General features: G+C 35.6%; 12 protein-coding genes and 1 non-coding gene across 16 annotated transcripts; 5 read left to right on the top strand and 8 right to left on the bottom strand.

Moving 5' to 3' along the window:
- The first annotated feature begins 8852 nt into the window (after positions 1 to 8852).
- On the top strand, positions 8853 to 15942 carry LOC104907070 (MLP-like protein 31). Its single transcript, XM_010695936.4, has 2 exons — positions 8853 to 9230; positions 15380 to 15942. The coding sequence occupies exons 1-2, from the start codon at positions 9044 to 9046 to the stop codon at positions 15646 to 15648; spliced, it is 456 nt and encodes a 151-aa protein (XP_010694238.2). The 5' UTR covers positions 8853 to 9043; the 3' UTR covers positions 15649 to 15942.
- Positions 15943 to 17687: 1745 nt separating this feature from the next.
- LOC104907069 (uncharacterized) lies at positions 17688 to 26323 on the bottom strand. 3 transcript variants are annotated; one of them, XM_010695934.4, is made up of 8 exons: positions 25992 to 26320; positions 21291 to 25861; positions 20958 to 21190; positions 20729 to 20873; positions 19981 to 20182; positions 19567 to 19887; positions 18837 to 19459; positions 17688 to 18576 (listed from the first exon to the last, which is right to left on the bottom strand). In XM_010695934.4, the coding sequence occupies exons 2-8, from the start codon at positions 25740 to 25742 to the stop codon at positions 17944 to 17946; spliced, it is 6609 nt and encodes a 2202-aa protein (XP_010694236.2). In that variant the 5' UTR covers positions 25743 to 25861; positions 25992 to 26320; the 3' UTR covers positions 17688 to 17943. The 3 variants fall into 3 exon arrangements, with proteins under 3 accessions (XP_010694236.2, XP_057249890.1, XP_010694237.2); XM_057393907.1 differs by having other exon boundaries at positions 21291 to 26320; XM_010695935.4 differs by having other exon boundaries at positions 18451 to 18604; positions 21291 to 26323.
- Positions 26324 to 32277: 5954 nt separating this feature from the next.
- On the bottom strand, positions 32278 to 33798 carry LOC104907068 (probable histone H2A.5). Its single transcript, XM_010695932.4, has 2 exons — positions 33487 to 33798; positions 32278 to 32755 (listed from the first exon to the last, which is right to left on the bottom strand). Exons 1-2 carry the CDS (start codon positions 33697 to 33699, stop codon positions 32516 to 32518), a joined length of 453 nt encoding a protein of 150 aa, XP_010694234.1. The 5' UTR covers positions 33700 to 33798; the 3' UTR covers positions 32278 to 32515.
- Positions 33799 to 36174: 2376 nt separating this feature from the next.
- LOC104907147 (uncharacterized) lies at positions 36175 to 37631 on the top strand. Its single transcript, XM_010696035.2, has 5 exons — positions 36175 to 36609; positions 36726 to 36971; positions 37068 to 37210; positions 37303 to 37385; positions 37513 to 37631. The coding sequence occupies exons 1-5, from the start codon at positions 36175 to 36177 to the stop codon at positions 37629 to 37631; spliced, it is 1026 nt and encodes a 341-aa protein (XP_010694337.2).
- A 13897-nt stretch (positions 37632 to 51528) lies between these two features.
- Positions 51529 to 59279, bottom strand: LOC104907146 (uncharacterized). The gene is made up of 4 exons (XM_048641895.2): positions 58777 to 59279; positions 54753 to 54972; positions 54328 to 54561; positions 51529 to 52248 (listed from the first exon to the last, which is right to left on the bottom strand). Exons 1-4 carry the CDS (start codon positions 59193 to 59195, stop codon positions 51787 to 51789), a joined length of 1335 nt encoding a protein of 444 aa, XP_048497852.1. The 5' UTR covers positions 59196 to 59279; the 3' UTR covers positions 51529 to 51786.
- A 4393-nt stretch (positions 59280 to 63672) lies between these two features.
- LOC104907067 (protein translation factor SUI1 homolog) lies at positions 63673 to 66083 on the bottom strand. Its single transcript, XM_010695931.3, has 4 exons — positions 65925 to 66083; positions 64608 to 64710; positions 64104 to 64363; positions 63673 to 63989 (listed from the first exon to the last, which is right to left on the bottom strand). The coding sequence occupies exons 2-4, from the start codon at positions 64642 to 64644 to the stop codon at positions 63945 to 63947; spliced, it is 342 nt and encodes a 113-aa protein (XP_010694233.1). The 5' UTR covers positions 64645 to 64710; positions 65925 to 66083; the 3' UTR covers positions 63673 to 63944.
- A 3304-nt stretch (positions 66084 to 69387) lies between these two features.
- On the top strand, positions 69388 to 73741 carry LOC104907066 (DDRGK domain-containing protein 1). Of its 2 annotated transcripts, none has more exons than XM_010695928.4 (9): positions 69388 to 69654; positions 69814 to 69949; positions 70024 to 70126; positions 70307 to 70410; positions 70840 to 70941; positions 71027 to 71185; positions 71502 to 71558; positions 72031 to 72067; positions 73165 to 73741. In XM_010695928.4, the coding sequence occupies exons 2-9, from the start codon at positions 69830 to 69832 to the stop codon at positions 73365 to 73367; spliced, it is 885 nt and encodes a 294-aa protein (XP_010694230.1). In that variant the 5' UTR covers positions 69388 to 69654; positions 69814 to 69829; the 3' UTR covers positions 73368 to 73741. The 2 variants fall into 2 exon arrangements, with proteins under 2 accessions (XP_010694230.1, XP_010694232.1); XM_010695930.4 differs by having other exon boundaries at positions 69388 to 69661.
- A 1202-nt stretch (positions 73742 to 74943) lies between these two features.
- Positions 74944 to 77968, bottom strand: LOC104907065 (COBRA-like protein 10). The gene is made up of 3 exons (XM_057393906.1): positions 77196 to 77968; positions 75834 to 76453; positions 74944 to 75738 (listed from the first exon to the last, which is right to left on the bottom strand). Exons 1-3 carry the CDS (start codon positions 77857 to 77859, stop codon positions 74944 to 74946), a joined length of 2079 nt encoding a protein of 692 aa, XP_057249889.1. The 5' UTR covers positions 77860 to 77968.
- A 1734-nt stretch (positions 77969 to 79702) lies between these two features.
- Positions 79703 to 90651, bottom strand: LOC104907064 (rab GTPase-activating protein 22). Its single transcript, XM_010695926.4, has 11 exons — positions 90061 to 90651; positions 89418 to 89513; positions 88831 to 88934; positions 87080 to 87345; positions 85875 to 85997; positions 84257 to 84345; positions 83862 to 83967; positions 83391 to 83488; positions 80966 to 81223; positions 80722 to 80805; positions 79703 to 80009 (listed from the first exon to the last, which is right to left on the bottom strand). Exons 1-11 carry the CDS (start codon positions 90151 to 90153, stop codon positions 79995 to 79997), a joined length of 1332 nt encoding a protein of 443 aa, XP_010694228.1. The 5' UTR covers positions 90154 to 90651; the 3' UTR covers positions 79703 to 79994.
- Positions 90652 to 96181: 5530 nt separating this feature from the next.
- Positions 96182 to 97611, top strand: LOC104907062 (early nodulin-like protein 9). The gene is made up of 2 exons (XM_010695925.4): positions 96182 to 96645; positions 96955 to 97611. The coding sequence occupies exons 1-2, from the start codon at positions 96456 to 96458 to the stop codon at positions 97410 to 97412; spliced, it is 648 nt and encodes a 215-aa protein (XP_010694227.1). The 5' UTR covers positions 96182 to 96455; the 3' UTR covers positions 97413 to 97611.
- Positions 97612 to 98318: 707 nt separating this feature from the next.
- TRNAK-CUU (transfer RNA lysine (anticodon CUU)) lies at positions 98319 to 98391 on the top strand. The gene has a single exon. It is a non-coding gene; the product is annotated as a tRNA-Lys (tRNA).
- Positions 98392 to 104816: 6425 nt separating this feature from the next.
- LOC104907145 (uncharacterized) lies at positions 104817 to 106664 on the bottom strand. Its single transcript, XM_010696032.4, has 2 exons — positions 105653 to 106664; positions 104817 to 105569 (listed from the first exon to the last, which is right to left on the bottom strand). The coding sequence occupies exons 1-2, from the start codon at positions 106511 to 106513 to the stop codon at positions 105267 to 105269; spliced, it is 1164 nt and encodes a 387-aa protein (XP_010694334.3). The 5' UTR covers positions 106514 to 106664; the 3' UTR covers positions 104817 to 105266.
- LOC130591041 (uncharacterized) lies at positions 106612 to 107473 on the bottom strand. The gene is made up of 2 exons (XM_057393928.1): positions 106856 to 107473; positions 106612 to 106773 (listed from the first exon to the last, which is right to left on the bottom strand). Exons 1-2 carry the CDS (start codon positions 107471 to 107473, stop codon positions 106612 to 106614), a joined length of 780 nt encoding a protein of 259 aa, XP_057249911.1.
- Between the last annotated feature and the right edge of the window lie 7626 nt (positions 107474 to 115099).

Raw genomic sequence — 115099 nt, 5'->3', positions numbered from 1 at the left:
AATAATAATATAAGGGAACACATGATTCAACATGATCCAACTCAATAAATATATTAATTCTCCCATGTGAATTAATAAATAAAGTTCCCGACCAACATCATGCTTGCATCAATATTCCATACAAACATGATATTCAACTCATAATCAAATCTCATATTTCCATGTTCGCACACAAGCATAAAACATGTAAAATCCAATCATAATAGAAACTATATATAAACTTACAAAGCTCCTATACATGATGCTACAAGTTTTCCATCCTATATAAACTCATGATACTACATCACATAACACATAGGTATGTACGTACCTTGTGTAAAAAAATTGGTAGACCATCTTTAATCACCTTGAAAATCGCCTACTAAGTAATCTCCGCCTAAAATAACCAATATAATTCATAATAAGTACTCCAAATGAATTCCAGCAACTTTAAAATACTTTAAAACCCCTTTAAAAATATTTAAAAGTTATTTTTATCATTAAAACCTCAATTACTTATATTACCTGGCATAGTACTACTATACTAGCCATTAAAATCCATAAAACTCCATTAATAACAACCTATCTAAAATTCCAGCAACTTATAAATTATTAAAACTCTCTTTAAACCTACTTAAACATGCTTAAATTCATAAGTTACATCAATTTCATAGTTTATAACATGCTACTATGATTTTCAAATCTTTAATACCCTAAAAATTCATGCTTTGATAATTAAAAACTCAATCAAAATATGGTAATCAAATCTGAAATTGTATTCTTTCAATACATAATTTATATAATCATAGATTCATCATTAAAATAGTAAATTAAAGTTGTACTAAAACAAAACATAAAAACATAATCTTTAATCAAAACTTGAGGAGGAAGAAAAGAATTGAACCAACAAAACAAAGAGAACAAGAAGGAAGAAGGCGCCGGCAAGACAGCAGCAGCGGCGCAACAAAACAGTCGGCGGTGGTGGTGGTGATTTCGGTGTTGTCATGTTTCTTGATGGAGAAGAAAGTGTTTCTTGAAGAAGAAGAAGAAGAAGAAGAAGAAGAAAGAAAGAAAACGTGAAAGAAGAAAAAGAAAACGTGAAAGAGGAGAGAGAGATGTAGGGCACCGGTTTGGTGAGTGTGAAGAGAGAGAAGATTTGTGTGGGTAAAATATTGGGTTCAAGGTATTTATATGTAGGCTTTCCTTTTGGGCTTAGGAAAAGGCAATTGGGTTTCAATAGAGTTTAATGATGAATAAGATTGATGATTTAAAACTCCTAACATCAATAGAAATTATTTTCCTAATCCACTTAGAATTTGGATTCTTCAAGCCCATTTAAACTTCTTTTCCAAATTCAATTAGTATTTCAAACATTTTTCAAAGCATGCATTAACGAAAATATTTTAACTTCCTTAAATCCTTAAAATAATTCTTTTGACTTTCAAAATAGTCAATCTTTTCAAATGAATAAACCATTTTAAACTAAATTATATTTAAACATATATATATATATATATATATATATATATATTATATATATATATATATATATAATATATATATATTATAATAATATATATATATATATATATATATAATATATATATATATATATTATATATATTATATATATATAATATATTATATATATATATATATATATATATATAATACATAAATTTACGGGGGATTACGGTCTACCCCTCAAAAGAAGTTTCGTCCCGAAACTTGACACGAAAAACTCACACATTTTCAAAAGTTTTAAACTCCTCTTTCATATACGAAATATTGTGCCACTCATGTACACATTTTTACCTACTTTAAAACACTTGTGTTACTCATGAACACGTTTTCTTATGCGGAGAATCTATTTATTTTGCACCAATATGTATAAATTGCCAAAATAAGCATAAAAATGCGTAAAAATCTCATAAAAATAGCCAAAAAGCGCGAAAATTCTATCGCATTCTATCCCCCTTAAAGGAAACGATTTACGCCCTCGTAACTCACCTCAAGGAACAAGTCTGGATAATTCTTCTTCATTTCATCTTCGGCTTCCCACGTTGCCTCCTCAGACTCGTGGTTAGACCAAAGTACTTTCACGATATGGACGTCCTTATTGCGTGTACTATGCACTTTTTTGTCAAGAATCTTGACAGGTCTTTCCTCGTATGTGAGGCTACAATCGGTTCGGATACTCTCAGGCTCCAAAACATGACGCTCATCAGGGATATATCGCTTGAGTTGGGAAATATGGAACACATCATACATCTTCTCAAACTCCATTGGCAATGCCAACCTATAGGCTACTTTCCCAATTCGCTCCAATATCTCATATGGGCCTACATATTTATTAGCACTTAACTTTCCCTTTTTCCCAAATCTCATGATGCCCTTAGTTGGTGATACTTTCAAAAACATTTTATCACATATTGCAAACTCATTTTCGTGTAACTCTTTTGCCTATCTTGAGCAGCTTGAATTCTAGCCTGGGTCAATTTGACATTCCTGACGATTTCCTCAATAAATTCTGTCTTCAATACTATATTCTCACTAAAATCATTCAAACAAATGGGACTCCTACACTTTCGTCCATATAGTGCCTCAAAAGGTGTCATCTTAATGCTCGCATGGTACCTATTGTTATAAGAAAATTCAATCAGGTCTCACACGCTCTCACCATAACCTCCATGGTTTGGTTACTCCTCTTAGTCTGACCATCAGTCGCAGGTTGAAAGGCGGTACTCATCTTTAATGTTGTCCCAAGATTTAATTGGACCTTTTTCCAAAATTTCGAAAGAAACCTCGAATCCTGACCAGAAATAATATCTCTTAGAACCCCATGTAATCTCACCACATCCCTTACGTACGTCTTTGGAAGTTGTTTCTTTTTCCATGTCTCCTTAATAGGTATAAATACGGCGGATTTTGTCAATCTATCCACAATAACCCAAGTAGTATCATTACCACTTCTCGTTCTAGGCAAAGCAGCCAAAAATCCATCGAAATAGAATCCTACTTCCATCCAGGAACCTCTAAGGATTGAACCTTCCCCATGGGTCTCTTATGATCTATCTTCACTTTCTGACAAGTTAGGCACTTAGATACATATTCGGATACCTCACGTTTCATATTTGGCCACCAATACATACCCTTAAGGTCTTTGTACAACTTGTCACCCCCAGGGTGCACAGAATATGGAGTGTTATACCCCTCATCCATAAGACGTCTCTTAAGGTCATTACATTTTTGTGGTACACACCACCTTCCCTTAAACCTCAAACTTCCATCATCATGAATCTTAAAGTCGGATTCCTTACCTTGCTTCATTTTCTCCTTAATCTTATCTAGGTGCTCATCCCCAACTTGACCCTCTTTGATCTCGTCGAAAACTGACAACCCCAAAGATAAAGCCCTCAATCTTGCCTCACTTTCCTAGGATTTCAAATTTCTAGCCTCAGCCTCTCCATATCTCGACATAACCCCTTAGGGACTATCAAGGCTCACATGCTATGACTCGACTTTCTACTCAAGGCATCGGCTACCACATTTGCTTTCCGCTCACGATACTGGATGTCTAGGTCATAATCCTTAATCGACTCCAACCATCTCCTCTGTCTCATATTCAGGCCTTTTTGGGTGAAAATGTACTTCATGCTCTTATGGTTGGCAAATATCTTATAGGTTGCCCCATATAGGTAATGTCTCCAAATCTTCAATGCAAACACTATGGCAATTAACTCTAGATCGTGGGTAAGGTAATTATCCTCATAAGGTTTCAACTGAAGCGAGCATACGCAATTACCTTCCCATTCTGTTGTAACACACATCATTCTTCGAAGCATCACTATACACCTCAAATCCCTCATTCCCATCAGGCAGGGTCAAAACAGGTGCGAAGGTTAAACGTTCCTTCAAAATCTGAAAGGCTTCTTCACACTTTTCACTCCACTCAAATTTTAACTCTTTCTTCATCAAGTTGGTCATGGGTCTCGCTATCTTCGAGAAATCTCTCACAAATCTCCTATAATAGCCAGCTAGACCTAGGAAGCTTCGAATATCTGACACATTCTTTGGAGTTGGCCACTCACGCACAACTTGAACCTTAGTAGGATCTACAGAGATTCCTTCCTTAGACCCACAAATGCTACTTTCTCGAAATGGAACTCACACTTAGAGAACTTGGCATACAATTGGTTCTTCCTAAGCGTCTCCAAAATAATCCTCAAGTGCTCATCATGCTCTACCTCGTTCCTCGAATATATCAGTATGTCATCAATGAAAACCACCACAAACTTATCTAGATACTCATGAAAAATCCTATTCACTAAGTCCATAAATATAGCAGGAGCATTGGTCAACCCAAATGGCATTACAGTGAACTCATAGTGATAATAACGCGTCCTAAAGGAAGTCTTAGGTACATCCTTATCAGCTACCCTCAATTGGTGATACCCCGAACACAAATCAATCTTCGAGAACACACTCGATCCATTCAAATGATGGAATAGGTCATCTATTCTAGGCAAAGGGTACTTGCTCTTGATGGTTACATTGTTCAGTTCTCTATAGTCAATACACAACCTCATGCTTCTATCTTTTTTCTTCACAAACAACACAGGAGATCCCCAAGGTGATGCACTAGGCCTAATATAACCCTTATCCAGTAATTCTTGCAATTGCATCTTCAGCTTACTCATCTCAGGTGGGGCCATTCTAAAGGGTGTCTTGGAAATAGGTGCAGTTCCGGGAACTAAATCTATGGTGAACTCAACAGCTCTAGCAGGTGGCATACCTGAAATCCCACTCGGGAATACATCCATAAACTCATCACAATTGGAACATCCTCAATATTCACACCAACTTCCTTACTCACATTCTGCACACTACAGAAAAATTCTTCACACCCTTTTTCATCAACTTCCTCACTTGCATCGTAGAAATAACCCCAAGGTTCTTAGGCTTCCCAAAACGTTTATAGGAGGTCAATTTTCCCATAGGATTTCTCAATACCACCTTCTGAACCTCACATTCTATATTGGTCTTGTAAAGACTTAACTAGTTCACCGAATAATAAAATCATTGAATTCTATTAAGTTGGATGGAAATACACATTCTCCTATCTTCAAAGGCAAATTTCAAAATAATTTGGTACACCTTATGATTTTCCCAATAGGTATACTGATAGGCAAGTCAATTTCTTCATAATCTACCAACCCCAGACTCTTTAGGACAGATGACGACACAAAAGAATAAGTCGCCCCCGGATCAAACAATGTTTTAACAAGGACGGAGTTAATAGAAAAATTACCAGAAACTATGTAAGAAAATTTTTTAGCTTTATTGCAACTCATCACGTACAGTTTACCTGCAGCCTTATTCTAGTTGAGGTTCTCACTGGCAGGCTCACTATTGTTCTCTTGGTTGTTTTGTAGCCCTACAGGCTTAGAACCTTGGTTTCCTGACTGGTTGAACCCCGATATGACCTGGTTACAACTCCCATTGCCATTTTGTTCTTTTCTCTGCTTAGTATAGCACTCATACTCCCTATGGCCCTTCTTTTGGAAGTAGTTACAAGTCACTGGGATTCCCTTATAGTCTTTACCAGGGTGGTTGTTGTTACACTTCTTGCAGTGATACTCTTTCAGCTCGACCCCTATTGTGGTTATCCTGGTTGTTCCTCCATTAGAAATTCCCATTACCATTCCTACTTTTCTTGAAATTCCCCTAGTTTTTCCCAGCATTAAAGTCCTTCCTTTTCTCACCTACCACAGCATTCTTCTTATCCCACATCGACTGGAGTCCATAAATGTGGACGGATCTCCCATACACAATATCTAGGGATGTAAGGTCTCACTTCTTAACCCCAGTTGTATCTCAACAGTCAACCCCGGCTCAAACCTTCGAGCCTTCAACTCCTCAGTAGCTACAACCTCAGGTGCAAACCTCAACAATGCTATGAATTTACTATAATACTCGGAGATGGTCATACTACCCATCCTAAGGTTGAATTCCTGGACCTTCTTCCTCATAAACGCAGGGTAAAACTTCCCTCTCAAGCCAATCACAAAATCATCCTAATTGAATCCTTTCACAGCACTCAGTCTAGCTTCCTTCTCCCTCCACCATAAATCAACCTCATCCTTAAGGTACAGCACAGCCTGACCCACTCTCATTTTCTCAAGACAATGCACAGCCCCAAAGATTTTCTCAAACTCCCTAATCCAGTTTTCTAGGAAGGTAGGATCAGCTTGCCCCTTATAGTATGGTGGATTAACCTTAGCTAACTTCTCAAACATGTCCCCAGCAGTATCAGGACGCTCAGCTCTCTCCTTAGTCAATTTTTCCGCCAAGAGGTGAATAGTAGCAGCTAGGTCGTTGTTGTTAGCCATCCTACTTCGTGTCCTGAAAGTAATATAACTATACTTTAGGTTTCAATATAACTTATATGTCAATTTAAAAAGGTAAAATTTGATTTGATCAAACAAGATCGCATTAACAAACAATTTCTCAAACAGTTTCAAGTACAACATAAAATATTCTCTAGCAACCACATAATTATCCATGAGAAAATATTCACAACAAAACATACACGTGGAAACAAACAAGAATTTAATCACATAATCAAAATTTAAATAATAAAAATATTCCCAACACGTGCCCAGAATAAATTTTTGCTCACTCGAAAAAATAGATATTTAACTTTTATTCCTCCAAAAGGGTATTATTAAATAATTAATAAAAGTACTATAAAACAAATCTAATCATTGTTGGCCAATTATCCAACATTATTATATTATTATACTATATTATTTTCCTTAATCATAAATACATAAATAGTGATCTAAGGTACCACATTATCATTCTTGTCCTTAGATTTCTTGTACCGTTCAGGCGTGAAGATCTCATCTCCAAACTCATCTATGTCCTCAATGTAGTAGTCGACATATCTCTTTTGTCTTTTAGATCTTCTTGTAGGTAGAGGCTCTTCATCCTTTGACTCTGAATCAGTCTCATACCTAAAGAAAGCACGGTAAATGACTAATCTGGTCTGACCTCTAGCACGATCGCACTCCACAATGAGCTCATCATCACTGTCCACCCCTGACCCTATTATAAAATGCATATCCCAATCTAGTCTGGTATAGTTATTATTATTAACATGTACATTAACACCGTCAACTTCATCATCAATTCATCACTTATTACAATAGGATTTTGGTAATTTCCTACTCTATTACCTTGCCTGGCACACATGGTTAGGGATCTACACTACTTTTCGAAGATAGGGTTTTCATCTTGTGTAATTTTGTTGAAATTAGATGATTTTGATTCGAGATTTCTTGAATTTGTTGATAAATTCATTGATTTGATTGTTGAGTTTGGAGAAGGAATCACAGGCCTCATCTTCACGGAGAAGGCAGATTTGCAACAATCATTTGAAAATGTGGTAGCTAATCAATTTAATTTAAAATGGGTACATCTAGAAGACGGTGATTAGAAGACTGAAAATTAAAATTTCATTTCTAGGTTCTTGTGTTCTACAATAATAACGGGTTCGATGCTGCCTATTTCATGGTGTCTTAAACAAAGTTTCTTATTTTTAAACAAATGGGTAACCTAATCAATTTTAGTTTTTCTTATTCTTTATTTCTTATTAAATATATTAATTAGTTTAGTAAATTCATCAAATTTCAATCTACATGAATTATAATTTGAAGGATGATGTTTATTAGTAACAAATGACAAGATTTAGTATTATATATAATGTATTTTTTGATAACATAAAAGTTGATTGAGTCTTTGATAATTATCATTTGTGAAATCTCATGGTTTGATAAAATTGGCTCGTTTAATCTAATCCAACTTGCAAATTGAACTTCAAACTAAAAAGAAAAAATGTGTAGGATGCTTCAAGTTTCTTTCTAAAAAGTCGTCGTGGACAATTATAATAATTTTTAAGTACTATTTATTCCATTGGTTGGTTATAATACGGATATTTATTACTTTTATATGGAAGTTTTTTTTATGAAATTTAATTAAACGATTAGGTTGTATATCTATACTAATATATTAAAAGGCGTGCATAAACCAGGAACGGTGTCACGTGGCACTCTCCCTAAGGAGTTTTAGTTCATGTAATCCATGTACAATTAAAAAAATTAGAAATTGCATAGTATAGGTTTTGATCCCTTGACATCAAGTTCATGTACTAAAGTTTTAACCACTAGACCAAGTTGTATTTAGTGTTATCATATCAAAGTACAATATTAATAAATGAAATTTTTTCTTACCCGGGGAATGGCCCGGGCCTAATAACTAGTTTATAACTGTAATGTGTTTGGTGGATGATGGAGTGACCAACCATTTGTAAAATATTAGATCTGTCACTAATTATATGTCAAGCTAACATAATGATTGCATTAAGAAGTCAGGGGAAATATTGGTATGTTTAAGAATACACTTTGAAGGAGCATGCATGACTTGGTTTTAGACTCGAAATGAGACAAAAATTCCCTTAATTTTAGAGATCTACGCTTGATAATGTTACCTGCTAGGTATGTGACTTCATGTTACCTTATTAACAAGAAAAAAAATATAAAGTGATAATCTAGTGATGTTGGAATCACTTTCGATATTAAAAAATTCTGGGATCGCGTCTCATCCAATATAATGAGGGATCTCCAATTTCCCAGCATAGGACTTCATCTTTCTTTATTAAAAAAAATATATGTTACCTGCTAGGCTGCTACAACAATACATCCAAATCTTGAGTTTCATTTCCATCAGATTGACTGAGTTTTCAATCGGTTGGTTGAGACTCTGAGTCTTGAGAGTGGTCGAAAACAAAAGAAACACTACCTCTATCCTCTCAAACTTACCCACCAAAACAAATGAAATGAGATTGCATTTGTCGTATTCTCAATCACGCACTACTATTCAGTCCAACCTTGTATATATAAAAGGGGCATTGATCCTACAAATAAAACTTGGCAACTCCTCAAAAACTAACTACTTGCATCTCTCCTTAGCTTCCGTTTTGTAACTTTTAAGGGTGTTTAAAATGGGTGTGCTAGGGAAGATGCAAGTTGACATTGACATTAAGACATCTGGAGACAAGTTCTTTAGATTAATAGCCAGCAAACCATACTATACCTCCAACATCACCCCTCAGAGAATTCAGTGTTGCGAACTGCTTGAGGGTAAATTTGGGCAGCCTGGTTCTATATTGTTATGGATTTACACCATCGGTAAAAAAAATTTATGCTTATAGATTTTTACTATTTACTAGTTTTTGTGCCGGTACCATGCCTCAATATATTTTGTTTGTTATTCTCTCTGTTTTAATCATCTACTGTATTGTTGTGGCCTTGTGGGCATAAGTAATTAGGAAATGACAAGATGTGGCGGAAACCATAACTTTATGTGAAATTCACATGTATTTCAAAATTATAGGTAGAAATAACAAAAAACAAAAATTAAAGGGAATAATGATACTTTTTGGTGCATCGCGCTTACCAAATACATGAAATATAGCAAGTAAAAGAGATATCTATATATGGAACATGTGGCAAGTCTTTTTGCTGTTGAATAGCGCTGGGAACATCATTATCCAGCAGAGGTATCTCCTTGTGTTCTTATGGTTGTTCTGTTCATAAATTAATTTAATCCACCTCTATTTCCCTCTAAAAATAAGTAAAACAAGATGAAGGGAGTATTATTTAGCAGTTCAATGCATAATATGATATTATTTGGCGTTGAAAAATGTCAATGAAAAGCAGAAAATAAGCCATTTCGTTTAATATGGATTTAAAATATAGTAGCTTCACTCTTGATTTCCATTAACAATTCATAGTATCATTGTAAATCTTGATAAAATAAGCAATCAAAGTGCAATTTAGTGGTGAATTTATTCATTTTTCCAAACTTTAGGGGAGGGGGGTTTTGGTTTGATGCATAATGTGCTACAATTTTCGGCCAAGCGTTTTCAATATTGGTTTGTTAAACGACGTCCTAGAATTTCCTAGTAACGCCCTAAATACGTATAATATACCGTATTTTCTCATTTTCAGATTTTCTCTCCTTCTTCCTTCACTTTTCCTTCCATCTTCTTCCACATCGCACCACTGCCGACGCACCACCACCGTCGGACCACCATCTCTGCACCACTACTGTCGTCGTCGGACCGCCGTACCACCACCGCCGCACCACTACTGGTGTCGCACCCTTTTTCTCTCCTCTACTTTTACAGTGAATTTTTTATTAAAAAAAAAAGAAGGCGTCCATGGCAGGCGCTCCACCAGAGAGTGAGGCACCTGCCATGGATAAGGATGGAAATGGGTGATGGATCATCCATCACCCGTTTAACCCGGATTTTTAAATGGATGAAAAACCCGATTTAAATGGATGGAAAGCGGGTGGTGGATGAGAATTTTTTCACCCGTCACCCGATCCATCACCCGTTTAACCTCCAACCCATCACCCATTTATTAAGTTTTACATATAAACTTACTTATTTTTTATATTTTTGATAGAAATATTTTATATCATGTACATCATATCACAAATTTCATTAGAAAATATACTACATGGTTTCACCCGTTTATCACCCGACCCACCCGTTTCACCCGGTGGGTGACGGATGGATGCGGGTGGAGCGGATGGATGCGGGTGACGGATGCGGGTGATGCTCCACCCGCCCCGAATCCCATCCATTTCCATCCCTAGCCATGGACGCCTCCACCGGTGGTGGGGCGTCCATGGTGGACGCCTCTCCATAATTTCTAAAAAAAAAAGCGTCCATGGCAAGCGCCTCACCCTTTGGTGGAGCGTCTGCCATGGTGGACACCTCTATAATTATTTTTCAAAAAATCACCAGAACTTGTGTTATATGAATTTGTGTGGTGGTGGTGGTGATGTGTTGGTGTGGTGTTGGTGGCGGCGGTTTTGGTGTGGTCTTCGTGGCGGCGGTGTTGGTGGTGGCAGTGTTGTGCTTGGTGGTGGTGGCTCCAATGGTGGTAAGAGGGGAAGGGGAGGAGAAAGAAAGAAGAAAGAAAAAAAAATGAAAATATGAATATACAGTATAAAAATACCTGTATTAGGGGGTTAAGTAGGAAATACTATGGCGTCAAATAACAAAGCCCTTTCAATAAGATATAATATATATATAAGGGAAGAGGAGGGGGACACTAAAAATGATAAGTCCTTTTATACCTTTAAGTAATAAATTATAAATTCACCATCTTTTATCATTATATCCTCAATTAACAAAATATTTACATCATCATTGATTTATTGGCTTTCAAAAAAACAGAAGAAAAATATACAATTAACTTTATGAATAATTTTTCGTATATATTATTACGCAATAATTAACCTTTTGTTTGTTTTCGCACGCGTCGCGTGCATATCTCTATTATATAAGGGAAGGGGTGAGCAATGGTGTCCTCTTTTGAAATGCCTATTTTACCCCCCTTCCCATTCTAAATTACAAATTCACTTACAACTCAAAGGGGGCTTCAAACAAAAATACCAAAAATATAATTATAACAATCACTCACAAATCAACTAAAATCATAAAATTGCATAATTTACGTTATGCAAATCACTAAAATGAGGAAACTTTATAAAAACTTAAAAATCACTTAAACTACAACCTATGAAAAAATTGACTTGAAATGAAAGTGTCAACTTTCTTTACAATTTATGAAGTACTGTACTTAATTCAAAAATCAACTAAAAAATTATAATATTAGAAATCATAAATAAATTCAATAAAATTTCTATTTTGTTCATAGAATTTAACTTTGAAAAGTAAAAAAAAAAACAAAAAGAATGGTGAGAGACTTAGTGACAGAAACTAAACCAATCAAATTTTACAACTAAAAACAATTATACTTTGTATGTCTATCAAATTTTGACTCTTATACCGAAGAAAATCGAGTTTCTGTTTCAAAAAAAATTCAAGCACGCATCACGTGCAAAAAATTCTAGTAATACTATATCTGAAGCCTTTACATGTATCATTCTTTTTGTCTTTTTTGGTTGATCATTTTTTCTTAAATTTGAGTGGAAGTCGCAATAACACAAACCAATGGAAACTTTTAGTGGATTTAAGAGTTAATCCCTTGCTTCTTTTATATAAGGGCCGCTATCTTATCCCATGCACGTCGTAAGTGAACAATTTAAGTAAGTATTTCATGACTTCCAATTATGGTTCTTAAATAAATTAAGGTCCTATTCTCCCCAGGTTATTTTCAGTTCAGTTCAGCTCAGTTTAGTTCAGCTTAGTTCAGCTCTGGACAATATTTTTACTCTTACATGTCACTATTCATTCCAGTTCATTTCAGTTCAACTATTTTAAGTCAAAAAGAACATGTCCTAAAACAGACTTCTTTGCATGGAATTTTGTCCGTTTTGATATTTCACAATCCTTAAATTTGATCTATAATCTCATCGAACATAATCTCCTCATTAGATAAAAGTTGTCTTAAATTTATGACTCTCTTTGTTTATCTCTTCAAAAGTAAATAATGTGTGTCTTATGTGTAACATGTTAAACCATAACTTATTACGTAACATCTAACATTTGTAAACTAATGTAATTGTTTTATGTCATTATAAAACTCTCTAGTTTCATTATTATCGGTATATTTTATATCATTTTAGAGCTAGTTGATGTATTTTACTAAATCTATTATGTCTTTTTTTATTATTTGTTAATGTCATTTATAAAACTTTTCCACATTGTTATTGCTATATGTTGCATATCATTATTACTGATTTCTATGTCATTTTCAGCAAACTTGTATTTTTTTCTCCTATTTCATTATTATTTTTCAACTCTTTATATACCTTATCATTATTACACAAACTGAAATCTTTTATAAGAGAGATAATATCATTGTTACAAATTATATTTTATAACATCTATCATGATGAAACGAAAATATTTGAAATTGACATAGACAATATGCTAATCAAATGAAGTATATATTTTTATACAATCCATAATTGCGGGTTTTGATTGAGGTTTTAGCTCATTTGTGCAAGCAGTTTGACTAGACAAGACTCGTTTATAAATATGCTACGTCACATAAATCCACTATATTAGAAACAGAGACACTATGAGTAAGAGAGAAATACAAAGTTAACTTATTCTAGGATAATCACAAACAGAGTAGCAACTCGTTTAAGTGATATCAAAATTAACTTATTCTAGGATAATCAAATGGTTGACTTACTTTTAGCAGATAGCCAAATATTGGCTTATTTTTGACAATATTTCCTATAAATTAATTATTGGCATATAGGATATGACTTGAGAAAACTTGAGACCGGATTTTTGTCTAAACTTGTTAGAACATGCAAGGGTTGCATGACAGTGGCCATGGCAGAAAGGCGCAAGCATTCAGCCTGGATAAGGACTTGATAGGCCCGATCGAGAAAGGGTAAAGGATCTTGGGCCATAATTTGTTGTCGAGTTTGGGCATAATCAGAATCCAAACCCGTCAGAAAATTGTGGAGCATGGTAGCGGTGTGGTGGGAAGTATGTTGGTCGTTGGCGGTACAAGCAGAACAACATGCGCAAGAAATTAGAGGTTCATGATGATGTAGCTTTTCCCATAAGGAATTCAATTTACCATAATATTGGGAGATAGACATAGATTTTGTTTGTTTACACTTCGCAATAGAGGTACGAATTTTTTGAATACGGTGGTCATTACAACATAAAATCGTGTCTTTAAAGTATCCTATAACTTTTTGGCATCACGATATTTCGTGAGAGTAGTTTTGACTTCCGGGTCAATGCCATGAAATTAACATGTCATGAAATGTGGTCCAATCGAGAAAAGTACAAGGGGATGTAGGAGTAGTGATGGTGCCATCTGAGAATACAAACTGATTTCGAGCTTCTAAGACAGCTTGAATATTACTTGCCCAATCATCGTAATTGTCGCTACCTAGGCGGGTGGGGTGATAAAATCACTGGATCAATCTTGGGAGCCAAGGTAATAAGGAGAATTGGCTTCAATTTTAAGAAGAGTATTAGGAGGTGGCGGGGGTGTCTTGACCGCCAGTCATGGTGGTACTGGTAGGCGAGGTGTAGAAAAAAAAAATCTGATTTTTGTGTTTTATGTATTTGTTGACTTTGATACTAATAATGAGCTAAAAAACTTAATAGTATTATTATTAAACAAGCATATTTATAATACAAAGTATTCTAAACTAGTTAGAACTAGGAAAAGATATCCTAAACAAAATATGTTTGCTAATCCAAATCATATTATTGCTACCTCTACAAAACTACTTCATTTGTGGCTCTGTATCCAACAACAAAAGCTTTAGAACCCTTCTCACGAGCCATGAGGGGAATGTTAGTCTCAATCCATTAGGTTTAGGTAACACGTGTTTTTTTTTATTAGGAAATTAAGTCAGTTTAAGAATTAAACCCTCCAAAGCTACTAGCCTGTAGAAAACACCAACATATTGGCTGATAAAGCATGCATAGCATGCAGGTTTTCACTTCATTGTATAAAACATGTTAGTCGAAATTATACAAATGTGACAAGCTAACTAACTAAGAGGGAGGCCTCCTCACATCTTCTCTCCCCTCTCTCCTCTCTACTTTCAAAAACCCTAGCCTCCATTGTTGATTTTTAAAGGGGCTTCCATCGGTTTTTACCGTTGGAAATCCCCCACCTTTGTTCTTTTATTTGTTTTTAGGTTTCCAATAACGATTTCTCCCTCGAAAGACAGGGTTTTCGATCTCCTTCATAAGAAAAGGTTTTTCGATCTCCTTCGAAAGACAGGGTTTTTCGACCTCCTTCGAAAGACAGGGTTTTCTCCTCTTTTAGAGGGGGAATTTCTACAGGTTACAATCCGGGATACTAGATCTAATGGATTGTCGTGAAATTATTTTGTTGGTGAAGAATTATGCGGGATCACAAAGGTTATCAATTTTTCGAATACGGTCAGATGAATCCGACGGAAATCATCCTCACGACTACAAGGGATCGTTAGATTGTCTCTCCAACAAGGCTGTATTTTCCAGCGATATAAGCGGGAGATGTTCCACATTGCAAGATTTGTTTGACGATCGTAGTTTTTATGAAGGAAATTTTGTTTGATTCAACTTATGTATTTGTTTGATTCGATTGCTTATGTAGATGTCATATGACTTTTTATTAATGAATTAATTTTACTTTTCAAAAAAAAAGGCATGCATAGCATGCTAAGGTAATACCTTATTAAGGATTGAACCCTTGATCTCAGAGGCCAAGGGGAAGCGCTCTACCCACTTGAGCTAACTCCTTTTCTTTTAGGTAACACTTGTTAATCAATATCTTTCTAATTATTCTGAAATGTTTAATGTACTTTTATATTATATATATTACAGCTGATGGAAAAATGCGTTACGCCAAGACCGTTGTTGATATAGATGAGGAGAACAAGTTAGTGAGTCTCAAAGTCCTTGAAGGATCACTTTTGGAAGAGTATAAAAGTTATACATTAATTATTCAGGCTCTGACAAAAGGGACAATGACAACAGCAAAGTGGGTTGCAGAGTTTGAAAGGTTTGATGATTATGGGCCTTATCCAAAAGACCACATGGACTTCTACATTGGAGTAACAAGAGATATTGATGCTTATTATCTCAAGGATTAATGAACTTAGAATGAGGATAGTGAAATCCTCTATATCACTATGTGTTCCATTATATAGTACAACATATTATACATGTTACAATATTTTTCTGGTGTGATGTTTTGTATGCAAAGTATAATAAACACACTTATGGGGGGGTGTTTGAAATTAAATATGTCTTGTATCCTATGGGGTGTATATGTGATGTGCACGAGTGGCTTCCCTATAACAAATCCTAGTTTTGTTAGGATTTCTTATGTAATTTCCTAATTATGTTAATAAACTATATATAATCTAGTAGCTTTATTTGCATTATGATTTTTGCCTATAGGTTTTTACCTTCATTTGAAAGAGTATGAAAGGTACGACATGCAATTATTAACATTAATTTCATGAATATTAATATATACATTTATATATAATTGTTTTAACATTAGATATATTATCTTATCTTTTAATAACTTTTTTTCTACAATGATCAATATAAGATGGAAGACTAGTTGGTTAATGTATTTGTTTTGTCTAATGAAAGGTTATGAATTTGAGTTTTAAAACACATTTTTGCTGTTTGGTATGTCTCAGTTAATTGTATGGCTAGGGCAAGAACATGTGGTAACAACCCTCCTAGCTAGCTAAATTCAATTAATAAAGGCATTTATTAAGTATTAAAAAAATTCATAACTTTATATCATTCCACTTTCCCTAAATTATTGGGGGAAGTTGACAATTTGTTTTATTTTTTCATCTAATAGACCAACCTCGTGAAAATATTAGGCAATGTTCGGTAAATGACTTTCTCATTAGTTTTTGACTTTTTAATTTGGTCAAACAGTTAAAAAAATGTTTGGTTATTGGTTTTTTGGTTGGTTGAAAAGCGGGCTTTTAAGTCAAAATGAAAAAGTTGCATGGAGTAGCTTTTTGGATTGGTTTTTGGCTTGTTCGCCCACAAACTCTCTAATAAGCCGCCAACAGCCACAACTAATTTTACCAAATACTTTTGCAAACAGCTGGCTTGGACAACCAATACATACCGCCAATGTCTCCAGCCAGTCAAACAAGCCAACTAAAACAGCCAAAAGCCAATTGTCAAACCCTTAGTCGATATATAAACTATCGAAACTTAAAGATTTAAAATTACATTAATTAAGTAAATTATTGAATTTTATTATATAGAATATTGAGATATCAATAAAATTTCAGTTTTGGGATCCTGTTCCACATAAAATTTCAGTTTTGGGGTCCTGTTCCACATAAAATTTCAGTTTTGGATCCTGTTTCATATATCCTAAAAGTTCAAAAAAAAAAAAAAATAGATCTTTCCATCTCATGTAGGAGTACTTCCTTAAATTTGCCTCTGTTTGGGAGAGAATGATGAACATCATATAATGAGCAAGTAGTAACAACGTTTATTGTATCCAAATGCTCAGCAGTTAAAAATTTTCTGGAGGACAATTACTAAAAGTTCTTGAAAATTCTTCTGTGCAGGTGACTGAAATTGCTTCAATGACACTTATTATGTCACCCAGAGAAAATCCTAAACAATTACATTAGCAATAATTTGGTTGACGCAGCGTTAGCAATTGTATTTGCTTGAAAAGATAGGAAGATAAGTCATATAGATCTAATGGTGGTATGTTTATTATAAAAGAAAGTGCATCTGTAGAGAGAAGCAGAGAACAGTTTTTGAGCCAGTTCAGAAGCTGCACCTAGTAGGCTCTACAAAAGCTAGCCTTTTGTTTTCTTTTCTTTTCCTTCTCAGAAAGGTAGCTAAGCAAACACCTGCAAATGAATCCAAGACATTCCAATCTATTCTACCTAATGTCGCAAGTACATCTAGCTAAATCTTAATAATGGCGATTCGTCAAGAATAGATTCACGTTCGGCACTGAAACGAATTGCAACAGTATGGCAATGGTTGCAAATGGCAGCAAAAACTACCCACGGTAGTGCGAAAATTGCAAGACAGTGATTTATTACTATCAAGTCTCAAACACAAAAATGTGTGGAAAGAAGAACGTGCAAATGATCAAACTTCAAAATACTAATAGAAAGCAGCAGCGGATCTAAGTTAAATCATATAGCAAAAAGTACTATGCCAAAATTCAATTAATGATTCAAATTACACCTCATTCAAGGGCTAAATGGACCAAAAAACTACATGCTACAACTTCTAAACACCTAAAAGTACAATATCTTCAACTTTCTCCAGTATATTTTTGCTTGAAGAAAAAGAATATTACCATAATTAGCCCTATCAAACCTTTTTGAGTAATCACACTGTCGTTTCTTATCCAAATCCTGGATTAACTGCACAGCTTATATAGCAGGTCCAGTTCCACCTGTACTACTTTGCTTAGCAACGTATATCTGCTTGACCTTGGCAGGAAGGAAGCCTCTCTCTCCTGATGAAGAATGGTTCCTTCCGTGAAACCCTGTTTTACGGCTGGGCCATTCTGGCCCAGATGGACCATTCTTCTGAATTCCCGCTCTCTGATAATGATTGTACTGGTGTTGCCCTGATAGATTCTTTTGTTTAGCTGATTGGACCTTGTTGGGAGCAGAAACAGCAGCATATGGGTTCCTTATTCTTCCAGAACCTTCACCAGCAACAGCAGCATCAATCTTTACAGAATCCCCAGAGTGGCTCTTACTCCCCACATTAAGAGCCACAGCTTCAGACCCAGTGGCAATTGATGGATTTACTAAACCAAGTTCGTCAGAAAATTGGGCTGCAGCAGCATTTGAACCCACAGCAAAAGATTGACCATCTTCAAGTGATGGTGAAGTTTGGGGATTGGAGAAGCCATTTGCATTTAATGAATGGTGATCTGATTGACATGGTATTGGACCCTCAGCTTGCTGCTGCAATGGCATAGATTGTGGAATTGTGTGAATAGATGATGGTTGGACATGGGACCAGCGAGAATGCGTAGAGACATCAGGTGAGGACTGCAAAACATTATTCTGACAGTTAATCCTATGGAAGTGAAAAAACCAAATATCAAACAGTATAAATTTTTAATGAAAAGCCAAAAAAAATATCTACAGTCTGATTTCTGAAGAAACCGAAAAGATAGCTACATTTCTTACATTCTACCATTCATCAGGATGCCCCCACCCTCACATAAACAAACTTCCAATGCTGGACAAATTAATAGGAAACAACAAAATCTGCAGCAAGTTTGTTCATGTAAACTATGTCAAATTACCTGGAAAGGCGACACTTCGAACATGGCTAACGGCGATGGCATGGACAGCAGGGGAGACCCAGTAGCTAAATGTTGAAGCTGAGCTGGTACATTGGGAGCGTTGCGCTGCACAGGGACCATACTCGCATTGTTCATTTCTCCCTCACTGGTACCCAAGGTAGATCCGGGATTATGCTTCCAATCAGGCTGTTTTCCAGAAGGGATGTATGTGGTTCCCATGTAACTCAAGCCAACTTGACCATATTGCCCTACAGGGGCAAAATGATTATAAACCACCATGTGTGGAGGGCCTTGTACCCCAGGCATACTTCCAGGAGGACTGATGAAAGGTGTTGTGAATCCAGCAGGAGGACCATAGAACGAATCTACACCAGTATGGCATTGTTGCCAAGTTCCCACTGGGCCTGAACTAGATACAGTGCTCTTCTGGGGCTGTGGCTGAGGGCCCCCAGATTCCTCATGACCAAAGGCAAAGACATGACCCCCCATCATAGGATTCATATCATAGAATGGGAAATGAGAAGTTGTGCCTCCAGGAAATGGTGAAAGCATCTGACTTGAAGAACTGTGAGGACTAGGTAAAGCTGGCCATATTGAAATTGGTGGTGTCTCTACAGATAGATCTGCACAGAGAGACGTTTATGAAGTTTCAAGAAAGAAAAAGTCTAAACATTGATGATTGCACTATCCAAAAAACACAGCCAAATAAACAAAAGAAAAGTTTTGTTACCCGTCGTGATCCTGCTTATATCAGCACCTCCGAAGCCTTTGGAAGCTGAGATGGAAGTTGAACTATTACCCATCCCATTCCCAACCTCATCATTGCCAATAGCTGCAACAGCAACAGCTGAAGCTGCTGCTTCTGCTTCACAATCCTCTAAAGGGGGGCAAGAGTCTTTAAGATGCTTCTCTTTTTCAAAAATAGCAGCACTACTCTGTGATGCAGGCATACTCTGAGATATTTGAACATCCAACGGGAGAGAAGCCAGAGGCCTAATGCTATGTGAAACACGGGTGCTAGGAGGGAGAATTGTCGGAGATGTGACTGCACCTGGAGAGCAACAAGCAAGATCATTCAAAAGAGTGAATACAGAACATAGATCGAATCTCATGGTCATCAGACACTAATGGTTGTGAGATGTACCAAACTGTATCTTCTCCCCAGCAAGGAGAGAATTAATCGGACTAGTTGTAGAAGAAAATATGCTATCTTTTGCAAGGACAGATGATGATGGCATGCCTGAGTCGTCTACTGAGCTACCACAATCTCCAATAGATATGATATGCGTATCAAAACGAGCAGGCTTCATAGCCTCCTCGAGTTGGGTTTGTGTCAAGGCCATAACCTACAAATATTCAATCAAGCATTTCAAAAATCTTACCAGTTCGATAAAAATGAAAAAACAAAAGCAAGAGTGAGTTAGTTCCTATCTGCCACTATCAATGAGAAAGAGAAGGGATGGCAGCAGACATCCACCTAGCATACAAGACCGAATTAGAAATTCATTGCCAAAAATCAAAGAGTATACTTATTGACTCCTCATCATCACCGTATAGCACATTTCCGAGGCACAAATAAGTTTGTACAGTCAAAAAACAAACAACGGAAAATAGAACTTGCACAGAAAAGCCTAAGCAGCTTAATAAATGCGCAGTCGAGCCAAACTAACGAAATTCAATTCTTAACTCTAAAAAAAACTATTCAACGTGGCAACATAGCTTATTCATCCCAAAAATTGAATAAAATAATCATCTGTTCACTTCCAAAGCTAGCAAGACTAGCAGGTCAATATTAGGTGAATACATCCAGAATAGAACAAGAACTAAACTAGTATTGCAGCCAGAGCACAAAAACAGCGAAGCTGGCATTTAACAAGTATAATAAAGCATACCGGTTGATTAATGCTTGGACTACCCCAGGAACCTAAAGAGGACTGAATTCCGTCAGCAACCTTCCTCTGAGTATTAAGATTTGGGTCAGGGGCATCAGGTCCAACAATACGCCCACTGCTTGTATAGGAATTAGTTTGTGGTGACCTGAAAACATTTTTTAATTAGCAATGTAGCAAGCTGGATAAACTTTCCATTGAAAGGGATTGTTTCCCCTCAAATAATGCTTACTTCATGGGCTGGGGTTTCCCATCAGTCTGACAATCAGTAGGAGTACCAATTGGAGCTAATGGTTGGGACACAGCATTATTTAGTGTTGATGACACTTCATTGTTCAGCAAGCCTCTTTTCAATGGGACAGCTGATCGAACATTTTTTGGTGCTTGAGCAGTCAATGAAGTAGTTCTGCTTGTGCTTCTGGCAGTGGAAGTACCTTGAACCGCTGGGCGAGATTTTCGCTGAGCCTGAAGTCCAAGAAATAAGTTAAAAATTTAAGCATTATATATATACATATATATTACATGTGATATATTCCATCATTTAAAACAATACAAATGATATAACCTTTCTCATGTTGCTTGATTTCGCCTTATTTTCCTTTTCTCTCTGCTCACGACGATCATTCAGCATTTGCCTCTTTGACCTTACTTCAATAAAATCATCTTCATCACTAGGGGCTTCAATACCAGGTTGCTTGAAGACACGCACAATACCACTTTGCAAGGGAGCGTCAACATCGTCTTCAGAACTAATGTTTCTTTTCAAGCTTCCTTCTGCACGTTGTGAGGTGTCTAGCACACTGGTCGCTGCTGCTTCATTTAGGGATTTCGTGTCTTCTTCAATCCTAGAACCAGCCTCCAGAATTGTAATCGGAGTTGAGCTTGAACTTTCTGAACCAGTGGTTTGTTTCTGTATATCAGAAGTTAGTTCTTTCTTCAACCCACTTTTTGGCATTGTCCTTGAACCCTTTCCATCGTAATTCAACTTGGCATCCAGCCCAGATAAACTAGAAGAAGGCAGGACAGAAGATTGATTTCCATCAGCAGTCTGGCGTACCCGAAACTCATATCTCTGTGGACCACGGCGTGGCTTCCTCTGGAATGCAACAGTATCTGGATGAGATGCCCCGTTTGCCGAAGAGGACGATCTAGCGCCATGATTTCTAGCTGTGAAGGAAAAACTCCTCCCTCTGCTCCCTGAGAATTGACCTGGTGCTGAAGGTCCACTAGAATCTCTTACATTAGCAGTAGAATGATATGATGGACCACCTCGACTTTCTGATGCTCTATTAGCCAATGAAGGCTTCAAATTTCTAATAACATTGCGAGGATTCCCTAAGCGGGGAGCTTGCTGACCTAATTCCGCCTTTTTATGGTCTATGTTTGAAGCTGAACCTGATGTAGCTAGCAAATTTGCCTCTTTTGACTCGGTATCCTGGTGTGCATTCAACTGATGTGGAAGCTGAACATGATGGCTTTTCACAGAACTGTGAGAAGGATCTTGAACAGGCTGGCCAAATGGGCCCAAAGGTAAAATCCCCTGAGAAATGGGAGAGGGATACCTGAGCTGACCAAATTGAAAGAGGGGTGGCTGTGGAGCATGCATGTGCGTTAAGGACGAACCAATTTGTGGATGAAGTTGAAGAGGCATCTGAATGGAACCAATTTGTATAGCAGGCACAGGCGAAGGAATTAGAGAAGGACCAGAAAACAACCCAAACTGAAGCTTAACAGACAAGTCAGAAAGGCCCTGGGTACCAGCTACACTAGGCATGGTCTGATTAGATGACTGCGCGTTTGTCCCAACAGGAGATGATACCGACTGGTGAGCACTTAAAACGGCCGCAGATGTAGAGACCCCAGCATTCAGCAAATCCGCTGATGCAGAAGCACCAGCTGGCTCAACAGCTTTGTCAGTCTCTTGAACCATCACACAAGAACCATCAGTGCTCACAAGTTGCGAGACATCAACAGCTTGTGAGCTATGTCCGTCTCTCCTGCCATCAAAAGATTCCTTCTGGTCTACCATGTTGACGGATGCCTGAGGTCCAGCATATAAACTTTCATCAATCCTCGGGCTATTTTCATAATCCTCATTTGGTATTCCAACTTCCACACCTTGATCAAAGCCAAGAACTAAGTTGTCTGTATGAGGAGAGTCTTTCCCCCCCAGATTCATGTCTTCAAACTCATGGTTCAGTTCAGCATTCTCATCATCTCCTTCATGTACATCTTCTTCATGGTAACCTACATCTTCATCATACTCTTCTTGCTCTAGTAACTCCTCATTGTTATCTATAACCCATTCTTCATCATCACCTTCTGATACTGAACTTGTAGTGGTCATTGTATTGCCCTTGATCACTTTAGCATTTAAGTGTACAGCCTCATTCTCTGAGAAGGAAATATCTTCGCCTTCTGCCCTAAAGGGAACTGCCAAAGATTCCTTAGATTCCTCCAAATCATCGTGAGACAAATGAGTAGGAGAGCTAGGGGGGCTTGAAACAGAAAGTGAAGACTGTGAGTCACACCCAGGTGTAGTGCTTCGGTTTGGTTCCTGCTCCCCATTTTTCAAACTCTGCTCTGGAGCATCCACTGTTTGTAAAGGTTCGGTATGAACATTTTGATAGCTTGGTCCAGCAGATTTACGTTGTAATGTCTGATTCAATTGAATATTTTCATCTTCATATAATGGTGAGGCATCAGTACGTTCACTTTCCCCTCTAGAAAATGTCCTATGTGTTGAAGGTAGTGATGGAGGGGGTAAGACCCGAGGTTGTCTGGCAGGATACCTTGACCTCCCATAAGTATAAAGCTCATCAAGATCAGGATTCGGATAAAAACGTTCTGGGAAAGGAGAACTTCCACGACCCCTTCCCTGACCCCACCCCAAATCAAATCTATCAGCAACATTATCAGTAAAGTCTGCTTCTAACTCCATGCTTCTACTATACAGATCTCCATCCCCATAATTGTTCCACCTCTGTCCCCTTGCATGAGGAAAATCATCCATGTGAGGTTCTGGAATACCCCCTCTGTAGTAACCCCTGGTAGGCATGTAGCCGTGTCCACCATACAAATCTTTCTGTGGAAATGATTTTCCTCCCACAGATACATCCCGTCTAGGACTCTGATGACCATTCTCGTGATCTGCAGAAAAGAAAGATGAGATGTTTCCATTCTCAAACATATCCCGTCTCCAGGAATTAAAAGGTTTTCCTCTATCTGTAAAGGGCAAAGAACCTTCTCTAGGTGGTATAGCCCTGGAACCCATGTCAAAAGATCTAGTAAGACTGGAATCAGAAGATGCAGAATTGGTAATCCTCTCCACCATCCTTTCTCCATCTTCCCAGCAAGCAAAATCATCGGCCCGGGTGACATTTCTTTCTTTGGCAACACCAGGCAGCATAATGTCACCTCGAATAGCAGCAGAGGTACTACCCTTTCCTGTTTCAGCTTGTCTCCTTGCGATTCTTTCTTCCAATTCTAGAAGTTTTTGCTTCGCAGCTTGCTTTCTTCTCTCCTCCTCCATCATCATTCTTTGCTTCTCATCTTCTTTAAATATCCTGAGCTCCTCTACTCTTCGAATGGCTTCTAACCTTTCTTGCTCCGCCCTCCAAGTAGCTTCTCGTGCTTCTTCTTCCAATCTTCTATGGTGTTCCTCCTGTTCCCTAGCCACTCTCTTTCTCTCCTCTTCTTCTCTGCGAACCATTTCCATAGCTCTCTCTTGCTCATCAATGATACGCTGTCGTTCTAGCTCCTGAATCTTCTGAACCCTCTCAAGTTCAGCCTCAAAAGATTCCTTGACAGGGTCATGGAAATCAAGCCGTTTATTTGCATCCTTCTTCCTCTTTACCACCCCAAGAATGCCACTAGGAAAAGGATCTTGTCCATCAAAACCGAAAAAAGGGTCCTGAACATAAGGGTCTGCATTAGAGACTTCGTTGACCGAACTCTTGCCAACATCATTGTCACGCTGACCCCTCCTATCAAAGAAATTTTGAGCTGGTTTAATTGGTGGCATATTACTACGCGGCAAATCAAAATCCCTATCCCAATGAGCTGCACTTCTTGGCAAACCAAAATCTCTGCTCCTCTCAGTCAACCCATGACTAGTATCACGCTCATCATCTGCCCAATCAGACCTCGGGCTCAGCCGGACCAATGGTAGCGGTCCGGGAAAATAATCATCCTGCTTCCGCCCCTGCTCTCGAGGGCGGAAATTGGCTGAACTGCGATCCTCTCTGCCATTAACCCTATGACCACTACCAATAGAATGCTGGGAAGACTGCACTTGGGGACGCATATCAACACGGGAGCTCAAGTTCAAATCATCCCTATGTCCAGCAGCAGGTTCTTCACTCATCCCCTGCCTATGCTTCTGATGAGCTGAATCCTTTTGCTTGTGAGTAGGCCCGTTTACAGCATTCAAAGTAGCTCGCAACGAAGGAAAATCCTCACCTCTCAAAACAGTAGCTTTTTGGGCAGCACTCATCACATTCACAGAAACATCAGTTCTAGCTCTAGCAGATGGCGGCATATAAGCAGTATTACCCCCTCCTCTATTAACCCCATCAACACTTGGAACACCCTCACTAGACAACAGGTGATCACCACCACCAGCAGCAGCAGCAGCCGCCTCCTCTCTCTCTCCCCCTACAACAATTGCACTAGGCTTGGACCAGCCCATACCCGATGAGGAAGGTCTAGCTCCACTACCAGCAGCACCTCCACCAGCAGCTCCACCACCAGAACCAGACGAATCAAACCTCTCATATTCCTTCCTCAAAGAAGGTAAATTCAAGGGGGGTGGAACAGAAAGCTTCGACCCGACTTTGTGCGCACTCCTAGGCCGAGAAAGGACCACCATACCACCACCCCTACCGGCACTAAGCCGGTTTCCCCGGCCCAATCCATGATTACTGTTATTATTTGATTGATTAGAGTGCAATGACTGCCCATATGATTTATTCAGATCCATTGGTGTAAATCTGTTGCCTACACCCGGATTGGCCATCAACCCGATATCCGACAGTCTCAACCCACAACACAAGCATCAAATACAATCAATCCCCCCAATAAGTAGCGTTTCCAAAGGGGGTTCAGTGGGTTCTAGTTCTACTGAACCCCCAAATTCTGCAATAAATTCAAAGATCACAAAACTCCAGATCCAAATTACCAACAAAAAAACCCTAGAAACAATACAATTGAAACAGAATAATTCAGATCAATAAAACTCAAATTGAAATCGGATCGAAGAACTCACAAATAAAAAAGGGGGGAAAGGAAGAATGAACCAATATCAAGCTTCACTATCAGCACCACTCCGATTCAAAAAGCGCGGAAATTGGAGGATTAGAGAACGAGAATTGAAAACCCTAGGAGAGAGAAAATTGGGGTAAAAGATAGAGAAAATCGATTAAACTTCAATTTGAGGATTGATTATTTGATAAATAAGAGTGGCGCCGAAAAATCAAATGTTGTTACGTTTGTTTATGTGTTTTTTGTTTCTATTATAGTTTTGTTGGGTATGGAATAAAATTGAAGAGTTTTAGATGAAAAAAGGAGAAAACTCGGAGTATATACTCTACACTAACTATACAGGAAGACTGGAAGAGTATATCTAGTTAAGGACTTTGTTACGACATACTAGTTATTATATAAAATATCTTGCGTAATTCCAACCACTATTTGCCACGTGTATTTTGTGACATGTATTTATAATAAAGCTACAATTTGTTTTGCTTTAGAAAAATCATCAGTCATCGTAGTAGAGTGGGTTTACTTACAATATTATTTTTTGATAATAGGCATGAAAAATTATTAGTAGCCAATAAGGTCACTACAGATATTTTTTCTTTCTTGATCCATATGAACCACGAAGGTGGTACAAAGTACAAAGAAAGGGAGGGGGAATTCGAACATGTGACCTATCGTTCACAGCACCTCAATCTTAATAACTAGGCTAAAACATCCTTGGTATTTTGTAGAGGGGGCGTACACTTATATAATCTGTTGATTGGATTTGAATTCAATTCAATATTATCGTATTTGCTTAACGTTTTCAACCGTGTAAATAAGTATGTGAATTGACCTAAAAATGGTCCATTTATTAAACAAGTACCCAACACAATAATCTATATAATTACAAAATTAGTAATATTATATGTGCCTTGTAACAATTCAAATTTTTTTAATGCTGGTTTTATAAAACTCGTGTGATGCATAGGTTAGTTGGTTTGTTTATTATTCTTATTTGATAATATTGTTTTATAGGAGTAATCACGGTAAATTTTTGCAGTGAATATTATGAATGTCACGAGAAACATAATATAATCAACGTATTATAATAATTATAATAAAATTTACGGTTTTTTCACCAAATACCCCTGACAAAAAAATTTATTCACCAAATACCCCAACTTTTTTCAAAATTCACCAAATATCCCTAACTTTTAAAAAAATTCACCAGATACCCCAAAAGATAACGGACGTTAGTCTCCGTTAGTGTTTATTTACAACTTTGCCCTAAGTCAACCTAATTAGCTCTAAGTCAACCTAATTAACCTAAGTCAACCTAATTAACCCTAACTAATCCTAACCCTAACCCTCTCTCTCCTCTAACCACCACCCCCCACCCCCTAACAACCCCAGCCCCACTAACCCACCACCCCACCACCCCACCACCAACCCCGGTACCACCAGCCCCCCTCCTCACAGCCACCGACACCAACCCCACCAGCCCCCTCCTTCGCAGCCACCGACACCAACCCCACCCCTACCTTCCTCTGCAGCCACCGACACCAACCCCACCCCTACCCTCCCCCGCAGCCACCAAATTCGCCCAAAACCATCACCCACCACCTTCACTGCCACCATCAAATCAACCACAAGAACCAACACAACACCACTAAATCAACCACAATATAAACAGATCTAGAAAACCAAAAGTAAAAAATCAGATTGAAATTAATCAACCTAAAAAATAATGAAAACCTAGATCTGAAATTAATCAATCCAAAAAAAAAATGAAAACCCAGAAAAATGATGGTGATGGTGATGACGGGTTCAAGAGAAAACAAAGGTCGCCGGAGATTCCTTTAAGTGCGGTATGAACTGTAGGAGAATATAGACTCTCCGGCGGAAGACGAGAGAGGTTGACAATAATACGGTTCAGACGACCGGCGTAGGCGCGAAGGGACAGGGAGGGGGGGTTGCGCGACGATTTCGGGGGAAGGGGAGGGGGGTTGCGCGACGATTTCGGGGGAAGGGGAGGGTAGGGCGCACGACTGGTGGGAAGGGGAGGGGAGGGGGGCGGCGCGACTGGCGGGGAAGGGGAGGGGGGCTGGGTGGGGGGCTGGGTGGTGGGGCTGGGGTTGGGGGGGTGGTGGGTTAGGGGAGAGAGAGAGGGGGTTAGGTTAGTTAAGTTTTTAGGGTTTTTTTAAGTTAATTAGAGTTTTTTAGGATTAATTAACACTAATGACTAACGGAGTTAACTGTCGTTAGTCATTAAGGGCATTATTTGTCATTTTTTAAAAATTTTGGGGTATCTGGTGAATTTTTTAAAAAGTTAGGGGTATCTGGTGAATTTTGAAAAAAGGTGGGGTATTTGGTGAATAAATTTTTTTGTCAAGGGTATTTGGTGAAAAAACCGTAAAATTTAACCTACTTTTTTCTTCTTAAATACTCAATTTTCTACTTACGTCAAGTCGGATGTTTATTTTCCGATTTCTCTCAAACTTTGTATTCTAACTTAGGCTCTGTTTTGTTCAATTTATTTCAAAAGAATATAAGATGTTCCGATAAGATCACATAAGTCTAATGATACAAACATCAAGTCTAAAAAAATCAAATAAGATGGGATAAGTTCACATAAAATAAAATAAATTCTAGATAATTCAAAATAAAATTGGGTAGAACGAACCCTTAGTGTTCATATTTTCCTTAAATGGATACTTAGGAGTTCCATTTTATTTTTCTCAAATCCTTCTACTTTATCATTCTTATTGAATATAAAATTTTAAAATATATGCCTAATACTTTTCTACTAGAAGGAGTATTATTTTGCCTGTGTAGGACACAGTGATGACTCATGAACATCATCATATAATTAGCCTAGTGATGTGATTTTTGTTGGCGGTTCGAACTCTTTTTGTGTTTTTATGAACTTATGGACGAACAATAATAACAATAAAAGGGATAGGCTCTTAAATCGCAGTTTAAGAGGTTCTCTTGTGAGTCTCGGCTCCAAGATCACACAAAATCGCGGTTTGTGTATTTGAACTCTCAGTTCTATGCAAGCACAACAAGCTTAACACTTTAATTTATAAACTCAAAATCTTATTTTTATTGATGAAACTCGTGTACTATATATACACGCCTAACATAAACCCTAGCATACTTTAATTCCTATCACAACTAATAAGATAAACACAAACTAAGAAGATAAACAATAAACCCTAGCACACGCCTAAGATAAAGTTTATCCATGTATAAGATAAATCTTATCTACGACTTAGATAAGAATTGTCATATCCTAGTTTCTTTAGACTCCTAAAGTCCTAACAAGACTCAATGACAAGGACTTAGACTCCTAAATATAATAGGATTCCTTCATCACTTAAATACCTAAAATAGAGACTTATAAAGCAAATAAAATACATCTCTATTATATAAGTCAAGGGAGGAGGTGTGGTGTCCTCTTTTGAAGTGACTAAAATGCCCTTAATGATCTAATTAATGGAATGAAAAAAATTACAAAAACAAATCATTTAAAATTCTCATTCCAACTTGCCATTGAAAACAAGTTTAAAATGGTATATGCATCAAATACTTCAATCAAAAATTAAATGGACAAAATATTTATACCTTATAAAAAAAGATGGCATACATAACATGCACATGAAAAGTCTGAACATTCACTACCTTTGATATTCTTTAATTCAGTTAAACCAACTCATTATTTTTGTTTTTTCTGTTTAATATTCATTCACAAAAAATTAATGTTAACAATCACTCACAACCTTTTTATTTTTTTACATTAGCGAATTAATATATCTAAATTCATCTAACTGTTGAATTTTTCACATTTAAGTTTAATCATAAATAAAGTACGAATGAAGTATCTAATAGAACAACAAATTTTGAAATTAACGCACGCATCGCGTGCATATGAAGGCTAGTAGTCTCCTAACAGAACTAGGACACTACGTACGAATCCTAACAGATTTAGGACTCCTGGACAGTGGCTAGCACAATCTTGCTAAACAGTGGGGGAGTTTTAATTCATGTAATCTATGTACAATAAAAAAAATTAGAAATTGCATAGTATAGGTTTTGATCCCATGACCTCAAATTCATGTACTAAAGTTTTAACCACTATACCAAGTTGTATTTAGTGCTATCATATCAAAGTACAATATTAATAAATGAAATTTTTCTTACGTGGGGCATAACCCGGGCCTAATAACTAGTTAGCCTAGTATACCAAGGATTTTTGAGTTCAATAGTATGGATTTTTATCTCCCACAAAGGAGATCAAAGTTCAAATTTTGGTGAAAACAAAATTTCAATATTGTCGGGGGTTGAGGTTGGAGGGACTCAGGGGAGGGGGGTTTGGGGACTGGGAGCCGGGAGGCCTCTGTGTGAGGGAAAAAATTAGCTTTATTATTATTAATATGGTTATTGACTCATTGTATCCAAAGGCTCTAGCATTAATTAATATGTCCGGGTTCTTACTTGTGAAAGTCCTTGAAAAATCTTCTATGCAGTAAGAGTATGTACAATGGGGCTCTCCAACTAGCTCTCCAACTAGCTGTCCAAGGAGAGAGAAAATGGAGAGCCACCTCTTACCCAACAATGGGGCTCTTGGGTGTGTCTTGGGTGTCTCTCCATGGAGACACTTTGCCAAAGGGCTCCTGGGGGAGATACCATTTGGGTTGATGGAGAGATGGCTCTCCAATGTGTGGGACCCACTTTTTTATTGTAATTATTTCAATTCTTTTTTCTTCATGCAACTATTTAATGATCTTTTCTATAAAAATTAAAAAAAAGATGGTAATAATTATTATGTCAACAAGTATAATTTTCCTTTATCTATAAAATGAGCCTAATATTGGATATTTAAAAATTTTTTCATGTTGTAGGTTAATTCTTCATTCCATGCCAAATTTATGAAAATTAAATATTAGCACTCATAATTATATTGTTTTTTAAAAATTCTACTTTGCTTAAATTATGAAAAAGATTAATTTGTAATTATATTTAATTTACATGAATAACTTAATTTATATAACTTTGATCATAATATGAAATGAGGTTCATTTATTGACATGGGGACCACAAAATAATGAAAAGTTGAATGGAGAGCTCTTTAAAGGGTTTTATTGTTGTTGGGTGTTTTTAAACATGGCTCTTGAGAGTAGCTTGAAGAGAGAGAATAGGAGAGAGAGTGTGGAGAGCTAGTTGGAGAGACACCAACTATTGTACATGCTCTAACTGAACCTACTATGATGGGACACACATTATATCACCAGGTGAAAATCCTTCTCAAGTGTAGTTATTAGCAATAATTTGGTTGACAGAAAACACCATTATAGCTTCATGGCAGTAAGTCTTGACCACATATGGCCACAACACACAAACCTTAGCTCTACAAGGTTGGTTCTTTCACCCCTTGCTAGGACAGCAGGCCTTAGCTCCAACACTTCTATGGAGACCCTGCCGAAAACAACCACACACAGCACATACTGACTTCTCAAAAGAATGATCACCCTGGAACTGCCACCAAAATTGGTAGATCTCATGGAAGGAGAAACACCTCCAAACACCACTCACACCAGTCCCCCTTGATGCCACTGTTTCTTCAGGTCTAGCAGATATTTATACAGATTATTTCAGTTCTAGAGTAGCTTCATCTCTTCAGAGTGTGCTCTTCTCCCCTACTTCACATACATTCTCCATATGGTTGCAGATTTGCAGCAAGACACTTTTCCAGATGAAAAATCTGAAGAAGCTTTCAGCCCTCTGGACATGTATAATGTGGAACAACTTAATAATGTTAAGCAATCTGGTTACTGGTAAACCAAAATATACATCCTTGCCGAGTTGCCGGTCGCCTAGCAATCTCACCCCAAACTTGTGTTTTTGTCTCCAAGGGGAAACAATTTACATTACCACTCATTACCACCTACAAGATGGTATTGGATGCGAATGAAAATTCAAGAAGAAAAGTGAACATTTTAGGATAAATTAACATTACCATAGGAATGAACAATGATATTCTTCACAAATTTACACACAAATTCATTCCTATTACCACCACCATTTATAAACAACTATCAAACTGACAGTCAAGGTACAACAAATCAGGAATGAAGATTGGCACAACAATCACCATCACCCTTCTCAAAACATCACCAAACCATATTTCCATATCTAGATAGCCAAACAACATTAAATTTCAATATAATTCAAGTGAAGAAAACGCACCCAAAACAAACTTAAACTGTCGAGTTTACAGTGGCTTAAACATGAGAAAATAAGAGCGCGAATGGAGGAGAAATTGCAAGAGTTTGATTAAGATTAACAACATTACAGAGAAAGTGAAATCAATCAAAGTAATTATGATTGAATTCACAGAATATAACCCTGAACTAGAAACCCCACCCAAAGAATCAGGCAGGAATTATCCTTGTTTTAGAGAAAAGCCTAATTAAAAACATCTAGTGACATTACATACAAAGATTTGATTAAAAACACAAACTAAAATAAACACAAAATTAATCATCTCTAAGCTTTCTTAGGGGATTTAGCAGCCTTGGGAGATTTAGGCTCTTTCGCCGCCTTCTCTGCAGTTTTCTTAGGCAACAACACTGGATTTATGTTTGGAAGAACACCTCCATGAGCAATGGTAACTCCAGCTAGAAGCTTTCCGAGCTCGTCATCGTTTCGAACAGCAAGTAACACATGTCTTGGGATGATTCTGTTCTTCTTGTTATCTCTTGCAGCATTTCCAGCCAATTCTAACACCTTCATTTTCATTTTCAACCAACATAATTTAGAATTTCATTATCAAACCCTAAATACATTATCACCAAGTAAATCATTACAGAAACTGCTATCAACATCCAGAATTATATCTTAACAATTTCGTTATCAAACCCTAAACTTCCCAAATTCACATTATCAAACCCTAAATTCACCTTATCACCAATATAAACTGCTATCAAAACATCCAGAATTATATCTTAACAATTTCATTATCGAACCCTAAACTTCCCGAATTCACATTATCACCAAAAAATCATCATAAAAACTGCTGTCGAAACATCTTCAAATTAGAGGAGAATTATATCTTAACAATTTCATTATCAAACCCTAAACTTCCCAAATTCACATTAACACCAAAAATGATTACAGAAAATGCTGTCAAAATCAAGCGAAATCACATAAATCATCTTCAGATCAGGAGAAACTTAATTTCACAATTTCGTTATCAAACCCTAAACTCCCTTAATTCACAAAAAATGCTACAAAAACAAGCCAATTAAGAGAAAAAAGTAGCCCAAATTCAATCATCTAATCAAACAAAAACAACCACAGATCTAAAACAAAAAAACACATGAAACCCTAACATTCAACAACTATATCCAAAAATCTCAAATCAACAACAAAGAAACTCATCATAAAACCAAAATCAAACAAACCACACAACAAAAACACGAATAAAAAAGTCAAAGGAGAGAGAAAAGAATAGAAACCTCAGCAGCAAGGTACTCAAGAACAGCAGCCAAATAAACAGGAGCACCAGTACCAACACGTTGAGCATAACGACCTTTCTTCAAATAACGACCAATTCTTCCAACTGGAAATTGTAAACCAGCTTTAACTGACCTTGAAACTGGTTTCTTCTTTGGACCTCCACCCTTTCTTCCTGCTGCACCCTTCTTTCCTTTACCACCTGCTGTATCCATTGTTGTTTTTTTCTCTCTCCTAAATGAAGTTTATATTTCTGGAAAAATTGTATGTATGTATGTGTAAGAATTTTGAGTGTGATGGAAGATGAATGAAAATGGATGATGATGAATGGTTTGCTTTTATAGTGGGCTTACTTTTTTTTGGGGTTGTGCTTACTTTTGGGTTTTCACCGTTGGATTAGACATTGGAGTTTCTAAATCTACGGTTTTTGATCTGTTTGTTTGCGATCCGTGTGCTTTCGTTTCCACCAATAGGAAGCTGTCTGAACCGAACCTTTTTATTTCTTTTGCCTTTTTTTTTTATGTAAAACTTTTACCCTTCTCAATTATGACTTCATTGTTTATAACTTTAGCCTTCTTCTTTTAGACTTATTTTGATTAATTTTACTTTAGTTCAGTTAATTTTAATTTTATTAATTTAATTTGAGTTAAGCAAATTCAGTTCAATTCAGTTAATTTATTTTCGTTTCACTTCAATCTTATCTAATGTTTTAATTATTATTTTTGTTTTTAATATTAATATTAATATTGTTATTATTATTCATATTATAAGTATAATTACAATAATTTTTTATTTATTATTATTATTATCATTATTATTCTTAGTCTTATTATTATTGTTATTGTATAAATATTGATAATATTATCCCCTCGGAAAAAAAAGGGTTTTTCTATAATGTGCCCTTGTGTTATTTGAAATTCTATGTTGTACCCTCACTTTTTTGTTTCTCTCTGTTGTACCCTTATACTTTTTAAGTAATCTCTGTGGTACCCTTTCTTTTAATATTTTTAAAACGGCGTTATCAAATACGTTTGGCCCACTAATATTCCGTTTCATGGTTAAACCTTATTAACTGATATCCTAACTACTCCTAAATATTAGTCTATTCATCTTCCTTCCATTGATTCCAAAAACCCAAAAAAAATTCCCAAAATTTGTGAAGAAAGGAAAGTTTTTTCCCAGAATTGGATGAAGCAAGGAAAGAGTTCATCTGGTGAAGAAGAATTTCGCTTAGAAATTGTTGCGCAGGCTGGAGAAGAATTTGCTGAAGAAGAATTTGCGGAAGAAAGCAGGGAGAAGGGTAATCAGCTGCTGCTGTGGTGTGATTCTCAAATTTTAGGTAATTTCTTTACTTAAAGCTTTCATCTTTCTCTTTTATGTGATGCGACTGTTGTGTTTAGGGTTTGTTTAGCCCGGAAACTGAAAATGAGCTTTGCATGTGTGATTGTGTGTAATGTTGCAGAAAATGGTGGCTGAGAGGATTTTGAGAATTCATTATCAAGGAAATGTGGTAGAATTAGGGATTGATGATCTGGATTTATGTTTGTTGATAGATATTTTGAATGATATGTGTGAATTGTTTGAGAAGAATAATTTTGAGCTTCCCTTACACCATGTGCTCAAGTATAAGAATGGGGGTACAACTGTTGAACTTGTTGATGATGGCAGCATGATGACAATGTTTGGGGTGTTGGGGAGCAAAAAAATAGATGTATGGGTTGATAGTTTAGATGAACCCAATTTCATATGGAAGTTAGCACAGAGGGTTAAATGTGAGAGCCAACCAAACCTAAAATAGTCTAAACTCTAGGCAAGCCATCAAGTGGCCCATCAAAGACATATAGGCCCAAACTTAAGACTTGGAAGAAAAAAAAAGGCCCAAGCTCACCTCCATTAACTGAACCTAAGACAACATAGCCTTACCTAGAGCTGATTAGTAATGATCAATCAAGCCCAATCTCACATCCATTGAGTCAACCTGAATTTGTCCAACAAACCAACTCCCCCCAATTACAAGTCCTACACTAAGGAGAAGCCCAAGATTCCCTGAACTACTATTCTGTAGTTCACAATCCTCCCAGTCCCAAATTCACACCAGTCCACCATCCTCCCAGCCCCAATTGAACATGAACCCTCCACTAACTCAGGACCAAAATGAGCCTAATAGTCCACCATCCTCCCAGCCCCTAAATGAGCGTAATGGACCACCTTCCAACACTATTGGGGAAAGCACACAACCCAAGACTATCACAACCTTTCCTCATGGGAAAAAAATGGCTAGGACCACAGCTAAAAAAAAGGGTATTTGGGTTCCTAAAACTTCCTCCACTAGTGTCAATGTTAATGTTACTATTGAAGTAGTTAGGACTAGGAGATGTAGGAGTAAAGCTGTTGCTTTGGAGGGACCAAATGGCAGTGGTGAGGCTGGCAGTGAGAGTGAAGAGGAGTGGGTGCCAGATGTGATTGATGAAGAAGGTGGGAGTGATCAAGCACTTGATGATGATGATGATGATTTTATAGTGGAGGAGGATGTTAATGGGCTATTGCAACAGAATTTTGTTGATGGTGGGTTGGATGCATTTAAGAATTCAGATTGGAATGCTGAAGAAGGAGGTTATTTCTGTAGGATGTACAAAAATGGTGTTATATATGATAATGTTGAGATGTGAAAGATATTTCTAAAACCATGGATGCTTTTTGTGGATAAGGAGCACATCAAAGACACCTTGAGAGACTACTGTGTACAGGAAGGGTTTGCCTTAGTTGTTAATAGGTCAAAAGAGCTTAGGTACACAACAGTTTGTGCTGATGAAAGGTGTCGTTGGAGAATCCATGCTGCTAGGCTAGCAGATGGACATACATGGGCCATTAAAACCATGAAGCAAAAGCACAATTGTGATTTGAATTTAGTTACTAATCCTACGGTCAACTGTGAATGGGCTGCTAGAAAATTATTGGAGGATATTAGAGCAAATGTGGACATTAGAGGGAAAACTATGAATGACTTGCTGTGGGATAGATATGGTGTGAGAATGGCAACTTCCACACTTTATAAAATGAAAGATAAGGCAATAAAATCATCCAAGGGGGTCATGATGATTCCTACACAAATCTACCAACCTACTGTGAGTTACTTAAGATGAACAACCCAAACTCAATTGCCTTTTGTACTTGGGCAGCATTACAGAGGCCTGAAAAGCCTCTACAGTTCAGGTCCATTTTCATTAGCTTCCATGCTCAGTTCAAAGGCCTAATAGATGGTTGTAGGGGTTTGGTTGGTGTTGATGGCACTCATCTTAAAGGGAATTTTGGAGAGATTTTATTGTCTGCTGTCTCATTGGATGGAAACAATGAGATATTTCCTGTAGTTGTTGCTGTGGTGGATTATGAGAACAAGACATCATGGAGTTGGTTCTTCCATCATCTAAAGGCAGCCTTGACTGCAAGTGGAAGGTCAGACTGGACCATTATGTCAGATAGGCAAAAGGTAACCCTACTCCCTCCATTGTGGAATTTTAATATACTTGTGCATTAATGTTTATTGTAGGGAATGAGATATATGTGACATTAATGTGTATTATAGGGCATTGATCCTAGCTTAGATCAAGTTTGGCCAAAGGTGCCTAGAAGATATTGTGCAAGACACTTGTGCGAAAATTTCAAGACTGATTATCCAGGAGTTTTGATGCACAAGCTCTTTTGGTCAGTTGTGAAGTCATGTTCTCAGTACACATTCAAGAAAGCTTTGCAAAAAAAATGCAACAAGTGGCTGGACTAGGAGCAGTTAAGTGGTTTAAAGATGTGGGTCCACTTGACAGATGGACCAAATGGAAGTTTGATCCTACTCTCTGCAATGATGAAGTGACAAACAATTTTGTGGAGAGTTTTAACTCCACAATAGGTGCATATAGGTGTAATCATATCCTCATATTATTAGAGGGTAAACACTAAACTACCTACTCTATAAGCTGCATTTACACTATCTTAACTATTTAAACACTAAACTACTTGAGTTTTCATTGTGACAGGTGTTAGAAGAATTGCAATGGTAAGGCATGCTACTAGACAACACCTATCTCAGCAATGGGTAGAACCATGTATATGTCCTAACATCAGAGAGGGTGAGATATTTGACAAAAGAGTCTAGGGGTTGCCAAGCCTATCCATCTGGGATGGGAGAGTATGAGGTGCATGATGGGAGGGCTTATTTGCCTGTGTCATTGAATAGGAGAGAGTGTGCTTGTATAAGGTGGCAAGTGAGTGGTATTCCATGTAAGCATGGAATTAAAGCCATATTGGATGTTGTTAAAGACCCACTAGACTATGTCTCAGATTGGTTTAGTGTGTCTAGGTATAAAGCAGCTTATAATGGCAACATCTCACCAATCCCTGATTCAGAACAGTGGCCAGATTTGGGTCAACCTACACTTATTCCTCCCACCATGAAAAGATGAATTGGTAGACCATCTAGGAACAGGAGAAGAGAGGAGGGAGAACAGAAGAAAGGAAAGAGAAGCACCACTATGCAATGCAAGAAATGCAAGGACTTTGGTCATAACTCAAAGACTTGCAAAGGTGGGGCTACAACTAGGGAACTAAGGGAGCAACAAGGAGGTGGTGTGCAAGCTAGACCTGAAGGCAACAACCAGGCCTCTAAAAGAAGACTAAGTCAGAGCAGTGGCCAGAATGAAGTTGACTCTAATCTAATTGATTTGATGATCAATAACTCACAACCAAAATTAGAGCAACCAACAAGAAGACCTGCAACAAGAAGAAAAGTTGATTTTGCATCATCTAGCCAGCCTACCACAACAACCAACCTTCCTCCTCAACATCACTCACCTTCTAGCCAACATTCAACAACTGGCACTGGAAGAATTAGTGCTAAACGGCTGAAGATTATGATCGAACAGAATGACACTTCTTTGAAGATTATGAACATAATGTGGTGTTTTTTTATGTGAACAATTCAGCCTAAGATACAATTGACTTTAACTTTTGTTCAGTTTTTTGGTGTACACTGCAAAATGGCACTATATGTAGGGTCTAATGGTGCTTGTTCAGGTTTTTTGGATATTTGTTCAAGTTGCACTAATTGTAAACTCTTTGTTTGAATTATATGAAATATGCACCTGACTTTTGTGGTTTAATTCATATATGGTTTGAGATTGTTAAGGAGAGCAAATTCAGACTACTTCACCAAAAGTGTAACAATTTTTATTAATTCACTAAAAGTGCAACATTACACCAAAAGTGCAATTACAAAAATCCTAACTTTCATCATTACATTTTTACTAGCAATTTCACCATAATTTCACAATTACAAGCAGAACAACATACATAAACATGCCAATTTTAACCATCTCCTTCAAAAATTTGACAAATTCTTCAACCTTCTCCTTCAAATTAGTAATTTCATGCTTCATCTCCAACAAACTGACTTCCTCTTCATGCATTACACCATGGTCATCCCCACCACGCATCAACAACTTCTCAAGGGTCTCTCCTCTCACAACAACATTGTTGTTGTTCAGCCACAAGAAGAACTGACAGTAGTCACATTTGAAGTACCCCTTTCGCAGATTTCTTTGGGAACCAGATACATGTAGCTTTGCAATTTTTGCAGGGCAGCAGTTGCACCTTGGACTTATGAATTCCAGTTCGCAGCCATTGTAGGACTTAGAAGAATAAGAAATTGCCATATTCAGTAATGGAAGAGAGGGAGAAGATAAGAAATGCAGATTTGAAGAGAGAGGATGGAAAGAGAGAGGATGCGAGTGATTTAAAGAAGACAGGAAAGAGAGCTGCGTGTTTTGGTGGGAAAAGTTCCCACCATTTGTTAGGGTCTAACAAAACTAATAGTCAACTTAACGTTGAATTAACGGAAGGGTACCACAGAGATTATTACTTAAAAAGTATAACCATACAACAGATAGAAACAAAAAAGTGAGGGTACATCGTAGAATTTCAAATAACACAAGGGCACACCATAGAAAAGTATTGATAATATTATGATAATACTTATTGATTATTATTATTTTAGAAAATTAAATAAACGATTCAATTCATTTTTTTTCATTTCAGTTAATGTCAGTTAAGTTAATTTAATTTCAGTTCACTTAATTTAATTTCAGTTCATTTCAGCTAATTTCAGTTAATTTAAATTCGTTTTAGCCAAAATAAGTTCAAAAGAACAGGCCATTTATACCATTGTATAAATTCTATTTTAGCATGTAAGTAACTAGTAGAGATTAGTAGATCTTTGGTACGTACTAGGGGTAGAGTACTTACACGTTAATTCGATCTGAACTTGATGCTATATTAGCAGATTTGGAGTAAGGTTTTAATTATTTAAGCAAGTGATAATCTAACATGATCCATTTATTAAACGGGTTGGTCTACATCAGAAATTACAAACACAAACCCCTTTCATTAATTTGTTTATCTACAACATAAAATTTGATCAATTTGGCATAGTATGACCCATTCCCCCCAAAAAATAAAGAATTGGATGTGAATATTCAGGAATTTTTTCCTTGAATAATGCAAAAGTGGGTTTTAATTCCCAAAATATGCCCCAAAAAAAAAAATTCCATGCATACCGTCCACGTAGGACGGCACACGAGATTAATGATATATATATAAATATATATATATATATATATAAATATATATATATATATATATATATATATATATATATATATATATATATATATAATTTCTCGCGTGCCGTCCTACGTGGACGGTACGTAGGGATTTTTTTTTTTGGCATATTTTGGGAATTTAAACCCACTTTTGCATTGTTTAAGGAAAAAATTCGAATATTCAGCTTTCGGGAACGAATTTTAGGCCAAAAATGAAAATTGATTGCCTAACTTAACTCGATTTCTCTGTGCTTTTTCTTTTGGCAAGTAAATGAACTTTGTATATTGACTTTCAAAAAGGTATTCAATCTTTTAACATATGGCAAACCTAAAGGACACCTCTAGAGAGAGAAAATAAATAAACAAATCAATTGCTATATGAGATAGTAAACCAAAAAAGCTACAAATTATCAATCCAATTTGTATATGGTAAGATCTTTTGCCACCAAAACTATATTATGGTTTTCCCAATGACTTGAATCTTAGTTACAAGTTTTATAATTTCTATTTATGTATTTCCCGTGCTATAGCACAAGGATAACACTTTAGGGCGAAATCCCAACCCATGATCACTTTTAGAGTGGCTTGTAATGGTTTGAATATAGAAAGCTATTTATGTACTAAAGGGTCCTATACATGAGTTTATTCGAGTATGAATTAAGAATTTTTGTACATATCAGTGATATGGTGTGAATAAACAAGTCAAATATAAAAAAAATGAAAACCAATGCAAGCTCATCTAGACTTTTGCACTAGCAATAGCATGCCCAAAGTTATGAAGTTCAGTCAAATCTAAAACAACAACATTTTGGCTGAACTCGAACCCTAAAGATTGAAAAACTACTTAGACTCGACCCACAATACTAATATTGATTCAAGTTCGAAACGTTTACTTTTAGGTTTAAAACTCACATGAATTTATCTACCATTGTTTCTATATTACTCTAACTAGCTTTTCACCCGTGCAAAAATGCACGGGAGGTCATATTTGTATGTGATATTATAAATTATTTATCAGACAAAAAGAGACATGTTATTAATGTCAGCAACATTTTTGTTTAGTGAGATTGATTGAAATCAAACTGAATTGACAACACATTATGATTAAAAAAACAATTACACTATCTAAATTGATACATAAAAAATTGGGTCAATTACAACTCATACACGATTTAAACATTTTAAGAAACTTCCTCATAAACCACATTGGTTGAAACAGATGAGTTGCCACAATCTTTATCACATATTAAGATTTTCATATCCTTTTTGCTTGTAACTCTTGAAATAGTAACATATAATTGTCTGTGGTTAAATACATAACCTAACTTTTAAGAAAATGGGTAACTTTCTTCCCTAAATGGGTGAATTAACTTATATAAAGTTGGCTTGTTTAACATTAAAAGTGACTCATTCTGAATTAAAAAGTAACCCATTTGGACTTGAAAGCGACTTGTTTTGACCAAAAGTGAAATAATCTGACATAAACTTATTATACTCCTAATACACATAACAGCAATTGAATATAAAACCTACTAATCCTAACACTCTAATCATCGACCACTTCGTTATATACCCTTGTTCCTTGGTCCTCTTCCTCTTCCTTCATTCTCTATCTTTCCCTTCGAAATTGCCAGAATTCAATTTTTTTGTACCGAAATTGCCAGAATTCAATTTTTTTGTACCGAAATTGCCAAAAATTACAACCTTAAATTTGTTGATCAATTTTATGACAAATGATATTTCGATTTTTTGCACCTAAAAAAATACTTAATTTTATCAATTTTATTTTAGCTTGTTTGATATTTGAGATTAGATATTATTTATATCATTTATATACATGTTGTGATAGTTACTTGTGTTCAATCGAATCGAAAAGTTGATTAATATATTACCTCAAATTTTAGTTTTTTTTTTTAATATTTTACAATATGTTCCTTGAAATCTTGTGTAAATAATTAAATATTTAGTAAGATATTGATGACCTAAAAGGCGTGACATTGTAATTTATCCTATGTACTAAATATAAATTAACAAAAATTAAAGTGAAAAGACATTTTTCAATTCAATTTAGTAAAAAAATAAGTTTGACTTATTACATGCATAAACAATATATTTCATTTTTTATATCTCACATTGACTGCTCCTTACAAAATTGAGATCAAGAATTTGAGCATCAACTCAGTGACTTTCATAATTGTAAAACATGTAGTTTGCTTAAAGAAACAAAAACTTCATAATTTATATTAAATAAATGAATAGAGCAACATGAGCAACATAGAAGTTATAGGTTTTTGTTATTATGTTCCAATAAACTTGTTCTCGTGAATTTTATAAGTTGTAGTACCTATGTTCGATTTTGATATATTAAGTTTGTGTTAAACTATAAATTAAAAATTGCAAAAAAGGACCTCGGTGTGAAAAGTCTATGGATATTATGCCAATGGTGCATGGTGTCATCAATATAACTCATGTATATATGTTATTTCGTTATCAAGTGTATTTTCTTGGAGAAAATTAATTGAGTATTTATGGCTGCACCCACGCATTACGATCGGCCCCAGTAAACCCACTTGCAACCGTGCACGGGAGGATTTATATAGATATGATTTGGACCCATGCATAATGCATGAGGATTCTTTTATTAATTAAGTAGTTGTTTTTGTTTCAAATTTATTGAATCAATAATTATTATTAGGATTCGTGCCTTTAAGATGGAAATACTGTAACATGTAAAATTATATTTCATGATATATAAAAATCTTTTGTTACAACATTTTTAAACTTTAAAAATCTTGTAATCGTAATATATACATATATAAATACATGGATGAAACAAAATACACATTAAAGTGTGCGGGAATATTTTGTTTTGTAAATTTAGGATTTTAGGATGTTTCTCCTAAAATCATGGTTTGAATATTAGCTCGTGATTTAAAGTTTTTATAATCATATCGTGTAATTAAAAAATATATTTTAAAGCCGACTTATGGCCCGTGCGTTCAATGACTGATGTAGCTAATGTCATGACAAAATACACGGGAGATTTTTTGTTGATTAGATATACTGAAAAATATTGATGACTATTTTATTTATACACATTCTTTAGTAACACAGATATACAAATATGCAATAAATTAATGTGGGACAGGGGTAACTTTTTGCCTTAAATACGTCAATTTTATTAATCTAGAAGTGACCCATTTAAAATTAAAAGTTACACTTTGCTTAAAAGATACCTCTTTTAACTTGTGAAATCACCCATTTGATTTTTTTTCTTAATTATATTTTTGAAGATTATTTGTAGTATAAAATTATTTTCCCCTTTTCAAGATTCTTTGTTATTCTTTTATCGTTGATTATCTTACTATTAGATATATCCATTAATGAGCTCCTACACTTCGAAATCACTAATTTGTTTGTGATGGTAATTGACAATGGTATATCAAATCTTCAATTATTTATAATAATATGGTTCTTGTATAATATTTAGGGATGACAATTGGGCGGGGCGGGTGCGGAGGATGGTATCCCCACACCCGCACCCGCATTCAATTCTCATCCCCATCCCCGCCCCACCACTTAATATTTACATAAGGTAATTCATTTTACATTAATTTTTTCAATCTTCGTCATCCATAGTCCGACTGTATAATAATATGGTTGTTTTTGTCATTCCATTTAATTTCAATTATATAAACCAAACTCCTATTTTGAAAAAACTCTATCAATGTCGCTTGTTTCCTCTTAATCCAGTGCAAATCTAAGTGAGATTGTGAGAGTGGAATCATAGATTGTCAACTTTCTAACGTGGTAGTTTTTTTTTTTTTTTTATATCACACTGCATCATTTTTTGTTTATACTTCAAATCGGTGAATATGCACTTAATGTTTTTGTTTAATTAAAAGCCGTACCATTTCTCTTTGTTTTAACCCCACTAAATCCTAATAAGTAGGTGGTCATTGAATTTTTGAGTTGATGATTTAAGCTTTAATTTTTAACAATTTTTTTAAAAAGTACTTTTTTTACCGAGAATTAAAAATAAGGCGGTTGACAGTATGTATCTACTTTCGTGTATGATATAATGAATTTTTTTGTTTGATGTGGAGATTGGAGAGAAAAATGCCAAAAAAATTTCTAATATATATTAAATAGGAAAACAATTAGAAATTAATCAACATAAGTATATAAACTTACTAAAGTTACAAAGATTGTAATTGATGCATTCCATTAGTCAGAATTACACGTGGCAGAAGGTAGTGAGAGAGCTTTTGCAAATGACATGTGGACAGATTCTTTTACTGAATGACACATAAGCCAATTAAACCTTGTTTTATATATATATATAGATATCAATAAATCAATATTTATTCATAAATAACGGATTAAACATTTTAATTAGAAAGTATTCTCTCAGTTTATAAAAATAATCAAAATCGATTTAGATTCTTGTTGTCATTTTGAGCCAAGTATCATGCAACTTGACTCATTATTATCTTCAACGAATCACATCAAGTCGGTTTGTTGGAACTCAAGGTGACACTCAAGAAGGGGGGTTGAATTGAGTGACGAAATCTAATCGATTTTCATAAAACTTAGGTTATCGCACAGCCTGACACTGTGTGAAACGCTCGTAAATTCTGGTATTGAGTTTTTTCGACAATTAAAACTAGTACTATTTTAAATCAATATTCAAACTCAAGATATAACATGGTTCAATCTCACCTCTGAGATCTACGTCCACAAGAACCAAAAAACTCTTTTATTTCTTTAAATCCTAAAATATCAACCTCTTGATGCAATAGAAATTCTCTCACTACTAACCCTAGTAGTAACCCCTAATACTTAACTCTAAGTGTTGACACTCTCTATAATTGGAAGATTACATAAAGAAAACGATCCTCAATTATGTGCTTTTTATTCAAGCAATTCTGAGGACAATTACAATCGTTAAACAGTTACTCATACTGACTCGAACAGTGCTATACTCTGTGCTTTAGGAAATTATTTTCAGCTCTTAATATCTTTGTTTTTCCTCTCTGAAAACGTGAGTTATGAGATTAAATTATTAACCCTTTTATAGATCATATCTTAGACGAAAATTCTTCAAAGCATATTTATCTTTTACTCCTTAATTTAAGGGATAAAACCTTTTCTTTTTAGAAAATAAACTTTATCCTTTTTTCATCTTTATTTTTAATTCTAAAAAGATAAGTTTTCCTTAAATCAATGTTTATCTATATTTTGATTCACCAATAGATTTTCTTTTTATCTCAAACTCTTTTATTATCTCAAATTCTTTTTCCAAAACCGTATTCGAAAATCTTATATTTTATAAAACTATTTTTTACACGTTTTTATCAAAATACGTTTTACTTAAAAATTCTTTTACAAAAACGTTTTTATTTAAAACTTCATCATTTTTAATTTACTCGTTTTATTTCGAAAACTAATTTCCTTTTATATAGACATATAATATTAATACAATTATTTATTTCCTTAACTCAAATAAAATAATAATTATTACTAATTTTATATTTCTATATTTAGCACATAGTATATCACCTAGTTCAAGTACATTAGATTTATGCATAATGTAACTACACTTAGGTATATAACTTGAACTTCAATCTTGATTCTTCAAAGTCTTCAGTTATTCATTCATTTTTCAACCATCTGTTACACACTTTCATACTATAACATATTATATTATTTTTCATCATCAAAACACAACATGTATATTCACAACACGGTTTTTTATCGAATTGATCTCAACTAGTTACTAGCTCACGAGTTGTCTCATTACCCCTTAAACAACGAGCTAAGCATAATAATGGGTATTCAACTTTGTCCAACGTTGCAGTTTACTCACCCAAGTTGCAAAAGTTGTTGCAGTTTGAGTACTCGAACTCAAATTCTGTTATTTTTTATGTTAACTTAATAAAATAATAATAAATTATTTTTGCATAAAATCTTCATTTATCTTCCTAAAATAAAATATTATGTCTTCCTTTCTCCTTCCCCCCACTAGGCAACCAACCCACCACCACCACCACCACCACACCAACCATCACCTTCCCCACAGTCCACCACCACCTTCACCACCAATCACTCGCCTTCACCACTTCCCGTTCACCGACCACCACACCTACCACAACTAGTCAACACCAACCAAATAAAAAACAACCCAGAAAATTCAAACCAAACTCCAAAAACAGATTTACTAACCAATCAAAAACATTAGAACTCGAGCATCCCATCTCCAAAACCCCAACATCAGATCTAAGAAAAGCACAGAAAATTCGAGCACCCCAACTCCCACAACCACCAAAATGAACCAATATCCCTAATATCGAACCTAAAACCCAGAAAAATCAAACTCCAACCATAAAAATCATCTTCAACAACAAATAGTCTTCAACGACAAAAGCAGGAAAATCGAATTGAGAAAATTGATTGAGAAGAAAAAAGTGAAGAAAAAGGTTAAATGAGAGAAATTGGGAAATGAGTTTTAATTGTAACTTGTAATGCTTCATCTAATTTACCCATCAAGTTGCTCACACATTTGGGACTTGCTCAACTTATTTCTCTTTGTTTCTTTCCCTCTCATCGTTCTTGAAATCAAACACGGTACTAAGATTTTAGGGTTTTGCTTAAGCTTTCTGGGTGTCTCAAATTTGGGTGGTTTAATGTTGTTTTACTCTTATGCAACATCAATGGTGGGTTTTGGATTCAATTTTGTTTTAATTTGGTGATTTTGGAAGGTCGTGAATGACAGGAGGTGGAGTGGTGGATAGAAGGTGGTGAATCTGGGTTTGAGAGGAGGAGAGAGAAAGATTGTTATGCTCGTTTTCAGTGCCAAATCAACATTTTTTTATTTGAAGTAATAGAAAAGTTAACAAAGTTGTACTTTGAGTGAGCAAAGTGCAACTTTTACAACATGGGTGAGTAAACTGCATTTTTTTGTGCAAAGTTTAGTACCCTCTATTATGCTTAACTCCTTAAGCAACATTTGTTTTACTCTTATTTTCATTTCATTGACGAGTTAATTAACTTAATTACTTCTATTTTGGCTGAATTCTGTATGGAGCCTAACTTGTTGGTTTGAGGAGTATGATCATCAACACTACATGGAATGTAAAAATGAAAGAAGTAATGCTAATAATAATAATTATTTTTTCACCATACAGTCCTGACATATTTTTTGCACAAAATATCCTTGCAAGTTTCATAATTCACCATATATTCTCCATTTTTCAAAAATCCACATAATACCCTTAATGACTAATGGACGTTAACTCTATTAGTCATCAAGCCTTAATTAACCTCATTAACATTCTAATCCTTAATTAACCCTATCCTAAACTCTCTCCTTTATTCCTATTTCCCTTAACCCACTTAACTCATTCCCCCGTCACCCTCATCCACCATTAACACCACCAATGAGCACCTCTTTCGTCCCCTGCACTTTCTCTTCTTAATCTTCCTCTCATTTATTCTTCATCTCTAAGGAGAGAAAATTCTCAAAAACAAACCTCCTTATTCTTTTTGTCGGTCAATAAACCCCGATAGACTTATAGAGAAGGCTAGATAGGAAAAAGAGCATGTTACGACGCTTGATCCAAAGAGTATATCTGCTAGTGAGACAGAGACACCTTAGGACATACCCTTGTTACTGATTTGACTATTGTTGATGAGGGTAGGGGTATCGTGTTATCACTAAAACTTGATAGGTTATTTGTTAGAGGTTAATCTAGAAAAATCTAGATGTATAATGAAACATGAAGTGATGTATCTAGAAATGAACATCTTGTACAAATCAAAGATTTTAGACAAGTGTAGAGAAATCTAGAAACTAGAACTACAACAACTATAAATATGTGCTATATGTGCATGAGTTGAAAGGTGAGCCAAACAAGTGAGCTCCACTCAAAATATTAGGAAAGGTAGAAACAAAGGGTTCTACTAAGGTGAATGAGAGATATGAGCTCTCACAAACACACTTGTACAATTAATTATCAATGAAAATGCAATTTTATGATACTATTCCGGTCCATCAAAACTTTCGTGTACGCCATAGATTTTATCACTATCGCATTTTGTGCGGGGGTTGGGTGGAAAGAGAAGAAAGAGAGTGGGGTGGTGGAGGGGGTTAGGTGGAGAGAAAGGAGAGGGGTGTCCCATGGTGGTTGTAGGAAGGGGAGGGGGTTGGATGGTGGCTCCTTTGTTCTAGCCAATCTCAGTATTGGTGCTTTTTTATGCTAACCGATTTCAGTATTGGTGTTTTTTTTATGGATTACTATTTCAAGTATTGCCTTTCCTGCGCAGCCCTTCCTTTTTTTCCCCTAGTGTTCTTATATCAGGAAGTAGACTTCTCTTGAAGTGTTTAGAAGTATCAGACCTGTTCGACACTAGCTAATGATGGTTATTGACATATTGGTTATTAGACTAGCAATAATGGCCATACCGGTGCCATGAACGATTGAATGGATTAATAATGGCTAGTTAATAATTACTCCCTCCGTCTCTTAATATAGTGCTTGTTTCTTTTTTTACACAGTCTCCAAGCCGTAACTTTGACCTTTAATATCTTCAATTTCGTATTAATAAAAAATAAAAAAAGTCGATATTATGAAACTACACGTTGAGACATATCTAACAATATCCCACATGAATATGTTTTTTTTATATATTCAATTGAGAATATTCGGTCAAAAATTTTAAAGTTTGACCCATAAAAAATGAAGTAGGCACTATATGGAGTACTTCATTTTAAACAAACTGAAGGAGAAGTACACTTTTTTTCCTTTTGCGAATTACGATGATAATATAAATATAAAATTGATTCTAATAATCCAACCTTTGGGCCGTTCACTCAAAATAATCCAACCTTTTGATTATTATTTAATAATCCAACCTTTTATCCCAATCCGCTCATAATGCACTGTGACCTGTTGAAACAGGTTGATCACCATGAGAATGGGTTAATTGCACACGTGTCTTGCTCTAATTCTTTGTGATTTAATTAAATATTTTTGACTACCCCTTCTCTTCCCTTGTGCACCCACTGCCACCAACCACCCCATCCCTCACCTACTGCCACCCCACCCTCCCTTTTCCCACACGCACCCATTGCCACCCCCTCCCTCTCCTTGCCCACCCACTGCCACCCCCTCGCTCTCCTTCCCACCCACCAAAACCCCTTCTCTTCCCCGGTGAAACCCTACCCCCTCCCACAAATATCCTTCTCTCTCCTCACTATCCTCAACACACAACTCACCCGACCCAACCCCACCTCCCCCACCCCGAAAAACGCCCCCAACCTCAACTAACCATCACCAGCCCGTGAAGAAAATTTCTGTTTCGTCTCAGAGATTGCAAGTGGAGGACGACGAAAAGGGTGAAGGCGAATGGAGGAGGACGAAGAGGTTTAAGAGGGAGACAATGCGGATGCTGGTGACAAACACTAGTAGAATAAATGCTATTTGCTGCGGTGGTATTGCTGCGGTTTTACCTATACGCAGCAATATAACACGCAAAAAGGAATAAAAAAATAAAAAATGATAATATTGCTGCGGTTCCCGCCCAAAACCGCAGCAATATTGTCCGACGGATTAATTTTAAAGAAAATGTAGGGCCAGGCCAGCTAATATTGCTGCGGTTTCCACGTAGGACCGCAACAATATATTTAAAAACATTTTTTTAATATATTGCTGCGGTCCTACGTGGAAACCGCAGCAATATAAACGCTTAATATATTTATAGGTATCGCGCGCGCCCTCGCCCTAATTAGGATTCTTTACATCCCCTCTCAGCCCTCTTCACACACAACATTTCCTCTCTCTCCTCAGTCTCACACGACCTTTCCTCTTCCTCCCTTTCTCTCTTCGCTTAACTCTCACTGTCCTCCTCCTCTCTTCGCTTAACTCTCACTGTTCTCCCCTCTTCTTATCTCCGCCGGCGAAACGTCTTTAGCCCTCTTCCTCTCATCCTCCGGCGTGTCGGCGCTTTAAATCGAAGTTTTCAGCCTCCACATTCGCCGTCTTCAGCCTCCACGTTCGCCGCCTTAATCGATGTTTTCAGCCTCCACGTTCGCGCCTTCATCGAAGTTCTCAGACTCACGTTCGCCGCCTTCGTCGCCTTTAACAACCCGCAAGAAGAGAGAAAGGGGTCTGAAGGAGAGAAGTAGATCGAAGGAGAGAGAGAAAAGGGTTGGTGTCGCGCAAAGATTCGTCGGTGTCGCGTGAATTCGCTGGTGTCGGTGTCGTGTGAAGTCGCCGGTGTCGTGTCGCGTGAAGTCGACGGTGGCTGATTTCGTTAGTTGCGATTCGTTTTTTTAACTTTCTTTTACTCCTTCTAAATGTTAGATTTGGATCACAAGAATTTTTGATTTCGTTAGATCTGAGTTTTTATTTTTTAAATGTAATGAATGGGGTGAATATCAATGGCGAATTTCAGTATAGTTTTTGAAGTTATCTGCCTTGTGGTTCATGCTTTGAGAAATGTGATGAATGAATTTAGCATATTTTGCAAGGCCTTTCTGTTTCATTCTTTCGTTCCTTAATTATGTTTGTAATTTTGATTTTGATATGAATGTGGTGAATAATTTGTTTAGCCTGCAGTAGATCGTTGTAGCTTTTTTATATTATAATTGACCTGTAACTACAAAAAAATTACACTTTGAGAAATGAAAAAAAAAAAAAAAAAATTTTATTTACCATGCTGTGTATCTATTGCTGCGGTTTTGGGAAAAAAACCGCAGCAATATACCTATATATTTAATATTAAAAAAAGAATATATTGCTGCGGTTTGACCAAAAAAACCGCAGCAATATATTAATTACATATTGCTGCGCTCTTAATTGCTGCGCGCCCTATTCCGCAACAATAGGGCACTTTTTAACCGCAGCAAGTAGGATTTTTTCTACTAGTGAAAGGGGGGAATAAGGAAGAATGGAGGGTGGGGGTGGGGCAAAGGGTTGTACGCAAAGGGGTGGGGTAGGGGTTGTTCGCAAAGGGGTGGGGGTGGGGCAGAGGTTGTTTGCGGGAGTAGAGAGTGGGAGTGAGAGTGGGGGTGGGGCAGGGATCGGGAGCAGGGGTGGGGTGGAAGATCATGAGCAGGGAGTGGGGGTGGGGTGGTTCTTCATGACTAGTGAGGTGGGGTGGTTCTTCATGACTAGTGAGGCGGGGGAGGAAGGGAAAAACAAGAGGGAGATTAAAGAAGAGAATGAAAAAAAAAAATTACCTCTCTAACAGGTTATCGGTCTCACGGTACAGTATGAGTGGATTGAGATAATAGGTTAAATTATTAAATAATAATAAAAAAGTTGGATTATTTTGAACGAACGATCCAAAGATTGGACTATTAGAAACAATGTTTCCTAATATTAAAGAAGTCGATTACAAGAAAAAGATATATAATATATAAAGATAACATGATTTTCCATCAGTTCGATAGGGTACATTTATTTAACATCTAAAGAACATAAATTCTACACACGCCAAAAGTCCAAAACTAATAAATCAAAGTTACAAAACTGAAAATTAAAGCACACGATCATGTACCTTTATTACCTATCAACACGTAGTACATTATATTAGTAACATGCATGCATGCATAATTACGGATTACCTAAGTAGTTAATTAAGCTATCATTATTAGTACATGGTGGTGGTAGCACCAGCACCACTACCTTCACAGCGTGCACTAATTCCGCACTTCCCAGGAAGCTGCATTGCCTTCCTAAGCACCACCCTCCCCATTTTACGCCCCTGATCTCCTCCCCTAATCATCATCCTTTCCCTCTCTTCCTCGGCCACGCTTTCGAGTGCCTCGCACACGCAATCTTCGTCCATCTCTTGTAGCATGTCACAACACTCCCTTAAGCAACATGCTTGATTACCCGAATTCGGGAGCATAAGCACGTCCATTTCGCTCTTGAGATACTGCCGGCAGTGCTCGAGTTTCTCCCACCTTAATTGTCGCTCGCATTGCGAGCTCAGCCGCGCCTCGTTGGCTATGGCACCGGTGGTTTCGAAGGTGGAGATGAGGAGGAGGGAGGCCAGTATGGCTGCTAGGAGGAGTGGTAATGTGTTTGCCATTTTTCTTGGATGGTTAAGTTAATGTGTTAGTTTCTTTGGGTAGGACTTAGGAGGGTTGATTGGTTTATTATTATATAGATTTGTTGGGTGTTGCATGCTAAGTACGTGGCTCATGAGATTTTTTATTGTTTGGTGTGGTGTGGATGTGCATGTTGAGATAGTTTACACGTTGTGGGTGTCACTGTGGATTAATAGATGTAATGATGTGTATAATTTGCTTAAATTAGTTTTTTGAATCTTTGAGGACAATGTAAGTGTATTACTTAGAATGTGGCCACTTGCAAAATTGGTAGTGTTGTGTTTTGTGCGAGGATATATAACAAACGCATGATCTTGTCATTGTATTACTTAGAATGTGTTAAAATCTTCTATCCGACTATCTTATCTTTTGTGTACCACATATGTGCCTGTAATTTATTTTTAGGGATATTCCATTTGATACCATTGTACTTTTGACTTTTCCATTTGTTACCACTATTTTTCAGATATTCTACATGGTACCACAATAATTTGAATTTAGGGGGCGTTTGGTTGGAGGGTTTCAAGAAAGGGAAAGGGAATTGAGTTCCTTGTTTGCCTTTGTGAGTGTTTGGTTAGTGTGTTTTTTCAAACCCTTTACCCCTTTTTCTTATTAGGATTACCCTCCTTACCCTTAGATTGATTCCCCACCACCCCCAAGGTTTGGGATTACCCCATATCCCTCTACCATAAAATTATTATTATTTATTTTTATTTTTATTTTTATTTTTATTTTTATTTTTATTCTATTTTATTTTATTTTATTTTTATTTTTATTTTTATTTTTATTTTTATCTTTATTTTTATTTTTATTTTTATTTTTATTTTTATTTTTATTTTTATTTTTATTTTTATTTTTATTTTTATTTTTATTTTTTATTTTTATTTTTATTTTTATTTTTATTTTATTTTTATTTTTATTTTTATTTTTATTTTTATTTTTATTTTTATTTATTTTTATTTTTATTTTTATTTTATTTTTATTTTTTTTTTTATTTTTATTTTTATTTTTATTTTTATTTTTATTTTTATTTTTATTTTTATTTTTATTTTTATTTTTATTTTTATTATTGTTATTATTATTTTTTTATTATTATTTTTATTATTAATATTATTATTATCGTTATTATTTATTATTATTTATTTATTTTTATATTTATGATTATTATTTAATAATAATAATTATTATTTATTATTGTTGTATTATTATTTATTATTATTATATAATATTATTTATTTATTTATTTATTTATTATTATTTTAATAATAATAATAATTTTCCATTTTCTTTGATGTTCCCAACCAAACAACATTTTTAATCAAAGGGAAATCCTTTCCATTCCTCTTGTAACCCTTTCTCATACCCTTTCCCTTTCCTCTCAACGAACCAAACGCCCCCTTATTCTCTATTGTAGCATTCAATTAAGTAAAGTGTTAATTTAAGTTAGAATAGACTAGAGTTTTACTTCGATTTACATGTTTTAATTTGCGTTAAGGTTTTAGTAATTGTTTTAGTCGTTAAGGTCAAAGTTGAGATCATATTTGGCAACTAAAAGACATAAAATATTATGATCATTTTTATGAAAATTTCGACTGAAAAATAGAGCTTTAAGGGTTAAAACGACACCCTAAAATCTTGATTTATTAAATTTTTGCAACTACAAATAGAAACATGCAAACTCAAACAAAATCTGTAACACCCCTCTGGGGACCACGAGCCCACTAGTAGATATTGTCCTCTCTGGGCTCGTGGTCCCCAGAGGGGTGTTACAAGTGGTATCAGAGGGGTGTTACAATCTACCCCTCTTAAAATAAGGTTCGTCCCGAAACTTAAAGTATTACCCAAAGAACAAGCCAATACTCCTTTACATTAAGATAACACATTGACTCTATACTTTAGTCAACTATACCATCACTTAAAGTATAAAACCTCAACTAGCATTTCACATATTAATAGATAAACTCAAATGACCAAACTCAGACTTACTAATACAGAAACCATCAATAATAATATGCACGAATTAGTATGAATTCTACCCCCCTTAAAAGGGAGTTACGTCCTCGTAACTAAAAATTTACCTGGGTGAAGAGATGGGGATACTTAAGACGCATCGCATCCTCAGCTTCCCAAGTAGACTCCTCCGAGTTGTGGTTTGACCACAGCACCTTCACGATCTTTGTCTCACCTTTGCGAGTCTTACGAATTTTGTGATCGAGAATCTGAACTGGAAACTCCTCATAAGTCATGTTATCATCTAACTGGAGAGTCTCTGGCTGTAGCACATGCGAAGGGTCACTAATGTATCGCCGCAACTAAGAAACATGGAACACATTATGCGCACGATCAACGCCTGGCGGCAATGCCAATCTATAAGCCACCTCTCCTATTCTCTCCAGAATCTCATACGGACCAATGAACTTAGGGCTCAACTTACCCTTCTTCCCAAATCTCATAACACCTTTCATAGGAGAGACCCTAAGCAACACCTTCTCTCCCAGGCCACCTGAAACTCCTCATGGCGACGATGCTTATCACCATAGCTCTTTTGTCTATCTTGCGCCGCCTTCATTTTCTGCTGGATGAGCTTGACCTGCTCAATAGTCTCCTGAATCATCTCTGGACCAATCACAACCGACTCACCAATATCACTCCAACACAAAGGAGTACGACAACGCCTGCCATACAAAGCTTCAAATGATACCATCTGAATGGTGGAATGATAGCTGTTATTATATGAGAACTCAATCAAATAAAGCTTATCCTCCCAAGATCCCTAGAACTCTAAGGCTCGTGGTCCCCAAAGGGGTGTTACAAGTGGTATCAGAGCCAGGGTCCGATTCGATGTTCTATCGTGCCTTCGAGGACGCAGACACCCTTTAAGGGGGGGTGGGGAAAGGGAGTAAAAGCCATCCCACATCGAAAGTTGAGGAGAACAAAGCCTTCTTTATATAGAGGTGGATACCTCAACCTAGTAGAGGCCTTTTGGTGGGCCGTTCCCACTCCAAAGCAAAACCTTGCTGGCTAGGGCCCAGAGAGGACAATATCTACTAGTGGGCTCGTGGTCCCCAGAGGGGTGTTACAAAATCGTATTCTTATTCAACCATTAACTAACAATTTACTTAAAAAAATGGTATAATAAAGATTAATATTAAATTATAGCGGTATCATGTGGAAGTTTAAAATAACAGTGGTACCAAATGAAAAAGCCAAAAATTCAATGGTACCAAATGGAATATCCTTTATTTTTATTAGTGGTTATAATTATTATGATCCACCAATTTATAATTAATTTTTAAAAGTATTTCCTAATTCACCAATTAAAAACGTATAATGATACACAAGTGATATACAAAATATGAGACAAAAGATTTGAACTCGAGTAAATATAGATCATTGTCAACACCGTACCAAACAAAATGGAATTACAATTGATAAATTAATTGAAATTGAAGGATGATAGGTGAAATAATTAAGATAACTAATTATATGAGAATTTGGTAGACAAATAAGTGAAGTAATTGAAATTTTGCCTTGATCCTACTATTACATATTCAAAACTTAGTTTATCCGACACTTGTGATTTCGCAGTCAGAATATACTACTTTGACCATTAATATATATCTTTAGTTATATTTCAATAAAATTCCAAAAATTTGATGCTTAAAAGTTGCAGATTGTAATGAATCCAACAAGTTAAGTTTACATATGCAGTGGTGATAAATCATGGTCACAATTTATAAATTTTAATTTAACTTCAAAATTACAAGAGTCACTTGAATTATGAAACGATTGAAGTATATTTGATCAGTTTCAAATTACTCTCAGTATATATTCTTGATGATGATCCATATATACCGTGACAACCTTGAACGCAGCCTTGTTTGGTGAGAGTGACTTGGACCTCTTAAGACCCTTTTTGAACTATTAATGCCAATTGAACTCAAGACCAAAATTATATCTATAATCAGGAGAAACATTGACAAGTTGGGAGAGTAATGAGGATCCCAACTTATCAAGGATGAGAAACGATCCCTAGACCTATTGAAACGGGAAATATGCTCTAAGCATCGAGTTATTTGTCTCTCACTCTCACCTAGGATCATGTATTTGTGACTATTTAAGAGTGCGTTATTCTCTTTATCTTAAAGAAGAAGTTTTAGGGAAATTTAGCTCATAAATTTCCAATAAATTTTAAGTTGTAAAATACTCCCTCCATTTTATAATAAGTGACACGTTTTCCTTTTAGGGAAATGTCACAATAAGTGACACATAGCTCAAAGTAGTGAAAAATACTTCTCATTTATTACATCTTTGTCATCATTTAATTGTTTCACCTACCTACTTTATCCAATACTCAAATTTGATTAGTTGAACAAGTGGTTCCTAACTTTCTCTCTTTAGACTCCTTGGTATTTCCCCACTTTCTCCCTGTGTCAGGGGCGGATCCAGCGTGGGTTCAACTGAACCCACGTGGATCCGCCAAAAAAACTGGGTTTTATAGCAAAAGCAGAAAAATGATTATATAGAAAAGCGCCTGCAATAATTAAATACATTATGTTGTATAGCGCAGTGGCAATGTGCGGAAGCTTGAGAATTGGATTTTTGTAGGTCGGGGGATCGAATCCCGGCAAGGGTAGGTGCAATTTCATTTTTTTTTTCCTTCCTCCCTTTGTTTTTATATTTCAGTTTTTGTTTTTTCTTTTTCTTCCTCCTTTGTTTTTATATTTCAATTTTTTTTTCTTTTCTTTTTCCCTTTGCTTTTATATTTCAGTTTTTGTTTTTTCTTTTTCTTCCTCCTTTGTTTTTATATTTCGAATTTTTTTTTCCTTTTTTTCCTCCCTTTGTTTTTATATTTCAGTTATTGTTTTTTCCTTTTCTTCCTCCTTTGCTTTTATATTTCGATTTTTTTTCCTTTTCTTCCTCCCTTTGTTTTTATATTTCAGTTTTTTTTTTTTATTGTTATTTTCTTCCTCCCTTTGTTATTATATTACTACTACAACTTCTTCCTTTTTTTTGTTTTATTTTTCTTATTTCTTCTAATCCTCCATTTTCTAGCTTCCCTTCTTTACAAAAATTCCCCTCTCACCAAGTACTTATACATTAAATATAAGTTTTTATACTTATTTTACCTTAAAAATAATAGAGTTTTTAATACATTAGTTGATTGAACAAAGAGGAATATATGCAGGGAGATTATGTTCATTTTTAATACCTAAATTTAAAATAATATTTTTATATACATGTTTGATTATTATCTTATTGAAAATTAAAATTGAGATAAATTGTCTAACTCAAATTACAATGCACCAATATAAATCGTTTAAACGCCTTTAAATATAAAGATCACTATTAAAATCTTGTCGTTTGCGTGCATATAAGACTAGTTTCGGCTATATGCATGTTTGAACAAGTTCGAACCCACGTGATTCAATTCCTGGATACGCCACTGCCCTGTGTCACGTATTAAAAAAAGGAGGAAATATATTTCAAAGTCAAGGTAGCTTAGTAAAATTTAGACAAATTCAACTCAGCATAATTCAATTTCAAAGGAAAAGAACATACCCAAAATCATTTACAATACAATGGTTTAGAACATCTTGACAGCAGTCTCAAAAAAGAACATATTGACAGCGGTCAATTGTCACTGTAAACATAACTGGTCACATAATCTGCGTGGTAACTGTACTGTTTTTAGTTCCTTGTCTAACAGATGCGAAATGGTGTGACAAAAAAGAGGTTTTTGACTACTTACGAGAAATATAGCAAAAGAATCAAGGAATTGGTGCTTATAAATTAAACATATCAAATTAAAGAAATGAAGTATTTTATTTTTCGGTAAGAAGAAGTGGTCCGGACCCCGCTCGGATATTAATGGGTCAAACACTTGAGAGTAAGGAAAAGGGTAAGGGAAATCTGTCTCTAACCTCAAAGTGTCTTTAGTGGGGATTAAACCCCTAACCTTGAAGTTGGAAGGGTGCTCTCAGCCTCTCCTTACCACTAGATCAATTATTAATTAGTAAAGAAATGAAGCATCTGCGTGCTAGATGATAAATACTAAGCTCAAAGTACGTAGTTTAGTGTTCGTATTCATGTTCCCGAAATCCCGAGTGTGGTTGCTATATTGTCAAAGTTGTTTAAGTTAGTTGTACTAAAGTCCTACAACCAAAGGTACACAAAAAGTGAGAGATTGATCTTGGTTTTCAGGGAGCCAATTTTATTTATTATATATAGCTCCAAGCATACAGTTGAAACTTAAAAAGACAAAGCTAAAAAAGAAACAACAAAGCACACGACGATGTGCTCTAAAATCATCCCTTATTATCCCTTAATTATTCCTTAGACCTGGCTAATAAGTCTAATTAAGAAGATTAAAAGGCAATGATCCCCACCTAACTTTATTCTTCATCATCATCATGATCATGATCATATCATGCATGATGATGACCATCCCCATGCCCATGCATGGCATGCAAGCATGGGGAATGTAATGCATGCATTCCATGCATGTTGTTTAGTTGCTAGCAAATCAGTAGTAAGACATGCGGCATTTACGTTGCATGGTGCCACACATCATGGGGATTTCCATAGCTCTTTCAATCATCTGTTGCATCCCCCTCTCTTGTTGCTTCATCCTCAAATCTTCCACCATCATCTTCATGGCATCACATTGGCATTGTGGATCCATCATCCTCAAATCATCACAACACCGCTCAAAATACTGTCTCCCTTGATTATCATCACTATAACGCCTGTGCCTCCTCATTTTCTGCATCAACAACTCCTCACACTGGTTCGGCCACTGCGATCGGAGCTGGCGGCGACACCGGTCAGTGCCGATCCTTTGGTCTGAGTCCTCGGTCTCGACCTCGGTGGTTATGATGGTGGCATGGGTCATCACCACTAAGGCAGCCAAGGCCACAGCTAGAAGTACAAGTTTGGTTGCCATTTGTATAGTTTTTTTTAGTTTAGTTGAATGAATACTTGAGGATGTGGTAATTAATTAGTTGAGTGAGGATGTTGGATATCAAAGAGTAGTGAATCATTTATAAGGAATTACGGAAACTTGCATGGAGATAACGTGGTTGGTGATGAACATATGATAGTAAGCAGCAGCCACCAAGGCTTGGTTTATTGTCCTTTGTGTAGATTATGGACATATGGTAATATTATATGCATGGGGAATTTGGTCCCTTATTCGAACAACAGTTAATAGACTAGTGGTGTTAGCATCACTTTCAATCTTAAAAATTCTAGGGTTTAGTTTCACCCACCTTGCAAGAACAGATCCCCAATTCTCCCCCTTTATTTCTCTTCTTGTAAGAAATTTCATCTTCCCTTTTAAATAAAATTAGTTCCTTAAACGTCTCTTTGATACTATATATCACTCTGTCTCAACCATTTTGTATTATATACTTCCTATGTTTAAAAATAATATCGCATTTAACATTTTTTGTTTTTACTTGCTGATTGTTGAGGTTAGTTTTAAACATTAATATTTTTAATTATTAATACATAAAAACTATAAAAAGTTGATATTAAATATATATACATTGATCGAATCTAACAAAATTGTATATAACTATATTTTTCTAAAATATAAATAAACCATCAAAGATAATCAATGTAAAATGTAAAAAGTTAACTTTTTATCAAGGATTTTTCGCCAAATGCAGCCTTTTATATATGTGAGTTTGTTAATTGCAGCCTTTTCATTTCAAACTCTCCAATTGCAGCCTTATAAATTGAATGTACATTTAAGTTGCAGCCCAATTTGGATTTGGGGCCAAAAATGACGTCATGGTTAACCTCCAACGGAAAATTTTGTCACAACCTTTTGTAAAACCCTTGATTTCTCTCTCTCTCCTCTGACCTTCAGTTGCTCTCTCTCCTCTTTCTCCTCTGACCTCCATTTTGTCTCTCCTCTCTCTCCAGGACCACCATTTTCTCTCTCTTCTCTCCTCTCTCCTCTTACAAATCATAACACTAACAATTCCCCCCATTACATCTCAAGTTAAGATGATGAAGTACCAAAATAACAATATGGCCAAAAGTGCACATATTACCCAAACCTCACATTTCAGTCCTAAACTAACCCTTGTCCTCTTTATCTTCAACATAATTTTTTTTGTGTCATTCTTCCTTCCAAGTACAATTGATTCCATCAGCTTCCTCTTGAGCACCTCAACTTCATTGCTTAGTTGTCTCTTGTCTTTCATTAGCCCTAATATTACATCTCTCTGCCAATCTGTTGGATCTTCCTCATCAATCCACTTAAAGTACTTGCATCCCCTTGTGTTGGTGTTAGCATCAAAGTTTGGGCATGCATATAAAACCTTCTCCCCGGATTGTCCTTAATCCAAGCTCTCGTTTTTGAAATGTACAGCCCACAATTACACCTCTTACTATCTTGACTCCAACCTCTACCCTTAAACATAATTCCTGCCACATAAGTATCAAATCATGATTACAATTGCACTTATTTAGAATTTGAAATCAAAAGCTCTAATTTTTGAAATCAACAAACCCTAATTGTTTCACCCAAAAATTTTGAAATAAAAATTCCTAAAAATCCCAAACCAAAAAAATTGGGGAAAAAACCAAGAATTCAATTGTACTAACCTTGTCTTATGATGCGCAACACTCCAAATCAAATGAAAATGCACTGAATTGAAGGAGAGGAGAGAGAAAAACAATCTCAAATGTGTTAATGTTTGAGAGAAGAAACAGAGAGAAAAAATGAGGGAAATAAACTTAAAGCAACTAGAGGTCAGAGGAGAGAGAGAAAAATCGAAGGTTTTACAAAAGGTTGGGACAAAATTTCCCGTTGGAGGTTGACCATGGTTAACCATGACGTCATTTTTGGCCCAAAATCCAAATTGGACTGCAACTTAAATGTACATTCAATTTATAATGATGCAATTAGAGAGTTTGAAATGAAAAGGCTGCAATTAACAAACTCGCATATACAAAAAGCTACATTTGGCAAAAAATCTTTTTATCAATGATGAAACTATTTCGAAACAGAGAAAGTATATATAAAAAATTATTCATATAAAATAATATTTAGTTTGCAATAATCCGTGTTTTCAAATTTATCAAGTTTTATAACGTTTACACATGTTATACTACTATCTATGATTAAAGACATGTGGCAAACTTGCCAAATCACAAGTGTGCAACTAAAAAAAAATCTAACAAATACTATAGTATTTTGTTTACAAGTGTTTTAGTTTTGGCCGTTGGTTTATTATCGAGGTTGTTGAGATGTTTGCAATCTAATCTTGCATGCTACTCCCTCCGTTTCACAATATAAGGCACACACGATATTCGAGGTCGAACTTTGACCGTTAATTACTCTCAATTTATGTTGATATAAAATTTTAAAAAATAATATTATTATAGTATTTATCAAGACAAATCCAATAATATAATTTTTATAATTTTTACTTATCGTATTTGAGAGATATTTGTGGTCAAAGCAAATTTTCATAAAGCGTAAATGACTTATATTTTGAAACAAAGGGAGTAATTACTAAGTACGTGGCTGTTGAATTTTTTTTTTTTTGGCTTGACGATGACTGATGAGGTTAGTTCGATGAACATATTGAGAATTAAGATATGGTTTTACACGTTCGAGGACGAAAGCAGAATATTTCTCTTTTGTTTGCTTTTATGGGCTGATGTATGTAGTGTTATTGATTTGCTCAGTGGAATCTTCCCCACTAATAAAGATTGAGGTGCTGTGATAATAATTATTAAAATCGCGATTCAAATCTTAAAATCTTACTATTTTATGATTTAAAATATGATAGACGATTCGATTCACGATTCTAGACAATTTTAGACATTTTTAGTTACTAGCGAAGACCTCGCAAGTTTAAACCATGCTAACAAAGAAAATAAAAGATATATATTTTCAGTTATTGTCAATAAAGTGGATAAAACCTATTTTTTTCAATTTTTAAGTCTTTTAACTTATAATTTTAGCATATTCAATGAAAATTGAGTGCAATATCTTGATCATACGTGTTTGTAGAATCTTACGATTGTACTATTCGATTTTATGGTTCGATTCTATAGGTCATTTTCGATTCAAACTAGAATCCCGATTTTAACAACATTGGCTGTGATGATATGTTACAGATTCGAATCCCTCCTCTTTTTCTTTGTATTTTGCATTGCCTTCGTTACTCATATGGATATATAAAAAAAGTTTGATTATTGCAAATATAAGAAAACACGACAACTTTTTATACACAATGCAACAACATTAATAATGCACCCACATTTTAAATAATATACCATAGTATTTTACCAACTTACATTACCTGAGAAAACTGGAAAGAATTAGGGAATTCATGAATGAGAAGTTAAGTATATTGATATCCAGTTACAGATCTTGTGCATGGACAATAAGCCAAGTATATTACGAAGTTGAGACTCAAAACAGACTTGATCCTCCAAGATATCAGTGAAAGGGGCTCTGTCACCTCCGAAGCACTCGAGAAAAAATGGTACTCAAAGTCTCAAACACTAGATATAGCTTGGGATAAAAACTTGGAACGCAAAACATCAGGGAATCGACAGACTAGAACCAGAAATTACCCAGCCACATTCAACTCAACAATTCTCCACAACTTGCAAAAACTCTCTACAATCCAATCATTACCACAGCTACACAAGTACAATCCAATCATTACCACAGCTACACAAGCAAAACCAGAATACATAACACCTCACTACAACAAGCAACCAAACCAAACTGGTCCCAAAGATATTCTGCTCAAGTCCAATATATCATGCAAATCAATATACTACATTAATAAACGATTAAACCAAGACCCACACCTCCAAAGTGCACCACAAGTCCAACCGCCCACACAGCTCGAGAAATCCTTACTAGACACTCAGTCGCAAGAATTCTGGGCAAAACATCAACATACATGTTGACATGAAAACATAGCATAATTATCCAACTTCAAATTCTAAAATCTAAGTCCTTGATTCCACTCACTTATATTGTCTGACCATCACAATTCTCCAAAAACACATACACTAGACACTGAGCTTCGATAAAAGTGTGTCAATACCATTCAGGTACCCCCACAAAGGAACCATATATATGAGTCCCTAGATTCAAAAGTCAAGCAAAAATGGTATCTAAAGAAACAGCCAGTATATGATCAGCCACACAAAACAAGTTAATTGGTATTACAATGGTCCTAGAGAATCGAGATACGCAAAGTTTTCTGGCACCAAGGCCAACTGATCACACTGTGATAACAATTCGCACAACAGATAAAATTCACAGAAGGTATAGAACTCTTAGCGGTTTACAGAACACACAAACGGCTCACCTGGAAACAGAAGTGCCATCAGAATCCTCTAACTTTAACAATATAACAAGCTTTTTACATCAAACAAACACTAAAAACAGCAAGGCTTTCATCATTATATCATGATATCGACGATTATTGTCAAAGACATTAATATCCGTCTCACATTCCATGTGCTGCTCTGCATCACACAGCGACTAAAGCACTACACACATATATTTGCTAACCACCAGAGTTATTATAAAACACTACACATATATGCTAGACACCAGAGTTATTTAAAAAAAGGAGTCCACAACTTTGCTACCATAGAACTGTGACACAGAACAGGCACAAGTACAGATGTAGGACGCTGTAACTCAGAAACCATGTATCTTGATGTGTTCCTTCTTCACAATGCCAGCCTGTTTGACCAACCAAAGCAAAAGAAGCAAGTCAGGATAATCTACCAAAAGGAGACCCTCTATTATATGAGCAAAATAATTAGATATATGTATGTGCCCAACTGTAGACTATACCTGAACCAGGAAGGTTGACACATTTTTCCGCTGATCACCTTGCAGTTGAATCACCTGACCTAGTTCTGGGTCCTGAACCACAGTACCATTACAGCAAAACTCCTTCTTGAGGTCCTTTAGAATCTTGTTATAGCTAAATTCTTTCTTCAATCCTTGCACTGTTGTCAGGCTCTTTCTACCATTCCTTTGTTGTACACGGATGTGCACATAATCTTTTGATCCAGCACCAGAGTTCTCAGCATTTGCATCAGCAAAAGGATCTGAATAACAGCATGAACAACCATGATAAATAACCAAATTGATAGAACCTTAAAAGGCCACCCTCACACCCTGCCCCAAGAAAAAAAATACAACCAATCTTCAAGTTGAATAGTATGTCCTAATATGCATTTTGAAAATCTTCAGTAACAAAATAAAAATAAGGCATCAAGAAATTAATATGCAAGTCTTATTCCAGAACACTCAATGTCAAACCGCGAAAAAAAATAAATACAAACAACTTACCATACGCAGCAGGAATCTGGACGTCGATATCCGACATGAAAACTAGGCTTGTAGATAATGATCTGCGGACCGGAAAAGTGATACAACGACAAATTGCTCAGACCTGCATTCGAAGGGAAAAAGCAGAAAAATTATCAAGAGAAATAGGCATAAATGCAGCTCTTCAAAAACAAATAAAAATTAGCTTCCAACAAATATGCAATCTCATGATAGAACAATAACATACAGAGAGAAAGACAATCTTACACCTCGGAAGTTAAGACACACTACTATTCATATAATTCCTAGAGAAACAGTTACTCAACCTAATAAAAAGATTATTCATAGGCCAATCAGAGTGCTATCATTACAGATCCATACAAGGAAATGTAAACCAGCTATAATCAATTCATCTTCTCTCCTCGTATATGATTGCTGGACCTATTTGATAACGCAAGGGCCAAACCCCATTTGTTCAATAACACCAATGATACTAGGTTACGAGCGACTAAACTCATCCCACATAGCACCAAATCAAATAACTGAAAGAAAAAAGCTAACAAAAGACACATGTAGGATGATCTCCTCGCTCATGCTGTGAAAACTAAAACAGTCGAGCAGCCATGGAGTCCAACAATGTTACTGTCTGCCCATCACACTAACGTGCGCCACGATTTAAACCTCTCCCGTGGAATACCACGCCACCCCTCACTAAAGAGGGAAGCGCTCGGCCTCGGGCAAATTCAAAACCTCCCCTTCCCCAATCCATTCTCCACCAAAATAACACACACACAAATATAATATAAACCAACACTAAAAATATACATTTCAACCAATTCACCAAAACGTATAGGAACCCAGAGTAGAAACATAAAGATTGCTCAACTAATCAGGGTCACCAACTATGAAATAAATCAATTTAACACACCTTACACCATGTAATTAACGCTTAATTAGACAATAAATACAAAATAACCACGAATTTCATTCGATCTAAATCATAAAAAACAAGATCTTCAAATTCACACAAGCTAAACGATAGAAGAAACGGCATCAAAACCCTAATCTGTCAAATTCACAAAAGTCAATGACATGAATCAAAATAAAAAACAGATCTAGGAAATCAAATACACATAATCCAACAAAAGAACGAAAACTCAAGAAAATCTTGACCAAATCAATCAAAAAAAAAAAAAAAAAAAAACAACCGAACCTTCAAAACAGAATAAAAATCAAAAGCTAACGAAATAAAGATATATTAAGAGAGAGAATAGCAAAATTTAGGACTTAATGAGAAAAAGCTAAAGAAGGTAAAGAAGATCGAAGAGAGAGAAATACCTGATCCGATAAAAGAGGGAACAAAAAACTACGAACCCTAGATCGGATAAGTCTGAGCAAAGGTTTAGGAGAGAGAAAATGAGGGGATTATATAAATCGACGACAACTACAAGTGATAAAAACTGGAATGGAAAAATGGGTTGTTGTTATGTTAGGTCGGTTTGAGATAGAAACTAAGAAAGTAAGGCCTCTATATTCTTGTTTCTTAAGGCCTTTGTAAATTGGATCTTTCATATGTTGGGCCATGGGGTGCTTATATCATATTGGTTTATTGTGGGAAAATAAATTAATACTTCCTTCGTTTTACAATAAACTAAAACACAGTAAAATATATCATATTGACTATATTAAAATACACGATTTATGTTTTAAATGTTTTAGTAAGTGCTAATAGTTAAACAAATAAAAAACTCACAATTACAAATCATTATTCCAAATATTCAAACCTATTGTACTTGCCAGCTCATGCGCTCTTGCCAACATTGCTGGAGAAGAAGTGAAGTGTATTATTGCTAATCTTTCCTCCTTCATTTGGCTGGTTCATATCCATCAAAAGATTCAAATCCATAAAAAAAATATCATAATATATTATTCATCCATTTATCTGATTCCAACACCATACCCCAACCTATTTTCCTTCGCTTAGACCTCCATATTCACATTTGGGTGACATACCCTATTATGTTGTTTTAACTTATTAAACTCAACATTAACCAACTAATCTATAATCTCAATAATCTGTATATATGAGAAAAAAAATATTTAAAGACAATAATTTTTTTTTACTTTTTTAAAAAAAACTAAAAGTATATGATTTATAACTTCAGAAGCTTTATACCCTAATATTTTATAATTTAGAGCTACAAACTACATTGCTTTGAATTAAAAACCAAATTTTAATAACAATAGGGTGTTCATAAAGCTCCAACACGTTGACCAATTTGTTTGACACGTCCACCCTTAACAAAAAAAACAATCGGGTAACAAATATGAAATTTTCGTTTTTATGGGCCTAATCCCTAACTCTAAATAAAGAGGCGAGAAGCAGGTTGGTATTGAAGCTAGTTGTGTTTGATTAGTTAAGTTGGTGGCCCAGCTATCCTTACCTTTGATAGTTACTTTAATTTATTCTTATAAGCAATTGAGATATTTATATTGAGCTAACTATTAGCATTTCGATGTTATGCTAGTGACTTTTAGCAGGGAAATAAAGGATAGATAATAAGATGAATCAACATTTTATAGAGGTTAGATCAAATAAAACAACATTATTTAAAATGGATTAGATGAATCCATATGTTAGTGAAAATATTGGTTGTTATGCAATACGCCAATAAGAATATTAATGCTATTAAGATTAATAGTAGCTCCTTCTGGGGAATGTGGATTAGAGTTGGCAAACAATTGACAGTCGATACTCATGGTAGTAACGGGTAACCCAAAACATAACAATTAACATGGTTCGACACTTGACAACCATGCCAGTGGCTTCTTTTGTAGATCTTTGATGTTTTTTTAATAAAAAAAGCTACGACAATTTTGCGAGCGCCCCAAATATTACAAGTGGACTTCACTCACCTGTCACTTTTCTAGCTACTTGCACAATGGGTACTCGCATATCTCGGTACATATATAATCGAGTAACTGGTTAAGTATACCCCTAAATAACACATTATCACAGTTCGATTGCATGTCTTATAGTTATATATAAAAGCCACAAAAAATGATACTAGTTATCTTAAATAACTAAAATATAATGTAACATATAGAAAAAAAATTGGGGATCGCTGGGGATCACCAAATAGTTTAATATGCAATGGATGGTATGAGATTTTGGGATCTGAAGTGTTTCAACCAAGCTTTGTTAGCAAATCAAGGTTGGAGATTAAGCAGAGATACTCTGCTGTTCTCATGGAGTGTTGAAAGCTCGTTATTTCAAAAATTCGAAATTTCTTGAGGCTTTGAGGGGTTTTGATCCAAGTTATAGTTGGAGGAGTATTTGGGAAGCAAAATATTTGTTAATAGAGGGTTTGAAATGGCGAGTAGGTAATTGTGCATCGATCAAAGTGTGGGAGGATGCCTGGCTACCGGGGGAGAGCGCACACTTTGTCCCGACTCCTCTTCCAAATAGCAACCTTGATCTTCGAGTTTGCGACTTGTTGGATGTTGGAAATGGGGGTGGAAGGTGGATGTGGTGAATGAGACTTTCAATGTTGAAGAGCGTCAAATTATTTTAGACATTCCTCTACCGTTGACTTGGCGATGTGACTCTCAATATTGGTGGCCAACTAGTGATGGCAACTATACGATTCGCTTAGGGTGAATGGGTCATGCATGTGCGAACATGGGATTGTTTTTTGGACAAAGAGAAAGATATTTATGGAATATAGTGTGGAACATTGCAGGACCCCCAATTTGTGTCACTTAATTTGTAAAGTGTGCAAGGGGAGCTTGGGTGTGATGGATGTACTCCATAAGCGACACATTCGTGAGCGTAGTACTTGCCCGGTTTGTGGGTGTGAAGAGGAGATCATAATGCACTATTTTTTTTATATTGTACCTATCATATGCTTCTGGCAGGCTAGACAAAGAAGAGTTGGCTACTTTTGGGGCCCTTGCATGGTTCTGCATAAATCGAAGAGTTTTTGAAGGTGATGCTGGGCTGAATGCCGTTGCTACTGGCATAGGCTTTGTAATAAAGCTGAAGATGGACTATGGGATGTACAAAGATAAGGTACGTGGTCTATTTTCTTCGCACAGACACACTGTTGTCTTATCATGGCAGTCCCTTCCAACGTCCTTCTGTAAAATTAAATGTCGACGCTCATGTAATGCACGATAATGGTGTGAGCTTGGGTATGATTATTCGCGATGAATATGGATGCATCAAAGTTGCGGGCGTGAAGAGAATAACATCCAAATGGGCTCCGGAGCTAGCTGAAGCGGGGGCAACGAGATTCGGTCTTGATGTAACTCAAAGGCCGAGTTTTGATCGCGTAATGTTGGAGCGTGATGCATCAAATGTGGTTCGATGTATTCGTGAAAGAAGACAAGGGACATCCCCTATTTCCCTCTTTTATGATGATATCTTTCCACTTTGTTCATCCTTTTTATCTTTTGATTGTGTTTATGTTAAGAGAGTTGGAAAACACAGTTGCTCATTCTGTAGCTAGGTGGGAAGCTGATGTTAATTCAGAGACTATTCGTATGACTTTGTTTCCCAAAGTCTTCAAACTTTCGTGGAACTAGACTTAATAAAAATTTTGGCTCTCTTTTCCCCTAAAAAAAAGTTAGATTGTTATATTCTTTTGGACTTAGTTTCAATTTATTTTATTTCAGTTCAATTCAATTCAATTTAATTTAGTTCGCAATTGAGTCTATCCCAATTGAGTTTAGTTCCTCATCGTCCAAAAAAAGGGGTCTACCTTAGTCGATTAAGTCCTTAGACCTTAGTGCTCAAGGTCAATTTGTCAAGCCTCAAGGGATAGAAAAAAAAGAAAAAAGAAAGGAAAGAAACATAGAATAGAAGAAGTTTGTATCCCTAACTCTCCAAATTCCAATTCGTAGAATTTGCTACGATTACAAGGAAGTTCCTATCTCTCCCTACCGATTACATTTTACCGATTTCAATTCAATTTTTTTCTTTCTATCTACAAAGCTCGATTTCCAGCATCATTCAAATTACTTTTAAAAGGAAAGAAATTGAAGGAATTTTCGACCATTCCAAAAGGTTGAAGGTTCTACTGTACATCACAAGTGATAAGATCTAAAGTTTGTAGTTTAGCATTAGATATTTGTGTTGCATTAGCTACTATATTAATCTGCAAATTACAGCCCAATGTTGAATTTTAGTTGTTGGAGTAATTTTGCAATATTCTTAATTGTGCAGTAATTAGAATTTGAAGATGGATGATACATTGGTTGCTGTACTTTCACTGCTGCTTATGTTTGCTCTAGTTCCATTATTTTTATGGAAACGTCGTCACAATTCTAGAGTTGTTGAAACACCTGATGAAGAGCCTCAGGTTGTGATTATGTTATTATGTTAAAATCTTGTAACATTATGTTATTGTTATTATCTAATGGTGTAATACTTCAGGCTGCTCAGAGGGACAATGTGGTTCGTGCTACTGGTGCTCGTCGTATGCGCAGGAGGCCTGCGGCGAGGGCTAGTACATCTTCAGCTGCAGCTGCTGTTGAAGGTATATCTTTTTGAGATCAATGTTTTATGTTGTATTGTTAACTGTTGTTCTTGTTGGTTGATTTTATGTTTCGTTTGTTTGCGTAAGGGTCTGTTTTTGATCATTAGATGGATGTGAGGTCGATTTGTTCTTCTGCTGGCTAGTGACTAATGCCATGGTTTATCTTTGTTGTTAATGTAGATATAGATGATGAGAGTGATGATGATGGTGCTGGGGAGGACTATGAAGCTAGAGGAACTAGAAAAAGAGATAAGAAACGACAAGAGCGTGAAGCACAAAGACAGGTAGAATAAATTTTACTCGTATTCGTAATAAGTAAATGAGTGTTGTGATATGATGTAAAAAGATTGACCACATCATTTTATCTAACTCTTACCTAAACAATCAATATTATATAAGATATTACCAATTAGCATCTTCAAACATATGTGCTTGAAGCTTGATAACATTATATTTGGATCCTTGGGTATAAATTGTGTGCAAGAACTAAATAGGACACTTATTTGGTGTATATATACCAGTTTCTAAGTGCTATAGCAGAGAACTGTTGGTTACTTACCAGTAGAGGGGAGGAAGTTTAAGGGTTGTGATATTTTTCCTCCACTACTATGTGTTCATAGCTGTTGATATCCGGCTATGCTTCAGTTATTTGTCAAAGTTATTGATTCATTCATTTCCACTTTCTTTATTGTCTGACCCTCTACTTCTTGGAGGCGGAACAAGCTACACGGGACTCAAGGCAAGCTAAGCAAGATCGTTATGCAGAAGCACGAAGAAGGAAAGATGAGGAACATGAAGCGGAAGAGCGTCGACTAGTATGCTTCACTTTTAACCATTTGGACTTTTTTCTCTCTTTTTGAATTGGTCACTTTTTGAATGATGTGACTCTTATGTTTCTAGGAAGAAGAAGCTAAGGCTCGGCAAGCTAAGGAAGAAGCAGCTGCTGCACTAGAGTTTGAAAAGTGGAAAGGGGCATTCTCGATTGATGCTGAAGGCACCACAGAAAATGAAGCACAAGAGAACCAGGATCTACTTTCTGACTTTGTGGAATACATTAAGGTAGGACTATGGTATTTGACTTGTTTGTTACATTTCGAAATTTAATGTGTCTGAAAACCAGTCCTAAATGGTACCTTCCTAATCATATCCATATCTCTCTCTCTCTCTTTTTTTTTTTTTTTTTTTGTTTTCTGGTGCCCACGAGACCCATATCATTTGAGATTATAGTTTGATGTTGCTGTACAGATGATACCATATAGTTTGACTGTATATATTTAAAACACGTGCTGAGAGCATGTTATGTAGATTTATGATTAACAGCCATATCTATGATATTGCTTCGTAGTACATTTTATAGTATCGCTCATTGTTGCAGAAGCAAAAGTGTGTACCCTTGGAAGACCTGGCTGCAGAGTTTAGGCTGAGGACTCAGGTATATCAATCTTCTTCTGTGACTACCTCAAAATTCCTAATTCTTAAGCATACTGGGAAAGTGGGGGACAAAGAAAGTAAGAGATATCAATTGAATTTTGTAGATATTAATTTGTGACATGGCAATGGTGTAGTTTGAACATAGAATTTTTTGTGTTACCATAGTGGATTTCTCTGTTATTCAGACTCATGTACTTGAGTTGGGCACAAGTACGTGCTCAAGTACTTGGTCTTTTTATGAAAAATTCCATGCTTTTGGTCCAAAAGAAAGTGTAAAGTATCCGTATGTTGGATTTATGAGGATCAGACATGGGTAATAAGATATAATGAAGAGTCCAAGTGAGGCAGTTTTATCTTTTATAAATGCATGCCCTATTTGACAGGGTATCCATCTGCTATCTAGTTTTTGACCCTTTGTAGCTCTGTACACTTGATTTTCAACTTGCTAATGTGTGAACTTGTCCTCTACACAGGAGTGCATTAATCGTATAGCCGCACTAGAAAAAATGGGTATGTATTATAGTACTATTTTTTTCCATTTTAGTGTAATTTGTTTTTCCTACCAGCTTTGATTGATTGCATATTTGATATTTGAAAGGCAGCTGAATAGCTGGTTTTATACAATTTTGATAGGTGCACTTGCCATATTCTTTCTGAGCTAATTTTATTGTAGTACATCATGTCTGGATGTTGATTCCCTACTATCCCGCCTGTCTTCCCATTTATGCTTTGTATTTGCCCGTACTGCTTTGGTTTTGTTTATGGAGATAAATTTGCAGTACTGCAGCTAATAGTTTTTATGGTCGGCTGATGCTTAAAAGCTTTTGGCTACTAGCGAGTATATGTTGGTTCACCCCTTTGAATACTAGGTGGAGGTTATGAATTATGTTTTAGATAAAAAAAGAAACTCTCTCCATCCTTGACAAACTTTCGATTAGGTTTCTTTGGACATGCAGTTTAATAGTATTTCTTAGTAGGGAAGTGTAGGCTTTCTGCAAATAGTGTAAGTAAGAATAAAGAAATTGATTGTGTAAGAGAATTAGTGTAGGGCTCCCTCATCACATGGCATAGAGAGATATAGCGTGTGTGAAGAGAGTGTTAGTGACCCCCCATCACATAGGTTGAGTGGGGTAAATCGGTGCTCGAATCCAAGATCTTCAACTTCTTGTGATATACATCAACCACCAAGTCAAGGAAAAAAATGATGTTTTTAGGAATTTTTGTGAGAAAGTATGTGTTAGTGAGAGGGTCCAAATCGCATAGGTTGGCTAGGCTAAATCAGTGCTGGAACCCAAGACCTTTAACTTCATAGGATGACATACTTGAAGTCTTCAACCACCAAGCTAATGGAAAAATTGATGTTTTTAGTAATAAATTTATAGAAAGAAGTGCTATCTAAAAAAAAAAAACTAGGAGTCTTTTTACAATCATTTCAATGGCACAGTTTTTTTTACATTCCCTCATTTATGTAATCACCACAGCCATTCTCATATTGTCTAACACTCTAAACCCTATAAAGCAAAATTGAAAGTAAAACTCTGTGCATTGCGCAAGATCAAATAATAGCTCTATATTTAGAAATTATTTTTTCGCTCTGAAAATTGCAGGAAGGCTTTCTGGAGTCATGGATGACAGAGGAAAATACATATATATCTCACTTGAGGAAATGAAAGCTGTTGCTGATTATATTAAGCGTCAAGGCAGGGTTAGCATCTCACATTTGGCTAGCAAATCCAACCAGTTCATTGATTTGGAGACCAAAGTCCAATATGAGGAGATCATTGGTGTAGATGAAATAGTAGCTGCTTAATTTTCAGACCTCTTCATGGTATAATCATTTCGCTCAACCTAGATGATAGCAGAAGAAGCGCAGCTGCGAACTTCCAAGGAAATAGGTGACTAACTTGTTTCACGTGACGTCTTTGCTCAGTTTTAGTATGTGGCCTTATATAATTTACATGATGTGAATATGAAGCTGGACTAGAATTGCACCTCCAGAAGAAAGAGAATATAGAGGGTAATTTTTTTTTGGTTTTATAGTTATGCCCAACTTCTTGATGTAACACCAACTTAGATATGCTTCTTCCCCTAATTCAAAAGTAATTCTAACAAGGGAATGCTTTTGGTTTGTGTTTATCATGTTGTCATTTTGCAAGTCTAATACATCTTCAGCTGTTTAGTAAATGTATCTATTGCATTTTTGGTACTCCTGGAATAGAATCAATTGGTGCCTTTATTAGGTGTTTGGTTCCACTCTGGAAAGGAAATTCTTGTTATTAATAAGTGTGGGCTTCAGAGTGTAAGTATGTGTTACCATAGGGTTGAGAAGGTGATAATTGGGGGTAAATAGTTACCCTCAACAAATGGAAATTATTACCTCACACTGTTATAAACAACTTCTACGAATTTGGTTTCTTATTTTCTTTTCCAACACTTAAAATATCATACCAAACATGCTTTTAGAGCACTGCTCCATCCTTCATATTTGTTTGCCACATCTTTGTGTAGCTTTTTTTTTTTTTTTTTTGGGGTTGGGGGGGGGGGGGGGGTTATTATATGTTCTTTTGAGTTTTGTCATAGGAAATGGAGATGATGCTAATCTATCTTCTTGGGTCTTCTTCGTCATGTAGTAATTTCGCTGTGGGAATTGCTTCAAGTTTACTCTTGTTTGGTTGGCAAAAGAAATCACGGAAAGTTTCATTTCCTAGAAAGTGTTGACTGGTTTGTTGTTTGGTTGACAAAAAAAATGAGGCAAGTAGAACTTCCCATGAATTTCTAGGGGGGGGGGGGGAAGTAGGTTATTCACTCCTCCCTAGATAAGTAGAAATTCATGTGGGAAGTCGTTTCCCTTATAGACAACCAAAAGATAGTTCTTGGTTCCCATGAATTCAACACCTGAATCCAATTTGTGTATTGAAATTTCATGGGATGTTATACTTTCTTTGATGAACCAAACTAGTTTGAAACTTACTTAGGAAAATACATTGACCTTTACCTTCGAGGCTTCAGGCAACTGAGTGGGGGTAAAATGTATCATAATATATCTACCCCTATTACAAAAATTTCGAGCTGCTATTTGTTCTCTTCTTTCTCTTTTTGTTTTTGTAATTTTTGTTTTGTATAAAAATCAAATTAAGTTAATTACAAATCTTAAGAATTCCTGTTCTCACTCACCTCATATATTTACCACCATTTACCATTCACCAGTGCACTACCACTTCACTCGTTTGACATACATAATTCTACTGGAAAATAGATCTCTCCTCTGCATAATGCATATGCTAGCTTTCTCTTGGTTGAAGTGGACAATAATATTAGTTACAGAGAAAACCCATTTTTGATGGACTTGTGTCGAATCAATCAAATATAATGGAATCCATTTGCAGTCATCTCACCAAGAACAAGGTGATGATGGAAGTGAAGATGAAAGTAGTTAAAATATTCATCTGCTTTGATCGTATGCCACCACTCTTTTTCGGAATGATTTTAGGTAGTGCACATTCTTCCCCATTGAAGAGCAGTTTTTTTGGGAACCCGTCACCTGCTGGAATATTGAGATGCCAAGTTAGCTTCTTTTTGAAGGAAAGTACTGATTGCTGCTTCCCAGGCACCCGTGGATCACGGGGTTTGGACCCATTTGTCTCGGCAATCAGGTAATTTAACCCTTTTAACCCTTGCACGAATATGGTGTCATTAACGTCCTCTAACATTGTTCCGTTGAAAGAATAGGCCTTGTCGTACCCTTGTGATGCCTTGCCTAACTGAATTCCAACAAACCAATCCTGGAAAGCGGTGTCACCCCAGTTGAAGAGGGTCATGCGGGCCGTCCACCCGTTTTTGTAGTCCGCGTCAACATGCCAGTTGATGCTCACCCCACAGTTGTCAGGGCAGGGCATTGGGTCCCATAGGGGATAGTGTTTGATCTTTGACCATGCCACGGCTTTGATGGTCCGGTTGTCAAAGGGCACAAGTAGAGCCTCAGGTGGGAGGAGCATAGCCGGAGCTTTGGGGGTGCATCGGCTCCCTTCTGGGAGGTTGTCGCATCCACAGGCACAGGTGTTGCATGGTACGACTGAGTCGTTGTAGTAGGCTGAAAACGACACACAACATCTGTTTTGCTTCTCCTTTGGACGAGTAATGTTGCATACCACTTGCCAGCTTGCTACTGCCAAAACCTTGGCCTACAACATACAAGTAAGTTGCATATCTGTTTAGAGCTTGTCTAGCATTTACTCAGTTAGTTACAGTAGTTGGAAAATTATGTTTATTGAAGTACCTGCAATCCACTGGGGTCTGGAAACTCGGAGGGTTCGACCCTCATAGGAGGCCCACACTTGTAGTCAGGGTTGAGAACACCGGTGAGCCTCCAGTTTTGTGGTGGGTATAAGGCAGTACGTTTCAAGTCAGGAGGGAGCTTGAACACTTGCAACTGGAAAACAGATCTTGATTCACTCTCATTCATTGTCTTGGGCAATACAGTGCCATTCCTACAACAATAGGGTAACTTGCCTACCTTCTCGTCTTCCTTTTTCTCAGAAGGCAAGTCAGACATCACAGGCTTTTTCTCACAGTTCATCACTTGCGTGAAGTCCATTTCCTGGTAGTACTGGCCTGCAGGTCCGTAGATGCACTGAGCAGGGTCCTTGAGGTGGGTGAAGGCACCTCGCATCGTGGAGATGAACTCTCCTCTCATCCACTCCCAAGTTAAGTTCCAGTGGTCTAGGCGACCCAATGGATGATCGTTGTCCATTGTTACTTGAGCCATGTAGTTGTTACCGTAGGCTTGTAAGATGTCGTACATTATGTTAAGGTCACCCTTTTTCTTTCTTGAGAACTTCACCTTGGGGTTCACCTTGAACTTCTTGTCCTTCCGGCAGCATAGATACATGTTGCTTTCTGTTGAAACACATTATATGACACATGATTAAGATGTTAGTAAAGACCTAAAGTGATAAAATATCACAAGCTGTGAATTACTGATGTCAGGAGTACCCCATATCAAAGTTCATGTTCATGAGGTAAGAAATATACCTTGACCTTTTTTAACTTATTACATTTGCCTTTCGATTTCTTTTTACTAGTATCAGAGACAATATAATGTGAGGTATTAGATTTTCATTGCAATGTGTATATTACATGATATCAACTTTTTATAAATATATAACTAGATATAGTAATAGTCAAATTTGGTACGGAAGACCACGAAACAACAAATATAGCAAGTAAATATAGAAAGATAGGAAATACTCTACAAGTTGGAGAAAGATGATTTTCTTTATCTATTGGATTAATATGATCTAGGTAACATCTAAAATGCACCAAAATACACTGCAAATAAACATATAAGCCAAAAATCGAAAAACAATGCACCAAGATAATCTCGAGGGTGCCTCTTGGGATTTTTAAAATCCTTGAGAAGCACAGATTATTCTCAATTGTTTCGTATGAGTCTATGAGATGTATATACGTGAATTTTTGCCTTCTTGTATCCTATCGTTCTTTAATTTATTGTATTATATCGTTCTTGATTCTCATGATGGTTAACTAATAAAGTTGTGCATCTTATGTGTTAGATAGAATATGTCACGCATCATACATTGCATTTTGACAGCATAATACGTGACCTATATTAACTTACTGCGTTTAGAGGGAGCAGGGCACTTGAAACCATCATTTTGAAGCTTGATGGTCTTAGGCATAGGCGTTCCTGGAGGCTTGACCCCAAATTGCGTGCCCTTAAGACCGACCTTCACCGAAATCTGGTTAAAGTCCCCGGCTGTGTCGATGGCAGTCTTGAGATCGGCTTGTGGATAGCCTCCGATTGTGGTACCATTGACACCCACTTGTGCTGGAAATTCATCCCCATCCACCAAAACAGCTCCATTAGCGGACACCAATAGTTCTTTATGATGGAACCCAATGAAGACCTTCCATGTCTTCAACTCGGTGCTCCCCATGTTCACGAGCTGCACTTGTGCCTTAAATGCCCACGATTGGGCTGTTGTGTTCTTGACATGGGGGTACTCCTTCTCGCGCCCTAAGAAGTCGTAGGAAAGATATATACCATCACAATTTTGAGCTTGCTTAGGGATCTTTGGAGGCGCACCCCCTCCGTCTGTGCCCGTGCCTGACCCTGTATTAAAGGCATCCGACCCTGTAGTTTTTGGGTCTCCAAACTCGTCAACATCTTTGTCTTGGGCTGAACATACCTCAACTAATGAAAATACAAATATACTTGTTATGGCTAACAATAATAATGTCCTCCATGGTAGTCTTGTTGAAGTTCTAAGGCTCGTTTTCATCGCCGTACCACCTCTTGTTTATCCTAGGGGATGCGCGTAAGAGGTTGTTAATAGTTTTTGTACGTTGTTGAAAACATGCAAGGGGATGGTGCACCGGAGACCGGACACCTCGCCGAAGGACAAATGGGTGACGGGGGTTGTGTGTATGTGTGTGTGTGTTGAGGGGGTTGGTTTGAGGGAGGTGGAAATGGTGAGAAAATGGGGAGTTCAAAGGAAACCCCCCAAAGTGAAGGTGAGAAATTGGTTTTTCTAGGGAGAGGAGGAGAGATATGACACTTGGGAATTCTTGTAATGTCAAAATATAGTTAAGTCTTTTCTCTTCCTCTAGTTTTTAACTAACTTAACGGAGGGATCTTTTATAAAATCAGGTTTTACTAATTTCATGGTAGGGAGAAATAAGGGGAGATGTATAGGAGTTGAAAGTTTGTTGGATATCACATAGACCATGAAATTTGTTGGTCTTTTCATGATCATTGGAGTCTTGATAAAAAAAACAACTATGCTTTTGCGCAATTTTACAAGTTCGATGTGTATTAAAGTTTTAAACATTAATTCATCTAGTCCAATTTCATACTTATATTATTAATTCACATTTTTTCCCTCTCAAAAATGAAAATAAACTAGCGCTAGATATTAAAGTATATTTTTATACTTAACTACTTATATTAAGTATTTAGTAGTGATCTTCGAATGTGATTATATTTATACAAAATAATGGAACAATGTGTAATTTTAATATAGGAGTATTTAATAATTTTCTCTTTCCTCATTGATTAATTCATACTACATTTTCCCTATATTTTTCTCTTTCCTCACTAATTAATTCATAATACGATTTTCCTAGTGAGGCTAGGTTGAATTATATAAATTGAAAAATGGCATTATATATTATCTTGTGCCACGTGGTGATGAACTCACCTTTGCCAAGGGAGTTTGAGATCGTTCTAACGATCTGAGCATTCTCCATCTCTCCTCTTTTTTTTTTCTCTCTCGTATTTCGTGAATGATTTTTTATTGTCTCTCTTCTCATGATCTATAAATTGGATCAACCATTAGCCATACTCTTATACTTTACGCTTTTTTTCTTCCAAATTGTTAATACGGCAAAATGGGTTTGCTTATTCAGACATGACCACGTCGCATAATTCAATCATGTGGTGTTACACAGGAATGGGGGAGAAAAAAATTTATGTGCTCACAAAATCTCCCATTCTAAACAAGGTTTATAAAGGCGAAAGTCCAAGCATGCACAATCAAGATGATGTTTGCTGTGTTGGATATCTAAAGTAAGGCCAATTCAATACAACCAACTGGTGAAGCTTTTGCGATTTCTGATTGTTATATATTTGAAGTTATCACATTAGAAAATCGGAGACAAGAGTATTGAATGTGAGAAAGTAACAAATAATCACGGTGATTTATGACTAGTGCATATCACAATGACAATGAGAATTTTGTCATTTTTAAGAATAAAAAATTAGAAAAAAGTTATAATCCGGATACCCCTGATTTTCTTGGAAAATTCCTGAAATGCTTATAACTTTCTCCAAATTACACAAAAACGCCCTTCTGATATGTTATTATTCACATATCATCGTAATTATGTAGTACAAATTGGCCATCTTTACTTCATACACACATAACTCCTCTTCATTTGGTCTACTTTAACGCATATTTCTCTTATTGGATGTTCTAAAATTCTTCATTTCAATAATTCATAACCAGGAAATTTCAAGTGTTTAGTAAATAAACAATGAATCCGTTTTTGAAGAGACGGTCTTTTATACCAGGGAAAGGAAATTTAAGTTTGGAGGACAGCAGGGGGTCAAAAAAACAACAAAAAAGAGAGTGCAAGAATTTCCATTCATGTTGAAAGTAGTTCTGCAAGAGCATTTACAGAGTTACAATCCACCAGCAGTGGGCAGTATATATTCATAAATATTGTAATGATACAAAGAATGCTCAAGATGTACACAACAGACATCAATCCTCTATGGATTACATGTAGCCTAATTCAGCCATGAGATTTCTATGATACAATTATTTGTTTTTCACCCAAAAAAATTGAAAAAAAATGTGTCCGTATTTGGTAGGTTCTTTCTCAACCGTGACCAAAAAATTGTACATTTTTCTTGCTATGTCTTCTTTGCCTGAAAATGATACAAGACTTTACATCAACAAAATGATCATTAACAAAGAAATTTATCAGCACATTTTCAGCCTTTCAGGTCTAACAATGACATCTAAATATGAAATTCGACCTCAATGACGCAGTTGATTAGATGAAATCACTATATTAGATACGTTACAAGAATATTAGCAACTTAATCGTTTTGGAAACACATTAGAACCTTGAATATAAACCCGGGTGTCCTCGATAATTTCCACTTATTTGGAGCTCTTTACATGAACAATTGAGCAAGAAAATAGCTGAAGTGTACCCAAAGCCAAGTACACAGACTACACACGGAACTATGGAAGTATGAGTGCATCTTAAGTGTGTCTTAAGATGACTACACATTTTGAAGAATTTTTTTTACTTTTCGCTTCAAAATGAAAAAGACTAACAAAAAAATGATTTTTACTTATTGATAGGATGATTTTTGAGTGACATCAAGATGACATTAAACATAAACAGGATTGAGCTTTACTTACTAAGATTTTCACATCTAGTCAATCATGGCCTCATGATGTGGCTTATAGTTCAGTTTATACAATAAGCCAGTCTTAACAATGTGCCTCATTCAAATGTATAGTTAAGACTATGAGCAATAGCTTATCATTTGCATTCCCTTTCTGCTATGTTCATTTACTAATTGTAAAAAAGTGAAATTCCAGGACTTCGCAAGCAAAGAAAGCTACCTGTTTTAGATACTTTTTATGTAGCTTCATTGCATTGGCGCAAGCTTTCTTGGCATCTAGATCTCCAGCTATATCGTTCAAAATCTGAAAAATGCAGGACAAAATAAAATTTTTAAGTTTGATAAAAGAACTTCCTTTTACAACATTCATGCTAACTATAAGTTGTTAGTGTATACAATTTTTTTTTTTGGTTCTTTATCTTTGATCTCTCAATTTTCGTACTCATAAATTTACAGAGACGAACCTTTACAACATCATCCAGACCACGAGCTTCTTTAAGTAGTTTTGGGCTCTTCTCTTTCAGTACACTGACTACAAGGAACACAGAAATGGGGAGGGGAGCATCGTCCTTTGCTCCACTTTTCAGAACTTCTCTTTCATACTTTCCGTAATGCCGAATAGACTTTGGTTTCCCTTTAGACCCCTCGGCACAGTCGCTGGTGGATTCAGGCTCTTCGTACACCAAAAAAAGTTCAGGATCGTATTCTAAAGCCCACATCATCTGTTTAGCAAGATTCAACACCGACAAGTTGAGTCTGAATAGAGTCGTTCCATTATAGTAACAAAAAGTTCCAATATGAAACAAAATAAAGAGGAAAGGAGAAAAACAGCATTAATAATACTACCTCCGTACTTTTTTAGTTGCACCATTTGGTTTGGTGGCACTATTCATCAATCAACTTTGTTAAGTTATCTCGCATTATTATATAAGAAAAAACATAGTCAAGTGGGGTCTTGTTAGATTCGTCTCAATGCGAGGATTCCAAATATCAAATTTTTATATTTTTTACTTGCACCCAATAAGAGATATAAACGTTCAAAGAATCGTCTCGGCAAATGTGAAAAAGCAAATGGTGCAACTAAAAAAATACAGAGGTAGTATTCAATAAGAAACCACCACAACAAAAAATACCTGAAATAAAAATAATCCATGGTTAACTAACAATAGGAAGATACAAATACACAGACGTCCATGAACCCACTCCAATATTTGTATCCATCTTCAATAATTTGTATCTTCCTATTTAGACTCTGTTTTGTTTGATGGATAACATTTTTAAAAAGAAAATGATTTTCCATGGGCAAACACAATTATAGATTAAGTTTCCTTTGTATGGTTTGTTGCATGAAAAGTCGGAGAGAAAAGGAGAATGAAAACGGAAGGTAGAGAATCGATTGGAGGAGAGAAAGAGGAAGGTAAGGACTAAGAAAAATGGAGAAATATGTGCCGATCCTTCCTTTGTTTCAATGCCTTTCGCCAAACCACACTCTCTTAGTACAAGAAACAAGTTAAGCAAGCAACCACAGAAATGCCAAAAAACTAGGGAGCTCAGTTGTACAAACAGGACTGGAATTTTTCTAGAACTTTAGGTATCTGCATCAAACATTGCTCTTTTTTCCCGCAAGACCCCTTATATTAAGAACAACTAGGTCCTTCGGTTGCATATGAGTTATCCTGTCTTATACACTCTTGAAAAAGAAGACATCTGCGTGTTTCCTAAGTTTACTTGAACTTTGACAATACATATCGAAAAATTCTGGCCTCGACATGCACTTAGCAGTTTGGTACACAATCTCATGCACAGAAGTCCAATGGTTGTTTAGGTGCAGTTAGGAGGAGTCTAAGGCATTGTTTGATTCATGTTAAGTCAGCGTAAGATTCCATCAGAGTGAACAAACTATCTGCATTTGGTTGGTGAAGTTCCTTGGATCTTCAACTTTCCTTATTCTTTGACCAACTGTGCTGTACAATAAGTAGCTGCCTTTCAAGAGGGTGGGTCATTGCCTATTCTCCAAGAAAAAACACATCATGAACAATGCATATAACTCCCCAACCATAATATCATCATTTGCTGTGTAATTAAGGTCATGCTTCTGTTCTGCTTGTTCTTTAATTTTCTCTGCTCTGAAAATAAGGAATTTGATTCGCCTTCCAAATGTAGAATTTGAATTGTACTCTCCTCTACAATTGGGAAAACTAGCCAATTATATAAAACAAACTAGTCGACTCTCGACTTACCAAGAGGAAGTTGTGATGGGATCTTGAGCTTCCTTATAGTTGACCACCTCAAATTTAATCCTAAAGGGGTCCCTTTTTCTATGATAAATGGGCCACTTTTTAAGCTGAAGGGGTCACTTCTATACACAGTCACCTTTTGCCTTAAAGGGATCACTTCTACTATAAGTGACCTCTTTAGGACAAAAAGTTACCTCCAACTTACCATAAACTATTCTAAGGCGCCTTATATGGGATTTTGTAAAATTTGTTCCATATGCCAACTAGCTTTGCTAGTTAAGTAATTTATTTATGAAAAGACTCAAAATTCTTATTGACTGCAGTGGTCACAGAATTATTGCTCAGCTGCAGGAAAGAGAAGGAAAAAGACTTGACACAATTAGAGCTTTTCAAAACTGAAAGTTCTGTAAAGTTTAAATCATTGAGTGATACAAGAAACGATTTTATCTAGTAGCATGTTTGTGTGAGCAAGTTGAGAGAAAGTGCCAATCATAGTGGAAAACGCAGGAAGAAAACGAAACATGATATAACAGCTTTCACTTGAAAAAAATTCGTGGGTAAGATAGGATTCTAGAATATATATATCTTATACTCCACCAAATAATCTCAGAGCATAGAGAAATCAAGATTAAAATAGATGTTACAGGCATACCTCCCAAAGGTACAGAGAGTCACCAAAAGAAAATTCTCGGCGAAACAAAACCATAAGCATTCGAATGGCGAATAGATAGTCACCTCCACCAAGTGTCTCTGTTATCAAAAGGGAGTTCCATTAGTATGTCATCATAATTAGGAATTTTTTCCCTCTGATAAATCATAACTGGGAAACATTTCACCGATGCATTTAGAATGAGAAAAGGATAATACAAAATCCCAATCTGGATTTAAGTAAAATCTAAATCTTCATAACAAAAATAACTGATCCTAGATCTGTCCAGTGAAATGTACTATTCCTCTACACTCCTTTATTTCAGTAACTTGATAACTCTCTACACGAGAGAGGAAAAGGAGCTAAAGGTTGATAATTTTTGCAGAACAGGAAGGTATACATGTTGTGGAAATCAAATGTTTTTGATTAAATGATTTTATTATAGAGCAGAACAATAAAAAAAATTACTCGTACCTAGATGCTGATGAAGTTTCGGATCAACAACTTGAGTAATTGTTGCTAGGTTACTAAGCTGTGCCTCTACCCCAACAGATCTGCCAGTGGATCTGAAATTTCCTCGCTTTAAAATTTCAAATTACAAAACATTTTGTAAGCAACTGCACAAAATTTCATGACATTTGAACTGAAAAGACATGACCTCTTGAAATGAAGAAAGGGGCACAACTATCAAGGGCACATGCTTTATTAAGTAAGTGGGTGGCTCGAGAAAGGGAATAAAAGAGAGGATTCCCACATTAGGGTATCCTATTGCTGTTTGTATTTTGTAAGCATAAGATTAATATTTGGCTGTTTAGTGTTTAGGCAACAAATTTTTTGAAAGTACTAAACAGAACAACAAGGAATCATACCAGTCTCCGCATAAGGCGCTCAAAGCACCAAAAGGCATCAGCTTCGTTGTCAAGGAGAATTATCATAGGGGAGCAAAGATCACTCATTCCTACACTTAGATAAACAAAATATCAGAATGTGCATCTTCTCCAGGTTTCAGGAACATCACTATTTGTCCCCTGTTTCAAAGCACTAATTTCTTGTATTGCCCAGGGTATGCCTGGCTTCAGCTATATTACTTATCTCAGGAAAATTTTCCTTAGAGGAGTGGATTTTCTTTGTTTATTTAGTGATGAGTGGAAATTTATTTTTCCAAGGATAGAAAACATTTTCCTCCCTATTTCTTACCTTCCTCTTTCTCTTATTTATCATCTTCCAACGTTCTCATTTTATCCTCCTCTAACTTTTCTTTTCTTTTGACAAAGAAAAACAAAGTAGTGTATTCCAGTGAAAAATGTAATTTTATGGAAAATCATTTTTCCATTAAAAACGTTTCTAGGGGAAAAACCATAGACTAAAGTACGCTATCCCCTCCCTTCAACACCCACACCCCTCAAAACCAAAAGGGAAATTCCCACCGGTAACCATGGAACAATTGCAATGGTAAACCGTTTTTCTTTTGAGTTTCAAAAATAACCCTATACTTAGTAATATTATACAACTGTGACATTAATGATGGTTTAATCGTTATTTCAACCATTAGTATTATTAGATTTTTCTTCACTATGATGAAGTATTGAAGAACATTTTATTTGTATTAGCTAATGTTGGTTAATCTGGGTTAGGTAAACCAATAATACTAATGGTTGAAGTAACGATTAAACCATCATTAATGTCACAGTTGTATAATATTATTAAGTATAGGGTTATTTTTGAAACTCAAAAGAAACACGGTTTACCATTGCAATTGTTCCATAGTACAGGGTTACCAGTGGGAATTTCCCAAACCAAAAAGGAGGAGAAAATATATTGGTTATATGATAAAACTTTAATGTTCTAGGACAGAATAAGAAAAGGTGTCAGCAATTCAGCACCGTCATTCATTCTTAGCCCTCATACTGCCTGAAATAATTTGTGAGCTAATCCTGTTAGATCAGGTACAACATACATGTGATTGGCTCTCATGCCCAACTGACCTCACACCTAAAGACCAAACCCTCAATTTTTCTAAAATTAGACAAATTTCCTGGATATGGGTGTACATTGAGACAACATTGGTAACTTTTAAGAGGTCTGGAGGCCTGAAGTCAAAAATATGACAAATGCACAACAAGCATAAACCATCAACTTGTATGCCAGAGCACCTTAGCATGTGAGTTGTGACACCTTTATTGACGTAACAACAAACAACTCACTTCTGGATCTTGAATCATTATCCCCAACATAATGCTCATTATGTAGGCAGAGCAAAGTTCGCTTAAGCACTTTCTTGCTAACAACACTAAGAAATTTCTATAATGCTCAAGTTCCAGCCAACTTTTTGATGACAATGGTATATCAGATATCACTGCAAGTCTGTAACTCAAGCCACCGAATGTAATATATAAATATAACACAGATAAAGCTTAACATAAAACTTAAAAGTTCAACCTTCAGTTCAGCAAGGCTCAAACAAAGAGGAGTTAGATAATAACTAACCTTGGCAGTACCCAACATCTCCGTCTATCCAGGCATAAACAGACAATACATCCCAAAGTTTAGCAAGATTTTCTTGCTTCTCATAGAAGATGAGAGCCCTGTCAGTGCGTTTCACGTCGAGACCTAGCATAAGTATTTTACAAGAAATCATGATACTCGAAGATAAGGTAAAGGTTCATTTACGGAACTACTTGCAAGGAAATAATTCATAAAACAGACAAAAAGATCCAGACCTAAGGGAGTAATGACAATATTCTTATATCTATTTGAAGCACTACATGTCATCTCATCATCTTAGATAGCGAACAAATTATCGAGTCAGTTTAAAAAAAAGAAAAAAGAAAGGAGGCCACTGCAACATAGAATTGGTGACACAATTTTAAGATTGTGACGGAAAAACATTTCAATCAGAATCACTTGATGTTGAAATATGCCTTGAATTATCTGGTTCTAGGTTTAACTAAGCATGAGGGTCTTGCTCAGTCTACCTCTATTATTCTGTATATTATACCAGTGTGTTTAGGTTAATTACAAGGATACTATATATTCTTTCTAATTAACTTCTTCTATTATTCTGTAATCTGAACTCTCTCTCCCTCAAGATAATAAAATTGCTTTCCCCTTTGCATATGGACGTAGCTAAAACATTGTTAGTGAACCACGTTAAAGTAGTGTGTCGATTGTTCTTTAATTCTCGTTGCTATATTGCTTTTGTTATAACAATTGAACTAGAGGAACATATGAACAATCAAGATGTTCCAAAGCCTTTTGTCGGTCTCCACATTCAGGGTTACGTGTCTAGTCATAAAGGAACATACAAGCTATCAAGCATAGAGAAAGCATGAAGAAGTTACTTTTCTAGAACGATGACACAAACTTGAGATTGTGTGGGGGTAACATTCAAGAACAAAGCAATTTAATGAAAGGAGAAATGTATTGGTAAAATAGGGTTACTAATGCCTTTGGATAGTTTTCGCCTTCTAGCCAGAGGAACATGCTGAACATCAAGAATATGATAGAGTCAAAACAAAAATTCTCATGTCCACGTAATTCCAAAGCTGCAGACTCTCACAGATCTTCACATGGATCCTATTGGCACGTAGAAGTTAGAACTGACAGTAAACTTGATTTCCAGTTACTATGACAGTTTAACGAACAAGTTGGTAACATTTCTCATAAAATAGCATATTTTATACAGCACCAACCTATTTGATGTAAAGTGAGCTTCCATTGAATCTCTTTCTTGGACATCGGAACATCATTCTTTGCTGCATTATTCACTCCTGAGCCACTGGTATCGCCAGCAGCAGTCGCAGCGCCAGCATCATCTCCTAGATTTGTTTCTAAGAGTACCAATGGATCCAGAATAGCCTCTCCACGGTCATTGATTATGGGGGCTGTTATAAATCTACCACTGCCAATAAGGGGAAACATCTGATGGCACTCCTCTTTCCACTGAGCATACTGCACCCTGCAAATGTACACAAACGGATGTTAACTGAGCAGCGATTGCACAAAACTATATTCCGCATGACATTGCAAAAAGATAAAAGTATACTGTAACAAAAATGTAACATAAACTACATATTGAAGCATGTATCCTCCGGAAAAAGTGGTAGAACAGTATATATTTGGCAGATAGCAAATAGCTATTAATTAGCTAATAGTTCATTCTTGTTAACTTATTCGACCAACTAACGTATTTAGCTTTTCGTATAAAGATATTTCGTACAATTGAAAAGGTCAACTGTCATCTGTCAGCTAGCTAATTAATTACATTGAAAGAAATTTAAGATTGTCGAAATAATTTGGCCAACTGTCATCTTTTGAAAAGGTTCGGCTAGTTTGGGATAAACTTGTCATATCAATCCCAGAGTTACTATCCTTCATCTTCTTGAAAAATTTAAGGATTGAACTTGAACCTCCATACCAATCAACCAAGACCAGCTGTTATAGGCTTGACACAAGCCTCTAAAACTACAACCTTCTCTTATTTTTTACCCAAAGCCCTTTGTAAACAGGGCTGTAGATTATCAATAGCAAGTTGGAAACTGAAACACAAACAAATTTCAAAGTGGAAAATTAAAAAAAGAATCAAAATAAAATTCAACAGCAAAAAGGAGCTGGAGCATGAATTCTAGAACGTGCACAGCAGTAATTTTTTCCAGCAGCATACAGGCAATAAGTTCAACGAGCATAGCCAAAATCTAGAAGATTCATAGGAAATCTCCAGATGTAGGGCTGAGGCATTTGTTGACACCACCACAGGGCACATACCTATGGTAATTGAAGTGCGTTCTGATAAGCCATATATTGATATCATGAAACATGATTATGGTTGATTATGAAACAGCTAAAATAGAATGCTAAAGAAAAAAAGAAGCTGATGGAATGTCAGACAAGAGCCAGCATCATAAGACTCCAGTAACACGCCTCAGAAACATTAACAAAAAGAGAAGCATGAACCAAACATATAGTGAGGTCCTACTTCCATATGGCCAACGAAATTAAGAATATCGCTTGCAACAAAAATACGTATATGCAAGAAAGACTTGTGTAATTTGACTTCTTGAGAATTCATCCTTAAACCCACCTCAGACTTACTTAAGCCAACCAATATGCTGTAAAAGTCTGTAAGCACCATAACATAGTTTCATATCATATCTAAAGTATCAGAACTGGATAGAAATCCTTGGTTCAGAATCTAGATTTTAGATATTTGATTGTACAACATGTGCAGATCACATCTTATACTTTGTTGTAGTTAGATAGTGTAGCCTGCATATTATGTGCTACCGCAATACGAAGTAATAAATAGCATTTTGTAAGCTCCTTAGAGCGCTAATTTCTCTCCTGCAACAAACACAAACTTTCTAGTTCCTACTTTCTTCAAGGGACAATAAGATATAATTCAAATTTAGAGAAAGTACTATAAAAGTCATAGGTAAAGAACTACCTCCTCCGCTGCCGTATCTGTGATCGCTCTTCGAATGTGCTCCTTGGATCAAAACATCCAAGCAGGAATTCCCAAACCTCTCCCCTAATTGATGGATGGACTCCCTAGTAAGCAAAATTACACAGATAAGATACCCTAGGTTACATCATTGTTGCCATGGAAATTCTTCATAAGATAAGACCGAACTTAAGATGCTCTAAGTCTTACATCATGTTGAATTCCTCGATGCCTATTAGTAGAAGGATATAGTCGTCAGCAGAGAAACAAATATTTCAGAATCTAAGAAGTTGACCACAAGTTCTTTTTTTAATATAGAAGAGTGGATGGTTGATCACAAGTTATAACTTATTGTGTTGCAAATATATATGAAACACAAGAAACAGTTTTTATTTGCGGATATGCAACAATGGCAAACAGAAGGCGTAAAATGTAATACTTTTCTGTGCAAATGACCTTGTAACTGTAAAAAGTATGATCAATTTCTTGAAAGGACTACAAGTCTTAGAGCTATAATAATTGGACAAAGTGTGGAGCTGGGTATAACAGCAGCATACATAGAATTAACACAAGCTTCTCATTAAACTTACCCCACGATGTATCCTACCAAGCGTCTTGCTTATATCGAGTTGGCCATCCGGAGAAAAAGCTGATTGCCATTTCCTCACACTCAATGTTTTACCAGCCTGAAAAAAAAAAATAACATTAGTACTCGTCTACACTAATCAGTGACAAGTCCTGCGAAACAATCATGCTTTCTACACCAAAGTTCATAAGAAAGATAAACTCCACAAACACTAATCATTCACTTCAAATGCAATCTAATGAATTGAATACAAAGAATAAAACCACAGCCATTGCATTCAAATGAAGTATAGTATGCCCAAAGACATGGATAAGTGCATAATAAGAGTCACATTCTAAAAAGACCAAAAAGACCAGTAATTTTTACTCATGGCATAGGCAGTTGCCTGATTATATAGTCTGTTGACAACACAACAGATCCCTACTAATTCAATCATCACAAAACTCAGCAAAACAATTTCATCAACACATCTACCTAACAAAACAATGACAGCATTCAACATTGCACCAACTACACACAATTTTAATTCTATTGCAACCATTTCAATTAGCAGGATCACAGAATTTGAGAACAAAACAACAGCCAGATCAAATAAACAGCATTTTGAATTACTAATAATTAAAAAATGAAGTAACAAATCAACAAACCTTGATCCTGAACTTGGTCTTTGGAGCATCTGTAATTTCAGGTCTAACTTCATAATAAGAATCTGCAGGTTGCCCAGGATCCCTCCACATCATCTTGAACCAAACCCAAAAAAAACAAAAAACCCCAAATTTGTTTCTTTACACCTCAAATCAGAAAAATCAGTTCTTTTATTTTCTAGCTTAAAAAAATTGCATTGAACCCAACACCCTGAGCTTGGAATTCCCAACAATCAGAATCACAAAAACCTCAAATCCCACAAATGGGTTGAGAAAATTATGGGAACCCAGATCAGGAGTTGGGTGAAAAGACAAAATTTTTAAAGAAAATACAAGAAAAAAAAATCCTCTCTTTCTAAGAAAAAACGATATTTTTCCTTTATTAGGCAAATGATTTATTCTCAATGGTACAATTTCCGGGATGTTTCTTTTTAGGGTGTAATTGTTCAAAGAATGGGAGGATGTCCTAAACTGATTCTCGTTCTCTCTCCTCTCTTTCTCTCTCTGTGACTTTTCTTCTGTATCTATGGTTATTATGGATATAATATTTATTATTACAAGTTTTTTAGTAATTGATTATGAGAATTCAGTCAAATTTATGGTTATTTTTTTGGGTTTTGACTAATTATTGATATATTTTCATTGAAAATGACTAGGAAAGAGAACAATACTGGCGTCAGAGTATTGAGACCGCTTATTGACTCGCCATTTTCGCGGGCATTTGTAAGTTTTTATTTTTATTTTTCTTCTTTGCTTTTCATTTCTTTTCTATTTGGATTCTGGCCATATTAATCTGCCTTGTCAAAACTCGAAAAAGTTCATGCCTCTTCCTTTCTGTTCTGGCCTTCTCCCAACATCTTATCCTAGCCTAGGATCGGAGTCGGAGTCGGAGTTGGAGTCGGAGGTATTAGAGCTTGGGCACGGGGTGAGCTGAATATCGGGCCTCGTAACAAGTTAAGAAATAGTCGTGTCGTATAGGGCTCGTGTCAAAGTTTTAAAAGAGGGCTACTCATTGAAAGGTCTACCTATTTTGTTGGGTCATATCATGGTTGCATTCTTTACATCAGAGTTTTTCTTTTTCTCTTTTAGGTAGAAAATAAGGGTCCAACCTGTTGTACTCATTTAGAGTTCATATGAATTTCAAAAACGATGTTTGTATAGTATTGTACTATCAAGCGCTCGTGTTGCGTCGAATCAAACTAGGCCAACTCGACCCATGAATATAGCTACATGCATTAGCTAAGGGGCCGACCCCTTGTACTCGTGTCGAGTTCATACTGAATTTCGAAAATGATGTTTGTGTCGTATCGTACGTTATTAGTATGCCACTCATGTTGTGTCGAATCAAACTCGGCCAACCCGACTCATGACCAGCTATAGTTGTATGCAGTTGTGCACTAGTCTGGCGTGTGTACAATACATGCACCGAACTAGATGCATTTTTTCACCCATGAGGCCATGACAACTTAGAAACACTAAGATTACTCCACTTAAAATTACTCGACCTTACCATCGAACCCAAATCCAAATATATGTAAAATAATATGATTCCATTTCAACCTTAGAAACAAGTTTTTGGGGATACCGGCTACGTAATCCCTGTGTTGTTGGGTGGACAACATTATATTTAGGAAAATTTGTCAGAAACCACCTTTTATAATCACTTTTTTGTGAGAAACCACCTTTTAAAAAAAATTGGTTAATTAGCCACCTTTTTGGTTCTTTTTTTGTTGGAAGCCACCACTTGCCGGAATCCGGCGTTGACCTTGATTTACCGGCGTTGACCATCAGATTTTCGCCATTTCTTCCACCTAAGATGCCGGGGGATGCGAGGGAGGTGATGGGCTTAGGGCTGGGAGGGTGGGGATGGTCGTGGGGGGGTGTTTTCCGATGGGTTGTGAGGGAGGAGGGGGGTTGTCGAGGATGCGTGGGGTAGGGGTGTTCGCGGTTTGGGTTGGTGCGGTTTGGGATGTAACCCAACCCAAACCGCAAATATACGGTTTGAAAATTTTCCAACCCAAACCGCACCGCAATTTTCCCCAAACCAACCCAAACCAAACCGCGCAAAACGGTTTGGTGCGGTTTGGGTTGCGGTTTAACCATTTTTTTCTCCGCGACATTACTTTTGTAATCTAAGATAAAAAAAAAATTGTTAATAAGAGTCCAAATAGATATGAAGTTGAATTCATAATTAAACATATATAATGATTTATCAAAAGTGTTAAAGTTTTTTACCTCAAACTTCTTTTTTCAATTTTATACTTGTATGTCACCTTCATAAGTGTATTTAATTTTTTTTTTTTAAATATGTAAAATTGCGGTTTGCGGTGCGGTTTTGGTTTACGAAAATTAAAACCCAACCCAAACCGCAAACCGCGGTTTGCTTGAAATCATAACCCAAACCGCAATTTTAAAACCGCAAACCAACCCAAACCGCGAAAAAACGGTTTGGGTTGCGGTTTGGTGCGGTCCAGACCGCACTTTGAACAGCCCTAGCGTGGGGGGAGGGGGGGGGGTTGCCAGGGATGCGAGGGGGGAGGTGGGAGAAAGATAAAGGGGGAAAATGGCGAAAATCTGATGGTCAACGCCGGAAAATCAAGGTCAACCCCGGATTCCGGCAAGTGGTGGCTTCCAACAAAAAAAAGAACCAAAAAGGTGGCTAATTAACCAAAAAAATTTAAAAGGTGGTTTCTCACAAAAAAGTGATTATAAAAGGTGGTTTATGACAAATTTTCCTTATATTTATTATTGTATATAGCATTACCTATAAGTGTTAATGAAATATATCTAGTGTAACAAATCTACTTTTACGTATGTCGAGATATTATTTTGCAATCCGAATTGCGTGGACCCGGTTCACACTAAAAATAGTGTGGACCAGGTCCAGGCACGTGATCCGTTATATCACTTTAACATACACTATATCATTTTAACATACACTACTCCCTCCGTTTCCTAAAGATCTTCCCACTTACTGTTCCTACAGATACCAAGGAAAATCAAGTTGTGTGGGGCATGGTGTGAGTAAAGTAAGAGAGAGAAAGGGGTTAAGATAAATAAACAAATAAAAAGGGGTTAAAGTAGGAGGGAGAAAAGGAGTAAAATTGAATTAATAATGTAATGGTGAACCATATGATAGTGACATGAGAGGGTAAATAGGGAAATTTGTATTGCCAAATAAGGAATAAAGCAAAAGAGGGAAGATCTTTTGGAAACACCCTTAAACGGAAAGAGGGAAGATCTTTAGGAAACGGAGGGAGTATATCACTTTAACACACACTATATCACTTTAACACACACTATATCACTTTAACACACACTATATCATTTTAGCACACACTATATCACTTTAACACACACTATATCACTTAACACACACTATATCATTTTAACACACACTATATCATTGTAACATACACTATTTCACTTTAACATACACTATATCACTGTAACATACATCTATAATTCATTTAATAAACATATACATATTCATTTTAACATACACTATATCATTTTAATATACACTATATCATTTTAACATACACTATCATAAACTCACGTGATGTGGATCGAGTGCACACTAATTAGTATGCACCGGGTTCATATTAGTTTTTATAATTATTTTGACCACAAATATTTATAATTATATAAAAGTAAAAAATATAAAAATTACATTTTATGAGAGTAAGTCACGAGACAAATCTAACAAGATCACACTTCACTATGTTTTTCATTATGTACAAGTCATAAACCTTAATCAAAGTAAAAAATATAAATAGTGAAAAAAATAAAATTGTTACATTTCATTCGAAACGAAGGAAGTATAGATGATTACATCCTTACTTTTCAAATTTTCTTTTTCACTTCATCATTTGTTATAGTGGTTTGTTTTGATAGGAGAATTAACAGATTACATTAGATTAATGGTAATCGTGAACTTATGAGTGTTCATACTTGATGACATGAAGTATATAATTTCATTGAAAGAGGGAGAACGTCACGTGGACTGTTTGGCTAGCGCTTCACAACAAATCTTTCAAGTTTCAATATAATAATACTTTTTTCTGTTTTTAGAATTTCACACAATGCAGGAGTTTTTTAAGATCAATTTGTGATTTCCAGGTATAATTTTGATAGGCTTGCTATAAATTATAATATGTAGATAAAGACAACTAGTCCAATGTGTTATAAATGGTAACAAGAGGTTAGAGAACCAAAGTATTAGGGCATGCAATAATGTTCAAGAGTTTAAAGATCACTAATTTTTCTTTATAGTTTTTAGAGTAGTTTGCCTTGAACGTTATCACTTTACTAATTGGATTATTAGTGGTTAACCCAATGTACAAATTGAGTTGTCAGGATTTCAAGATTGATAGTCATTTGAACTGCATGGTAGACTTTGCCATCTTTTGTACCATATTAAAAGAATAGGAGGGAAGAGTAAGGTTTATAACCATTATTGTTCCTCTACCTTTTGAGTTGAGTAGAAATGAGGTTTTTAGTAAGTATGTGGTGATGTGTGGTTACCATGTGTGTTTAATGATTGTTTTTATAACTTAAGTTACCGTTCTCTCTTAGGGCCTGTTCTCCCCAACTTATTTTCAATTCAGTTCAGTTTAGTTCAGATCAATTCAGTTCAGATCAGTTCAGTTCAGCTCTTAGCAATACTTTTACTCTCACATATCACTATTCAATTCAGTTCAATTCAGATCAGATCAGATCAGTTCAGATCAGATCAGTTCAGTTCAGTTTAGTTCAGCTGTTTTATGCCGAATAGAACAGGTCCATAATCTTTTTTTTGTATTGTTACAGCCAAATTCAACTTTAGGGCAGTGATCTTCTCACGCTATAGTTGTCAGATAAGTTTATTTTAATTGGTACCAGTTTACGTTCCTACATAGATGACTTGAGTAAAGTGAAATTTTATTAGATTTGTGTCATTTGATCTCACCATTTTATATCATTTATATGAAAGAAAATTGAAAAACCGCAAAGCCATATAAAATCTAGTTAGATCGGTGTCGATATATATTTTCAAAATACTAATTTTTTACGTACTTATATATAACAAAAAATATTAACCCTCAAATTAAAGTTGTGGAGAATTGGTAGATTAAATAAAGATGAAGGAAGTACAATATATAGTAAATTTTTTTGCCAACATAAACTCTCTATCAGAATAGCACATAATGGTCTGAGCATGGTATATTAAGTATTAACGTAAAAGTTAATAGATTCAAAATTGATCGGTGTACATATCTTAGTTAAAAATGATGACAATTCATAGTAATTGACATGTATATGTCATGTTCCACATCATGAAAAACCATGAAATCACCATGCTATTGTTGAGAAAACATGTGAGTTCATTTATGGTTGAAAAACTAAAGTATGGAAGAAAATACAAGAAAAATCAATAATAAACAAATTTAAGGTGTTTCTCATGTCTATACCAAGTTCATTTTAATTACTATAAAAAATCCCGTTTTTGACCCAGGGATCCTAAATTAGTTGTAATAGTTAACCAATTTTACATGTAAGATAAATTTTGTGGCACTTTTTAACTTTTTATCCTTTTTTTCTTTTTACCTATCTACGCTTCTAAAAACTTTTAAAAGGTAAATATAAAAGATTGACAAGAATATTGAACATGCCTAAAAAATTTGTCTGACATTTCTATTGATTATTTGGATCAGATCCATTTTGCCAAATCTAATTTCATTGTGACAAAGTTTGCTTAAATATTTGAGTAATACCTCACAACGTTAAAATGTTGCACGCGGACTAAAGAGAGGAGAGACATAGAGATTGATAAAAAGAAACACCCTTGTAAAAGAGAGAAACAGATATTATATTGACAAAAATATCAACGATGCAAGTAATATAAAACTTTATAAAATAAAAAACGTTGCAAGTATTAAAAACCGGAGAAGTTCGTTCATAATAAAATTTAGTTGAGAATGGTGTGTCCACCCATCTGACCTAAGCAGCAAGATATGAATATTCTGGATGGCAGTCAAAGCAAAGTATTAACCTCCATCCAAAGTCATTAACAGAAAAGCAAGAAAAAGAGGGAAAACAGCCCTGGCCAAAACTGCATGTTTTATAGTATAAAGGTGCCCTTATGCCTTGTTCTAAATGCTAAGAAACCCCAAATGAGAATCAGAATATATAATAACAAGTAAAAGAAACAAAAGCTTCATTACCACAGCTTGTAAAGTACACCCTTTGCATATATGATTTCCTCTACATAAACTCATCCACCATTCTTAACTCTTCTCACTTCATCAAGAGTACTATCATTTCTTCATCCAAAACAACATCCTCTCTTAATTTCTTTCCCTAAACTGCCCTTTCGCCGGCTGGATAACTGAAGAGGTACACTCATTTCCATCACCATGGCTAAGGGTAACATTGTCAATGCACTGCATGCGCTTGGTCTCGTTAGTCTTGTACTGTTCATGCAGAGAAGTGAAGCAACTACATTTACAGTAGGTGGTTCAAAGGGTTGGTGTGTTCCTTCTGATAATAGTCCTGCTTTTAATCAATGGGCTGAGAGAATGCGTTTCCAAATTGGTGATTCAATATGTAAGTCTCACTTCATTTTCATTACTAAAAGAGCTTGTCTAAAACAAAAAAGTTTTAGCTTCGTCAAAGTTAAAGTACATCAACTTTGACTATATTTTTTTATTAGTACGATGCAAAAAGTATTATTATATGAGATTTTTTAAATGTGTTTGATCCTTTAATATATCAATTTGATACCAGTGACTAAAGTTATGCATTGGAAACCGTGAAAAAGCAAACGGATAATAGAGCTGGTCGAAAGGGGTATATAATGAACAATCCTGAATTCCTGATTACTGACACAATGGACTTTTCTCTGTTTATTTGTAGTGTTTGTGTACCCATCAGCAAGTGATTCAGTGCTTCAAGTAACAAAAGCAGACTATGATAGCTGCACCACAAGCTCACCAATTGCCAAGTTCACAGATGGGCATACAGAGTTTAAGTTCAGCAAATCAGGCCCATACTACTTCATCAGCAGCAACAAAGACAGCTGCAACAAGAATGAGAAACTTCATGTGGTGGTGATGGCTGACAGAAGCAGCAAAAGCTCACCACCTTCTCCACCACCTTCGTCTTCGCCCGCTGCTGCTGCTTCCCCTGCCCCAAGCAGCAGTCAGAAACAGCAACAGGCACCTGTTGCATCCCCGCCGATGGACGATGGCACCACCATTGAAGCTCCCTCAGCTGAGTCTAACCCTCCTAATAATGGTGTTGCCTCCATTGTCATGAGTTTTGTGGGTTCTGTTGGTGCTTTTGTGGGTTCTGCTTTATTCCTAGCTTTCTGATTGGTTCTCCATAGATGGAGATATGTATGATGGGGGGATTTATTTTTTCTTTTTCGTTTGATTTTTCTGTGATAGTGAATGTATAATGTCTTGTGATTTTGCTTCACAAGATTGGTGTTTTGTGATTGTTTGCTGTGTTGGATGAATAAGAAAAAGGGTCACATTTGTCTTGTGATTCTCAAGTTGAGGGTTAATTGTATAGGCAAAAGTACATGAATTACATTATATTGTGTGAAATATGTATACATCTAAGTTGTTCAACATCTGATATCATAAATATGGATTACATTTACTATATAGTATTAGTGTGTGAAACGTACATATACATTTCAACAAGGGTCTTGTGGTGGATTGCATTATATATATACATGTACATCTGTGTTTTTTCAACACTTCAAATTTCAATCTATGTTTTTTTGGGTGTGTTGGATGAACAAAACAAACACTTTCGCTCCTCCTATTTCATATTTCATATTCATACATGACATGATTGTATGTTCCAAAGAGTGATGGATAGATTATAGATAGAAAAAATAACGATTTGTATGTATCACGCAAAAGTTAAAGACAAGTAAAACTAATATATTTATGATCAACCCACTAAAAATAGATAATTTTATTACATTATTTCTTAAAAGTTTATCTCTAGTGAGTAGATTATCCATTCGATGGAAAAGATTTTTCACAAATCACAAGATAAGCTAATACTATATTGTTAGTTTGTTACATTGGTAATTGCTACAGAATCTGTTACAACTTCCAAATGTGAAAAGGAACATATGTAGGGCTGCTCAGCGAGTCAGCGTGACCAGTTTACAGCAGTTACACATTTGTGCCACGATTTAATATAGTCACCATCAAAATCAAAATATAATTTAAAAGGATATCTGCCATGTACAATCAAAAGCCCGTCTAGCTCAGTTGGTAGAGCGCAAGGCTCTTAACCTTGTGGTCGTGGGTTCGAGCCCCACGGTGGGCGTCCTTTTTTTATGCTTTATTTAAAGCATGTCAATTATGAACTTTTATTTTTACGTTAACTATAGTTGCTTTTTTATTCAGTTTAATTACAACCAGTTCAGTTCCTAATTTATTTATTATCATTACTATTAATCTCTATTATATAAGCCAAGGGAGGAGGTGTGGTGTCCTTTTTTGAAGTGACTAAAATACCCTTAATGATCTAATTAATGGAATGAAAAAAATTACAAAAGCAAATCACTTAAAAATTCTCATTTCAACTTGCCATATAAAACAAGTTTAAAATGGTATATGTATCAAATACTTCAATCAAAAATTAAATGGACAAAATATTTATACCTCATAAAAAAAGATGGCATACATAACGTGCACCATTGTTGTTAAAATCCCGATTCGAATCTTACGATTTTACGATCCTGGAGGAGCTCACCGATCCCAATCCTACATAGGATCTTAATTTTGTAGGATCTTTCGATCCTGTCCAACCACAAAAAATCACATGGTAGGATCTTAACACGATTCTACGATCCTACGACTCTACGATCCGATCCTACCGTATAAAAATCATAAAGTAATTTCACATATTATATTTCTCCTATTAGATTTTGGTCGCATGTTACTTCAATCTTATAGTATTGAAAAACTATCATCATTTGTTAATTAAAAAATTTATTATTAATATGTGTAAATTTTTAACATGAGGTTCTCACCATATTTTTAGCATAATTATCTTTATTTCATCGAATTGTAGGATCTTACGATCCTACGATCCGATCCCACCGATTCGATTCTACCAACCCCTACGATCCAAAGTAGGATCCCGATCCTGTTAACATTGACGTGCACATGAAAAGTTTGAACATTCACTACCTTTGATACTCTTTAATCCAGTTAAACCAACTCATTATTTTTCTTCTTTCTGTTCAATATTCATTCACAAAAAATTAATGTTAACAATCACTCACAACCTTTTTATTTTTTTACATTAGCGAATTAATATATCTAAATTCATCTAACTGTAGAATTTTTCACATTTAAGTTTAATCATAAAGAAAGTACGAATGGGGTATCTAATAGAATAACAAATTTTGAAATTAACGCACGCATCGCGTGCATATGAAGGCTAGTTATAATTTAATTCAGTTCAGTTGCAATCAGTTCAGTTGGAAATCGATTCAGTTCACTTGCAAACGGTTCAGTCCAATTCAATTGCAAACGGTTAAGTCCAATTCAATTGCAATCAGTTCAATTCAGTTACAATCAATTCGATTTAGGTCAGTTTGTTTTTTTATATGAAAGAAAAATGCCCCAAATGCTGGCTAATTGCACGAAAACGGGACACGAAAACGGACACGGGGATACGGGAACACGGGGAAACGCGAATTCTAAAAGTGAGGAAACGTCGGGGAAACGTTTTGGGAAATCTTTAAACAATCTTCATAAGTAATTTTAGTTACTTAATAATCTACAATTTATTTGTACTGCCTTACCTTTATATTCTAATCAAATTTCAATCGTCTTAGACCTTTTGAATTACTAATATATATAATGGATATGGAATAGTAGCATATAAATACATTGATTCAGTATAGACTATAGTACTAGATGAACTGCATAGTTGATGACAATAGTTGCACGAAGTGTCCATGAGTGTCAAAAACGTTTTCTTGTGTGTTGACACGCAAAACGTTTTCGACACGCAAAACGTCTACCAAACTGAAGTGTCCGTGCATCAGAGTTAATTTTAGTTCAACCATTCCCAAGTCTACGTGAGATTTAGTTACCTTCTATCAAAATTTTCATCTTCCACTGGACTGCTAATTCATAAAATCTAGTTGTTTGATTGATGTATATCCATGTCTAAGTTCAATTTTTTAGGAAACATTAAAAAACCGCAAACTTACTTCTCATAAAAGATTTTCTTAGCTACTCACAAACAGCGAACTAGGTAAGTGGAACTGTAACAATTTTTGGCACTTCTCTCTTGAAAATACTAATAGTCAACTTATGGTGCGTTTTTTCCACTTCAAATCAACTAATTAAACATGATCAATCTTGATTAAAACTTTTTTTAAAAAATTAACATTAATTTATAGATTCAAAGTCATACGACATTTACAATAAAAGTCAAAACTAAACAAATACATATCAAATGAAATAAATACAATTCTAATATGATAAAACTACGATCGTTGAATAGATCTAACACTTTTGAACACCCTTGTCTTTCACATCGCTATCTGATGCAGCTTTCTGCAAGGGGGTCTATCGATCTTTTGTAGTTTTGAAGTAGAACCAGATTCAATTCAAGTGATTGTAAACAAAGTCTTTACATCTGTTGCAACTCCGCACAAATTTCGATCAACAAATCAACATCTTGAAATATACAAAAACCCAAAAACAAATTCTCTAAACTCTCACATGGAGAGAGATAAAACCCAATATATGGGTAGACATAACCTAATATATGGGTAGAAAAACTCTCCATTAGAGAGAGACTGAGATTTATTGGAAACATAAACATAAAAAGCTAGTAATAAAACGAGAAAGTCCCTAGGTTGAAATTTAGGGTTTTGTGGGAGAGGAGAGAGAAGAGAGAAAAAGAAGGAGAGAGGAGGCAATCCTGATTAAACCTGATTGGACTTGAACTTAATCTCATGCAATATGTAAAGTTTATGATATATTGTCGTTTATTTATTTTATATACAAAAATGAATAGTATACCAATTTAGATGGTATAATTGGTGCTAATTCTACCATAAACCCAGGTATAACATTCTCATGGTACACCCAATCTATTTTTTTTGCTTATTATTCGTCTGAAATCATCCAAATGAGCAAAATATACTAAAAAGGAGAGTTTCAAATGAGCAAAATTAGTTTTGGATGTACCATGCACATGATGTTGGAACATTTATAGGGTAATGGGTTTGAGACTCATATGATTATATACTAGAAGAGGAGGAGGTCTAGCATGCAAGAGATTAGAGTACATCAAGTGCCTGTCGCGACCCGCGACCAGTCGCGACAGGCGTCGCGGGTCGCGACCAGCGCCTCGCGACTCGCGAGCTTCTTCGCGGGTCGCGACCTGTCTTCTGCCTTGGAACGCGAAAAGATGCCTTTACGGTTTATTAGCCGTTGTGATGTTATGTTTCCATTTTAATGACTTTTAAGGTCCTTAATTCAGTGGATTAAAGGCCTTTGATTAGTGATTAAGATGGGGGTTATGTGATTAACCACTCTAGTCAATGAAAGGGTTATTTTTCCTATATAACTTTTGGATTCCTATGAGTGAGGGGTTAGAAGAAAATCAGAATTTTCTATACTCTCAAATCTTCTTGCTTTGCTTAAGAGAAACCTTGCAAACTTCTCTTGAGTGTTCTTCAGAAACACAAAACACAAGTTCTTCTTGTTGATTCACTTAGAAGATCATCTAAGTGGATTGTTCTCTCCATTGTATCTCATTAGTTATTTCGTGGTAATCCGGTGATCCTAGATAGGGGCGAAATTAAACTAATAGGAAAGCGTAGTTTCCGTGCCTTGGAGTGTTATATCTGGTTCTCTTGTCGATCACACCTAACACGTGATACATTAGGGTGTATAATGAATGTACTCTATAATTGGTTTTATCCCATATCGATCATCGAACATTAAATCCTGAAATCTCACAGAATAGAAAGAAATGAAAAATAATCAGAGCAATCAAAATTTCCAGATGGAAGATCCCCAATCATGATTTTCAATTACTCATGAAAATACATATTTCCATAATTCCGCATTATGTAGTAAGTAGTAGAAGATTTCAATTGAACCATTTCACTAGAAAAAGAAAAAAAAAAGTATCAGAAGGTTTTGCTGGTTCTCTACTAGAAATTTAATTGATGGCTATTTTTTAATTTGTTGTGTGGGTTGTCATCTTCTAGTGTTGGCGGTTTAGTTTCATATTCCATGCCCACACATAGGAATAGGAGTGTTGGCATCTTCAGCGCCAATGTTGAATTTTGGGACGTCTCCTAAGAGTATGCCCATTGGTTGATCCCAAATTTGGATCATGAGAAGAGAGACATTAAAGGGGAATAAAGAAATAGGAGAGAGAAAAAAAAAGAGGAGAGAAGGCAGCGAACGGATTGTTGCAACGATCTTGCCAAGGAGTAGTTCATTGCCACATGGCGGAAGAGAAGAGGAAGAAAAAAATGGAGCAGGCCCCACTGCTGCTGCATGGCAGACATCCAGCGCCCCTCATTTCTCTAAAATAACGGCTAGGATTATTTATAATTGTTAACGTTGCAAATTTTTGCAATGGACATATTGTCAGTTAAATTTTTTTTTTTTTAACAAAAAAACACCAACAACTATATTTTTTTGTCTATAAATAGAGACCAATATTGAACTACTTTTACACATCTTATTTTTGAGCTTATTTTGTTACTGGAAATCATATTTGTTTCCTTTCTTTATTTATCTACCCCCCACAAAAATAAATTATCTCCTAATTAAAATTAGTTATGGATCCCAAAAACGGTAGAAAAAAAAACCTTCCAAAATTCAAAGGACCTCAACAACATATTAATCCAAGTTTTTATTATTATATGTTATGTAATTCTATATGTATGTGTTATTTCTATTGTTTAATGCAATATCTTGTTATTATTATATTTTTCTGATTAAGTTAATTACCGTATCTAATTATGTATAATGTTAACGATATTAATTTTTACTAATAGTTTTTAGAGAAGGTATTGTGTCAGACTCGTCTTACACAATACAACTGGTCGGACCACTTCAGTTAGAAGCGCTTGTGCTTCAGTTAGACACACTTGGGTTTCAGTTGGTCTTTATTCTTTTTTCAGGTAGTCTTCATTTTTTTCAGGTAGTCTTCATTTTCTTTCAGGTAGTCTTCATATTTTTTTCAGTTAGTCTTTTTTTTTTCAGTTGGTTTCAAATTTTTTTAAACACCAATTGAAACTTATAAAACACCAACTGAAAGAACAACAAGAACTAACTGAAACACTAATAAAGCACCAAGTGAATGAAAGGAAATATAAGAGCAGTTGAAACATATTAAGCACCAACTGAAACATATTAAACACCAACTGAAATAACAACAAGAACTAACTGAAATAACAACAAGAACTAACTGAAACACTAACAAAGCACCAACTGAAACAAAACAAAACCCAACTGAAACAAAACAATACCTAACTGAAAAATATCAATACCCAACTGAAAAAATTCAAAGCCCAACTGAAAATTGTATAATACCTACGCTACCTGGTTGTGGCCAAGGCCCCACCACCAAATGTAGTCATTGGCTTCATTCATCCAGCATCACGCATAAGAGAATTGAAGGCAAGAAAAAGAGAAAAAAAAAAAAGAACGAACTCCAAGGAACCAATTCGAAGAAACGAACATAAGAAGACCGCCATTGTTACTACTTGTTTCCAAGAGAACGTATTGTCCGACGACGGAGGAAGAAGATGAAGGAGCAGCGGCTCCGTTCTCGCGGCTTCGTCCGACGAAACATATTGGGTCAGACGGTCTGACCCAATACTTTTACTAGTATTTAATCACAAACATAAAAATTAGCCAAAATTGTCAACAACTACCTAATATATATCACTTTTCATAAACAACTACCTAATATAAACTTTTTCTTATACAACTACCTAAGTTAATAATTCCGTCAACGTAACACTACCAAAAACGTTAAGTTTTGAAAATTCCGTCACATGTGGCCCACCTTTCCTAATTTCCCACCTTTTACTCTAAATTTCCCTCCTAAAACTATCTAAGGCATTATAAAACCTCGAAAATCTGAGATTGTTGTCAACAGTGGGCGAAAATTCAAGATCCCCTCCTTTATTCACTGAAGGATTATAATTTTCAGGTAAGTTTCCCTTCGTTCCTTTACCTTTTGATATTAGGGTTTATGGAATTGTGTTTGTGGTCAAAAATTGAATGTCATTGTTGATATAATTGGGGAATTGTACTGATTTGAAATTAGGGTTTTTATAAATTGGGGATTTATTAATTATGATAAATTTCTGTTTTTTTGGCTAATTATTTTTTAATTTGTTGGATTAAAGGAATGGGTAGCACATCAACAGGTTTGTCCAATAGAGTTCTTCCCAAAATTTGAAAATGTAAGATTGGTGTGGCAACTCTGACATCATGGACCAGCGATAATCCTGGGAGGAAATTTATAACTTGCAAGTTCTATGATCGCATTAGAAAAATCAGGCATGGCTGTGATGTGTGGGAGTGGGTTGATGAACATCAAGAGGAATGGCAAAGGGTGCTGATTAATCAACTGTTGTTGGAAAAGAAGCTGCTTGGTAGTGATGTTGAAGTACTGAAAGCTGAGGTTCATAAACTGGAACAACAAAGGATGAAGCTTGCTAAGGAGAATGAGAGATTGGTGAAGAAACTGAAGGCAGGTAGCAGGGAGAAGAGAGGAAGTGAGAGTGGAAGGATTAACATTTTCTATGGATTTGTTTGTTTTGTTTTCTGTAATTTGCTATGGATTATGATGAAGAAGTTTGATGTAGCAAATTAGGTAGGATTAATCAACTGTTGTACTAGGCATTTTATCAACTGTTGTGAACTTGGAATGGTTAATCTGTAATGGTTTCTTTTTCTTCAATGAGAAGTACTAAGTAGTAGTTTGTGTGAAAAGATTTAATTGTGAATTTGCATTGTTGTGCACATTAGATTACTCAAAAAAAATCCAACAATACAATAGGATAAGAAGCTTTAATTGTTAATGCTAAAAATTGCTCTTAACATACATTACATTAAGTTGTGTTCTTAGTCCAACAGTAGCCAAAACAAATGGCACAAATAGCCAAAATAAATTGTTTCAGTAATCTTTGCAAATTACACTTGCCAAGCAGGCTTTTTAGCAGGCCCCTTTACAATTTTTTCTTTTTTTGGCTTCTTGACAGCTCCCTTTTTGGCAGAAACTTGTGAGGATTTTTCATCTTGTTGCTTCTCTTTACTTGGCTGCTTCTTCACCCTCTGCTGTCCACCTTGTACTTGATTTGATCCTTGGCTGCTTTGTGTCCAAGGTGGGATGGACTGGGCTACTTGGGCCACCTTGATGTTTGGTTGAACTGGGCTACTTGGGCCACCATGATGTTCCATGCCCATGGGGTTACTAATGCATTCAGTTTCATAAACCTAACACAATAGCTAAACATATCAAACACAAACTGAAAAGTTCAAGTTTCTATAAAAACACATTCATAGGACAAGTATATTACCTTCCTTGTTACTCTGGCCTCCTTTCTACCCCTTTGAGCAACTGTCCAAGGATCCATGTTAAATGGTCTACCTCCCTTGGATTTTTCCTTTGGAGGAGCTGGAGGGTTGTTGCACTTGGTCCTGTAGTGGCCCAACTGACCACAATTACCACATTGGTTCTGCCTCTTAGGCCTCTTAACATAAGTGCTTTGCTTGTCTTGTTTTTCATCAGCTTCTTTTTTTCTTTTCTTAAGAGAAGGTCTGCCTGGCATCTTTCTGATTGGTGGAGGTAATGGATGAGGGAATTCAGTGGCTTCCCATTGATTCATTCCAGGCATAGGTTTTATATAAGGACCATATGCTTGCATATATTTCTCTCTGCTATAAAAGGGATCCACATAGTCCTCTGGTTTCCCCCTAATTCTGAGTATGCAAGCATATGCATGTATGCAAGGAATCCCTGTCATATCCCACTTATTACATGAACAAGACCTATCTCTTAAGTTAACTACAAATCTATCATGCTGGTAATCAACTTCCCACTCCCCCACTCTGGAAGGCACCATCACACACTGCTTAGCTTCTTCTTTCACCCAACTGAAAACCTTATCAACAAAAGGCATAAACCTCCCAGTATAGTTTTGAACCCCATCCCATTTCTCTGTATTTCTTTTCATCACATACCTTCTTATCCATTCAAGGCATGTGATGATTGGTTTATCCCTTGCTTCCTTGATTACTGAGTTAAAAGTCTCACAGAGGTTGTTAAGCAACAAATTTGACTTTGACCTAGTAAGGAAGGCATGTCTAGCCCAATATTTGGGAGGAATTGCAGCTAAGTAGTTATATGCATCTTGGGAGAGGAACTTGATAGCTGCCATCTCAGCTATGAAAGTAAACTAACAACAACCAACAACATTCAACCAACAGATAACTTAATCAATACAATTATCAAGAATAAATATACTATGAACTACATTTAACACATAAAGACTAACCCTTGAACTTGTCCTAGCTGCTCTCCAAAATGACTCTTTGAATGCTGTACCAAAAATTGAAGCTTGAAGTTTGCCCAAATGTGTCTTACACAAAATCTGACCTCAGCTTTTGGGCAAACTGTTTCAACAGCATCAATTAATCCCTTGCAACAATAATTTAGAAATAGGTCAGCAACATATACAAAGTACAACTTTTTTTTAAAATAAAGAAGTTTAATTGCTCACCTTTTGTCTGTCAGACATAACAGTCAAGCCCTCTCCATTGTGGAATCCTATGTCATTAATCAAAAGCTCCAAGAACCATCTCCAACTTTGCTTATCTTCAACCTCAACAACAGCCCATGCCACTGGGAATATGTTGTTATTGCCATCCTTAGCCACTGCTGCCAATATCATGCCAGGGTATGCTCCCTTGAGATGACATCCATCAATACCAATAAGAGGTCTGCAACCCTCTGTAAATCCTACCTTACAAGCCTCCATGCACACATACATTCTCTGAAATGTTGGAGGTGGATTTTGTGCTCCAGTCACTGATACAAGGGCTGATGATCCTGGGTTGTATTTCAGGATTGCACTAGCATAATCATACACCCTTTTGTACTGATCAGATGCATCACCATATATGCTTAGCTTAGCCCTAACCCTTGCAAACCAAGCTCTATGGTACCCAATTGTCACCCCTGTGTCAGTGAACACCTTATGTATGAATTTTTTTAGCCTTTCACCTTGGTCATCTCTGAAGTAATTTATATACTTCTCTGCCAACCACTCAGATGACACTTTACTATTTGCATCAACATGACCACAAGTATGCTCAAGGTCTAGAGTTTTTATTTGCATTGTCATCTCCCTTGGCAAACTCACTGCATACACCTTAAACTTACACTTACTTTCATCATCACACACACACTTCACAATCTTCCCATGCTGCTTGTCCATGGGCAGCTACACTTATACTTGCAATGAGCTGTCAGTCTCTTAGATGAATTGTGAAGCAAATAGTAGTCATAAGTGTTCTCAATAGCATGAAACCTAAGTGCTTTTCTCAATACATACACATCCCTGAACTTCAGCCCCTTTGTCAAGTTGATTCTCTTCTTGAAGTCAACTTCTGTGTTGAATGTAGGGTATGGATCCACTTCATCATCAGACCCTTGCAAACTCCTCAGCTCATCAGAATCATACTCATGCTCCTCAATTAAGCTTATGTCACACTCTTCCTCAACAGTCTTACTCCCAACAGCACCTCTATCAACAGGCTCACCCTCCTTGGACTTATTAATTTCCAAAGCTGCTTGACTTCTTGTCTTAACACCACCCACTGCTGCTGCAACTTCCTTAGTTATACTACCACCTAGTGCTTGTGAACACCTCCCCAACCTCCTCATCCTCTTCTTCAGGTTCAAATTGGACATCTAAATCTGAGAACTCACTATCACTAGAGCCTTCCCCTTCCTCATCTGATAAAGTGGTCTTTTTTGGTTTAGGTTTGACCACTTTTTTCTTTTTTGGACCTGACTTTTTCTCAGTTTTTCCTAAGGCCAATCTACCTTTAGTTGCAACTGTCTTCACTCTAGGTGTGCTTCTTTTTAGAGGGGAGGATGAACTTGGGGGAGTTAATGCTAAGGCAACAGTTGATGATGAGGGATTAGATGAATTTTTAGGTTTTGGAGAAGATGTTGAGATGATGGCAGAAGAACCAGTTGCAGCCTCAGGGAATCTTGGGGGTGATTTTGACTTACTGACCTTAGAATAAAATTGGGCTTTGGTTATAACCGAAGCCCCCTCATCATCAATAGTGGGGCTACTTGATTTAAGCCTAGTTGATCTTCTTATAGGGCTTAAACCTACCTCAGTCTTTGGCTCCTTCAACTGTATTTTTGGTTGAGTGGCTGGTACTAAGCCTAATACTTCAACCTGCCTTCTAGTTGGAGCCCAACTCACATATTTGCTCCTTGGTTTTGGCCCTTTCACCTTGGGCTCCTCCAAAACCCAAACAGTTACCCTATTCCATCTATCTGCACTATCAACCAGCAAATTAATTTCCCTCTCACCTTCAATCTTCACTCTCCCATCACTCAATGTCTTTCCCTTTAGCATAAACCATATACTGAAATTGGCCAAATGTTGCCCTGCATAGTGCATTGCTTCACTACAACTTCTCTTAAACTGTCAATGGTTATGGTTGAAGTCCAATAGTGAAGTTTCATTCCCTGAATTGGAATACTCTTAACCCCATTAATTTCCACAGCCACATACTGAGTTTCCCCATTAATTTCTACAAATTTGCCCCCAAACCAGATATTCATATCAACATACAGTGGCGATTCCCTAAAAATTAAAAAGATTCACTCAATTTCAGCATCCCAAAATTCAGTACAAGAAAAAAAAAAAAACCACATTTACACAGTCCACATTGCAATTACAAACCCTAGAATTATGTTAATTTAAACAGGGCCCATTAAACATCACATTATCAAGCAAAAAGAAAACTAATTCAATATATTTTTGGCTTAATCATTGAACTAGGGTTTCTCAAATTTCAATGCAAATAAACAATTACCACAAATTTTTACATCTTCAGTAAGAGTAAGAGAACAGTGAAATACCTTTCTAAACCTCCAGTTGTTGCTTTATTTGCAATTTGCCACTTCTTTTTTCCCATTTATTCTGCTCTTTGGACCACAAAGGTACTTCTAAAACAAGACGCTGCTGACAGAAGCAAAAAAGACAATGTGAAGCTTTTTCAGGAAGATGGTGATTGATGATGAAAGATGCAGAACAAGGTAGGTGAGAATTGAAGATGATGAGTGAGAAGAGTTAGAGGATGAATTACAGTTAGAGGTTGAATGCGAAAAGCCAAACGAAGGTAAACAAGGGTAAAAGGTGGGAAATTAGGAAAGGTGGGCCACATGTGACGGAATTTTTAAAACTTAACGTTTTTGGTAGTGTTACGTTGACGGAATTATTAACTTAGGTAGTTGTATAAGAAAAAGTTTATATTAGGTAGTTGTTTATGAAAAGTGATATATATTAGGTAGTTGTTGACAATTTTGGCTAAAAATTATTTACATTCAATAATCATTAATTGATTCTTAAATAATCCATAATAAATAAATAAAAAAGATGGGATGGAAAGGAGATTGAGGAGAGAGAATATATGGTGGGGTATAGTAAAAAGTATTAAAATCAATTGTGGATCATAAATGAGGTGGAAGAGTGATAAATTAATAAAGTAATTGATGATCCCAAATTTAAGATCATCCATTGGCCATGCTCTAAGGATCACTATTGCTCAGTAGTAAGCCAAGATTTCAAGGTAAAATTAAAACTTACCAAATCCAAAAAAGTTAATGCTTGATAAACCAATCATATGAAGTATATAATATCTAATTATCCATACTTTTTTCTTTAATTTAGAATTATGACCAAAAATGCTTTGACATTGCTTATCAATCATGGCCGATTTAGGATGATATTGATTTTCAATTGCGCGGTTTAAGGAATTTTAGTCGCATATTTAGTACATGCAAGTATGTTTTCATAAGAGATTAATATGCAGTACTTCTTCTATTATGAAATAGATGAAACGCTTTACTCAAAAAACTCTCACATAAATTATTTCATTTATTTTAGAACAGATGAAATATAGTTTTATCACATAACTGGATTCAATTGAACTAATTGATTTGTGGCCTTAGGGTCTATTCTCTTCGGCATAAAACAGCTGAACTGAACTAAACTTATTGAAGCTGAACTGAACTGAACATATTGGAGCTGAACTGAATTGAATTAAATTAAATTAAATGTAATAAATATATAAATAATATTTTAAACAATAATAATATGAATATTAAATAATAATTATAATGATAAGTAATAATAATGAATAATAATAATATAGTATTTTGGATATTTTTAAATGATATTTATAAATAAATAATATTAATAATCATAAATTAATAAAATAATAATAATAATTAATGATAATAATGATAATTAATAATGATTATTTTATATTATTTGTATTAATATTAATACTTGATGATGATATATAATAACAATAATATCTAAGAAGTAAATTAATATTACTAATTTAATAATTAGATTTAATAATATAAAAATATTTAGTAATAAAAATAATGATTAGGTTGGATCGCGAAAATTACATCATAAACCGTCTTGACGCGATTTGATTGGTTTATGGTCTAAAAAAAGTGGGTTTATTTGTGCTTTGACCTAAACCATGTTCCTCCTAATAATAATAGTAATAATAATGAGTAAAGCTATAATAAACAAAATAATATATAGAAACAACAATAATAATACTTAATAGTAATGATATATATTTAAATAATAATAAGAATGATGATGATAATAATAATAATAATAATAATAATAATAATAATAGTAATTAGTAAAATAAATTATACCAACACAAAAATAATATTTAACAAAATGGTTATAAAAGAATGGAGCTGAACTGAACTGAACTGATTGGAGCTGAACTGAACTGAACTGATTGAAGCTAAACTAAACTATACTGATTGGAGCTGAACTGAACTGAAAATAAGTTGGGGAGAACATGCCCTTAGTATTAATTTTATGCAGTAATACATTAGTGTCTTACGATGTAATATGAAGTGAACATACTTGTCAAAAGTTTGCAAGGGTGGACTACCATCATTGACAAATGTTAATGTGTTAAAATGAACATTTGTCTAGCAATTGCCATGCTTTATGTAAAATTGATATTGTTAAATGTAAATGTGTGAAAATGAGCCTTCGTTAAACTTGCATTTGACTGTTATCCCTCCAATGTAAATTTGATAAAAAGTATACTTGATACATGAATTTATGAATCTAAGTCTCAACTATCTCTCTCTATATATATAAAACAACGAGATTTATTGATCCAACTTAAGATACAAATACTTCAAATTAAGATACAAATACTTATACTAATGTAATATATGTATGTTATATGTACAATAATATATGTGTAATATATATATGCAATAATATAAACATAAATATGTAATATTTGTCACAATTTAAAATTTTAGATATTCAATTGCTAATTTATAAACTTATGAAATAAATTTGTACTATCATACTTCAAGCTAGCTTAATGTATTTATGACCAAAAAAGTATTTATAAACTTGTTTAAATGATTTTGTCTATGTTTATGTAAGAGTTAGTTTTGATTGACTTGAACTCACTTGAATAAGTTTCAAACATAACAAATTGGTTATTATATCCTTAAGAAAATTAAATAACTTTATATATTTTTTAACATTGCAAACCATTGTTGTTGGTCCAAGAACTAAACAATTATAATAAACTCAAAATGAAAAAATAATATATATATTAATTGATCATTTATTGCATCGTTGCATAACTTCTTAAGCAATAAATAAAAAACGCATTTCCATTTTCTTAGATAGCATATTTATTACTTATATCTAAACAAATATATTAAAAGGCGTGCATAAATAAGAGACTGTGCCACGTGGCACTCTCCCTAGGGAGTTTTAGTTCATGTAATCCATGTCAATAAAGAAATTTAGAAATTGCGTAGTATATGGTTTGATCCTGAGACCTCAGGTATTTTATATACTAAAGTCTTAACCACTAGGCTAAGTTGTATTTAGTGTTATTATCATAAACTATTATATTAATAAATGAATTTTTTTCTTACCCGAGGCATAGCCCAGGCCTAATAACTAGTTTTTTATTCAAAAAGAAAACGACAATACCACAAGTAGTAGTGTTTTATCTTTTATCTTTGAAAGTTTTGATTAAAAAATATTGACATGTAGCTATGCACCGAAATTGTCTTACCTATGAGATGTGAGTATGGTACTATGTTTCAAGCAGAGGTGGGCATGGGCCGGGCCAACATGCGGCCCGGCCTGTTGTCTGTTATGTGGGTCGCGGTCTTGTTATAGTCAAAAAAAATTATTTCAGGCACGCACTGGCATGAGCCCGCCTAGATGGTACATGGGCCAAACACCCCTTTTCTTTGTTTTTTAGACTAAAACTGTCAAAATTAAAAAAAAAGAACAGCATAAAACACGGGTTAGGACCACGGGACGTGGACAAAATTTGAAAATTTCAAGCCTGACCTGCTACTCATGGGCCGAGCCCATGAACAGGCCCGACCCGACCCATGCCCAGCTCTAGTTTCAACCCAACCATTTAATTTAACAAAATATTGTGTGGATTGTTGGGAGAGATATGGGGTGTATAAAAACCCTCATTGGATATCAATAAATTATGACAATCAGGTAAAACATGTTTTATACATTTTATTTTTTAAAAATATTATTCATCATTTTTTTTATATACTCCATATAATAATATATCATTCTCAACTTTTAATATGTTATATCTTTAAAATAGTATCAAATTTTCTAATGTTATGGGATGTAAAATCAGCTCTCAAACCACTTAGAAGCAATATAATACTTTCCAATGGTCTTAAAGACCCATTTAGTCGCGTCAGGTATGACGTTTAGCAATGAACTTTGTATCGAACTAATACTTTTGAACAATAATTTAAGTTTCTAATGATGTATTTCGATCTTAAAAGAATTTTAGAAAACCTATCTGACAACATAGTAGCAGTGAAGACAAAATAAAGCATGTATACTCATTTTTTTGCCTTCACTTTTCTTTTGGTACCAGGATCACCTTGCTTAGATTTTAGGCCCCCATATCATGATGACCCAAGCTGGTTCAAGTACCAAAGCAGAATTGAAGTAAAAATAATCAAATCATGGATACAAAATCAAGGTCATCAAACAGACTCATAATTGTTAATTAGCATAGAATCACAATTTTGGTATATAGGTAATTTTGTAGTAATGTCAATATTGTTGTAATTTCAAACGATTTATATATTGTACTAATATGTAAGTATTATTTACTAAATGATGTACGTGCAGCGCACCTTGTCCTATCTCCCTTTTTTGATACATTTTATGGTGGATAATGTGGATATTTTGCCTTTGTTTTATTTGACATTTGTGTAGTTTTGGGCCAAAAAAAAAAAAAGTCATTGGAGAATTTATAATTGTGAATGACTGAGTTAAGATGTCATGAAAGCCAAGACTAAGAGTCGAGGACCCAAGAGGTACCTCATACCCATTAGAGGAGTGCATCTCCATATATTTTGGGTAATTCGAGCGCCTAGGTTTGGGTTACGTGCTATGATAGTGCGACATTAGTAGTTTGATATAATATACGTTCTCAGGTAGTGTGGTGTTGACTTGTCGGAGCCTCGGGGAGTCAAAACCTCTTTATTTCTCGTATTATATATTTGAAGTAGGGTAGGACACTAAAAAAAGAAAAAAGAAAAAAGAGGAGAACCAACTACCTGATTATATATACATTCAAAGTACCGAGGTTTGTTCACCAAACTTAAGATACAAATATATACTTTAAAGAAAGATACGCATACTCAGGCCCGTCTCTGACATTTTGGAGGCCCTGGGCAAACTAAGAAAAATGGGCCCTCTCTATGTCAACTACTATTCTTGACCTATATCGATTGGAACATATTAACGAGCAAAGTTCGGTTGAATATGGGTTTGGTAACTCATAAAATATAGATTCATTTTAGCTTATATTTTTTTAATAAGGTACCCACTTTATAACAGTTCCACCTTGACATTTGCAATTTTATTAACATCTAATATATTTGACTATCCTACTTTATTGATTCGTATAATTTTTGTAGAATAGAACATTTTGAGTGTAATATACATTGAGATAAATTTAATAACATTTCAATTAACATTTGTTCTTATATATTAGTAATCTCATAGTCGAACTAGAGCAAACAAATAATGTAAACATAAAATTTGAACAGTTATATAACATTAAAGGGGGTGTGAAATAGCAAAAGCATAGTTACTATATATGAGAAGGAAAAAACCAGTTACTAAAGATTAAATAGTTATCTAAAATTATTAGAAATAAAACAAAACCGAAAAAAGGAAAAAAAAATGAATCTTTAAAATCATTGAAAATGAAAGAAAACCAACGAGAAAAATTAGAAAGCAGAAAGACAAAAAAGAAAACAAAAGAAAAAATAGAAAGTTAGAAGACAAAAAAAAAAAACAAAAGAAAAGCAAAAAGAAAAAATAGAAAGTGAAAGACAAAAAAACTGCAATTGGGTTTCGAACACGGGATGGGTGAAAAGTAGGGCTCATTAACTGACGCAAACCAAGGAGCTAATATCATATAAAATATATATAATGTAATGCAAAGTTATTTATCTTAACTTGTAGATTGCAAAAACACGGCTTGGGCCTTTTTTCCCTGAGCCCTGAGCGGGCGCCCCTCCTACCCACGCTCAGGGACGGGCCTGCGCATACTTATACTACTGCAATATGTTTATGATACATGTATAATATATGTGCAATATACGTACAATATATGTATATTATATGTACAAT

This window comes from Beta vulgaris, chromosome 4, assembly GCF_026745355.1.
Source record: "Beta vulgaris subsp. vulgaris cultivar EL10 chromosome 4, EL10.2, whole genome shotgun sequence".
NCBI lineage: Eukaryota > Viridiplantae > Streptophyta > Magnoliopsida > Caryophyllales > Amaranthaceae > Beta > Beta vulgaris.
The sequence above is the reverse complement of the archived record's forward strand: the minus strand, read 5'-3'. Positions and strand labels throughout refer to the sequence as shown.

What these genes read in the sequence shown, in the direction of transcription:
- LOC104907070 (XM_010695936.4), top strand. Translation starts at nt 9,044, where the DNA reads ATGGGTGTGCTAGGGAAGATGCAAGTTGACATTGACATTAAGACATCT. An exon ending in GTTATGGATTTACACCATCG is followed by an intron (nt 9,231 to 15,379) that starts GTAAAAAAAATT and finishes TATATATTACAG; the next exon opens with CTGATGGAAAAATGCGTTAC.
- LOC104907069 (XM_057393907.1), bottom strand. Translation starts at nt 25,742, where the DNA reads ATGGCCAATCCGGGTGTAGGCAACAGATTTACACCAATGGATCTGAAT. An exon ending in TGGGGAGAAGATACAGTTTG is followed by an intron (nt 19,888 to 19,980) that starts GTACATCTCACA and finishes GTTGCTCTCCAG; the next exon opens with GTGCAGTCACATCTCCGACA. An exon ending in TCGAAGTGTCGCCTTTCCAG is followed by an intron (nt 18,577 to 18,836) that starts GTAATTTGACAT and finishes AATGTTTTGCAG; the next exon opens with TCCTCACCTGATGTCTCTAC.
- LOC104907068 (XM_010695932.4), bottom strand. Translation starts at nt 33,699, where the DNA reads ATGGATACAGCAGGTGGTAAAGGAAAGAAGGGTGCAGCAGGAAGAAAG. An exon ending in TTGAGTACCTTGCTGCTGAG is followed by an intron (nt 32,756 to 33,486) that starts GTTTCTATTCTT and finishes ATGAAAATGAAG; the next exon opens with GTGTTAGAATTGGCTGGAAA.
- LOC104907147 (XM_010696035.2), top strand. Translation starts at nt 36,175, where the DNA reads ATGCTTTTTGTGGATAAGGAGCACATCAAAGACACCTTGAGAGACTAC. An exon ending in CACAAATCTACCAACCTACT is followed by an intron (nt 36,610 to 36,725) that starts GTGAGTTACTTA and finishes TTCCATGCTCAG; the next exon opens with TTCAAAGGCCTAATAGATGG. An exon ending in GAGTTTTAACTCCACAATAG is followed by an intron (nt 37,386 to 37,512) that starts GTGCATATAGGT and finishes TCATTGTGACAG; the next exon opens with GTGTTAGAAGAATTGCAATG.
- LOC104907146 (XM_048641895.2), bottom strand. Translation starts at nt 59,195, where the DNA reads ATGGCAACCAAACTTGTACTTCTAGCTGTGGCCTTGGCTGCCTTAGTG. An exon ending in TGCCGCATGTCTTACTACTG is followed by an intron (nt 54,973 to 58,776) that starts ATTTGCTAGCAA and finishes ATATAATAACAG; the next exon opens with CTATCATTCCACCATTCAGA. An exon ending in GTCGCCATGAGGAGTTTCAG is followed by an intron (nt 54,562 to 54,752) that starts GTGGCCTGGGAG and finishes CATGTTTCTTAG; the next exon opens with TTGCGGCGATACATTAGTGA.
- LOC104907067 (XM_010695931.3), bottom strand. Translation starts at nt 64,644, where the DNA reads ATGTCGGATATCGACGTCCAGATTCCTGCTGCGTATG. An exon ending in CCAGATTCCTGCTGCGTATG is followed by an intron (nt 64,364 to 64,607) that starts GTAAGTTGTTTG and finishes GCTGTTATTCAG; the next exon opens with ATCCTTTTGCTGATGCAAAT. An exon ending in TGTCAACCTTCCTGGTTCAG is followed by an intron (nt 63,990 to 64,103) that starts GTATAGTCTACA and finishes TTGGTCAAACAG; the next exon opens with GCTGGCATTGTGAAGAAGGA.
- LOC104907066 (XM_010695928.4), top strand. Translation starts at nt 69,830, where the DNA reads ATGGATGATACATTGGTTGCTGTACTTTCACTGCTGCTTATGTTTGCT. An exon ending in CACCTGATGAAGAGCCTCAG is followed by an intron (nt 69,950 to 70,023) that starts GTTGTGATTATG and finishes GTAATACTTCAG; the next exon opens with GCTGCTCAGAGGGACAATGT. An exon ending in AGCCGCACTAGAAAAAATGG is followed by an intron (nt 72,068 to 73,164) that starts GTATGTATTATA and finishes TGAAAATTGCAG; the next exon opens with GAAGGCTTTCTGGAGTCATG.
- LOC104907065 (XM_057393906.1), bottom strand. Translation starts at nt 77,859, where the DNA reads ATGAAAACGAGCCTTAGAACTTCAACAAGACTACCATGGAGGACATTA. An exon ending in CCCTGCTCCCTCTAAACGCA is followed by an intron (nt 76,454 to 77,195) that starts GTAAGTTAATAT and finishes GTGTTTCAACAG; the next exon opens with AAAGCAACATGTATCTATGC. An exon ending in CAGACCCCAGTGGATTGCAG is followed by an intron (nt 75,739 to 75,833) that starts GTACTTCAATAA and finishes TGTATGTTGTAG; the next exon opens with GCCAAGGTTTTGGCAGTAGC.
- LOC104907064 (XM_010695926.4), bottom strand. Translation starts at nt 90,153, where the DNA reads ATGATGTGGAGGGATCCTGGGCAACCTGCAGATTCTTATTATGAAGTT. An exon ending in TTGGTAGGATACATCGTGGG is followed by an intron (nt 88,935 to 89,417) that starts GTAAGTTTAATG and finishes TTTGCTTACTAG; the next exon opens with GGAGTCCATCCATCAATTAG. An exon ending in GCTCACTTTACATCAAATAG is followed by an intron (nt 85,998 to 87,079) that starts GTTGGTGCTGTA and finishes TACTTATGCTAG; the next exon opens with GTCTCGACGTGAAACGCACT.
- LOC104907062 (XM_010695925.4), top strand. Translation starts at nt 96,456, where the DNA reads ATGGCTAAGGGTAACATTGTCAATGCACTGCATGCGCTTGGTCTCGTT. An exon ending in CCAAATTGGTGATTCAATAT is followed by an intron (nt 96,646 to 96,954) that starts GTAAGTCTCACT and finishes GTTTATTTGTAG; the next exon opens with TGTTTGTGTACCCATCAGCA.
- LOC104907145 (XM_010696032.4), bottom strand. Translation starts at nt 106,513, where the DNA reads ATGGCAGCTATCAAGTTCCTCTCCCAAGATGCATATAACTACTTAGCT. An exon ending in AGGCCAGAGTAACAAGGAAG is followed by an intron (nt 105,570 to 105,652) that starts GTAATATACTTG and finishes CTATTGTGTTAG; the next exon opens with GTTTATGAAACTGAATGCAT.
- LOC130591041 (XM_057393928.1), bottom strand. Translation starts at nt 107,473, where the DNA reads ATGCAAATAAAAACTCTAGACCTTGAGCATACTTGTGGTCATGTTGAT. An exon ending in TTATGTCTGACAGACAAAAG is followed by an intron (nt 106,774 to 106,855) that starts GTGAGCAATTAA and finishes TATTGTTGCAAG; the next exon opens with GGATTAATTGATGCTGTTGA.